General features: G+C 54.9%; 4 protein-coding genes across 5 annotated transcripts; 1 reads left to right on the top strand and 3 right to left on the bottom strand.

Moving 5' to 3' along the window:
- Positions 1–6,023: 6,023 nt before the first annotated feature.
- On the bottom strand, positions 6,024–36,632 carry GNA15 (G protein subunit alpha 15). Its single transcript, XM_055248360.2, has 7 exons — positions 36,048–36,632; positions 22,580–22,764; positions 21,066–21,220; positions 19,464–19,592; positions 16,015–16,144; positions 12,161–12,314; positions 6,024–6,980 (listed from the first exon to the last, which is right to left on the bottom strand). Exons 1-7 carry the CDS (start codon positions 36,190–36,192, stop codon positions 6,754–6,756), a joined length of 1,125 nt encoding a protein of 374 aa, XP_055104335.1. The 5' UTR covers positions 36,193–36,632; the 3' UTR covers positions 6,024–6,753.
- A 4,652-nt stretch (positions 36,633–41,284) lies between these two features.
- LOC129466798 (large ribosomal subunit protein uL29-like) lies at positions 41,285–48,280 on the bottom strand. Its single transcript, XM_055250803.1, has 5 exons — positions 48,164–48,280; positions 47,554–47,625; positions 47,106–47,180; positions 41,830–42,021; positions 41,285–41,536 (listed from the first exon to the last, which is right to left on the bottom strand). The coding sequence occupies exons 1-5, from the start codon at positions 48,278–48,280 to the stop codon at positions 41,285–41,287; spliced, it is 708 nt and encodes a 235-aa protein (XP_055106778.1).
- An 811-nt stretch (positions 48,281–49,091) lies between these two features.
- On the bottom strand, positions 49,092–78,665 carry GNA11 (G protein subunit alpha 11). Its single transcript, XM_055247227.2, has 7 exons — positions 78,247–78,665; positions 63,344–63,528; positions 60,129–60,283; positions 58,530–58,658; positions 53,994–54,123; positions 53,687–53,840; positions 49,092–52,095 (listed from the first exon to the last, which is right to left on the bottom strand). The coding sequence occupies exons 1-7, from the start codon at positions 78,380–78,382 to the stop codon at positions 51,905–51,907; spliced, it is 1,080 nt and encodes a 359-aa protein (XP_055103202.1). The 5' UTR covers positions 78,383–78,665; the 3' UTR covers positions 49,092–51,904.
- Positions 78,666–109,467: 30,802 nt separating this feature from the next.
- On the top strand, positions 109,468–119,066 carry TLE5 (TLE family member 5, transcriptional modulator). Of its 2 annotated transcripts, none has more exons than XM_055247236.2 (7): positions 109,468–109,793; positions 110,704–110,801; positions 114,201–114,264; positions 115,597–115,641; positions 116,236–116,298; positions 117,768–117,842; positions 117,925–119,066. In XM_055247236.2, the coding sequence occupies exons 1-7, from the start codon at positions 109,767–109,769 to the stop codon at positions 118,141–118,143; spliced, it is 591 nt and encodes a 196-aa protein (XP_055103211.1). In that variant the 5' UTR covers positions 109,468–109,766; the 3' UTR covers positions 118,144–119,066. The 2 variants fall into 2 exon arrangements, with proteins under 2 accessions (XP_055103211.1, XP_055103209.1); XM_055247234.2 differs by having other exon boundaries at positions 109,471–109,793; positions 117,922–119,066.
- The last annotated feature ends 5,738 nt before the right edge of the window (positions 119,067–124,804 follow it).

The following is a 124,804-nucleotide window of genomic DNA, read 5'->3' as shown; positions in this document are numbered from 1 at the left end:
GCTGGAGTGCAGTGGCACGATCTCAGCTCACTGCAACCTCTGCCTCCCGAGTTCAAGCGACTCTCCTGCCTCAGCCTCTTAAGTAGTTGGGATTACAGGCACCTGGCACCACACATGGCTTTTTTTTTTTTTTTTTTTTCATTTTTGGTAGAGATGGGGTTTCACCATGTTAGTCAGGCTGGTCTTGAACTCCTGACCTCAGGCAATCCACCTGCCTTGGCCTCCCAAAGTGCTGGGATTACAGGCGTTGTTTTTTGTTTTGTTTTGTTTTTTTGTATAGATGTAGTCTTGCTATATTGCCCAGGCTAGTCTTGAACTGCTGGGCTCAAGCAATCTGCCCGCCACAGCCTCCTAAAGTGCTGGGATTACAGATGTGAGCCACCATGCCTGGCCTTTTGTGTAGTTTTAAGCCCTATTCGTGCTTTCTATATTGAAAGATAAAATTGATCAACAAGGATGGAGGGAAAAGCTTTAAGATGGAATATCAGCAGAAAACAAATGAACCAAACTGTGTTTCAAATGAAAAACGTAACCACATAGAGATAGAAAAGCACCAGCCCGCGGAACTTGTATACACAGTATTCACTCTAAAGACAAAAAGAGACTGGGCACGGTGGCTCACGCCTGTGATCCCAGCACTTTGGGAGGCCAAGGCGGGTGGATCACGAGGTCAGGAGTTCAATACCAGCCTGGCCAACATGGCGAAACCCCATCTCTACTAAAAATACAAAAATTAGCTGGGCGTGGCGGCAGGCACCTGTAATCCCAGCTACTCAGGAGGCTGAGGCAGGAGAATCGCTTGAACCCGGGAGGTGGAGGTTGCAGTGAGCCAAGATCGTGCCACTGCACTCCAGTCTGGGTGACAGAGGGAGACTCTGTCTCAAAAAACAAAACAAAACAAAACAAAAAGTTAGCGGGGCGTGGTGGTGGGTGCCTGTAATCCCAGCTAGTTAGGAGGCTGAGGCAGAGAATTGCTTGACCCTGGGACGCGGAGGTTGCAGTAAGCCGAGATTGTGCCATTGCACTCCAGTCTGGGTGACAGTGAGGCTCTGTCTCAAAAAAAAAAAAAGAAGAGAGACAAAAATAATTGCAAAGAAACTTTGACCTTTATTTAGCAGATTTGTCATTGGGGAACGTATGGGTGTAGCAATTTTGAAACTATCATGTGTTTTACAGGACTGAGCAAAGTAGCAAATACAAAGATATTATTAGGAACTAGGTCTTTGCTGGGAGAGAAAAATGTAAATATGGCCTGGGAGAAGGCAAGAAAGAACGCTTGCAGGGTTCAATAGGACTTCAAGTTTCCCAGCCTGTGCAACACAGCAAGACCCCATTTCTACAAAAAATAGAAATGAAATAATATGGTGGCATGTACCTGTGGTCCTAGTTACTTAGGAGGCTGAGGCAGGAGGATTGCTTGAGCCTGAGAGGTTTGAGGCCGTGGTGAGCCATCATTGCTCCACTGCACTCCAGCCTGGGTGATGAAGCGAGATCCCGTCTCTTAAAAAAAAAAAAAAAAAAAAAAAAGGCCGGGCGCGGTGGCTCACGCTTGTAATCCCAGCACTTTGGGAGGCTGAGGCGGGCGGATCACGAGGTCAGGAGATCGAGACCACGGTGAAACCCCGTCTCTACTAAAAATACAAAAAAATTAGCCGGGCGTGGTGGCGGGCGCCTGTAGTCCCAGCTACTCAGAGAGGCTGAGGCAGGAGAATGGCGTGAACCTGGGAGGCGGAGCTTGCAGTGAGCCGAGATTGCGCCACTGCACTCCAGCCTGGGCGACAGAGCCAGACTCCGTCTCAAAAAAAAAAAAAAAAGGCTGGGCACAGTGGCTCACGCCTGTAGTCCCAGCACTTTGGGAGGCCAAGGCGGGTGGATCACGAGGTCAGGATTTTGAGACCAGCCTGGCCAAGATGGTGAAACCCTGTCTCTACTAAAAATACAAAAATTAGACCAGGCGTGGTGGCTCACGCCTGTAATCCCAGCACTTTGGGAGGCTGAGGCGGGCGGATCACGAGGTCAGGGAATGGAGACCATCCTGGCTAACACAGTGAAACCCCATCTCTACTAAAAATACAAAAAATTAGCCAGGCGTGGTGGCGGGTACCTGTAATCCCAGCTACTCAGGAGGCCGAGGCAGGAGAATGGCATGAATCTGGGAGGTGGCGCTTGCAGTGAGCTGAGATGGCACCACTGCACTCCAGCCTGGGCAACGGAGTGAGACTCCATCTCAAAAAAAAAGAAAAAGAAAAAAAATGAAAATGTGGCACAATACACCATGGAATACTATGCAGCCATAAAAAGGGATGAGTTCATGTCCTTCATAGCGACACGGATGAAGCTGGAAACCATCATTCTGAGCAAACTGTCACAAGGATAGAAAACCAAACACCGCATGTTCTCACTCATAGGTGAGAGCTGAACAATGAGAACACTTGGACACAGGGTGGGGAACATCACACACCAGGACCTGTCGTGGGGTGAGGGGGTGGGAGGGATAGCATTAGGGGAAATACCTAATGTAAATGACGAGTTAATGGGTGCAGTAAACCAACACGACACATGTATACCTATGTAACAAACCGGCACAGTTGTGCACATGTACCCTAGAACTTAAAGTATAATAATAATAATAAAAGACAAGATGTGTTTCCTCACTTGGTGCTCAGATTATGGTCTCTAAATATCATCTCCCATTAAAAGGAAACAGGGCTCCTTGGAGAAAGGACGCAACGCAGATGTGAAGCTGAAAAAGTAAAGGATGAGTTAAATGCATCTCGCTGTGCCCAAACAAAAAACTCTTAAGACCCACTGGGTCATGGCTGGGCACAGTGGCTCACGCCTGTAATCCCAGCACTTTGGGAGGTCATGGCGGGAGGATCACCTGAGGTCAGGAGTTCGATACCAGCCTGGCCAACATGGCAAAACCCCGTCCCTACTAAAAATACAAAAATTACCCGGGTGTGGTGGTGCATGCCTGTAATCCCAGCTACTGAGGAGGCTGAGGCAAGAGAATCGCTTGAACCCAGGAGGTGCAGGTTGCAGTGAGCTGAGATTGCGCCACTGTACTCCAGCCTGGGTGACAAGAGTAAAACTCTGTCTCAAAAAAAAAAAAAAAGAGGAGGCTGGGCGTGGAGGCTTACGCCTGTAATTCCAGCACTCTGGGAGGCCGAGGCGGGTGGATCACGAGATCAGGAGATCGAGACTATCCTGGCTAACATTGTGAAACCCCATCTCTACTAAAAAATACAAAAAATTAGCCGGGCATGGTGGCGGGCACTTGTAGTCCCAGCTACTCGGGAGGCTGAGGCAGGAGAATGGCGTGAACCCGGGAGGCAGAACTTGCAGTAAACCGAGATCACGCCACTGCACTCCAGCCTGGGCGACAGAGTGAGACTCCGTCTCAAAAAAAAAAAAAAAAAAAAAAAGGAAAGAGACTTAAAAGACACAGCACCCAAGCGCCACGCATGGGCTTTGTTTGGGTCCTGACTCCGACCAACCAATAGTGAAAAGACATCTGCAACGTATGATCACCAGGGATGAGACATTTTGTCATGATGAACCCAGTCAGGTGATGCCCTGAGAGGCTCTGACATTCCTTTCTGTCACCAGCAAACCTCACACCAACCCAACCTGAGGAATGGCTCAAGAAAGAACCAAGCGAAACTCCTCCGACGTGTCACAAAGGAAACTGAGGCACTGCCCCCGAACAAGGAGAGGAAGGTGGCTCACGGTAATGTGGGATCCGGGATTGGATCCTGGCCCAGGAAAGGAGGACAGGAGCGAGAACCCGCCACCACATTCTTTTTTTTTTTTTTTGAGACGGAGTTTCGCTCTTATTGCCCAGGCTAGAGTGCGATGGCACGATCTCAGCTCACCACAACCTCCACCTCCCGGGTTCAAGCAATGCTCCCGCCTCAGCCTCCCAAGTAGCTGAGATTACAGGTGCACACCACCACACCCGGCTAATTTTTGTATTTTTAGTAGAGACGAGGTTTCACCACGTTGGTTAGGCTGGTCTCGAACTCCCGACCTCTTGATCCACCCGCCTCGGCCTCCCAAAGTGCTGGGATTACAGGCATGAGCCACCATGCCCGGCCGAACCCATCACATTCTAATAACGTCTACACACAGGTTCGTTCATAGGACGCTCGCTGATGTGAATTTCCTGGGTTGTGCTAGGGTTACGTAAGAGGTAAGAGGAAGCTGGGTGGAGGGCGTTTGGGAACTCTCTACAACTTCTGCAACCTTTTCTGTGAGCCTAAAATTCTTACAAAACAGCAACAACAAGAGGTGGGGCACGGTGGCTCACGCCTGTAATCCCAGCACTTTGGGAGGCCAAGGCAGGCGGATCACAAGGTCAGGAGATCGAGACCATCCTGGCTAACAAGGTAAAACCCCGTCTCTACTAAAAATACAAAAAATTAGCTGGGTATGGTGGTGGGCGCCTGTAGTCCCAGCTACTCAGGAGGCTGAGGCAGGAGAATGGCGTGAACCAGGGAGGTGGAGCTTGCAGTGAGCCGAGATCACACCACTGCACTTCCAGCCTGGGCGATAGAGTGAGACTCCGTCTCAAAAAAAAAAAAAAAAAAGATAGGATGTGGTGAGAAGGGCTCTCAACACTGAGGTCTTCCTCCCTGAAACCCATCACCCCAGTCTGACCAGCAGCAAAACATCAGACCAAACTCAGTGGAGAGGGTTTCTATAACATATTTTTATTTATTTATTTATTATTTGAGACAAGGTCTCACTCTGTCACCCAGGCTAGAGCGCGGTGGCAGGATCTTGGCTCACTGCAACCTCCGCCTCCCGGGTTCAAGCAATTCTCATGCATCAGCCTCCCAATTAGCTGGGATTGCAAGCATGCACCACCACGCCCGGCTAATTTTGTATTACAAAACACATTTTATAGGTTGAAATGTGGCTCCCCTAAAAAGATATGATGAAGTCAAAACCCCCGGTATCTGTGAATGGGACCTTATTTAGAAATATGGTCTTTGTAGATGTAATCAAGTTAAGATGGGGATGACAGGCTGGACCCTGATCCAGTGTGACTAGTGTTTTTACAAGAAGAAAAATTAGGCCAGGAGCGGTGGCTCATGCCTGTAATCCCAGTACTTTGGGAGGTCAAGGGAGGCGGATCACTTGAGGTCAGGAGTTTGAGACCAGCTTGGCCAACATGATGAAACCCTGTCTCTACTAAAAATACAAATAAATGGCCAGGTGTGGTGGCACACACCTGTAGTCCCAGCTACTCAGGAAGCTGAGGCAGGAGAATCGCTTGAACCCAGGAGATGGAGGTTGCAATGAGCTGAGATTGTGCCACTGCACTCCAGCCTGGGCGACAGAGTGAGACTCCATCAAAACAAACAAACAAAAAAAGTAGCCAGGTGTGGTGGTGCGTGCCTGTAATCCCAGCTACTCGAGAGCCTGAGGCATGAGAATCGCTTGAACCTAGGAGGCAGAGGCTGCGGCATGAGAATCGCTTGAACCTAGGAGGCAGAGGCTGCAGTGAACCGAGATCGCACCACTGCACCCCAGCCTGGGCAATAGAGCGAGATTGTCTCAAAAAACAAACAAACAAAAAATCACAAATCTGTTCAACGTAGGAACAGGCTCCTGCCTCTGTCAATTCCAGGCGTGTGAGCTTAGTCAAATTACTCCACTTCTCTGTGCCTTGGTTTCCTCATCTGTAAAGTGGGGTGCTATGGCTTGCACCACAGAACACTGCCCTGAGGATAGTAAGAGGCATTCTCAAAGCTGGGTGGTGGCTGCTACTGGAATTTCAGGTCAGTAGCCACGGAGGAGTCTGCTTCAATGTCCCCCCGCAGCCAGGGAGGGAGGTTGGACTCCACATCCCGGCTTGCAGGACTCACAGCCTCCACAGTTCTGGGTACCATGGCCGGGACAGGTGGGTAGACAAGAAGTATAACTTTTTTCCTTCCTACTCCACGTTGCTCCCCGCACTGTAACCACTGCCCCCTGGGACAGGTAAGCCGAGAAAGGAATGCAGAGTGCTGGCGACATAGCCTCTAAGAAATCTTTAATTTCAGCCCGCACGGAGCCCTGCAGAAGGTGAGGGAATAAATACAGAAGGTTAAGATGCAGCATGCCCAGCCCCCAGCCTGCAAGGGATGGGGGGATGCTTGTAGGCCGCGATTTCTGTCGTCCGCAAACCAGGGCAGGACTCGCTGTAAGCCACCGAGCTCTGAAAGGGACAGTGTTTTCCAGCGGTCTGTTACCCCTTGCAAAGGGAGGCCCCTGCATCCCTAGTCCGCAGGTTCCTGGAAGGCGTTCCTTCTTCTGTCCACTAGAGCGCGCCAGAGTCCACGCCCGAAGGCGCCTGAAGGATCTACTAGCCCCATCCCAGGGTGTGCGTCACCCACAGAGGGTCCCAGAACCCTGCCCAGGAGGTGACATGCCCAGAGATGGGGCTCCTGAGAGATGCCCACCCACCCAAGTCCTCAATCCCCTGATTTCTTCACCTTTTCATCCACCCTGGCATCCCAAATGGCCGTTTTGCTCCTTCCCTTTCAAAGGAGGGAAATTGAGTCAAGCAAGGGAAGGAGTACCCTGAGGGGCGGCTGTCCTGGTGAGAGGCAGAGAAGAGAGCGGCCAGCAGCGGGCCGTCCGTCCCCGGACTCACTCGCCTGTGGGCCGAGACTGGAGAGATAGACCAGGGACACTAGGGGTCCCTGCAGCCACTCCCACCTCCCACCCGCCCGCCGGTGCCGCCTGCCCCAGGTGGGGCCTGGGTCACAGCAGGTTGATCTCGTCCAGGTAGCGGGCGAGCACCGAGTCCCGCACGTCCTTGAAGACTTTGCGGATGTTCTGTGTGTCTGTGGCACATGTGTAGTGGCTGAAGAGACGTCGGGAGCGCGCACCCTTCTTGCTGCCCTCGGGGCCGTCCACGAAGCCGGTGTACATCCTCGTGTACATGTCCAGGATGAACCTCTTGGCTGCCTCAGCATCCTGCTTAGGGCCTGGGGAAACAGTGTGGGAAGGGGGTGAGGACCCTCCCTCTTTGGACCCAGGGGGCCTCTGGAGACCCTCTTCCCCGTAACCAGGGCTGAAGGGCCCCAGGGATCGTGCCTGTCATTTTTCTGTGCGTTGACTCCATCTTTTGTAGTCGTAGCTGGTCACATGACTCAGGCCCAGCCAATGGGAGCACAGGAGATGGTCTCACAGGCGTCATGTGACCTGAAATGGGCCAATGAGACCCAGCTCTGGGACTTTGGGCAGAACTGTGTTAAAGAGAGACTCTTTTGGCCTCGCTCCCAGTCAGTGGAGTTGGAAGACTGGAATTGCAGAGACAAATATCCTAGGACTGTGAAGATGGGGGCATCAAGGCCAAACAAGGGGAAGAGAGTCCTTTTTTTTTTTTTTTCTTTGAGATGGAGCCTCGCTCTGTTGCCCAGGCGGGAGTGCAATGGCGCGATCTTGGCAGTAGCTGGGATTACAGGCGCCTGCCACCACACCCAGCTAATTTTTGTATTTTTAGTAGAGATGGGGTTTTGCCCTGTTGGCCAGGCTGGTCTCAAACTCCTGACCTCAAATGATCCGCCCGCCTTGACCTCCCAAAGCGCTGGGATTACAGGCGTGAGCCACTGTGCCCAGCCCTGCATAGGGTTTTAACATGAAGATTACACAAGCTATGTAGAGTGCTTCCACGCGTGCGGTAGATGTGTTAGCTACTGTTATTAATTTTATTATTATTATTATTTTGAGACAGAGTCTCGCTTTGTCTCCCAGGCTGGAGTGAAGTGGCATGATCTCAGCTCACTGCAACTTCCACCTCCTGGGTTCAAGAGATTCTCCTGCCTCAGCCTCCTGAGTAACTGGGATTACAGGCCCTCGCCACCACACCCAGCTAATTTTTGTATTTTTAATAGAGATGGGGTTTTGCCATATTGGCCAGACTGGTCTCGAACTCCTGACCTCAAGTGATCTGCACGCCTCAGCCTCCCAAAGTATGGTTTCTTATTATTATCACAAATATTATTTAGCACAGCGGAGGGAAGAGCTGACAGTCAGCAAAGGGTGCACCAGCCATTTGTGCTGGGAGACAAGGATGAGTCATGGGTGGTTCCCTTTGACTTTAATGAAAAAATATCTACCTTATCCTGTTCCCAAATTCTCTAAACTATGAGCTGATTCCCAGGGCTGCTCGGCAGGGAAGAGGGGCTGTCCAGGCCACCATCCTGGAACAACTTGACATCTATCTCCCAGACCCTGTATCTTGTGGGTATGATTGGCTAAAATTGGCCTCATAGGCTCTGAGACATGACAAGACCAGGGGTCAAAACCTGGTGACTTCACCAAAGTTTATGTTTACTGATTGTGGACCTGGTGTCAAGCATGTACTAAGGACTCATCTACTATGGTTGCTTGTATATTGAGGTGAACAGTGTCCCCCAAAATTCATGTCCACCTAGAACCTCAGAATATGACTTTTAAAAATCAGATATTTGCAGATGTAATTAGTTAAGTTAAATTAGGTCATGGCCGGGCATGATGGCTCACGCCTGTAATCCTAGCACTTTGGGAGGCTGAGGCAGGTGGATGACAGATGTGTAGTTGGGCCCAAGAGTTCCAGATCAGCCTGGGCAACATGGCGAAAACCTGTCTCTACAGAAATATACAAAAATTACTCAGGTGTGGTGGTGTGCGCCTGTAGTCCCAGCAACTCAGGAGGCTGAGGTGGGAGGATCACCTGTGCCCAGGAGGTTGAGGCAATGAACTGTGATCACACCACTGGACTCCAGCCTGGGCAACAGAGCAAGATCTTGTCTCAAAAAAAAAAAAAAAAGAGGTAATACCAAAGTATGGGCTCTAAATCCAATGACTGGTGGCCTTATAACAACAGGAGAGGACACAGAAAGGCATGGTGAGAAGACAGCCGTGTGAACATGGAGGCAGAGAATGCAGTGATATGTCTACAAGCTAAGGATTGTAGGCCACCACCAGAAGCTGAGACAGAAGCATGGAATGGATTTTCCCTCAGAGCCTCCAAAAGGAACCAACCCTGCCAATACCTTAACTTTGGACTTCTGTTGTTTCCTGTTGTTTTAAGCCACCCAGTTTGTGGTACTTTGTTATGGCCTACCCAGGACATGAAGGCAAGTTGTCTCCAAGATGGCTGCCGTCACTTCCTTCCCTCCCTGTATGCATGTATCATTCTTCCTTCAAAAGGTGGAGTCTCTTTCTTTTGAATCCAGGCTGATATGAGTGATGGGCTTGACAAACAGAATGTGGCAGAGTAACGTCTGACACTTCTGAGGCTATCATGAGAAGCAGCTTCCACCTGGGCTGCAGTTTGTCTACCCTGAGGCAGCCATATTGTTGAGTAAGCTCAAACTATGTGAGGAGGCTGTGGATCATGAGGCCCCAGATGGAGAGAGAGAGAACAGGGGAGGTGGAAAAGGAAAGAGAGAGACTAGAAGAAAGGGGAGGAGAGAGAGATGAGATGGGAGAGGGAGGCAGGGAGAGACACAGAGAGAGAGGCCAAGAGCGCCAAGAGCGCGAAGGCACCAGACATGTGGAGGAAGAAGCCATCTTGGAAGTGTATCTCCAGTCCCGGGGAGCCCAGCTGATGTCACATGGATCAGAGATGAACTTACCCAGCTCAACCCTTCCCAAATTCCTGACCCACAAAATCATGAGCAAAGGAAAATGGCCAGTTTAAGTCACTAAGTTTGGGGACGGTTTGCTACTCGGCAGTAGCTAAGCAGGACACTTCCACCACCACACTTTATCCTCACAGTGGTGTTCTGGGGAAAGTGCTAGTGAATATGTACCTTCCCCACGTGGGTCCCTGGATTAACCACAGCTCTGCCTCCCCTTTGTAAAATATACTAAGTGGTGCCCAACACTAGATGGTGTTTCTCTGTAGTTGCCCTGTGGCCCTTTCACCCTCTGGATGGATTGAGTTTGTTCCCAAACCTGTTTTTGCCCATTGTATGTGTCTTGATTCATATGCAATTAAAAGAAACGTTATGCAAATCTACAGCTACAAGTGCCGCATGAAAGACGATCATTGTATTACAAAACTAAGCTGTGTGCTTTGGAAACATTGTTCAAGGCTCTGCTTTTAAAAATTAAAGAAAAAGGCCAGGCACGGTGGCTCACGTCTGTAATCCTAGCACTTTGAGGCCGAGGCGGGTGGATCACCTGAGGTCAGGAGTCCAAGACCAGCCTGACCAACATGGAGAAACCCCATCTCTACTAAAAATACAAAATTAGCCTGAGTGGTGGTGCATGCCTGTAATCCCAGCTACTCAGGAGGCTGAGGCAGGAGAATCGCTTGAACCTGGGAGGTGGAGGTTGCGGTGAGCCGAGATCACGCCATTGCACTCCAGCCTGAGCAAAAAGAGCGAAACTCCGTCTCAAAAAAAAAAAAAAAAGAAATTAAAGAAAAAATAGGCCGGGCATGATGGCTCACACCTGTAATCCCAGCACTTTGGGAGGCCAAGACAGGTGGATCACGAGGTCAGGAGATTGAGACCATCCTGGGTAACATGATGAAACCCCATCTCGACCAAAAATACAAAAAATTAGCTGTACATGGTGGCGGGCGCCTGTAATCCCAGCTACTCGGGAGGCTGAGGCAGCAGAATGGTGTGAACCCAGGAGGCGGAGCTTGCAGTGAGCCGAGATCGTGCCACTGCACTCTAGCCTGGGCAGCAGAGCAAGACTCTGTCTCAAAAAACAAAAAAAATTTAAAGAAAAAATGGATTAAAGGAAAAGAAATTGCTATCCAATTAGGGATAGATGAGATAACTATGACAGATTAGAAAAAGAAACGTCTGGCCAGATGCGGTGGCTCACGCCTGTAATCCCAGCACTTTGGGAGGCTGAGGTAGGTGGATCACTTGAGGTCAGGAGTTCGAGACCAGCCTGACCAACATGGTGAAACTCCATCTCTACTAAAAATAGGACAGGAAGCTACTAAAAATTAGCCAGGCTTGATAGCACGTGCCTGTAGTCACAGCTACTCGGGAGGCTGAGGCAGGAGAATCACTTGAACCCGGGAGTTGGAGGTTGCCATGAGCCAAGATTGCACCACTGTACTCCAGCCTGGGCGACAGAGTGAGACTCTGTCTCAAAAAGAAGAAAAAAAAAGAAAGAAAAGAAAAAGAATCATTCTTAAAACCTAGGCAGGCCAGGCGCAGTGGCTCACGCTTGTAATCCCAGCACTTTGGGAGGCCGAGGCGGGCGGATCACGAGGTCAGGAGATCGAGACCACGGTGAAACCCCGTCTCTACTAAAAATACAAAAAAAATTAGCCGGGCGTGGTGGCGGGCGCCTGTAGTCCCAGCTACTCGGAGAGGCTGAGGCAGGAGAATGGTGTGAACCCGGGAGGTGGAGCTTGCAGTGAGCCGAGATTGCGCCACTGCACTCCAGCCTGGGCGACAGAGCGAGACTCCATCTCAAAAAAAAAAAAAAACAAAAAAAAAACCTAGTCAGATTCTGAAATAGTAGACAATCTTTCCAGATGTGCTTTACAACAGTGACCTCTACACAGCAAACCCATGCTCGAAGGATCTTGGCTGAAACCCCAAATGTTGGCCAACAAGCATAAAATAAAATGTTTGGCCAGGCGTGGTGGCTCCTGCCTACAGTCCTAGCACTTTGGGAGGTGGAGGCAGGTGGATCACAAGGTCAAGAGATAGAGACTATCCTGGTCAACATGGTGAAACCCCATCTTTTCGTGCTAAAAACACAAAAATTAGCTGGGCGTGGTGGCGCGCACCTGTAGCTCTAGCTACTCGGGAGGCTGAGGCAGGAGAATCACTTGAACTATGGAGGGAAAGGTTGCAGTGAGCCGAGATCACACCACTGCACTCCAGCCTGGTGACAGAGCGAGACTCCGTCTCAAAAATAAATAAATAAATAAAATGTTTAAGGTGTACATGATATGCTACGTCTTTTTAGAATTCCTCACTTTACTCAGTTCCAAGGGCCTCTGCTGTTTTACTCCATTCCACAGAAGGGAAAACAGATTCAACGAGGTTGGGTGGTGGATGGAGCTGAGTCTAGAATGCGGATCTAATCCTATGTGAAACTTCCAGTGACTCCAGGCTGAAGTAGAGCCTGGATTAGCATCTCTCTTCGGAGCTGCTTTTGGGAGTTGAAGGGTATAGAAAGTTCTAGAACTACTTACCCTGGAAACTGGGGAAATAGGTAGCCAGGTGGGAGGTGGGGATTTTCTCCTCCAGGATGTCGGTTTTGTTGAGAAAGAGGATGATGGATGTGCTCTTGAACCAGGGTAGTTCCAGGATCGTCCCAAACAAGGCAAGGCTCTCCTTCATGCGGTTCTGTGTTGGGGGCAGAAGCAGGTTAGTGCTTCCACCAGCCAGCTCGGACAGGAAACCCTCCCACAGCGGAGACGGGGCTGTTGGCTCCAGGGGCGCGGGCTCACCCCTACCTGCCTGGCTGGGGCTGAGGCGGGTGTGCCCGTGTTTCCGTGTGGACAGCTGCCTGGGCATGCCTGACATGGTTTTGTGCCTGGGCTGGTTGGAAGTGTGTCCTTCCAAAACTCACGTACCCCCAGAGCTTCAGAGTGTGACCTTATCTGGAGACAGAGTCTTGAACTCCTGGCCTCCCAGCGTGCTGGGGTTACAGGCATGAACCACCGCACCTGGCCTGGAGATAGGGTCTTTGAAGAGGTCGTTAAGGTGAGGCAATACTAGAATAAGGTGGGCCCCTAAGTCCATGACTGCTGTCCTTTTAAGAAGAGGGAGACCTGGCCAGGCGCAGTGGCTCATGCCTGTAATCCCAGCACTTTGGGAGGCCGAGGCGGGCGGATCACCTGAGGTCAGGAGTTCGAGACCATCCTGGCCAACACAGTGAAACTCCGTCTCTACTAAAAATACAAAAATTAGCTGGGCAGGTGGCGCACGCCTGTAATCCCAGCTACTTAGGAGGCTGAGGCAGGAGAATTGCTTGAATCTGGGAGGTGGAGGTTGCAGTGAGCCGAGATAGCGCCACTGCACTCTAGCCTGGGCGTCAAGAGCAAGACTCTGTCTCAAAAAAAGAGAATAAGAAGAAGAAGGAGACCTGGCCCGGCGTGGCAGCCCACGGCTATAATCCTAGCACTTTGGGAGGCCAAGGTGGGCAGATCACCTGAGGCCAGGAGTTCGAGACCAGCCTGGCTAACATGGTGAAACTCCATTTCTACAAAAAATTAGCCAAGCATGATGGTGGACGCCTGTAATCCCAGCTACTCGGGAGGCTGAGGCAGGAAAATCGCTTGAACTCGGGAGGTGGAGGTTGCAGTAAGCCAAGATCGCGTCACTGCACTCTAGCCTGGGCGACAAGAGCAAGACTCCGTCTCAAAAAAAAAAAAAGTACAATAAGGTCTCAAATGCCTTGTGTTATGGGGTACATCATGTTTCCCCAAAATTCATACGTTCAAGTCCTAACCCCCTAGAACCTCAGCTTGTGACCTTCTTTGGAAACAGGGCCATCACACGTGGAATTAACCCAGATGAGGTTGTACTGGAGTTGGGTGGGCCCTAATGCTAGATAACTGGTGTACTTATTAAAAGAGGATATTGGCCGGACGCGGTGGCTCACGCCTGTAATCCCAGCACTTTGGGAGGCCAAGGCGGGTGGATCACGAGGTCAGGAGATTGAGACCATCCTGGCTAACATGGTGAAACACCATCTCTTCTAAAAATACAAAAAAAAAAAATTAGCCGAGCATGGTAGCGGGTGCCTGTAATCCCACCTACTCGGGAGGCTGAGGTAGGAGAATGGTGTGAACCCGGGAGGTGGAGCTTGCAGTGAGCCAAGATCGGGCCACTGCACTCCAGCCTGGGCAACAGAGCAAGACTCCGTCTCAGAAAAAAAAAAAAAAAAAAGAGGATATTAGGCAGGCGCAGTGGCTCTCACCTGTGATCCCAGAACTCTGGGAGACTGAGGCGGGTGGATCATTTGAGGTCAGGAGTTCGAGACCAGCCTGACCAACATGGTGAAACCCTGCCTCTACGAAAAATACAAAAATTAGCCTGGCGTGGTAGCGCCCTCCTGTAGTTCCAGCTACTTGGGAGGCTGAGGCAGGAAAATCACATGAACCCAGGAGGCGGAGGTTGCAGTGAGCCAAGATTGTGCCATTGCACTCCAGCCTGGGCGACAGAGCAAAACTCCACCTCAAAAAAAAAAAAAAAAAAAGATTGACCATGCTCAGTGGCTTGTGCCTGTCATCCCAACACTGTGGAAGGCCAAGGCAGGAGGATTGCTTGAGCCCTGGAGTTCGAGACCAGCCTGAGCAACATAGTGAGACCCCATCTCTACAAAAAGTTTTTAAAATTAGCCAGGCATGGTGGCATGCACCTGTAGCCCCAGTTACTCAGGAGGCTGAGATGAGAGGATTGCTGGAGTCCAGGAGTTCGAGGCTGCAGAGAGCTATGATCACACCACTGCACTCCAGCCTGGGTGACAGAGCAAGACTCTGTCTCCAGACAAAAAGGAGGAAGTTTACACACAGACGGGCACACAGGGAGGACGCTGTGTGTGAGGTGGAGGCAGAGATCAGGGTGACACCCCTACAAGCAAGGATCGCCAAGGATTGCCGGCCACCAATAGGACCTGGGAGAGGTTTGGGACAGATTCTCCCTCCTCAGAAGGATCCAGCCTTGCCCACGCTTTCCTCTCTGACTTCTGGCCTCCGGAACTGTAGAGAATAAGTACCTGTTGTTTAAGCTGCCGTGTCTGTGCAGCTTTCTTACGAAAGCGCTAGGAAGCAAGTCCATTTCATGTGGCTAGACCAGAGGACAAGCAGTATCAGGATGACCTAAAATTCATTCTGTCTCATTCAGCCTGAAAGTCAAAATTATATCATCTGACCCAAACTGGGTGAAACCTCAACCCTTACAGTCACGCCTTGCAGGTAATAATGCACCTGACCTTTGGGCTCAGGGATTAAGCAGGAGAAAAGTTCACATTCCTAAGAGAAGAAGCGGCCTCGGGCCTTTCTGAACAGAAGCAGAACATCACCCCTGCGGGGAGACCTGCTCTCCTGGGCCAGCTGTGCTTCCCTGTGCGCAGACGGCCGTGTCCCTCTCGGGGCTTGAGTGTTCCTCGGTGCAGGCGGTGCTTGTGTGGCTGTGCGTCCATGTGTGACTCACTCAAGGATGTGTTTGTGAAGGGTGTGACAGAAGCCCTGGTGTTGCATGGTGCAGCCAGCGTGTGGATGGGAATTTCCACGTATGCGTGAGCACGTGTGTGTGCAAGTGCATGTGTGTGCACACGTGTGTGTTCATGTGCGTGTGTGTGCATGTGTGTGCGTGTGTATATGTGTAGTGCATATGCACGTGTATGAGCAGGTGCATGCAAGTGTATGTGTGAGCACACATGTGTGTGTGTGCATGTGTGTGCGTATATGTGCGTGTCTGCATATGTGCGCATGTGTGCATGTGTGCGTGTGTGTGCGTGTGTGTGTGCATGTGTGCCTGTGTGTGCATGTGTGTATGCGTGTGTGTATGTGTGTGTGCACGTGCGTGCGTGTGTGCATGTGTAGTGCATGTGTGATGTGTGTTCGTGTGTGTGCACGTGTGTACATATGCATGTATTGTGCACGTGAGTGTGTGATGCATGTATTGTGCAAGTGTGCGTGTGTGATGCATGCGTGTTCATGTGCATATATTGTGCATGTGCATTGCATGTGTGTTCATGTGCATGTGTCCCGTGTGTGCACGTGTATATGTGCATGTATTATGCACGTGTCTGTGTGTGTTTATGTGCATGTATTGCGCATGTGTGCATGTGCGTGTGTGCATTGTAGTGCGTGTGTGTGTGTGTGTCTGGGGTCCTGACCAAACAAATGCTGTAGGTCTGTGCCTTGGGTTGCTGCAATCTGACCACAAAAGGCTGAAGGGTCAAGTTCATAGCCATGCTGGGCACACACAGGCCCGTTCAAGAGCAGGGATGCCTCCCTTTCTGCACCAGAGCTTCCTGCTCAGGTGAGGGTCCCTGGGCCAACAAGTGGGCAGGGTGAGGGAGGCGGTGGCACACCTCCTGGTTGTTCTCCTCCAGGCACTGGTCGTATTCACTCAGCGAGGCCAGGTAGATGAGGGCGATCACGTTCTCGAAACAATGGATCCATTTCTTACGCTCCGACTTCTGGCCCCCGACGTCCACGATCCTACAGGGAACCGGGGTGCCCCCTTTCAGAGCTCAGGACCCTGCTCCGTGACACCCCCAACCCCCATCACGTCTGGGATATGCCAAGATCCATAATAGCAACAGCAAGAATAGGTGCTGGCCTCTCGTGGATCTGCCATGTCATTCCCGCGAGGCAGGGATGAGTCTTACGTCCATTTTACAGACGAGGAGGCTGAGATCCAGGGAGGAGAGGGGACTTTTCCAAGCTTCTACTGTGCTGGGCTGCCTGCTTTCTACCCCCACATTAGAGGGTAGCAGGTAGGACAGATCTGAGATGTGCCCTGGTGCTGGCTGGGCGACCTGGCGGGGGAAATTGCCAAACATCTCCAAAACTCAGTTTTCCTGTCTGTGCTATGGGGCTCCTGTGATCTTGGTGGCCATGGGCGTGTCCAGCGGCCACACAGATGGGAATGAGGGCTGTTCCCAGAGCACACGTCTTCCCCTCCATCTGTGGCTCAGCCCCACGCACCGCAACAAAAGCCTGAACCCTGCCTCTACCTTCCTGTTCTCTCTCTTCTGAGAAATGTGGGTCGCTGATAACCATCTGTGCGTCACTTCCCTGGGGATGCAACCGTTACTCAGGAAGTGCCAGAGCAGAGGTTTTGGACGGGCCCGGGCCAGGGCCTCAAGCAAGAAGGGACTTGCCCCATTGCACAGGAGGGGAAACCGGGACTGATGATGAAGCAGTTACGCTGCAGCCGCTGGATGTGTCTCCTGATCCCTGAGACCCACTCCTCCCATGCGTCCTTAGAGTCCCTCAAACCCCACATCCAGAGCCAGACGGGGTGAGCAGCCGTTGAGAGGGGGCTCCGGAGACTGAGATGGGGGTGGGGTCGGCAACTGGCCAGTTGGGAACTGTGGGCATCACCTCTCATCTCGGGTCTCCGTGTCCTCTGAGCCCTCACTCCATTCATTCGTCTCACTCCTGGGCCACACCTAAAAATCACCTCCTTGGCCCAGACTTCCCCATGATTTCCCAGCCTCTACCTTCACTCCTAAACTTTTATCCACCCACCCACCCATCCATCCATCTATTCACTCATCCATCCATCTATCCATCTACCCATCTATCCATCCATCCATCATCCACCCACCTGTCCACCCATTTACTCAATCCACCCACCCACCCATCCATCTCTCCATTTACTCATCCATCCATCCATCCACCCATCTGTCCACCCATTACCCATTTACCCATCCATCCGTCTACCCATCTATCCACTCACTCGTCCCCCCATCTACCCATCCACCCACCCTCCCACCCATCCACTCATCCATCCATCCTTCACTCACCCATCCACTCATTCATCCATTCATCCATCACCCGCTACCCATCTACCCATTCATTCATCCATCCATCCACTCATCCACCCATCCATCCATGCATTCACCCACCCATTCATCCATCCATTCATCCATCCCACACACCCATCCATCTATCCACTCATCCATCCATCCTTCACTCACCAATCCACCCACCCATCCATTCACCCATCACCCATCCACCCATCTACTCCTTCATTCATCCATCCACTCATTCACCCATCCATCCATCCGTCCATCCATCCCACCCATCCATCCATCTATCCACTCATCCACCCACTCATCCATTCATGTATCACCCATCCATCCATCTACCCATCCATCCATCCATCCATTCATCCCTCTTTCAATCCATCCATCTATCCATCCATTCATCCATCCACCCACTCATCCATCTACCCATTGATTCATCCACTCATCCATCCTCCCACTCCATCCATCCACTCATCTATCCCTCAACTTATCCATCCATCTATTCATCTATCTATCTACCCATTCATCCACCCATTCATTCCCTTCCATCTTTCCTTTTTTTTTTTTTTTTAAAGATTACCAGACCAAGTATCTCTCCCATAGAAGTCATCCTTGGGTACTAACACTATTATTGTGTCCTGAGTTGGTTTCTTCTGGTGGGTTCTTGGTCTTGCTGACTTCAAGAATGAAGCCGCAGACCTTTGCAGTGAGTGTTACAGCTCTTAAAGGTGGTGCAGACCCAAAGAGTGAGCAGCAGCAAGATTTATTGTGAAGAGTGAAAGAACAAAGCTTCCACAGCGTGGAAGGGGACCCGAGCGGGTTGCCCCCATTCCATCTTTCCAACCATCCACCCACATTTACCAACTTCTACTCTGACCTTTAGCTATTCACTAAAGAAGTAGAAGAATCAAACTCAGCCCCTAACCTTGTGAGGCTCTCCATCTTGTAGAGGAGACCCACAGAAAACAGATAAATTATGAACCTTCCTAGTAAGGACTATTGTAGAGGCCAAAACAATAGGTTTGGGGGATTTAGGGAAAAGAAGGCCAAATCGGGGTAGATCAAACACAATTCCTGTCTCTGGGCATCACTTTGCACCCCTGCTAAGCTCCCTGCCATCAGCCCAAGGAAACAGATCTTGCTAAGGTCACCAGTGACCCTCTAACTGCCAATCCCAGAGTCGTTCTTCTCACTGTATTCTTGACCTTTCCTTTCCTGACCTTTGACATTGGCCATTGCTCTGCTGGGTTAGGGTTAGGGTGCTGCACTGGCCATTCCCACCTCTGTCTGCCAGCTAAGGTGGTGTCCAACCACCTCCCCAATCCCCCTAGGCCCCTCAGACTCAACCTGTCCCAAAGGACTCCATCACCACCTTTTCATCCCCCAGACCACTGGCTCCACTGTCTACCCCCATCACCTTGACAAAAAACTCAGGTATCATTTTTGACTTCCTGTTCTAATTCCCACACTCATCCAGGCCTGCCCATTCCACATCAGAAACAACTCTTGCCCATCCCTTCCTTTCCACCCCCAAGATCACTGTCCTGGCTCCTCCTTTTTCTGAGTTTCCTGACTTCCAGCCTCACCCTCTAGTCCGTCCCCCAGTGTTGATGACTACAGGGATCACCTCTGAGCTCCTCAGACCAGGCCTCCCCAGGCCTGGTCCTGCCTGTATAGTCTCTATTTCCTCCTCCCCAGCAGCCCCTTCAGGATTAGGACTATTGAACTCGTATTCATCTTTCAAAACCCCATTAATGTCCCCTCCTCCAAGAAGATATTCCCTCCTGGATCTCTGATGCCTCAACTTGGGCTCCTCCAGGTCCCAATCCTGACTACCTGGGGGCCTGGAGGTGTCTACACGGAGCTTTGCTTCCCCTAGCTTGGCAGCTCCTTGAAGGCTGGGACTAAGAAACTCCTACTCATCCCTCAGGGCCCCAGCTCCTTTGCCCTTCCTACAGGAAGCCTTCCCTGCCCGCTAGGCTGGGCCTAGGTGGAGTGCTCACCGCAGGTTGGTTTTCTGCACGGAGAAGCAGTACTCGTTGATGCCAGTGGTGGGCATGCGGCTGCGAAGCACGTCCTGAGCCGTGGGGACGTAGCCCTCCTCAGTGATGCGCTCCAGGTGGGACAGGTAGCTGCAGAGCGAGGAGTCCTGAGGCCCAGCCTTGCAGCCAGCCTCCCTTTGCTTCCCAGGCCCTACGAAAGGCCCAGCAAGGACCCTCCTGGGGGAGGAGTGCTCCCTGGGCGGGGGTGGGATCCCTGGAGTTGGCAGATGGCCCAGGAGCATCCCCCACCGGAGGCAACAGAGCCCCGAGGAAAAGCAGCTTCACATGCAGGGCAGGGTGACCGGAAGGATGGCGTGACATGAGGAACGGCCTCATCGAGGAGTGGTGTCCCCCGGGAGAGCCGCTATGCCAGGCATGGCGCTGCCCCAAGAATGCTGGTAGCCTGGGAACAGTCTTCCCAGACATCAAGCCACCTTGGACATCCACCATCACACCTAGTACAGGATCCCACTAGGAATAGGGTCACCCCCAGAACAGGGTCTCCCCTGGAACAGAGTCCCCCCTAAAACAGGGTCACTCTAGGAACAGGGTCCCCCCAGGAACAGGGTCCCCCCAGGAACAAGCTTCCCCCAGGAACAGGGTCCCCCCAAGAACAGGGTCATTCCAGGAACATGGTCCCCCAGAATAGAATCTCCTCAGGAATAGGGTCACCCCCAGAACAGGGTCCCTTCTAAAACAGGGTCACTCTAGGAACAGGTTCCCCCCAGGAATAGGGTCACTCCAGGAACAGGGTTCTCCAGGAATAGGGTTCCTCCAGGAACAAGGTCCCCCCAGGAACAGGGTCCCCCCAAGAACAGGGTCACTCCAGGAATACAGTCCCCCCAGGAACAGGATCACCCCCAAGAACAGGATCACTCCAGGAAAAGGATCAACCCGAGAACAGGATCCCCCAGGAAACAGGGTCTCCCTGGGAACAGAGTCACCCCCAGGAACAGGGTCACCCCAGAAACAGGGTCACCCCTGAAACAGAGTCCTCACAGGAACAGGTACCCCAAGGCACAGGGTCACTCCAGGAAGAGGGTTCTCCAGGAATAGGGTCCCCCCAGAAACAGGATTCCCCCCTAGAACAGGGTCACTCTAGGAATATGGTTCCTCCAGTAACAGGGTCACCCCTGAAACAGGGTCCTCGCAGGAACAGGGGCCCCCAGGCACACGGTCACTCTAGGAACAGGATCCCGCCTAGAACAGGGACTCCCTAAGGAACTGGATTCCCTCAGGAACAGGGTCAGTCCTAGAACAGAGTCCTCCTATGAATAGGGTCATTCCAAGAACAAGATCTCCCCCAAAACAGAGTCACCCCCAAGGAACAGGGTCCACCCAGGAACAAGGTCATTCCACAAAGAGAGTTCCCCCAGGAAAAGGGTCACCCCCAGAACAGGGTCCCCCGGGAATTAGGGTCCCCCTGGAAGGACCTCATCCTGCAGCAGGACCCCCTCACAGCCCATCTGCACCCACAATATCTCCTGCTGCAGGAAGCCAGCCAGCCTGGCCCCTGCCCTCAGCCCCTCCCCACGCGCCCATCCCCCCAGAACCCAGACTCACTATACGGCTGAATCGAGCAGGTGGAATTCCCGCCGGCGCTCATAGCAGGCTCGGATGCCGGCATCCCTCCACAGCCACTGCATGGCCACAGCGTAGTGCTTCTCAAACGTGGTCACTTTATAGGGGTCCTGGCTCATGACCAGGCTAGCGTGGTGCTGGGGAGGGAGGATGGGGGCAGTTAGGGTAGCCTGTCTGAGTGGGGCTGCCCTCCCCAGGCATCTCTGCAAGCCCCCGCGTCCCTCCCTCCCTGAAACACGCTCTCTTCCCACTGCTCTTCTTGTTCCCCAGAGCTCCCGAGCCCCCTACACACTTCTAATTTGTCCTCCGTCTGTTCTTGCATGGATGCCCAGAGGGAAAAGCACAGGCCACCACATGAGGGGCTGCAGAGGGCACATGTGCTCGGGCAAGCCCAGGCTCGGGGGAGCATTGCACCCACAGGGGTCAAGGGCCTCCTTGACACCCAGCCCCGCTCTTTACACTAGCTGGCTCCCAGGAAGCACGGCACTCACAGTCCCCCCATTCTACAGATGAAGCGACTAAGACACAGAGCACTGAAGCAATCTGCCCCTCAGAGGCCCCCCCAGAGGCGCGTGAACCCTGAGCTGCCCGCCAGACTCTGGGCTTCCCCTTCTTTTCCCCAAACAGCCCTGGCTCCCTCCAGGCACTACTAGCGTTGCTCAGACCTTTGTGATGGACTCTGAGTGTTGTGTATGCATTTCTCTGTGTTTGTTCATGTACAAGTGTGCTCCTGTGTGTGTGTATAGATGTACACATGTGCATGGGTGTGTCTGGGTGTGTGATTTGTTTGCATATTTGTGTGGGGCACGCGCATGTATCCTTGGCTGCATTTGTGGGTGCGTGCATAGGTGTGCTTGTGCGTGTATTTGTATGTGTGCACACATGTGCGTGCATGTGCATGGGGGATTGCATGCAGGCACGTGTGTATCCTTGTGAGTTTGTGTGTACATGTGTGTATGTGTGTGCATGTGGGAATTTGCATGCATGCTTGTGCGTTTGTGTGTGTACACGTGCATGGGCGTGTTTGGGTGTGTAAATTTGTGTGTGCACTTATTTGTGTGCATCTGTGTGGGGGCATCTGCATGGATCCTTGGGTGCATTTGTGTGTGTGCACATGTGTGCACGTGTGTGCATTTATGTGTGTATACTTATGTGTGCACTTGTATGTATGCACATGTGCACGTGTGTGCGTTCATTTGTGTATGTGTGTGGGCATGTGCATGTGGGCATGCATGTGTATCTGTGAGCACGTAGGTATGTGTGTGTGCCCTTGTGTGCGTGTCTGTGCGTGTGTGCATACATGTGCGTGTGTGCATTTATGCATGTATACTTGTGTGTACACTTGTATGTATGCACATATGTCTGGAGGACATGGCCCTGCCCCAGGGTCTGGGGACCCTGCCCTGCCCTGCCCTGCCCTGAAGTCTGGGGAACTTGGCCCTGCTCTGGAGTCTGGGGAAACCTGCCCTGGGCTCCCGCCTGCCCTGGGGGCTCACCTTGCTCTCGGGCCTGCTGAACGGGATCTGCAGCCGCTCCATGGCCTCGATCATGGCCCGCATGGACACAAAGATGTTCTGGTAGACCAGGGGCCGGAAGCCCTTGCGCTCCTCCTCCGAGTAGCCGGCGCCATGAATGATCCGCATCTGTTTGATGAAGGTGCTCTTCCCGCTCTCGCCAGGACCTGGGGACGGAGCAGCAGAACCGCTCAGCCCTCCACGGGACTCCCACCCCCGACACCCCCAACCCCATGTCAGACACCCCCAACTCCACGCCAGGCCTCCTGGGTTCAAACCCCGGTGCAGCCGGGGCCTCACTCAGTGACCCTAGGCTAGCGGCTTTGCCGCTGTGTGCCTCGGTTTCCCCATCTGTAAAATATGGACCTCAGGCTGGGCACGGTGGCTCATGCCTGTAATCCCAGCACTTTGGGAGGCTGAGGCAGGCGGATCACCTGAGGTCGGGAGTTAGAGACCAACCTGGTAAACACGGCGAAACCCCGTCTGTATTAAAAATACAAAATTAGCCGGGTGTGGTGGCTCACGCCTGTAATCCCAGCTACGCAGGAGGCTGAGGCAGAAAAATCGCTTCAACCTGGGAGGCAGAGATTGCAGTGAGCTCACACTACTGTACTCCAGCCTGAGCGACAGAGCGAGATTCTGTCTCAACAAAACAAAACAAACAAACAAAAAAACAAAACATGGACCTCAACAGACCATGCCTGCTGCATCAAACTGAGGGCCAAATGAATTGATTATAAAATGCTCACTGCCGGGCGCGGTGGCTCACGCTTGTAATCCCAGCACTTTGGGAGGCCGAGGCGGGCGGATCACGAGGTCAGGAGATCGAGACCACGGTGAAACCCCGTCTCTACTAAAAATACAAAAAATTAGCCGGGCGTGGTGGCGGGCGCCTGTAGTCCCAGCTGCTCGGAGAGGCTGAGGCAGGAGAATGGCGTGAACCCGGGAGGCAGAGCTTGCAGTGAGCCGAGATCGCGCCACTGCACTCCAGCCTGGGCGACAGAGCGAGACTCTGTCTCAAAAAAAAAAAAAAAAATGCTCACGGTAAGGGTCGCAAACTCCGGCTCCCCAACGGCCAGATCCAGCTATTTTTGTGTGGCCAGAAAGTTTTTTTTTTTTTTTTTTTGAGACGGAGTCTCGCTCTGTCACCCAGGCAGGAGTGCAATGGCGCGGATCTCGGCTCACTGCAAGCTCTGCCTCCCGGGTTCACGCCATTCTCCTGCCTCAGCCTCTCCGAGCAGCTGGGACTACAGGCGCCCGCCACCACACCAGGCTGATTTTTTTGTATTTTTAGTAGAGACGAGGTTTCACCGTGGTCTCGATCTCCTGACCTTGTGATCCACCCGCCTCGGCCTCCCAAAGTGCTGGAATTACAAGCGTGAGCCACTGCGCCCGGCCAGTTTTTGTGTTTTTAATACTTTTTATGGTTATGGTTCTTATGGGTCTTTTTCTTTTTTCTTTTCTTTTTTTTTTTTTTAGACGGAGTCTCTGTTGCCCGGACTGGAGTGAAATGGCACAATCTCGGCTCACTGCAACCTCTGGCTCCCAGGTTCAAGTGATTCTCCTCCCTCAGCCTCCCAAGTAGCTGGGGTTACAGGCGTGTGCCACCACGCCTAGTTAATTTTTGTATTTTTGGTACAGTTGGGGTTTCACCATGTTAGCCAGGCTGGTCTCAAATTCCTGGGCTCAAGTGATCAGTCTGCCTCGGCCTCCCAAAGTGCTGAGATTACAGGCATGAGCCACCGTGCCTGGCCTATTTTTATTATTTATCATAACAATACTAATATGTATTATTATTTGCTACAATAATTTCAGATAGAGAAACTTTTATGAAAGAAATAACATAGGATAAATAGGGAAAGGAGTAATTAGGTGACTACAATAGCCGTGCAGTCAAGGAAGGCCTCTCAGTGGAAGTGATTTGTGAAGGCTGGAAGGTCACTGTCAAAATTTTAGAGGGCACACCAGGCGAAGGGAACAGCTTGTGCAAAGGCCCTGGGGCAGGGCCGCACCTGGCATATTGGAGGAACAGTTAGGAGGCCTTTGGGGCTGGAGCAGAGTGAGGAGGGAGAGAGAGGGAGGAGGGGAGGGTGGCTTGTGCTGGGCCTTGTGGGTTGCAGAGCGGTCTTGGGCTTTGACCCCTGAGGGAGGTGGGAGCCATGGAGGGCTGTGGGCAGAGGAAGGACGGGCCCTGACCCAGGTGCTCACAGGCGCCCTCTGGTGGCTGCTTCAGGGAGGACAGGCCGTGGGGGTGGTTGCGGGGAGCCCGGATCAGGGCGGTGGGGACTGCGTTGGTTCAGGTGAGCAGCCGTGGGGCTGGACCAAGGTGGCTGTCACGGAGCTGGAGAGGAGAGGACATATGTGAGAGACATTGAGGAGACAGAATCCACCTGATCTTGCTGACAGATGGTACAAAATCTGGCAGGGTCCTTGCAGGGCCAGCCACAGAATTTCTGGGGCTGGGTGCAAGCTCAAACTTCAGGCTCCTCTGAGCCTGGAACCCTCTGGGACAGCCCAGTTCCCGCACCTGCCAAACCAGCCCTGGGTCCGGGATACTGATGCTGGAGTCTTCAAGAGCCTGGGACTAGAGGTTAAAAGACCCCATCTCAGCTCCCTGCTAAGCTCTGACATCCCAAGGCTGCCCTTCCCCCTCTCTGTGTCTCAATTTTCTCATCTGTAAAATGGATGTGATCCACCAGGTGGGAGGTGGGGGCTGGAGGCTTGTCCAGCATCTCATCTGCCTCCTGGGGGCACCAGCATGGACCACACCCAGCGATGGGAGAGAGGATGGGACTGCTTCTGCCTCCAGGGTCGGGGCGCAGAGGGCGGGGGTGCAGGTCGGTGCGGGCAGAACTTGATCGAGCAAGCGGCAGCAAAAAGGAAGGAGTGGCTTGGTTGGGGTCCAGAAAGAGGAAATGGGAGCAGAGGAGAAGGCCAGAGCAGGCAGAAGGGGCGGGGGTGTCACCTCCCATCTCCCCAAAGGGCTGTCTCCAACACCTCCCACTCCACCTAGCAGGTGCCACCTGCACACTGGAGAGCCATGGGGGCGGGGCGGGGCCTCTCCAGTCCTCAGTTTCTCCAGAGGTCATGTCTATTTGGCTCAAAGTCAAGAAACAGGCTTTTCTCGGCTGAGCACGGTGGCTCATGCCTATAATCTCAGCACTTTGGGAGGCTAAGGTGGGCAGATCACTTGAGGTCAGGAGTTCGAGACCAGCCGGGCCAACACGGTGAAACTCCGTCTCTACTAAATATACAAAAATTAGTGGACGGGCGCGGTGGCTCACACTTGTAATCCCAGCACTTTGGGAGGCCGAGGTGGGCGGATGAGGAGGTCAGGAGATCGAGACCACGGTGAAACCCCGTCTCTACTAAAAAAAAAAAAATACAAAAAATTAGCCGGGCGTGGTGGCGGGCGCCTGTAGTCCCAGCTACTCGCAGAGGCTGAGGCAGGAGAATGGCGTGAACCCGGGAGGCAGAGCTTGCAGTGAGCCGAGATTGCGCCACTGCACTCCAGCCTGGGCGACAGAACGAGACTCCGTCTCAAAAAAAAAAAAAAAAAAATTAGCGGGGCGTACTGGTGGGCGCCTCTAATCCCAGCTATTCGGGACGCTGAGGCAGAAGAATTGCTTGAACCTGAGTCAGAGATTGCAGTGAGCTGAGATCGTGCCACTACACTCCAGCCTGGGTGACAGAGTGTGGCTCCGTGTCCAAAAAAAAAAAAAAGGAATAAAGAAAGAAAAAGGTTTTTCTCTTGCTGTAAAAGACGTTCACACGGAAATTGGGAAAACTGGCAAATTGCAAATCAGGGCTGTGTGTTAGCGGAGGGCGCTGTGTCATGCTTTTGATCAAGGTCCCGCAGTGTTTTTCCTTCTCAGTGCAACTCAAACTCGCTGAGTATTTAGGGATGAAAAGGTATCAGGGGCCGGGCACGGTGGCTTATGCCTGTAATCCCAGCACTTTGGGAGGCCAAGGCGGGTGGATCACCTGAGGTCAGCAGTTCGAGACCAGCCTGACCAACATGGTGAAATACAAAAATTACCACTAAAAATAGAAAAATTAGCTGGGCATGGTGGTGGGCACCAGTAATCCCAGCTACTCGGGAGGCTGAGGCAGCAGAATTGCTTCAAACCGGGAGGTGGAGGTTGCAGTGAGTCAAGATCACACCACTGCACTCCAGCCTGGGTGACAGAGTGAGACTATCTAAAAAAAAAAAAAGTACCAGGTCTGCAACTTAGTAGAAAATGGTTCAGAAAACAGTGTATATGCTTGGGCACGGTGTAGTGGCTCATGCCTGTAAATCCAGTGCTTTGGGAGGCTAAGGGAGGAGGGTGGCTTGGGCCAAGGAGTTCAAGACCACCCTGGGCAACATAGTGAGACCCCATCTCTACCAAAAAAAAAAAAAAAATATATATATATATACACATACACACACATATAAATATATACATATAAATATATGTATATATTTAGTCAGACGTAGTGGTGCATACCAGTAGTTCCAGCTACTCATGAAGCTGAGGCAGGAGGATCATTTGAGCCCAGGAGGTTGAGGCTGCAGTGAGCCATGATCACACCACTGCACTCCAGCCTGGGTGACAGAACAAGACCTCGTCTCAAAAAAAAAAAAAAAAGGTTCCAAAAAAGATTAAAAACTAGGGCCGGGCACGGTGGCTCATACCTGTAATCCCAGCACTTTGGGAGGCTGAGGCAGGCAGATCACGAGGTCAAGAGTTCGAGACCAGCCTGACCAACATGGTGAAACCCTGTCTCTACTAAAAATACAAAACCCTGTCTCTACTAAAAATACAAAAAGTAGCTGGGCATGGTGGCACGCACCTGTAATCCCAGCTACACAGGAGGCTGAGGCAGGAGAATTGCTTGAACCTGGGAGGCGGAGGCTGCAGTGAGCCGAGATCACGCCACTGCACTCCAGCCTGGGTGACAGAGCCAGACTCTGTCTCAAAAAAAATAGAAATAAAAAACTACTCAAACGACAATATCCCCCAGGTCCACAATCTGAAATTCTCAGATGCAGAGCTGTGAGAGCTTCAGATTCCAGAATTTATTGCATGTTAGGACGGGGACGTGTCAACTCACTAATATTCCTGCAGCGGAATGTAGGAATGGAGTCAGTGCAATAAACAAACATCCTCCCGCCCATTTCTTTGAGTTTCTCATGGAGGCACTATGGGGGACCATCCAGTTTTTGGAGCTTTGGCTATTCGGGGCTAGTAGCAGAGGGTATTGTAAGCTTGCTGGTCCCTGACTGGGTGTCCCTGGTGAGCTAAGAGCTGTAGTCCCACCATCTCTCCTGAGCCTCACGATGAGAGGGGGACAACTCCTTTTTTTGTTTCTTTGTTTGATTGAGAGCGAGTCTTGCTCTATCGCCCAGGCTGGAGTGCAGTGTCACGATCTCAGCTCACTGCAAGCTCCACCTCCCAGGTTCACGCCATTCTCCTGCCTCAGCCTCCTGAGTAGCTGGGACTAGAGGCGCCCACCACCACGCCCGGCTAATTTTTTTTGTTTTTAGTAGAGACGGGGTTTCACCGTGTTAGCCAGGATGGTCTTGATCTCCTGACCTTGTGATCCACCCGCCTCGGCCTCCCAAAGTGCTGGGATTACAGGCGTGACCCACCGCGCCCGGCCAAGAGGGAGACAACTCTTAGCCCCGTTTTCATATGGGGAAACTGAGTCTCGGGGCCATCGAGGGAATTGCTGTGGGTCACACAATTCCTTCGATGGTCCTGGTGAGTGGCAGACTAGGATTCAAACTCAGTTCTGTTTGAGTCCAGAGCCTACGGGCTTTTATTTTTTGTTATTATTATTATTTTTGAGACGGGGCCTCACCCTGTCACCCAGCCTAGAGTGCAGTGGCTCGATATTGGCTCACTGCAACCTCCGCCTCACGGGTTTCAAGCGATTCTCCTACCTCACCCTCCAGAGTAGCTGGCATTACAGGTGTGCACCACCGTGTCCAGCTAATTTTTGTATTTTTAGTACAGACAGGGTTTTGCCATTTTGGCCAGGCTGGTCTCGAACTTCTGGCCTCGAGGGATCCACTCGCCTTGGCCTCCCAAAGTGCTAGTATTACAGGCATGAGCCACCTCGAGCCTATGGGTTTCTAAATTATTTTACCTGGAGGTTCCTTTACCCTGCCTGAATAATTTTATAACAATCATAATAAAAATTACAGCGAGCATGATTTAAATCTTACCGTCTTCCCAACCCTGAGCCCAGAGACTCTATGGATCCCCAGTTAATCCTCATAGATTCTATGATTTTCCCATTTGCAGATGAGACACAGAGGACCAGAGAGGTTTAGTGACTTGCCTTGGGTCACACAGCAAGTGGAACCCCAGGGGAGTAAACTTGGGGTCGTGTGAGTCCTTCACCAACAAAATGGGACACGGCCAGTCAAGCTGGGGTAGGCATCATTAATGTGTCAGTTAAAGTGATGTTTTTACGGACTCTGGGAAGCTAGACAGCTCCTTGCAGTGCGGCATTGAGCCCAACTACTGATGACTGGACTTTTTGAGCTCCTGTCCCCCAATTGCCTTCCAACCCTCAGATCTTCTTCTTCCTTTTTTTTATTTTTTGTTTTTATTTTTATTTTTTGATATAGAGTCTGGCTCTGTCCCCCAGACTAGACTGCAATGGCATGATCTCAGCACACCGCAACCTCCACCTCCCAGGTTCAAGCGATTCTCCTGCTTCAGCCTCCCAAGCAGCTGGGATTAGAGGCACGCACCAACACGCCCGGCTAATTTTTTTATTTTTAGTAGAGATGAGGTTTCACCATGTTGGCCAGACTGGTCTTGAACTCCTGGCCTCAAGTGATCTCCCCTCCTCAGCCTCCCAAAGTGCTGGGATGACAGGCCTAAGCCACCACGCCCAGCCAGGACTGGACCTTTGGAGCTCCTGTCCCCCAGTTGTCTTTCAACTCTCAGATCTTAGTTCGCCCCAAAAGTGCCGAGAACAAACAGAAGTCTCGGCAAGCAACAGTTGGCTTTATTTTGTGATGCACTGATTTGTGTTTTCCTCTTCTGCTTTGTTATGGAAAATAAATGATAATCCTTGCCACCCGCAACACAGATGTGGTGACTCAGGGATGGGTCATCACCCGAAGACTGAAGAGCTGCATCAGAACCCCCTCTTTGCAGTCCATTGCTGTTCTGAAGCCGCAAAGGATTCTGGGACCTCTCCAGTGCCCCCCCGACCCCCAGACAGCCCCGAGCTCCTGGATAGAAATGGGGGGAGTGATCTGTTTTAGGACACCCCCAAAGGCCATGCGGCCCAGACAGGAAGTTCCTACTTCCTCCTGGGCACAGAGAAGGAGAGGAGGAAGTGGAACCGGCAGATGCCAGGAAGGAACTGGGTTAACCGTGCCAAGCCCCAGCCATCACAAGGCAACTGGAGCCAGCTATGTGCACAGAGTCCAGCACCAGGCCCTCACAGGAAACGCAGCTGCTGGGGAAGTGGGGAGCCAGGCCGGGCAGCCGGAGGGGCAGGAGGCTCGGCCTCTCAGTCCCGCTCTGGCTCAGACTAGCTGCTGACCCCCGTTAAATCCTGCTGCCTCCTTGGGCCTCATTTTCCCCATGTGGCACTGGGGTTCTGCGGTGTTTCTGGCCCCCAAGGCAGGTGAACAGGGCAGTCAGGAGCATGGACTTTGGAAACAGAATTCTACGTGTGAGTCTCAGCTGTGTGACCTTAGGCAAGTCGCTCTGCCTCTCTGAGCCTGAGTTTATCCTTTGGGGGAAACTAGCAGCGCCTGCCTCAAAGTGCTAAGAACAGGCCGGGCACAATGGCTCATATCTGTAATCTCATCACTTTGGGGAGGCCAAGGCAGGTGGATCACCTGAGGTCAGGAGTTCGAGACCAGCCTGGATAACATGGTGAAACCCTGTCTCTACTAAAAATACAAAAATTAGCCGGGGGGATGGTGCACACTTGTAGTCCCAGCTACTCAGGAAGCTGAGGCAAGAGGATTGCTTGAACCCAGGAGGCAAAGGTTGCAGTGAGCCAAGATCGCACCACTGCACTCCAACCGGGGTGATAGAGTAAGACTCTGTCTCAAAAAAAAATAAAAAATGAAAATTTTAAAGTGCTAAGGACATAACTGGTCCCTTTCACAGCTTTATTTTGTTGTTGTTGTTGTTGTTCGCTTTCTTTTCTTTTCTTTTTTTGTTTTTGTTTTTGTTTAGAGACTGGGTCTTTCTATGTTGTCCAGGCTGATCTTGAACTCCTGGGCTCAAGCGATCCTCCTGCCTTAGCCTCCTGAGTAACTGGGACTACAGGCATGTGCCACCATACCCGGCTCACGGCTTCATGCTGACTCTTCCCCTTCCCCAATATGAGGATTGCTTCATGTCAGGGACAGACCCATCCCCACCCTGGTCCTTTTTGCCATCTTCCTCAAAAGGATCAGCCACCTACAGGTAAAAAACACAGCTTTTGGATTCAATTCCTGTTTCCAAGAATGGACAGAGGTCTGGAGGTAGCCCTCAGACCTGCCTCCAGGGATGAGGTGGTTTAAACCACAGTCCACAGTGCTACATCAGTGCCTGGGGACATGGATGACGTCCCCTGCCCTCCATCGGTAAAAGGGGCTTCCTGCTTTGGGGCTGGTTGAATAGTGCCCAGAGTAGTATGTGGAAGGGACTTTCCCAGCTCCAGGAAGATATGATACAGTGTCTGGGGGAAGTTTCCCCCAAAAATGATTCATTCATTCATTCATTCATTCATTCAGCATTTCTTGAGCATCTACTATATGGCAGGCTCATTGTACACCTGTGCTAGATGCTGGAGACACAGGGATGAAGAAGACAGATATGGTCCCTACACTTTTGTTGCTTGCTGTATAGCTGGATAGATAAACAATAAACAAGTAAACAAATAGTGAGGGCCAGGAAGAAAAATCAAACAGAGTAAGGGGAAGGAGAAGATAGGACTGTCTTTATAGCTAGGGTAGTCAGGGAAGACTTCTCTGAGGAGGCGACACTTGGGTTGAGACCTACGTGGAGTGAAAGGGCCAGCCAGGCAAAGGTCAGGGATAAATGACATTGAGGTGTTCGAGGAAAGGGCACTAAAAGTGATAAACCCCTAGCTTGATAGATCAAGGAAAAAGATGAGCAAAGGCAGAAATGATCAATAGCAAGAGCAAAAGAGGGGACATCACTGCAGATCCTACAGACAGTAGCAGGAGAACAAGGGAATGTTATAAATGTTATGCCAATAAATTTGATAACACAGGCAAAATGGACAAATTATTTGAAAGACACAAATGATCAAAACCCACAGAAGAAGAAGTAGATAGCCTAAGTAGCCCTATTTATTTAAAATAATAGGACATATCAATATGATATGTCATAATATGACACATTAATATGTCAAATATAGATAGATAGATAGATAGATAGATAGATAGATTTTTTTTTTTTTTGAGGTGGAGTTTCACTCTTATTGCCTAGGCTGGAGTGCAGTGGCATGATCTTGGCTCACTGCAACCTCTGCCTCTGAGTTCAAGCAATTCTCCTGCCTCAGCTTCCCAAGTAGCTGGGACTACAGGTGCACACCACCACGCCAGGCTAATTTTTGTATTTTTAGTAGAGACGGGGTTTCACCGCATTAGCCAGGACGGTCTTGATCTCCTGACCTCGTGATCCACTCACCTCAGCCTCACGAAGTGCTGTGATTGCAGGCGTGAGTCACCACGCCCGGCCCTGATTTTTTATATTTTTAGTAGAGACGGGGTTTCACCGTGTTAGCCAGGCTGGTCTCAATCTCCTGACCTCATGATCTGCCCACCTCGGCCTCCCAAAGTGCTGGGATTATAGGCGTGAGCCACCACGCCTGGCCTTTTTTTTTTTTTTTTTTTTTTTTTTTTTTTTTGAGACAGAGTCAGCTTTGCTCTGTCACCCAGGCTGGAGTGCAATGGCATGATCATAGCTCACTGCAGCCTCAACCTCCCAGGCTCAAGTGATCCTCTCACCTCAGCCTCCCAAGTAGTTGGAACCACAGGTGCGCAACCACCATGACTGGCTAATTATTTTTTTTATTTATTTTTTTTAGAGACAGGGTCTTGCTGTGTTGCCCAGGCTGGATTCAAACTCCTAAGCTCAAGCGATCCTCCCACCTAGGCCTCCCAAAGTGCTAAGATTACAGGAATGAGCCACTATGCCCTGCTGAAATATTCTTTTATTTAGTTCAGCAAGAGAGATCAAGGCTAGAGTTGAAAGGGCCCCTGACTGTGTGCAGTGGCTCACGCCTGTAATCCCCACACTTTGGGAGGCCAAGGTGGTAGGATCACCTGAGGTCAGGGGTTCGAGACCAGCCTGGCCAACATGGTGAAACCCCATCTCTACTAAAAATACAAAAATTAGCCGGGCCCGGTGGCAGGTGCCTGTAACCCCAGCTACTGGGGAGGCTGAGGCCAGAAAACCACTTCAACCCAAGAGACAGAGATTGCAGTGAGCTGAGATCGCACCACTGCTCTCCAGCCTGGGTGACAAAGCGAGACTCTGTCTCAAAAATAAAAATAAAAATAAGGCTGGGCACGGTGGCTCATGCCTGTAATCCCAGCACTTTGGGAGGCCGAGGTGGGCAGATCACGAGGTCAGGACTTCGAGACCAGCCTGACCAACATAGTGAAACTCCATCTCTACTAAAAATACAAAAATTAGCCGGGTTTGTTAGTGCACACCAGTAGTCCCAGCTACTCAGGAGACTGAGGCAGGAAAATCACTTGAACACAGGAGGCGGAGGTTGCAGTGAGCTGAGATCTCACCACTGCACTCCAACCGGGGGGACAGAGCAAGATTCAATCTAAAAAAAAAAAAAAAGAGGCTGGGCGCGGTGGCTCACGCCTGTAATCCCAACACTTTGGGAGGCCAAGGCGGGCTGATCACCAGGTCAGGAGTTCGAGACCAGCCTGGCCAACATGGTGGAACCCCATCTCTACTAAAAATACAAAAAAAAAAAAATTAACTGGGCGTGGTGGCGCGTGCCTATAATCCCAGCTACTCAGGAGGTTGAGACAGGAGAATTGCTTGAACCCGGGAGGCGGAGGTTGCAGTGAGTTGAGATCGCACCGCTGCACTCCAGCCTGGGAGATAGAGCAAGACTCCGTCTCAAAAAAAAAAAAAAAAAAAGAAGGCCGGGCGCGGTGGCTCACACGCTTGTAATCCCAGCACTTTGGGAGGCCGAGGCGGGCGGATCACGAGGTCAGGAGATCGAGACCACGGTGAAACCCCGTCTCTACTAAAAATACAAAAAAATTAGCCGGGTATGGTGGCGGGCGCCTGTAGTCCCAGCTACTCGGAGAGGCTGAGGCAGGAGGATGGCGTGAACCCGGGAGGCGGAGCTTGCAGTGAGCCAAGATTGAGCCACTGCACTCCAGCCTGGGCGACAGAGCGAGACTCCGTCTCAAAAAAAAAAAAAAAAGAAAAGAAAAGAAAAAAGAAAGAAAGGGCCCCCAGTGAAGGTGCAGTTCCTGGGGGTCTCCTCCGTCCCACTCGATGTTCTCTCTCTTTCCTCTTGGGCTGCCTCTTCCCACCGAATGAGGAAAGGACGATGGCGACCATCACAGGATGACCACGCTCTTTGCCCGGGGCAGACACACGTGAGTCCAGAAGACTCGAGACCTTCTCCAGCCCCCAGCCCAGAGCTCGGGGATCCCAGGAGACCCTCCCAGGCTAGCATCCCCGGGCTTAGGCCAATGGGGCCACAGTCAGGGAAAGGTATTGGGGAAACAAGCTATGGGAATGAGAAGACTCTGAGGTTTCAGAGATCAGAACTTTTTTTTTTTTTTTTGAGATGGAGTTTTGTTCTTGTTGCCCAGGCTGGGGTGCAATGGTGCAATCCTGGCTCACTGCAGCCTCCACCTCCCAGTTTCAAGCGATTCTCCTGCCTCAGCCTCCCCAGTAACTGGGATTACAGGCACATGCCACCACACCCGGCTAATTGTTTTGTATTTTGAGTAGAGACGGGGTTTCGCCATGTTGACCAGGCTGATCTCGAACTCCTGGCCTCAGGTGATCTGCCCCCCTTGGCCTCCAAAAGTGCTGGGATTACAGGCGTTATTTATTTATTTATTTATTTAGACATGAGTCTTGCTCTGTCATCCAGGCTGGAGTGCAGTGGCGTGATCTCGGCTCACTGCAACCTCTGCCTCCCGGGTTCAAGTGATTCTCTTGCCTCAGCCTCCCAAGTAGCTGGGATTATAGGTGTGTGCCACCATGCCCAGCTAATTTTTGTTTGTTTGTGTGTTTGTTTGTTTGAGATGGCGTCTCACTCTGTTGCCAGGCTGGAGTGCAGTGGCATGATCTCAGCTCACTGCAATCTCCACCTCCTGGTTTCACGCGATTCCACTGCCTCAGCCTCATCCTCCCGAGTAGCAGGGACTACAGGCGTGCACCACCACGTCTGGCTAATTTTGGGTATTTTGGTAGAGATGGGGTTTCACCGTGTTGGACAGGCTGGTCTCGATCTCCTGACCTTGTGATCCACCCTCCTCGGCCTCCCAAAGTGCTGGGATTACAGGCATGAGCCACGATGCCCGGCTAATTTTTGGTATTTTAGTAGAGACAGGGCTTCACCATGTTGGCCTGGCTGTGTCTTGAACTCCTGACCTCAAGTGATCCCGCCTGCCTGGGCCTCCCAAAGTGCTGAAATCACAGGCTTGACCCACTGCACCCAGCCAGAGTTCAGAATCTTGAGCCGTTACTGACGTCGACTCCCCCATCTGAAGCCTCCGCATGGAAGCACCACCCTGTTTTGTTTTCTGCTAGATAATTCTTGTTGCCAGAATTATTTTATCTGCTTATGAGTTTACAGACTAAATGTCTTGGCTCCTTCACGGGAAATGAGATCCAGGAAGACGGAAATATCTTCCCCTGTTTGGCTGCTGTGTCCCTGGGAGCTACTCAATAAATCTTGAATGAATGAATAATGAATGAATGAACCAATGAACCAATCAATCCATCCTTTCTAGCCCCCAAACGAGCCCTAGACAAGCCCTCTCCAGCCATGGCAGGGAGGTAAAGGCGAGAGGGAGCGTCCTGGTGAAGGAGAGGCTGGAGCCGGCCCCTCCCTTGCGGGCGGGCTGGCCAGAAAGGGTTGCACACCTGAGCTCATCATTCCCTCGCCATGACACAGACAGGTAGGGCGTGCTGGGCCTGCCCGGCAGGGGCCCGGTAGAGCCACGTCTGCTACTGTGTATGCCCCGCACAGTGGACAGGCCTGGGCACCTGGCCACTGGTCGCACGTTGGACAAGGAACTCGGCTTCTCTGAGCCTCAGTCTTTCTCATCTGGAAAATGGGTTCCAGGCTCCCCATTCCCTGGGAGGAGGGGAGGGCTCCATGATACCAATGTCCGACCTAGCCTGATCTGCCTCCTTGCCCTGACACCCCTGCCAGCTGCCCACCACCCACTGCCCACCAACCCTGGACTCACCCAAAAGCAGCAGCTTCAGCTCCCCGCGGTCCTGCTTCTTCTGCTCCAAGAGGATCCTGTTGATCTCCTGGTCCACCCGGACGGCGGCCTTCTCATCCTCCGTCAGGCACCAGGGGCAGCAGCGCCAGGTTAGCGAGCGGGCCATGGTGCGGTGGCCTCAGTTGGCACCGGGTGGCATTGCCCCCAGTCCCCTGCTGGCCAGGGCAACCCCCAGCCCAGCCGGCCCTGGAGAGGGCTCCGGGCAGCCGGGTGCGCAGGGAGCCTGCTTTTTTCTTGGGGGTCACCCCCCAGGGACCCAGACTTCCTTGCCTGGAACACCCAGGAAGCCCGGCTCGGCGGTGGCAAGGCTTGAGTGCTGGGAACAGGGTGGGGACGGGAGAAGGTGGGGAGGCCAGGGCTCCCCGCCCGCCTCCAGACCTGCTCAGACCCGGCCCAACAGGTTGACGGCGAAGGGTGCCGGGAGAGGGTGAGGTGGGGGCCCCAGGGAGGGCGGGGCGGTGGCGGGAAAACCCCCACCGCAGACTGGGTCCTGTGTGACCAGCAGCGCCCTTCTTCCTCCTTCTGGAGAAGGGGCGGATTCTCCTCAGGCTTCATCCGGAGCTGTCCCCCTCCTTGGAGCCAATCAGGAACCGTCAGACCCATGCTACTGCTGAGATATATATACATATATATCTATATATAATATAGATATATAGATTTTTTTTATTTTTGAAATGGAGTTTCACTCCTGTTGCCCAGGCTGGAGTGCAGTGGCACGATCTCGACTCTGCGACCTCTGCCTCCCAGGTTCAAGCAATTCTCCTGCCTCAGCCTCCCGAGTAGCTGGGATTACAGGCATCCACCACCACGCCGGGCTAACTTTGGATTTTTAGTAGATAAAGGGTTTCACCGTGTCAGCCAGGCTGGTCTCAAACTCCTGACCTCAGGTAATCCACCCGCCTCGGCCTCCCAAACTGCTGGGATTACAGGCATAAACCACCATACTCAGGCCTTCTGATATATTTTTAAGAAACAGCTCAGGCCAGGCGTCACGGACTGTTTCCAGCGACTCTGCCCTGACTTCAGGTGATGCGCCCTGCAGAGGTGGGTGGCTCACCTGAGGTCAGGAGTTCGAAACCAGCCTGGCCAACATGGTGAAACCCTGTCTCTACTAAAAATACAAAAATTAGCTGGTTTTATACTGACATCACCCTGTAGTTACTACTGTCGTCCCTGTTTGAGAGATGACGAGGTTGAGGCACAAAGCAGGGGAGTGACTGGCGGGGCTGGCACAAGGCAGAGCCGGGAGCCCATCCCCCACCTGCGGGGCCCCAGAGTCTAAACGCCTACCAGGCAGATTCCAGGCAGGGCCATCCCTTCATTGTGCAAGCATTCATGGAGCGCCAACTGTGTGCCAGGCACGGTAGTCAAGAGACACAGATCCCAGACCTCCTTACCTAAGGTTCTAGTTAAAGAACAGATAATAAAATAAATTTTAGGCTGGGCCCGGTGGCTCACGCATGTAATCCCTATACTTTGGGAGGCCGAGGCGGGCGGATCACGAAGTCAAGAAATCAAGATCATCCTGGCCAACATGGTGACACCCCGTCTCTACTAAAATACAAAAATTAGCTGGGTGTGGTGGCACACGCCTGTAGTCCCACCTACTCGGGAGGCTGAGGCAGGAGAATCACTTGAACCCGGGAGGCAGAGGTTGCAGTGCGCTGAGATCGCGCCACTGTGCTCCAGCCTGGTGACAAAGACTCCGTCTCAAAAAAAATAAAAAATAAAAGAATAAAAAATATGGCCAGGTGAGAGTGCGGGAGCTCACATCTGTAATCAAAGTACTTTGGGAGGCTGAGGCGGGAGGATCACTTGAAGTCAGGAGTTCGAGACCAGCCTGGCCAACATGGCGAAACTCCATCTCTACTAAAAATACAAAAATTAGTTGGGCATGTTGGCACGCACCGGTAGTCCCAGCTACTTGGGAGGCTGAGGCAAGAGAATCACTTGAACCCTGAAGATGGAGGCTGCAGTGAGCCAAGATCATAACACTGCACTCCAGCCCGGGCAACACAGTGAAACCCTGTCTCCAGCAACAAACAAAACAAAACTCACTCTCTCTCTGTCTCTCTCCCTCTATATATATATACACACACACACATACATATACACATACATATATGTATATACACTATATATACACACATATATACATATATATGTATGTTTATATACACTATATATACACACATACATATATACACATACATATAATATATGTATATACACATACATATATGTATATACACATACATATATTATATGTATATGCACATACATATATTGAAATATATGTTTTATATATTTATATATTATATATATTATATTATATATACTCTCCTGTATTTATAATATATACATATATTATATGTATATACGCATACATATATTAAAATATATACTTTTATGTGTGTATATATACACACATAAAAGTATATATTTTAATATACATATATGTATATTATACATAAAAATATATATGTGTGTATATATATACACACATGTAAAATATATATATATATATTTATACACCTAAGCCCGTTGGATGGTGAAAAATTCTGCCAGAAAAATTAAGCAGAGATGTTGTTGGGGAAGTTTCAAGATTGTTGCTCTAAATGGATCAACAAAGGTTGCACAGACAAGTCATATTCGGGATCAGGAGAAGTCAGACAGGCAGATGGGGTGTAAAAGGGACTTCGGGAGTGGACCTCACTGGTCAAGGAGATATTCCCAGCGAGTGCCATGAGTCCGCCCTGTCCTGATCCGTCTGGGACTTCAGGGCCCTAGGGGTGGGCTGGCGGCTGGCAGCTTGGTAAAAACATTGCTGCTTCCTAGATACTCAGATTCCCCACCCCCATTGACAGGCTGTAGAAAATTCTAGAAAGTTCTGGATCAAAACTCTCCTCCCCAAGAGATACACGTAATTCTTGTACTTCGGGGGCCTCTGGTCCCTTTACAGATAGGGCAAGGCTCAGAGAGGGTGAATGACGTGCCCAGGGCCACACAGCCATTGGCAGCCACCGTCCCCACCTCTTCCCAGACACCAGGGCTCAGTGACAGCCGTTGACGCAGCTTCACCAGCTCAGCGCAAATGTGTGGTTTTCTCCACTGTTGATTCATAACGAATGGCAGATGGGAAGTACGATAGGGGCCCCTGTCTGGTCACTGGAGCTGGCAGGTGCCATCTGCCCACCCAGCCATCCACCTTCCCGCCCCCAGCTGGATAGCAGCAACAAGGGGCACTCCCACCCAGGACAGGCGAAGAAACGCAGAAATAGGTCATGGCCATGCAGATCTTTCGGCGTGGCTGAAACAGAAATGACCAGCAAAACTGGGAGACGAGGCTGAGCCACAGGCCCCACAGGGTGAGCCCAGGGGGCCACTCTCCTAGCATCTCCCTGCTGGCATTTTTGGACAGGACGCTAGCACCCGCCATCTTCACAGCCTGGACCAGGGTGGCAGACCCTCTGTGGCTCCCACTGGCTTCAGAATAAATGAGCCGGCTCCCTGGATCCAGGGCCCAGGCTCTGCCCACTTCTCCAGCTTCTGAACAAACCTCCCTTGCAGTTCCCTAAACGGGCTGAGCCACTTCCTTGCCACATGCTGAGCATTCGCCCTGTATTATTAGCTCAGTTGGGAACACCAGGGTGAGCTTGTGTGTGTAGAAAATATTTCTTTCAGAAAACGCATAAAAGCTGAATGTATCACCTAATAAATTGCTGTGAAGCCGGTATCCACAGGATCCACTGGGGCCAAGACTAAGGAGATTTTCAGGCCGGGCGCGGTGGCTCACGCCTGTCATCCCAGCTCTTTGGGAGGCCGAGGCGGGCAGATTACCTGAGGTCAGGAGTTCAAGACCAGCCTGGACAACATGGTGAAACCCCGTCTCTACTAAAAATAGAAAAGTTAGCCAGATGTGTTGGTGCACGCCTGTAATCTCAGCTACTCGGGAGGCTGGGGCAGGAGAATCACTTGAGCCTGGGAGGTGGAGGTTGCAGTGAGCTGAGAACGTGCCACTGTACTCCAGCCTGGGTGACAGAGCAAGACTCTGTCTCAAAAAAAAAAAAAAAAAGAAAAAGAAAAAAAAACCTCAGCCCCACAAAGACCCCTAGTGTCTTCCCCACAGTGATCTCCGCTTTCCCAGCAGTAACTATCATTCTGACTTTTGTGGTATTATTATTTATTTCCGGGTTTGGGGGGTATTGTTTGCAAATAAGATTTATTTCAGCTGGACATGTTGGCTCACCCCTATAATCTCAGCACTTTGGGAGGCTGAAGTGGGAGGACTGCTTGAACCTAGGAGTTCAAGACCAGCCTGAGCAGCATAGTGAGACCCTATTTCTTTTTTTCTTTCTTTCTTTTTTTTTCTCTTTTGAGACAGAGTTTTGTCATTGTTGCCCAGGCTGGAGCGCAATGGCTCGGTCTCAGCTCACTGCAACCTCCACCTCCCAGTGAGACCCCATTTCTAAAAAATAAAATAAAATAAATTAGCCAGGGGTGGTGGCTCATGCCTGTGGTCCCAGGTACTCCAGAGGCTAATGTGGGAGGATTGTTTAGGCCAGGGAGGTTGAGGCTGCAGTGAGCTATGATCGAACCACTGCATTCCAGCCTGGGTTGACAGAGCAAGCGTCTGTCTCAAAAAGAAAAAAAAAAGATTTATTTTGCTTTTGATTGTCTAAATTTATGTAGCATTGTATTTATTTGGTGTATGGTTCTATGAGTTTATTTATTTATTTATTTATTTTTGAGACGGAGTCTCTCTCTGCCACCCAGGCTGGAGTGCAGTGGCACGATCTCGGCTCACTGCAAGGTGAGCCTCCCGGGGTTCACGCCATTCTTCCTCCTCAGCCTCCCGAATAGCTGGGACTACAGGCGCCCGCCACCACGCCGGGCTAATTTTTTGTATTTTAGTAGAGACGGGGGTTTCACCGTGTTAGCCAGGCTGGTCTCGATTTCCTGACCTCGTGATCCGCCCGCCTGGGCCTCCCAAAGTGCTGCGATTACAGGCGGGAGCCACCGCGCCCGGCCTGGTTGCTATGAGTTTTAACAGCTGTAGAGATTCGTGTAAATTACTGCTATAAACAGGATACAGAATGTAGTTCCATCACCTGAACAACTCCCTCCTGACCATGGATTGGCTCTTTGTGGCTATGTTTTTTGGTGTTTTTGTTTTTTTTTTCTCAGCCAGCTGTGCTTTATTGACAACGCGCCACTTGGGCCTTGACCGCGCACTTCCGCGTTGGGGACAGCTGCTCCCTCTGCTGCCGCTTCTTGATCGGCAGGTTCGCCTCGTGCTTGCTGAGCGGGCGGCGCATGGCGTGTGTCTTCTTAGGCCGCAGGTCCAGGTGCTTGTACTTCTTGCCCTTGTGGAATTTCCCGCGGTTTTCTTTCTGAGTCTGGTTAATAACCGTGAGAACACGGGCAATGGATTTGCGGACGACTCGGATCTTGGTTTTTTGTTTCTTTGTTTTTGAGACACAGTCTCGCTCTGTCGCCCAGGCTGGAGTGCAGTGGCGAGATCTGCAAGCTCCGCCTCCCAGGTTCACGCCATTCTCCTGCCTCAGCCTCCCAAGTAGCTGGGACTACAGGCGCCCGCCACCACGCCCGGCTAATTTTTTTTTATTTTTAGTAGAGACGGGGTTTCACCGTGTTAGCCAGGATGGTATCGATCTCCTGACCTGGTGATCCGCCCGCCTCGGCCTCCCCAAAGTGCTGGGATTACAGGCGTGAGCCACCGCACCCGGATTTTAGGGCGCTTGGAGGCCGCTCTGCCTGTCACTTTGGCGACGCGCAGCTGGGACAGCTCCACCTTCAGGTCGTCCAGCTGTTTCAGCAGCTCCTCCTCCTTCTTCCCGAGAAGGTCTTGGGCCTTGATCTTGGCCGTTGCTGCACAGGCCACCGCCGCCGCTCGCTCCGGGGGAAAGAGCTGTTGCTATGGTTTTTATTTTATTTTTTGACACAAGGCCCTTCTCTCTCGCCTAGGCTGGAGTGCAGTGGTGCAATGATGGCTTACTGCAGCCTTGAGCTCCTGGGTTCAAGCGATCTTCCCACCTTAGCCTTCCGAGTACTGCGCACCACCACCATCTATTTTTTTTTTTTGAGACAGAGTCTCACTCTGTCGCCCACGTTAGAGTGCAATGGCACGATCTCAGCTCACTGCAACCTCTGCCTCCCAGGTTCAAGCAATTCTCCTGCCTCATCCTCCGGATTGAGCTGGGATTTCAGGCGTGAGCCGCCATGCCCGGCTAATTTTTGTATTTTTAGTAGAGACAAGCTTTCGTCCTGTTGGCCAGGCTGGTCTTGAACTCCTGGCCTCAAGTGATCCACCTGCCTCAGCCTCCCAAAATGCTGGGATTACAGGTGTGAGCCACCACACCTGGTCCAGAAAGTAGCTTCTGAGACTGGCTTCAGTTAGCATTTGCGATTCCTCTGTGTTGCTGAGTGGATCAGGAGTTCGTTGCTTTGGATGGTCCAGTGATATTCCCCTGTGTGGATGCATTCCCGTTTATCCAAACATGAGGGGCATTTGGTTGCTTCCAGTTTGAGGTGATCATGAACAGAGCTGCTATATACATTTGTGTACATATTTTTTCTTTTTTTTCTTTTTTTTTTTGAGACAGCATTTTGCTCTTGTTGCCCAGGCTAGAGTGTAATGGTGTGATCTTGGATCATTGCAACCTCCCCCTTCCAGGTTCAAGTGATTCTCCTGCCTCAGCCTCCCGAGTAGCTGGAATTACAGGCGTGTGCCACCACACCCAGCAAATTTTTGTATTTTTAGTAGAGATGGGGGTTTCAGCATGGTGGCCAGGCTGGTCTTGAACTCCTGACCTCAGGTGATCCACCCACCTCAGCCTCCCAAAGTGCTGGGATTACAGGCGTGAGACACCACGCCCGGCCAATAGTATTTTTGTTGCTGTTGTTTAGCTGTGGTTTGTGATAGATGCCCTTTATCAGGTTGAGGAAGCTCCTTTCTACTCCTAGTTTGCTTAGAATTTTTATCATGAATGAATGTTGAATTGTATCAAATGCATTTTCTTTATCTATTGATATGATCATATGGTTTTTCTTTAGTCTGTTAATATGGCAAGTTATATTGACTGGTTTTCCGATGTTGAGCTTGTCTTGTATTCCTGGGATAAATGCCACCTGGTGGTGAGGTGGTTTTCTTTCTATATATGGCTGGATTTCATTGTTTCACTTGCTAACATTTTGTTAAGGATTTTAGTGTCTATGTTTTTGAGTATACTGATCTGTAATTTCCTTGTACTGTCTTTAATTTTGGTATCAGGATAATACTGGCCTCATAAAATGAGTTGGGAAGTATTCCATCCTCTTCTATTTTCTGAAACAGATTGTGAAGAATTTGATGTTATTTTTTCTTTAAATGTTTGATAGGATTCACCACTAAAACCATCCGGGCCTAAAGTTTTATTTTATTTATTTATTTTTGTTGTTGTTGTTTGAGACGGAGTCTCACTCTGTCGCCCAGGCTGGAGTGCAGTGGCGTGATCTTGGCTCACTGCAAGCTCTGCCTCCCGGGTTCACGCCATTCTCCTATATCAACCTCCGCAATAGCTGGGACTACAGGCACCCACCACCACGCCCAGCTAATTTTTTTTGTATTTTTAGTAGAGACGGGGTTTCACCGTGTTAGCTGGGATGGTCTCGATCTCCTGACCTCGTGATCCGCCCGCCTCGGCCTCCCAAATGTTTTATTCTTTAGAAGAGTTTAACTTCAAATTCTGTTTCTTTAATACGTATAGGACCGTTCAGGTTTTCTGTTTCTTCTTGAGTGAGTTTTGGTAGCTTGTGTCTCTTGAGAAATTGGTCCAGTTCCTTTAAGTTGTCAAATTTATGTGCATACACTTATTTATAGTATTCCCTTATTATCCTTTAAGTTTCTTTAGGGTGAGTAATGATATCCCCTCCTTTGTGCCTGTTGCTGGTAATTTCTTTCTCTTTCTCTCTGGAGGGTGAATCTAGACTAAAGGTTTATCAATTTCATTAATTTTTTTTTCAAAGAACCAGCTTATGGCTTTATTGATTTTTCTATATTGTTTTTCTTTTTTTTATTCCATTGATTTCCATTCTGTTATTTTCTCTTTAGCTTGTGTTTAGTTTGCTCTTCTCTTTCTAATTTCTTGGGAGTAGAAGCTTAAAATATTAGACCTTTCAGGCCAGGCGCAGTGGCTCACAGCTATAATCCCAAAAATTTGGGAAGCCGAGGCAGGTGGATCACCTGAGGTCAGGAGTTCGAGACCAGCCTGGACAACATGGAGAAACCCTGTCACTACTAAAATGCAAAAATTAGCCGGGTGTGGTGGCAGGTGCCTGTAATTCCAGCTACTTAGGAGGCTGAGACAGGAGAATCACTTGAACCTGGGAGGCAGAGGTTGCAGTAAGCCGAGATTGCACCATTGCACTCCAGCCTGGGTGACAGAGGGAGACTCTGTCTCAAAAAAAAGAAAAAAAATTAGACCTTTCTTCTTTTCTGATATAAGAATTTTAATGTTATAAATATTTCTCTGATCACTGCTTTAGCTGCATCCCACGCATTTTGGTAAGTTGTATTTTCATTTCCATTCAGTTCAATGTATTTTCTAATTTCCCTTGAGGCTTCCTCTTTAACCCCTTTAGTAGTGAGTTGCTTAACTCTCAAATATTTAAAGACTTTTCAAATACCAAACATTCTGTTATTGATTTCTAGTTTGATTCTGTTATGGTCAAAGAACATGCTTTGAATGATTTCAATTATTTTATTTATTTATTTATTATTTATTTATTTCTTTATTTGAGACAAGAGTCTTGCTCTGTTGCCAGGCTGGAGTGCAGTGGTGCAATCTCAGCTCACTGCAACCTTTGCCTCCTGGGTTCAGGCTATTCTCCTGCCTCAGCCTCCCGAGTAGCTGGGATTACAGGCGTGAGCCACCACACCCGGCCTGATTTCAGTTATTTTAAATTTGATAAGATTTGCTTTGTGACCCAGAATATGGCCTATCTTGATGAATATCCCATGTGCTCTTGGAAAGAACATACATCCCGGGCACTGTGGCTCACGGCCGTAATCCCAGCACTTTGGGAGGCTGAGTCAGCAGGACTGCTTGAGGAGATTGAAAGCAGCCCGGGGAACTTGGTAAGACCCCATCTCCTCAAAAAATTGAAAAATTAGCCAGGTGTGGTAACACACGCCTATAGCCCCAGCTACTCAGGAGGTCCGGCAGGAGGATCATTTGAGCTGAGGAATTAGAAGAGGCAGTGAGCCACTGCACATTCCAGCCTGCGAGACAAAATGAGACCCTTCTTTTTAGAGAAAAAGATGAGAAAAGAACTGTATTCTGCTGTTGTTCATTGGAGTGTTCTATATAAATGTCAATTATGTCAATGTGGTTGATGGTGGCATTCAGATCTTCTGTATTCTTTTTTTTTTTTTCTGAGATGGAGTCTTGATCAGTCACCCAGGCTGGAGTGCAGTGGTGCAATCTCAGTTCACTGCAAGCTCCACCTCCCGGGTTCACGCCATTCTCTTGCCTCAGCCTCCCGAGTAGCTGGGACTACAGGTGCCCGCCACCATGCCCGGCTAATTTTTTGTGTTTTTAGCAGAGACTGGGTTTCATGGTGTTAGTCAGGATGGTCTCAATCTCCTGACCTCGTGATCTGCCTGCCTCGGCCTCCCAAAGTGCTGGGATTACAGGCATGAGCCACCACGCCCGGCCACCTTTTTTTTTTAGAGAAAGTTTCACTCTGTCACCCAGGCTGGAGTGCAAAGACACGATCATGGCTCACTGAAACCTCTGCCTCCCGGGTTCAAGCAATTCTCCTGCCTCAGCCTCCCGAGTAGCTGGGACTACAGGCGCCCGCCACCACACCCAGCTAATTTTTGTATTTTTGGTAGAGACGGAGTTTCACCTTATTGACCAGGCTGGTCTCGAACTCCTGACCTCAAGTGATCCGTCCACCTCGGCCTCCCAAAGTGTTGGGATTAGAGGCGTGAGCCGCCACGCCTAATTTTTGTATTTTTAGTAGAGATGGGTATGAGCCACTGCACCCGGCCTATTTGTTTATTTATTTATCTTGAGGAGTCTCACTTCCTCGCCCAGGCTAGAGTGCAGTGGCATCATCTCGGCTCACTGCAACTTTTGCCTCCCAGGTTCAAACGATTGTTGTGCCTCAGCCTCCCAAGTAGCTGGGACTACAGGCATGTGTCACCACACCCGGCTAATTTTTTGAATTTTAAGTAGAGATGAGGTTTCACCATGTTGGCCAGGCTGGTCTCGAACTCCAGACCTCAAATGATCCGCCCGCCTCGGCCTCCCAAAGTGCTGGAATAACAGGCATGAGCCACTGCACCCAGCCTCCTGGGAATTTTTAAACAGGGACCCTGTGTTTTCATTGCTCCAGGCCCTATGGATTCTGCAGGGGGTGCTGGAGCTGCCTGCCCAGCTGAACAGGCTGGGGCTGTTGTCAAGACCTAGGAGGGACTGGCCAGCCGTCAGAGCAAGCTGCCTCAGGCAAGATGCTCACCCTCTGTGCCTCAGTTTTCCTTTTAGGATGGGCAGGGGGCTAGGGGCAGGCAAGGAGCTGTCTGGGGCGACTCCTGCTGGCCACTGGGGGCACAACACGCACCTGCGATATCCATGCCGGGCCCAGCTCCCCCCAGCACTCAACACCCCTTAGCTGACTCCCCCACCTCTGCTTCTGCCACCTGGTCCACCCCTATCATCGCCACCTGCACCAGCCTAGTCCCCTGGCTCCCGCCCTCGCCCGTCTGTCCTCCCAGCAGCAGCCACCAGAGGCCGCCTATGAGCACCTGTCAGGTCCTGTCCCTGCTCTGCCTGCATCCCTCCAGGGCTTCCACCTCCCTCTGAAGGTAAAAGCCCAACCCCTCCCTGCCCTCCCCCCTCCCTCTCTCCCCCTCCCTCCGCTCCAACCGCATGGGCCTCCTCGCTGCTCCTCCAACACACCAGGCATGGTCTTGCCCCAGGGCCTTTGCATAAGCTATGCCTCTGCCTAGCTCACCCTCAGGCCACAGCGTGGCTCCTTCCCTTCCTGTCTCCCAGGATGCTGCTCATGCACCACTTTCTCAGCCTTTTCCTGTACAGACCAGCAGGAACAGCCCACCAGAGCAGCCACCATTGGCCGGGCACGGTGGCTCACGCCTGTAATCCCAGCACTTTGGGAGGCCAAGGCAGGCGGATAGCCAGAGGTCAGGAGTTCAAGACCAGCCTGGCCAACATGGTGAAACCCTGTCTCTACTAAAAATACAAAAATTAGCCGGGTGTGGTGGCGGGCGCCTGTAGTCCCAGTTACTTGGGAGGCTGAGGCAGGAGAATCGCTTGAACCCAGGAGGCAAGAGGTTGAGGTGAGCTGAGATCACATCACTGCACTCCAGCCTGGGTGACAGAGCGAGACTCCGTCTCAAAAAAAAAAAAAAAAAAAAAGCCACCATCTCCCCATCCTGTCCCACTTCCCTGCTCCATTTCTCTTCCTGGATGAAGTCTCGCTGGTAAGTGCCACCTTCTCCGCTGTACTGTAGTATCTAGGGCAGTGTCGGGCACAGCAAGGGTCCTCATGGCCTGACGGACAGGCCTATCTGATGGACAGGCCTATCTGATGGACAGGCCTATCGGACTCAATGAAACTGAAAGAGGATGTGGGGAAATGGCACCCTTGTGTGCAGCTGGCGGGATGTGACATGGCACAGCTGCTGTGGAAAACAGTCGGGCGCCTCCCCAAAAAATTAATATAGAGGCCAGGCGCAGTGGCCCACGCCTGTAATCCCAGCACTTTGAAATGCCGAGGTGGGAGGATCACGAGGTCAAGATGGAGACCAGCCTGGTCAACATGGTGAAACCCTGTCTCTACTAAAAATATAAAAATTAGCCAGGTGTGATGGCGGGCACCTGTAGTCCCAGCTACTCAGGAGGCTGAGGCAGGAGAATTGCTTGAACCCGGGAGGTGGAGGTTGCAGTGAGCCGAGATCGTGCCACTGCATTCCAGCCTGGCGACAGAGTGAGACTCCTCAAGGTGCATCAAAAAAAAAAAAAAAAAAAGACCAGAGGACCCAGCAATGCTACCTCTGGATGCACACCCACAAGGACGGACAGGAGGGACTCAAACAGAAGCTTGCACACGCAGGTGCACAGCGGCACAATTGCCAACAGCCACAAGGTGGAAGCCACCCAGACGTCCATCGATGACAGACGGATCAACAAAGCGTGGCCCATCCACACAGTGGAATATTACTGAGCCACGAAAAGGAAGAGAATCGGACACAGGCTTCAGCGTGGATGCACCTTGAGGACATCACGTTCAGTGACAGACGCCGGAGACACAGAAGGGCACACCCCGCGGTTCCACTCCTAGGAGGTCCATAGAGCCGTCAGATTCATGGAGACAGAAAGTAGGATGGGGGGTGCCAGGGGCTGGGGAGGGGGACGGGGACTGAGTGTTTCATGGGGACAGAGTTTCAGTTTGGGAAGATAAAAGTTCTGGAGAGGATGGTGGTGATGGCTGCACAACCGTGTGGATACACTTAATGCTGCTGAGCTGTGCACTTAGAAATTTGTTATCTGTATTTTACAATTAAATTTTTTCAAAAGGAAAAAATAACTGAAGGCTGCAGAGGTCCCACACCCGCAGCTTACAGACACGGAGGCCCGGAGGGAGCCCTGCAAGGTGAGGGGCAGGCCAGCCTGGGACCTGGGTGGGCTCCTCCCCGTCTCACTCCCTTGTCCCCAGCCCCCAAACAAGGTGGCGTTTCCCAAGCAGGTTGCTCTGGCCTGGTGCTAGTGAAATGAACTTGAAGCGAAGGGTCAAAGAAGATGACAAGGGAGAGGCCTCGGGACACGGTGCGGAGGTCATGCGGAGGCACCCAGGCGGCCCCACTGAGGTCAGGCAATGCCCTAGGCAACTCCAGGGCTCCTGGGGGCCAGGCCTCTGCACACTTCCCCCCAGCCCCCTTCGAAGGACAACAGGAAATAAACCAGAAGGGGGCCGCCAGCATTTAGGAACAAAATTTATTCCAATTTAAAACAGAGTTCATTTCAGGAGAAAGATATGAAAAGTCGACTTCCATCGGTGTCTGGATTACGGGTCAGGGCCGGTGGCTGTGGGAGGTGACACTGAGCCGTCCCCTCAGCCCCTCCTCCCATCCCCAGCGCGCACAACACATGCATTTCAAATGGTAAAAGGCTTAAAAACAGCTTGTATAGAATATTCTTTAAATAGATTAAGGTTGAAATTGTCTGAAATCAGGACTGTGTAATATACAAGTATCACCGGGTCCCGTCCGCCAGGCCGGCCACAGGATCCGCTGCCACCACTGGGGGACACTGGCACAGGGATGTCCCTCTGGGGGAGCCGGGGGACCCAGGGCGTGGGTCTTGCAGTGGCCAGGGGCTGCGGCCGCCTGGGCGTGACATGGTCGGAGAAGGTGGTCGGCACTCACGAGAAAGCGTTGGCAGGTGAGATTCACCAAGGTAAAAACACACACCCCACATGTGGCCCCACACGTGGCCAGGGTGGGGGTTGGCTGTCCCTGCCCCTGGGTGCCACTGGCATGAGAACCACTGCCTGGGACTCTCCTGGGGCAGGCACCCCTGCCCTGGGCCTGCAACACCCACCTCCACTTTTTTAGGGGCAGGGGATCAGGCACTCAGACCCAGAGGATCCAGGCCAAGACGTTTTGGCGGCCCCAGCCCAGCTCTGGGATGCTTGGCACAGCCCTCTCCCTGGGAAGGGCTAATACTTAGCCCAGCAGCGCCCCGGCCTGCGTGCTGAGCGACTCCACCCTCAGACCACGGCCAGGTCACCTTGTGCGATCTGGGCCCTCAAGAGATGCCACAAGCACAGGCCCCCCAGAGGGCTCTGCTGCCGGAAAGGGTTGCAGCGGCCCTGCCAGGGGTGGCCCCATCTGCTCCCCCAGGGCACTGCCGGGCCCCAGCACTCGCCATGGGGGGCTTCTGGCGACAACCCTCTTAGGTAGACACCTGGCACACAAAAAAAGGACGCTTCTGGGCGAGACAGAAGAAAAGTCGCGTGGGGAAGCCGGGGCGGGGGGGGTCCCGCTGGCCCCGTCTCCCCATGGGGCTGATCACCAGACATGTAGCTGCCCTGACCTGGTCTACCCCGCCCCCTCCACGGGGCTCCCCGCTCTTCTCCCCCCAGAAGCCAGCAGACAGCCCTTCGGACGAGGAGGCCAGGGCAGGCCTGACAGTGGCGGATGGGCAGGCGGGAACTGCTGGTCGGGGTGGTCCTATTTTGGGGCTTTCTTTTGTCATCTGTCGAGGCCAGAAGCAGCCGTGCAGGGTCCCGGTGTGGCGGCGGGCGAAGGCAGCACAGGCGATCCATCCCTAGGGCAGTTGTGCGAAGCCCAGAACCACAGGGCGCCGTAGTGTTCAGTCAACAGCAGACGAAAAAGCCACCTCCCCAAACAGTCCCCTCATTCCCCACCTTCCGAGTCTCTCAGGGAGAACCAGTCTCAGTGCCTAAAGGGGCCCCGGGAGACGGCCCCCGGGGCTGTGGCTCAGTGCGGCGTGGCCTGGCGGGCTCCCCCTCGGGCCGTGGCCAGCCAGGCCTGGAAGCTGCCCAGGCCGGTGCCTGCCGCCACCTTCCATGCGCCCCGGCCAAAGTGCGAGTGCTGGCTTCCCGCTCCCCGGGGGCGGCGCTCGGGGGCGGACACAAGTGCTTGGGACAAGGCCACACACAGAGCTGCCGGCCACATCCCTCTCTCTGCCTCTCGGGTACACACCTGAGAATATTCTGTAAAAGTCCCCACCCACCCTGTTTCCAAATTGGTGACATCACAAAGCGGAACAAAACAGAAAGAAACACCCCCATCCAAGTGGCCTTTCTCCCAGTGTCACCGGGGGGACCGTCCCTCCAGCCGCCCAGCCCACGTGGGCTCCGGTGGGGTACACTCCAGCCAGGGCAGGGTGGCCGTGCAGCCCTCTGGAGTCCCCAGGCAGCCCCAAGCAGCCAGTGTTGGCCCCGGAGGCACAGCCCAGAGGAGCCCCCAGGGCTCCAGCCCGGGGACCCTTCCCAGCCTCTGCAGAGGGACGGGGAACCCGGCCATGAGAGAGGGCCCAGGGCGTTTCTTCAACCTGCAAGTCAGGCGTTCTTTTAACTCAAAAAAAAAAAAAAAAAAAAAAGGTTAGGCACTTCCCAGGGTGGGCAACTGAGGGAGCCCCCCACCCCCTCTTCAGGAGTCCAGTGGGCAAAGCACAGCATTGATTCATGAAGAGGCGAGGCGCACTGGGCGTCAATAACTTAAAAAAGGGGAAAAACGTCCGTCTCCGAGTCTCCACGCCTTTCGTGATGAAGAAAAGAAGCGGGCGGGAGAAAGAAAAAGCACGTGGGGTTGGAAGGACAGCCATGGGGGGCTGCGGGGTGGGGGTGCGTGACTGGCTGTGGGCGGGCCCCCATGCTGGCTGGCGGGGGCTCTGTGAGGCCCAGAGTCACTGGGGGCACGGGGCGCATGTGTGTTTTATGTTTTGTTGCTTTTTTTTTCTTTCGTTTTTTTTTTTTTTTAGAAAAAAGCGAGCCATAAGTCAAGGCCAGAAAAAGGCTGCCTTTGCAGTTGACAAAAGGTGAGAAGGTGCGCGAAGTGTACAGAGGGGGAGATGTACATCCCCTGATAACTGTGAAATAAAAACCATTTGTTAAAAATATGAAAAAAAAAAAAAAAAAAAAAAAAAAAAAACTCCCGCGGGCAGAGGCCCCGGCCCGGGCTCGGCAGCGCCACCGGCCCGGCAGCCGCAGGCTCCGTGGAAAGGTCCTGCCCCGTGTCTCCGTCCCATCTCCCTGGGCCTGGGCGCTCAGACCAGGTTGTATTCCTTGAGGTTGAGCTGCAGGATGGTGTCCTTCACGGCCGCGAACACGAAGCGGATGTTCTCCGTGTCGGTGGCACATGTGAAGTGTGAGTAGATGATCTTGTCGCTGTCGGGGTTCAGGTCCACAAACATCTTCAGGATGAATTCCCGCGCCGCCTGGGCGTCCCGCTGGGGACCTGGGAGAGGGCGGAGGGTGAGGCTGTGCCCCAGCCCGGCCCAGGGCAAGGGACGCGTGGGCCCCTTTGTCACTCCCAGGGGATGAGTAAGGCCCACGGCCCACCCAGCTCGACCCCCAGCCCAGAGCCCGCTGCATGCCTGATGGGCCGCAGCTCCCCTCCCTCCCCGGGTGAGCTGCGGTGCCAATCCCACTGCAGCCCCAGGGCACTGCTGTCACGGCCCAGGCCTCCAACCTGGGGCTCTGCACCCCCCGCTGCTCCCTCTGCTCAGCCCTCTGCCGGCCTCTATCCACTCAGCTCCACAGCCACAGCCTTCCAGGGCAGGCCTCTGGCATGGCTGCCCTGAGAAGGCCCAGGGTGAGAGGAGAGGTCCCCAGGGCTGGGCACAGAACCCACAGAGCAGGAACAGCGGCTCCCACCCACCCACGGTGCCCCTGCTGCAGGCAGCGCCTCAGAGACGTCCCGGGGCTCCAGCAGGGGCGCTGCTTCCCACCCGCCACCCCTGCCCCTCCACCACCCTGGACAATGCGGGTGCCCCGCCCAGTAACTCCTACCTGCCCCGGTGGAAAGGCCCCTGGGGGTGTTCAGGGGGCTGCTCTGGGGACTGGCGGGACAGGGGTCCATGCCCCAGTCCCTTGGCCTCCCCCCACCAGGGCTCCGTGAGCCCACAGGACAGGCTTCGGGGCAGGGGCCACATGGAGCTGGAGCAGGTGCAGCGACCCCCGCCACTCCCCTGCCCAGGGACAGCAGGGCCCTGTGCCTGCAGCCAGCGGCCGAGGTCACACCGTGTGCCAGACCCCTCCCTCCCGCTGCGCATCCAGAGGCAGGGCGCCCTGAGGGGCCCTCCCGAAGATGACACCCACCACTCGCGGGAGGAGCACAGATCCAGGGTGGAAACGAGGGCGCCAGAGCTGCCTGGGGCCTCACTGTGCCTGGCAGGGACAGCTCTGAGTGGTGACAGCGCTAACGGCAGCCACTGACCACACAGAAGAGGGCACACAACACCCTCCCCTGGCTGTCATCCCCAGGCCCAGAGAGGGCTGGGCTCAGCTGCCCTGACACAGCCCCATGGGGCAGGGGCCACGTAGGGAGGGAGGGGTCCAAGGGTGGGGGCACTAGGGCACAGAGGAGGATGCAGGGACTACCACCAAGGTCCCCACGGGGCGGTGCTGGCAGTGTGCATGAACCCTTCCTGTGAGACCCCTCCCATATGGGATCACCTATACAGGACACCCCCATACAACAACTCCCTCCCGTATGAGACCCACCGATACAAGACTCCCCCTCCCATGGTGCCCTCCTTGTACGAGACCCCACCCACCCGAGCCCCCTGCCCGAGACCCCTCCTGTATAAGGAGTCCCTGCATTAGCAGATCTCCCACGGGTATGAGACACCCGCGTCGGAGAACTCGTTCCCGTACAAGTCCCCCTCATACGAGACCTCCCTTCCCTGAGACCCCACTCGCGTACATGGCACCTCCCATCAGACGCCCTCCCTTAGAGCTCCCGGCCTGTATGAGCCCCTCTCCCATACCAGCCCCGCTCCCGTAAGGTCCTGCCCACGAGCCCCCCGTGCCACAGCCCGGCGCACCGTCGAACTCGGGGAAGTAGTCCACCAGGTGCGAGTACAGGATCTTGTCCTCCAGCAGGTCCTTCTTGTTGAGGAAGAGGATGACGGAGGAGTTCTGGAACCAGGGGTAGGTGATGATGGTCCGGAACAGGGCTTTGCTCTCCTCCATCCGGTTCTGGCGGGAGCGAAGGCAGCAGGGATCAGAGGGGCCCTCCCCGCTGCACACAGCCCAAGGGGCAGCTGAGGGGACCCAGGTGAGGGGACCCAGGCTCAACAGGTGGGGAAGGCCCGGCCCCCCCATGCTGCCCCTGCTCAGGGCAGGGCCCACCTCATTGTCCGACTCCACCAGGACTTGGTCGTATTCGCTGAGGGCAACGAGGAACATGATGGATGTCACATTCTCAAAGCAGTGGATCCACTTCCTCCGCTCCGACCGCTGGCCCCCCACATCCACCATCCTGAAAGGACACAGCACCAGGACTCAGCCAAATGGGGCCCCGAGGCCCAGTCTGCAATCCCAGGACGGCTCCCACCCAGGCCCCTCCTGCCACACCAGACAGCAGCGGGAGCAGGAAGAGCCCCCACTGTTAGAACCGGCAAGGAGGCTCTCAGAGCCGCTGCACCGCCTCCGGGAGTGACCACTGCACACCCTTCCCTCACTGGCAAAGGGGCCTGAGGCCACTGGGCCCAGGGAAGCGGGCGCTAGTGTGGGGGTGTGAGAACCCAGAGGATTCTGGGCGCCAGCTGCTGCGGGAACCTGCGATGGGTGCCCAGGGACCCTACGCCCGGCATCTGGATGTCACCCTGGGCACAGAAGCCTTTCCCCTTGCTGGGGCCAGGGACACAGATGTTCACCAAGCGTCACTCGCAGGAGTAAACACTGATGCCACAGTTGCTCCCTGCAGGGACCCTCCAGTGACGGCTGCAGAGGGCAGAGTTGCCGGTGTCCTGCTAGGGCAGAAGAGCAGGCACAGCGCCTCGCCCCGCGTGGTGAGCAGCTCAACCTCACACTCTCAGGCCACACACAAGCAGAAGAAAATCAGCTCAGACGATGTCTGCGGGCATGCGTTCCTTACGGGACGTTTGCCTCTTTCTACTTGTGACTTTTGTAAGTTTTCTATAATGAGGAAAGGCACTTTGGTCTTCTTGAAAGAATACAAAGGCAGAAGTGGAGAGTGCCCCTCAGGCCTCGGCCCCAGGCCCCAGGGAAGGCCGGGGTCCCTGCAACTCTGCCGAGGAGAGCAGGGCTGCCTTGGGCATGTGAGTGGTGAAATCCACCTGGTCTGGTCTGCAGAGGAGTCCAGCAGGCACAGGTGGATGACAGATGTGCCAGGTGACTCTAAGGGACAAGAGGGCCCACACCAGCAGCTGCGGCCAGGCGGGAGGGCAATGGGTGTGCCGACACCAGGCCACAGCCCGTCTGGAGCGCGAGGCCTCTCCTGCAAGCCTGTGGCGGCCGGCAGGGCTGGGATCCGGGTTTCCCTGTGTCTTGTCTCCACCTGAGGGAGTAGGAGCCTCTCCTCACACACTGGGACGATCCCACCAGCCTTCAAGGCCTCCAGACAGGGGTCAGGCCTCCAGCTGCATCCCAGAGCACCTGGCCGGCCCTCTGCCAGCTCGTGGTGGACAGAGGTGGCTGGCAGAGAAACAACGGCGGTAGAGGAGTAGGCTCAGGACGGGGTTCTGCACCCAGCACAGAGGGCGCAGCCGGGCCGGGTGCGGTGGCTCACGCCTGCAATCCCAGCACTGGGAGGCCGAGGCGGGCGGATCACCAGGTCAGGAGATCAAGACCATCCTGGCCAACACGGTGAAACCCCGTCTCTACTAAAAAATACAAAAAATTAGCCGGGCGTGGTGGCGGGCGCCTGTAGTCCCAGCTACTCGGGAGGCTGAGGCAGGAGAACAGCGTGAACCCGGGAGGCGGAGCTTGCAGTGAGCCGAGATCGCGCAACTAAACTCCAGCCTGGGCGACGGAGTGAGACTCCGTCTCAAAAAAAAAAAAAGAGGGCACATCCGGAGCTGGGAAGGGCCTGGAAGATGGTGGAGAGGAGGTGACACACTCAGCCCAGCTCAGGGAGGGGACAAGACATTTCTGACAGAGGACACAGAGGCCTGCGCCATTATGAGGCCAGCGTGGGGCTGCGAGGGGACCCTGAGACACGAGGTGGGAGGGGACATTCATGCCACACCCTGGCCTATGCCCGGCTGGCCTCAGCTTTATCCTGGGGTCATGGGCCCCGCATGAATAAAAAAGAAGAAAAACTTGAATTCTCATAACAGTATACACCATCGCCCAGGTCCAGAGAGGACAGCACAGCTGCTGAGGGCCCAGCTCCTGCTCGGGTCCCGGGAACCACCCCAGAGCTTGGCGTTTCGTGGCTTGTGGCCACGTGGCTCCATCCCTGCCTCCATCTTCACGCTGCATCCTCCCTGCCTGCGCTGGGAGGCCGAGCCGGGAGGATGGGTGGGGAGAACAGGCAGACAGCAGGGGGTGGCACCCCCAGCCCTGGGGTGGGTCTCAGGGCAGGGCTCTCGAGGAAAACCCCACAGACTTCCTGGAACCCTCACAATGGCCTCGGCAGTGCACCAGCTGAGTGGGGACACCCTGGCAGGGAGGCGTCATTCCCTCATGAGGGCCAGTGCCAGGGCGAGCTTGTGCTGCAGGAGAAGGCACCCGCAACCGGGGCCACCGCGAGGCCCTCCAGGACAGGGCCGGCCGGTGCCCCACACGCACAAACACCAGAACTCGGGGACGGCTCTGATCTGGAAACAGGGTCTGTGCAGATGTCACTGGTTAGGATAACGTCACACAGAGGTAGGGTGGCCCTGGCCAAGGACAGGTTATAAGAGAACAGAGGCAAAGGCGCAGGCAGGGAGGACGCCGCATGAGGATGGGAGCAGGGATGGGGCAACGCGGCCACAAGCCAGGGAATGCCAAGGATGCGGCCACCGCTAGGAGCCGAGTGAGGCCTGGGCAGATCCCCTCGGCCTCAGAAGGACCCGGCCCCGCCCACACCTGCATCTCAGCCTTCTGGCCTCCAGCACTGGGCAGGAATGAGGCCTGTGGTGGGAGCCTCACGCCCGACACCAGCAGCCTAGGACAGGCACGCATAAAGCCAGGACCTCGGCGCTGGAGATGTTCTATGGGAACAGAAGCCAGGCAGGCAAGGTCCACGTTCCCAGGGACAGCAGAGTCCAGCCAGCTGCGCGGCCTACCAGGCACAGGACACACTGAGGGTCCCCAGGGAGAACTCTGCTCTGCTGGCCGGACCCCAGCCACAGTGGACCTGGAGCCCCGGAGGCCCAGCAGGATCCGCAGGGGCAGCCTGTGAAGAACAGAATCCACCCCACACCTTCCAGCTCCTCCACCCCAGCCTGGAGCACTCCTCCCCACTCGGTCCCTGTGACCCCTCCTCCCCACTCAGTCCCTGTGACCCCTCCTCCCCACTCGGTCCCTGTGACCCTCCTCCCCTCACAGCCTCGGTCCCTGTGACCCTCCTCCCCTCACAGCCTCGGTCCCTGTGACCCTCCTCCCCTCACAGCCTCGGTCCCTGTGACCCTCCTCCCCTCACAGCCTCGGTCCCTGTGACCCTCCTCCTCCCCACTCGGTCCCTGTGACCCCTCCTCCTCCCCACTCGGTCCCTGTGACCCTCCTCCCCTCACAGCCTCGGTCCCTGTGACCCTCCTCCTCCCCACTCGGTCCCTGTGACCCTCCTCCTCCCCACTCGGTCCCTGTGACCCCTCCTCCTCCTCCCCACTCGGTCCCTGTGACCCCTCCTCCCCACTCGGTCCCTGTGACCCCTCCTCCCCACTCGGTCCCTGTGACCCTCCTCCCCTCACAGCCTCGGTCCCTGTGACCCTCCTCCTCCCCACTCGGTCCCTGTGACCCCTCCTCCTCCCCACTCGGTCCCTGTGACCCCTCCTCCCCACTCGGTCCCTGTGACCCCTCCTCCCCACTCTGTCCCTGTGACCCCTCCTCCCCACTCGGTCCCTGTGACCCTCCTCCTCCCCACTCGGTCCCTGTGACCCCTCCTCCTCCCCACTCGGTCCCTGTGACCCCTCCTCCTCCCCACTCGGTCCCTGTGACCCCTCCTCCTCCCCACTCGGTCCCTGTGACCCCTCCTCCTCCCCACTCTGTCCCTGTGACCCTCCTCCTCCCCACTCTGTCCCTGTGACCCTCCTCCCCTCACAGCCTCGGTCCCCATGAGCCCTCGTCCCTGGTAGCCTCAGTCCCTACGACTCCTCCCACACTGTGCGGCACCCCCTGCTCCAGCCGGCACCCCAGACCCCAGCCCCATGCTCGCTCCATCCAGGCCCCCAGCCCGTCCTGGAGGCCCCGTCAAATGTCCTCCCTGCCAGGTCTCTTCGGCTGCCAGCCTGGATGGATGTGACCATGCCCCCCACACCCCCACAGCTCCCTCCCTGTGTGGCCCTGGCTCACACATACTTAGAGATAAATCTTATCTCCCGACCTGGTCAAACACACTCTGAGGATGAAGACCAATGGGCTTTCTTTTGTTAAATAAGACAAAACAGGGTCTCCCTCTGTCGCCCAGGCTGGAGTCCAGTGGTGCCATCATGGCTCACTTCAGCCTTAACCTCCTGCCTGGGCTTCAGCAATCCTCCTGCCTCAGCCTCCTGAGTAGCTGGGACCACAGGTGCCCACCACCATGCCCGGCTCATTTTTAAAATTTTTTTTAGAGATGAGGTCTGGCTACGTTGCCCAGGATGGTCTCAAACTCCTGAACTCAGGCAATCCTCCCGCCTTGGCCTCCCAAAGCACTGGGTGCGCAGGCGTGAGCCGGCACAGCGGGCAAGTGGGCCTCTCAGTGCCCCCTCCCGCCTGCTGTGGCCCGGGCGGTACCTGAAGATGATGTTCTCCAGGTCGAAAGGGTACTCGATGATGCCGGTGGTGGGCACGCGGACCCGCAGCACGTCCTGCTGGGTGGGCAGGTAGCCCGAGGTGGCGATGCGGTCAACGTCGGTCAGGTAGCTGCAACACAGCGGGGAGTGCTCAGGCCGGCTGCCGGGGGCAGGGGGCAGGACAGGGACACAGCACCCAAACCAGCGGGAGGACGGGAAGCCACCGGGAGGGGGTGGACCGCGCACTGCGCCACCTACAGCAGTGTCTGAAGCAGCCCAGAGGGCTCAGGGCAACGGAGACCCTGGGGTCGGGATACGAGCCTCCCAACCTCTATCCTCTCTGGGGTCTCAGGGGACAGAAATGACCCAGCACAAGAAAGCCCCAGGACGAGGACTGCAGCTGGTTTGGGGGGTTTGCAGTAGAGCTGCCCAGATACGGCCACCAAGGAGGGAGACGGAGACCCAGGGCAGGGGACTTCCCGAGAGAGGCCTGGCTGGCCCCGGGGATGAGGCTTCACAAATAGGCGCATCATTAGGAGAGTCGCAGCTGCAGAGGAAGCTGCAGAGGTCCCAGCAGACCCCCGTGCCCGTCTCCCTGCTGCTCCCTGTGTGCAGGTGCGGCCCCCACCACGGGCAATGAGCCAGTGTCTACACAGCGCAGCTACTGAAGTCCACGCTTGATTCCGGCTTCCTTGGTTCCCCTCATGCCTTTTCCTGCCCAGCCCACAACCCCTCTCTGGGACCCCACCCGGCATTTAGCCGCGGCATCTCCTGAGGCCCTCTGGGCTGTGACGGTTTCCCATTTCTGACGCCCTGGGCAGTGCTGAGTGGGGCGCCCCTCGAGTGGTCTGCCTGGGGTGGGGGCTGTAAGGGGCTGGGGAGGCTGAGTGCCTGCTCAGACCTTTCCGGCACTACGCGGAGGCCCTGGCGTTTCGTTCCGAATGCTTGGTTATCTGGGCCCTCCCACAGCCTCCCAGAGGCAGGGAACACACGGAGGACGGGCTGTCCCTGTCCCCTTAGGGTCTCTCCCGGTGCTGGGGGAGGGCTGGGGCCTCTGCCTGCCAAGCATGGAGGGCAGCAGTGCACAGCCTACCGCGCGGGGGCCTCCGCCTGCAGCCATGGCCCGGCCACCTGTCAGCGCACAAGTCACCCCCTATCCCAGGCCCAGAGACTGGGAGAACCCCGACATCGGTCAAGGTCACAGCCAGTCACTAGTAGGAGACGTGGCTCTGGGGATGATGCCACAGGCAGGAGCGAGACAGCCCAGGGTGTGTCCACCTCCCATCCCACGGCCCTCCTAGGAGACCGTGGGTTTCCCCCACAGGCCACAGGCCAGGCTCCAGCACCAAGGGTGGCGAGGAGCTCAATCCTGACCCGGGGAGGGCAGCGGCAGGGCCAGGCGTACAAGGAGGCCAGTGTCACACCAGAGTCCACTGGCTCCTGCCAAGGCGTGGCCCGTCCAGGGATCTGCTCTGGTCCCTCCGTCCAGCCAGGTGGCCGGGGCCCACCGCGTCCCTGCCCCCGGTGAGCGGGCAGGGGGCACCACAGGCGCCGGCCCGCAGCTGCCATTCCCAGGCCGCCGGCAGTGCGGCGCACTCACTACTTGGCGGAGTCGGAGAGCTGGTACTCGCGCCTGCGGTCGTAGCACTCCTGGATGCCCGGGTCCTCCCACAGGGTCTTGATGGCGCTGACGTACTGATGCTCGAAGGTGGTCACCTTCTCCACGTCCACCTCCCGGATCAGGAGCGCATTGGCCTGCGAGGGCGGGCAGGGGAGAGGCCGAGAGCTCGTCAGGGCCACACAGCCACCAGGAAGCTCGTGACAGCCCCTCTTCCGGGCCTCGGCTGCCCCAGGCAGCATTTCACAGGCTGCGCAGTCAGGACCACTGACAGTTTCTTGTGAACACGTGTCAGAAAAACGTGAGGCCGCCTCGCGGTGCAGTTCCTCCGAACAAGGCCCCACAAGCAAAGCCTCCCAGCGGTGCGGTCTGCAGGGTGCTGGGGAGGCCGGGCTTCGATTCACTTCTCAGAGGTGGGGAGGGGACGGTGTGGGGAACAAGCATACGTAGGACACACATGCTTCAAACCCAGGACCCACAGGAGGGCAGTGCAGCGCCAAGCACAACCGAGCACGACGACAGAAGGCAGCGGGGCCAACAACCCCAGCACTCGCTGCCTGGAATTCTCCAGACACACCGGGAGGCAGGAAGCCCAGTCACAGGGCGTTGTAACCAGCGGCATCGCCCGCAGTGTGCAGCTCCAGACTCGGTTTCTGCCCCGCCGGCTTCTCTCTTTCGTCCGAAAAATGCTTATCAAACACTATCGAGAGCAGACACCACACCCGGTGCTAAGGACAGCGTGAGGCCCCCGAGCTGCCGCACTCAACGGTTTACACAGTGCCCCAACACGAGCCGCCTCCCGCTCACGGAACCCTGGACAGCAGGTGGCATCAGGCCCCAGCTTGCTGCCCTGTCACAAAGGAAGGCCGACCGCACAGACACGTGCTTGCACACACACACACGCTTGCACACACACACGCTTGCACAGACACGCGCTTGCACACACACACACGCTTGCACACACACACGCTTGCACGCACACACACTTGCACACACACACACACCCCCTTCGGGGCAGACACTGTTGGGGGGCCGTCCTTTCCCCTCCTGACGCTCCATGTCCCCGTCCCCCTCCCCGGCGCACACAGGCCGACATGACCAGCCACAGTTCGGCTGAGGGACTGGGGAGGGGACATACTGGGTGGGACCCAGATGGGAAAGAAGGGAGTCTTGCCCTGGGCTCTGGGAGCCACGGGGCCCTCCCAGAGTGGGGACTCAGCCCTTGCTTGTCCCCTCTGAGCAACGCTCCCTGGCCCCGACTCCAACTTCAGCCCTCCCCTTGCCCTGCCCAGCCTCTCAATCTGGGCTGGGATAAGCACACCTAGGGGGACTTGGAAAAAGAGACACAAACCCCAAAAATCCCACTCCCTGGAAACTTCCAGATTAGGGAGCAGCAATCTGCTTCTGCAGAGAACCAGAGAGCACACCCAGCTTTCCCGACCACACGGACTGTCTCCAGCACTCGGCTCTGCTGCTGCTGCTGAAGCACCATGGGCAACATGGCAGAAATGGGTATGTGCCAATAAAACTTTATCGACAAAATCAGTGCAGTTTGCAGATGTCTGTTTCAGAAGCTGATGGAGATCTAAGCCCAAATATGAATGTGGACTCTCAGAGAGGGCCACAGCTGGAAGAGATCACAGTGGGAGACAGGGCAAGTGGCAAACCAAGATCTAAGGGCAAGAGCCCACCTCTGAAAACAGGGCTACAAAAGTGGCATCAACGGCCCCTCGGCTGGAAGGCCCCAGGGAGGCCACTGGCAGGAGCCACGGCTGCACGGCTGCTGGGCCTGCCCCATAGGGCGGCCACTGGGGGAAATTCTCTGGACGCTTCTCAGAGGGCAACGCCAGAGTCACCCTGGGACCCAGCAATTCTGCTCCCAGGCGTAGCATGCAACTGAGGGAAGGGAACACGTCATCCACATAAACACACGTCCACAGACGGTCACGGCAGCTCCGTTCCCAACAGCCCACACATGAAGGCGCTCAAATGTTCGCCAGGAGATAAACAGGCAAATATACGGTCCCTCCATGCACTGGAACATGACTCAGCCATGAACAGGGACGAGGCTCTGACACAGGCCACTGTGTGGATGCACCTTGAGGACGTCATGCTCAGTAAGAGACGCCGGACACAAAAGGCCACACGGCATGCAATCCCATTTCTATGAAAAGTTCAGGACAGACCGATCCACAGAGGCAGGAGGGGGATGTGTGGGTGCCAGGGCTGGAGGAGGGGGTGGGAGTGATGGCCGATGGGGAAGGGGCTTCCTTTGAGAAGATGAAGCGTTCTGGAACCCGACAGCAGTGACAACTATGCAAACATATCGAAAACCACCAAATTATACACTTTAAGCAAGTGCAGCGCATAGAATGTGAATTATAACTCAATAAAGCTGTGATTTAAAAACAGGGCATCAAACGACCTCTACTTTATTTTAAAAAAAAAAAGAAGAAAAAAACCAGCGCGTAGGCCAGGCATGGTGGCTCACACCTGTAATCCCGGCACTTTGGGAGGCCAAAGCGGGAGGACTGCTTGAGCCCAGGAGTTCAAGACCAGCCTGGGCAACATGGTGAAATTCCATCTCTACAAAAAATGCAAAAATTAGCTAGAAGTGGTGATGCACCTGTAGTCCCAGCTACCCGGGAGGCTGAGGTAGGATCATCTGAGCCCAGGAGGTCCAGGCTGCACTGAGCCTTGACCATTCTACTGCACTCCAGCCTGGGCGACAGAGCAAGACCCTGTTTTCAAAACAAAAAAAAAACAGTGTGAGAAGGTGAGAAGTACGGCCTCATGGGTGAGTGTGAGGGCCGACACGAGGTGCCTGGTAGGCTGCTCAGCCCGGGGAAGGGGCCGGAACCAGACGCTCACGCTGCTTACTCCCGAGGCGACCTGGGCGAGCGGCTCACCTCACAGGGCCTCAGCTTCCCCACCCGCAGGATGCAGGCGCCCACAGCTACTTGGGAGGGAGGCTGTGGGGCTTGGCCACGCAATGCCCATCACAACTCTCCAGTTGGCCCCCAGGAAGGCAGCAGTTGCTGTTTCCATGTCCATGACAGGAACGGATGGATGACCAGGGGTAGCCTGGGCCAGCCGGGACCCCCGGCACGGCCCCACCCTGGCAGTACGGCCACCGCGCTCACCGCCAAACCCACAGCTGCCCAGGTGCTCCCCTCCCCAGGTGCCCGTGGGCTCACCTTGTTCTGCTCGTACTTGTAGAGGATCTTGAGCGTCTCCATGGCCCGGATCATGGCCTGCATGGCGGTGAAGATGTTCTGGTAGACGAGCTTGGTGAAGCCACGCTTGTCCTCCTCCGAGTAGCCGGCGCCGTGGATGATGCGCATCTGCTTGATGAAAGTGCTCTTCCCGCTCTCGCCCGTGCCTGGGGGACGGGGCACATGAGGGCGGGCAGCAGCCGGGGTCCGACCCTCGTGCTGCTGCCCCCTCTTACCCAGACCCCGCCGTGCTGCAGCGCCCAGCACAGGAAACCAAGGCACGTGAGGCTGACCGTCTCTCCACCAGACGCCACAGCCTCCTGACTCCTCGGAAAGAGTTTACAAAGCACCCTTCCCATCCTCCACCAAGCCAGGGTTTTATTGGGACCACCCCTTTTCCAGAAGTTCTGCAAGGACACACTTTCCTGGGGGCCAATCGTTGGTATTTACGTCAAAGACCACACGGTCTCAGGCAAAATCAAGTCGCATGGCACCAGCCCCGCAGCTGGGACTGTGCAGCTCTACCACGGTCACACCAGTTCATGACCAACGCCCGCCAGAGGGACAGCGCACAGATGCGGCAGTGGTGCCTCGACAGATGGGCTCACCCCAACGGCATCTCTGCACAGACCACCCCAAAGGCTGGGCGCCCCCTTCCCCAGAGCTTTGCTCAGCGGCCACGGCCACACTGCCCTCTGCGCGCCAAGCACCCACGAGGCTCTCCCCTCTCCCTCTTGGTGCTGTGGCGGGGTCAGCCAGGACCATTATACCTGCCGCAGGCGGCCCTGAGCACATCCCTGAACCCCTTTGCATCTCCATGCCTGCCACGACCTTGCTAATACCCACGATGCTTCGAGAGACAAGTACGCTACCACCCCGTCTCAGAGATGGGCACAATGAGGGTCTCAGGGCCCCAGAGGATCAAAAGGATCAGCAAGTCAGCCTGGAAAAACTATCGAGAAGGGGGCCCACATGGCCAGCTGTCTCTCCACCCCAGCCTCCAGATGAGACCTCCACGCATTCTGGGTGACATGGGGGTCCTCACTCCAGCCCCTCTCCTGCCTCTGCCTCTGCCTCTCACTACCTGGTCACCTCCTGGGCAGAGACTCCGTCTCCCCACTTTTCTTCACCCTCACATGCTGGGATGCCAATGCTGGGTTTTCCAGTGTGTCCACAAATCTCTGATGCTCATCCCTTCCAATATTGGAGCCTAATTCCCCTCCCCTTGAGCATGGGTTGGACTTAATGACCTGCTTCTAGCAAACAGAATGTGATGGAAGTGACAGTGTGCCATCTCCAAGGCTAGTTCACAAAAGGCACAGGGCTTCCTCCTCGCCCTCAGTCTCGGGTCACGGGCTCTGGGGTAGGTAGCCGCCATGCTGTGAGGACCCTCAAGCAGCTTCACTGAGAGGCCCACGTGGTGAGGAACTGAGGCCTCCCACCAACAGCCACTAGAGGGAGCCAGCTTGTGAGTGGCTCCTCCAGCCCCAGTCCAGCCTTCAAATGATGTGGCCCTGCTTGGCTGGTATCCTGACTACAACTTCTGAGAGCCCCCAAGCCAGGATCACTCAACAAAGTGCTCCCACATTCCCAACCCTCAGAAACTATCTGAAATAAGTTTTGTTAATTTAAGTTGCAAAGTTTGGGGTGACCCCATTACACAGCAATAGTTAACTTCTAATTTCTAAAAGAGACTGCCTCAACTCCCTACTCAGGTAATAACCCTGCTCAGGCCCCCAGTGGCCTAGAGACTCAAGCGTCACTGCCCCCTCCCAGCGTGCCCCCAGCCCACTTCTCCAGGCTCGCCTTCACCACCCTGTGTCTCTGAATCTTCCGGCACCTCCCCACTTCCGCACACGTCCTACGCTGTGCCCTCTGCCCACAGCGCTGTTCCAATCACAGCTACCTAAGGGCTGCCTGGTGCTGGGACCCAGCTCACTTCCTCTCACAGCCTCTGCTCCAGAAAGCCCCTGAGCCCCAACACAACTCTCCCTCCGGTACTTTCTGGAACCTTCCTTGCTACCCACGGTAGATATCTTTGCGCAGGTGCCTGTCGCAGGCCCCCTCGCCTGGCAGCTCCCGGAAACAGGCTGCGTGTGTCCCACAGTGGCCGCAGTGCTGCCTTCGGGAGGCCCTCGATGAAGCCCAGGAACGGCCCACAGCACCTGAGCTCCCTGTGGGGCGTCTCGCAAAACACCCGACACATCCCGAGTGGGGAGCCCCGGTGGCAGCTGCCTCTCCCCAGTACTTTTCTCAACCACCCTGAGTCCTTTTCAGAAGAAAGAAAATTGATTTTGATTGTCTCAGGTAGTAATCCGCCTCCCAGCCCTCACCTCATCCACAAAAGGTCAAACCCAGCCAAGTTCCAGGACAGGAGGAGTGAGGGTGAGTGTGCAGGTGAAAACACCTTCGCCCCAGAGGGACCCCCACACGCCCTTCCCTCACCGCGCCCTGGAGAGAAGGGCGGTGGCATGGAGGGGATGCAATCTGAGGCCAGGGATCCTCGGCCTCAGCTCTACTGACGGGTGCTGAACCCTGGGCCCTGAGGGGTGCTCAGCAGCAACCCTGGCCCCCACCCACTCCATCTCAGGAGCACCCCCCCAAATTGTGACAACCACAGATGTCCCCAGACACTGCCAGTGTTCCGTGGGTCAAGACTGCCCCTAGATGAGACTCTATGTCTAACAAAATGCTATTACAAAAGATGGCTGCTCCATGGGTTTGTTTGGAAGGGTGCTGCACCTGGAAACAGCAAACACTCACACACACTGAAAGCCACACCTGACATGAGACCAGCACGCACTGCAAGCCCGCACCCCGGCACAGGCCCCACGCAGCAGGCAGGAGGCGAGGAGGGCCCTGCACTCTGGTCAGAAGGCGCCGCCCCTTGGTAACTTTGCACCCAAGACACAAGGTCCCTCAGGCCACAAACACCTCAACTATGAAACAGAAAAGCAAGCCTCAGCTCTCAGCGAGGATGCCAGGAAGACCAAGACGGCCGAGAAGGAGTCTGAAACGCCACAGGTCACTGCCCAGATGAGAACTGGCTTGATACTACTGTTTGGGGTTGTGTTTTGTTTTTTCAGATGGAGTCTTGCTCTGTTGCCCAGGCTGGAGTGCAGTGGCACAATCTTGGCTCACTGCAAGCTCTGCCTCCCGGGCTCAAGCGTTTCTCCTGCCTCAGCCTCCCAAGTAGCTAGGACTACAGGCATGCGCCACCACGCCCGGCTAATTTTGTATTTTTAGTAGAGATGGTGTTTCTCCATGTTGGTTAGGCTGGTGTCAAAATTCCTGACCTCAGGTGATCCACCTGCCTCGGCCTCCCAAAGTGCTGGGATTACAGGCGTGAGCCACTGCGCCCGGCCTGTTTTGCGTTTTGTAAGGAAGGCAAAAATGACAACCACAGCCCTGGCTCGCCAAGGACCCCCACAGAGCTCTGCAGAGGCAATATGGGTACACTGATGCAGGAGGGAGGTTCACACCTATGCACCCATGCATGCACACATACATATGCATTAATGTGCATATATGCACACAATGCACACGTGCACACCCACACATACATGTATGCATGTACATCAGCACACACGTGCACGCTGCATGCACACATGCATGTACACGTACGTACACATGAAGCCCCTCCACAGCTGGGTGGCTGCATGTTAACCCATGTGCACCACTCCCGCTGGGTGGAAGCCACCTGTGTCTCCCATGTAACCCGCCAAAGCCAGGAGAGGTTGCAGAGGGAGGCAGGAGCCCAGCAGGAGCTCTGGGCCACCAGAAGCCAAGCCAGGCCCAGGTGGCCCCGGGCCTCTGGTGGCCCTGAGGTGCTGGCCACTGTTAAGCCCAGCCGTGCAGGGGCCAAGGGCGAGGCTCTGGACAGCACTCAAGCCTTGCAATGTGACTAGGTTTGGGTTTTCAAGATGCTTTGGCCCCAGCCTGCTTTTCAAGTCGCCCTGTCTCCTCACGCCAACTCAGCTGCTGCCGCCTCCTGTCACACAGCGCCTTGGAGCCGGGACGCAGGGGTCCACACACAGCAGACCCAATGTCTGGATGCCTGGGTCCTGCCTGAGACCTCACACCCCATGGCTGGGGCTCAACATCCAGGGTCCTGGTCAGCAGAGGCTCGCTCCCACCCGACCGGCCACCATGTGGCCCCAAAGCAACAGCCCCAACTCGGGCCTCAGCCCACACGGCTCCACCCTGACCCAGCCTGCCCCGCCTGCAGCCACACTCCACCTGAAAGACATCTGAGCTGGAACGCTCTTTTGGCTCCAAAATCTTCAACAGCTGCCCACTGGAAAGAAATGCCAGCCCACTCCTCCCGAGACAATGTGTGAGCCCCTCCGAGATGCCGCCTCACTCTGGACTCATCCACAGCCCCCTGCCGGCCCTCATCTCCCAGTCTCAGGCCACTGCAGGGCACCTGCCAGGGCAGAGCCTTCTGCCCACTCCTCACCACACACCAAGCACCACGGCAGCTTTACTCGTAAAAGCCAAAAAGCCAAAGCTCCAGAGACCCTTCAGCAGGTGCACAGGTGCAAAGACCCCACGCACAGATGGCTGCTCAGCACTGGGCAGGAACGGACCACTGACCACACCGCCACCCTAAGGGCAACGCACCAAGTGGTCCCACCCATAGCAATGAATGTCTGTGATCACCCCCAAATCCCTATGTTAAAATTCCCACCCCTAGGACAGCGGTGTTGGGAGGTGGGATCAGCTCCTTCCGCCGCGGAGCTCTGGGGAGCTCTTTCGTGAGGGCACTGATGGTTCCAGGAGGGATCCCGTCCCCATGAGGACACAGCAAGAAGGCACAGCCATCTATGAACCAGGAAACACAACCACCCCCTACACCAAATCCACAGTGCCGTCATCTATGAACCAGGAAATACAACCACTCCCTACACCAAATCCACAGCGCCGCCGTCTATGTACCAGGAAGCGCAACCCCCCCTTCCCGCCACCCCCCCAAATCCACAGAACCTTGATCTTGGACATCCAGCCTCCAGAACCATGAGACAAACTCGGGTAGTTTATAAGCCACTGAGCCTGCAGTATTGTCACAGCAGCCCAAGCTGACTGAGACGGTGACAAAATGTTAGGAAAAAAGGACACTGCGGGAAGCTGGGGATCCAGCCAGGGGTCCAGCCATGAAAGGGCAGCTGGGAGGGTCCTGCAGGACAGACGCTGCCTGGCCCCTGCCTGTGGCAGGGCAGCACGCACTCCACTGGTGACGAGTCAAACCCAACTTCACATGCACCCCTCCCACCCTCCCTCCCCACCACGAGGCCACACCCACCGCCGGGTCCCGCTGTGAGACCCCCAGTTTCCTGCCTCACACTAGGTCTGGAGCTGGTGAGCTCAGCCTCCCAGGAGACCGTCGTGGGCAATGGCAGCTGTGTGCGACACTTGCTTCAGCACCAGAGTTAAATATAAACTACCCCTTCAATCAGGTCCTTCCTCTTCCCAAACGCCTGGGGAACTCCCATTGCAGAAATCCAAAGGCCCGGTGTTCAGGAAGCGCCCAGCACCCCCACAGCATGGGCCCTTCGAGGGTGGCTCTGCCATTCCCTCCTCAGTGAGGTATGGCAGTCACTGTCTGCAGCCTGCCGTGTCAGCTTCCCGAGCGCAGGGGCTGTGGCTGCCCTGCCCACCTGCATCCCTAGCCCCTACGCAGAAGGTGCTGTGTACATGTTTCCTGAGTGAACCGAATGAACCTGGCCCTGGTCCACGGTGCTGGATCCCTCATGTCCCCATTGGGTCCCCCGCCCTCCAGTGCCCATCAGGATGGACCTGACTGCGTGTCACCAGCCACGGCTCCTGGGAGAATGGGGCCCACATCTCCCACACCTGAGGGAGCCTAGGTCTCCGGGAGGCCCCCACACAATCACAAGCAAGGTGCTTTGCCTCTGCAAGCATGGTTCCTGGTGGGCCTGCCCCAGGCCGCCCCACAGTGGACCCCAGACGCTAGGGAGCCTGCAGGAGGCACATCCTCAGGTGCACTCAGCACGCCACCACTAGGAGGGGCCAGAGTCCGCCCACTGCTCCCACTGAGCCAGCTTCCAGAGGAGAAAACCACCCTCCCGATTGGACCCGCTGGCCAAGATCTGGAGAGGCCAACCAGGAGGAAGCAAGACTGTGCCCCGGCTTCCTTGTCCCCCGCAGGAAAGGAAAACAGAGGAAAAGGACGCTCCAAGCCCCACGAGAGGGTGCAGCCCTGAGAGCACGAGCTGAGGGCTCATCTGATGCTCAAGATTCAAAGCCAGGTGCGGTGGCTCACGCCTGTAATCCCAGCACTTTGAGGCCAAGGCAGGTGGATCATTTGAGGTCAGGAGTTCAAGACCAGCCTGGCTAACATGGTGAAACGCCGTCTCTACCAAAAAATTTACAAAAATGGCCAGGCACAGTGGCTCACGCCTGTAATCCCAGCACTTTGGGAGGCCAAGGAGGGCGGATCACAAGGTCAGGAGATAGAGACCATCCTGGCTAACACGGTGAAACCCCGTCTCCACTAAAACTACAAAAAATTAGCCGGGCGTGGTGGCGGGCGCCTGTAGTCCCAGCTACTCGGGAGGCTGAGGCAGGAGAATCACTTGAACCCGAGAGGCAGAGGTTGCAGTGAGACGAGACTGCACCACTGCACTCCAGCCTGGACGACAGAGTGAGACTCTGTCTCAAAAATAAATAAATAAATAAAAAATAAAAATAAAAAACATATAAAGATTCAAGTAAGTAACCCATGACCTCAGTGGCAGGGCTGAGACCTGGAGCCGACACCTGGGAGTCAGACTTCCAGGGTTCTAGGCTGCTTCCCGTCTACGATGCCTGAGCCAAGCCCCACAGTGCTCAAGACTGTGAGATGTGGGCTGAGAAGCCAGGAAGCCCCCACCAGGCTGCGGGGAGGCAGGGCCAGTGCACACACCGGGAGCAAGGCCAGAGCCACAGAGCCCCACCTGGGAGATTCACATGACCACTCGTCAGCACCCATGAGAAGGCGGGTTGGTGGCAGCCCACGCGTGTGCATGCGTGTGCCTGTGATCTTGGCTCTTGGAAACAGCCGGGAAATCTAACCCTGACCACGAGCTGTGCCGACGGGTGCAGGATCAGAGCCAGGCACCAACCTGACACAGGGGCCCGAGGAGGGGCAGCCCTCCTGCAGCGGAGGACGGATGCCCCTCATCCAGCTTCACAAGGGGCCTCATGCCTGCCCCACTTCAGCCTCAGAACCCCAGGAGGTAGACAGCACCTCAGTGCCTGATTGACTGGAGGGGAAACTGAGGCACGGAGAGGACAAGCTGCCTCCCTGAAGTCACACAACCCCTAACGGCAGGGCCTGAACAGACTTGGGTCTCCTGGCTCCTCAGCTTATCTCCGGCAAGCAGCCCAGGACGTGCTCTTCTGTTCCAGCACGCACCCTCAGGCAGGGAGGTGAGAAGACAAGGGGGTGCCCTGAGAGAGGAAGTGCACCCGGCTGGCCCCGCTGCTGAGGCTCAAGAAAGAGCCACTCCGAAACTCACTACCCCAGGTGGGGCATGACAGCCAGGGGCAGCGATGGCAGGACAGCCTCTGGACTGGAACCCAATCCCATCTCCACAGCAGCAGAGTGCCCAGGTGCCTCAAAGGTGCAGACACTAACTGCCCCTCGCTGGTCAGGGGCCATGCCACCTTGTTCTATTCCTACTGAGGCTTCCGTGCAGACTGGCTCCCAAGTGGGAGTGACCCTCCCCACTGGAAGTGGATGGTGTCACTCACCCACGTTTTCTACGTTTTTTTTGTTTTGTTTTGTTTTGTTTGTTTGTTTGTTTTGAGACAGAATCTCTCCCTTGGTCGCCCAGGCTGGAGTGCAGTGGTGCAATCTCAGCTCACTGCAACCTCTGCCTCCTGGACTCAAGTGATCCACCTTAGCCACCCAGGTAGCTGGGACTACAGGTGCACACCACCAAGTCTGGCTAATTTTTTGCATTTTTAGTAGAGACAGGGGTCTCGTCATGTTGCCCAGGCTGGTCTCGAACTCCTGGACTTGAGTGATCTGCCTGACTCGGCCTCTCAAAGTGCTTGGATTACAGGCGTGAGCCACCGCACCTGGCCATACAAAATTTCTGAGCTCCCGTCTCCTCACGTGCTGGGTCTTACCACAGCCATTACTGAAGCCCCCGACAGCCTGGGAGACTGGTCCCCAGCCTTGCCCAGCCCATCTAACCCAGCTGTGGGCACTGGCCTGGACATCTCCACCTGGGGGACAGGGACAGAGCCCCGCCCCTGCCCAGCTCACTGACCGTTGCCAAACAGTCTGGGATGAGATCGCTGATGGGGGAAGGGCAGGAGTCCGCAGGCCAAGGCCCCCTCTCCAGACATCTGACCAGGCCACAAGCAAGGGCCTGACTGGTCAACCCTCGCCCCATCCAGTGGGACTGAGGCTGAGCAAACCCGCGCGGCTGGAGAAAGGGCTGCTTCATTCATCCCACAGGTGGGCCCGGCCCCACCACAGCCCTGGGGGCTTCATTCATCCCACAGCGTGGACCTGGCCCCACAGTCCCTGGGGATTAGGACAGGCAACAGAACAGCCACATCTCTACAGGCCGCACAAGTCCCGCTCAGTGGCGGGGCCCAGCACCCATCAGTGTGGACACGGTTAACAATGGCAACAGACACAGCGCCCTCCAGTTTGACCACACCCTTCCGCCCCCCCACCCTACTCCGTCCCTGCAGGGCCCCTGAAACATCAGGGTGACCACACAGGTTTGACAGAAGAGAAAACGGAGCCTGGGCCGCCGCCAGACAGTGCGGTACCCAGAGCACCAACTCTGAGGTCAGACGGGGACAGAGACCTGGGCCAGCACCGTCCCTCCTGGAGCCTCCCAGGCCTTGGGGTCCCCATGTGGACGCCATCCAGGGAGCACCAGCGCCCAGGGTTACTCGGCAGCTTTTAGGTGCAAAGCAGCCAGCAGGACGGGCGGCCACAGGGGACAAGAGGGCTCCCTCCCTGCTGTCTGCTGCACTGGCCTCATCTCATTTAATCCTTCAACAATCCTACAGGGGGAGGGACATCTTTCCCACGTGACCGATGGGGAAACTGAGGCCAGGAGAGGGAAATGACTCGCCCCTGGCTGCCTCCAGAGTGTGCCCCCACTGCCCCGTGCTGGCCGGCCCAGGGCAGCCCAGGCCACAGGCGGGACTCAGGAAGGAGCTTCTGAGAGCCAGCTGCGCACTGTCCCCGGGGACCCCTTCTGCCCGGCGCACAGGCCCACAGGCAGGTGGCAACCGAGCCTGCCCCAGCAGAGACCCCTGGCATGCACCAGGCCAGCCTGCAGGGCATTGGGGAGTGCCGGGCCACTCCTCTCCACTTCCCTGCATGATCTGCCTTCAGTCAGCCAATGACAGTCACTCGCCAAGCATCTCCGAGGCCTGCACAGCTCAATGACATGGGCAGGGAAGCAGGGGACCAAGGACACGCAGCTGACGATGGCCACGAGAAGGGAAGGGGGCTGCTAAGACACACGGGTCAGGGGTCCTGCTCCCAGGGACACTGGGCGATGTCTGGAGACATCTGTGGTTGTCACAACTGGGGGGTGCTCCTGGCCTGGTGTGGGTGGAGGCCAGGGACGCTGCTCAGTACCCTGCAGTGCCCAGGACAGCCCCACCCCAGAGGATGATCCAGTGTAAAACACCCATGGAGCTGAGGCTGGGGAATCCTAATCAAAATGTCTGTGGGCAGATCCCAGATCCCAGATCCCAGGGCGGGATCCCCCACGGAGCAGTTTCTCACAGAGCACCCAATGTGTGCCACACACGCCAGGTTCTGTGGACGTGACAAGATATCACCACGCCGGCAGCGGGAGCAGCAGCCAGCATTCAGTGGGTGCCCACGTGCCGTGGGACAGGGATCACCACCGAGTCCTCACCCCACTGCCCCCTGAGGAAACTGAGGCACAGACCTGAAGTCCCACAGTTGCAACAGGCAGAGGTGGGCTCTGAACCTGAGTCTCCCCAGGCCATGTACCTGATCCGGACACCACACTGCTCCCAGGCCCTGCAGGTGGCCCGAGGCCCCACCCACCAGTGCTGTCCTGAGAGCGCCTGTCAGCAGGCTGCCGGAGACCAGGCTAGACCAGGAACCCCCACAGCAGAGACCATCGGAGGCTTCTGACCCAGAGGCAGGGAGTGGGGATGGAGGGTGGGAGACTGGACCACAGGCATCTTGACGGCGGGGAGGGATGTGGCCAGGCCCAGATGACAGCGAGAGTCTGGATCCAGGGCAACCAACTCTGGACAGTCCAGAAGACCTGCCAGGTGCCCTACAGAGGACAGACATGGTGGGAGGCCCCCCGGTGGGGAATGCTCCACGCAAGGCCTGGTGGCAGGAGCTACATGCACCTGCAACCACCCGCACGCCAGCAACCCGGCACTTAGGATCCCAGTTCTGCGAAACGACTTAATTTCTACCAGATAATGACCCTGCACGTGGGCCTTGCCAGAGCCCCTGGCCACTCCTAATCGCATCCACCGCTCTCAGTCACCCAGGTGGGCAAGCCACACAAGGCTTCCCATTCTCCACTCACAAGCTGGGGTGCCCAGCGGGGAGAACACAGCCCTGCTGGGGAACCAGAAGGGGCGCCAGGTCCCAGCTCTGTCTACAGGGTAGGGCCGAGCAGGCCCCGCAAGCGCCCCTCTAAGATCCGTCCGACTCCACCACACACCTCCCCAACCTCCTGATGCCACGGCGTCCTCCCCATGCTGCCCAGGGTCCCGGTCCCAGACAGAGACAGGCTCCAGCACAAGACTCAGAAAGTGAAACCTCTCGTGGTTAAATCTCACCACAGCACCGGCAGCCGGGCAGGAGGCTCGGCAGGAAGCTCCACGGAGCTCACAGCTGTGGAACGGAGCTTCCCGGACCATGCCCGGGAAAAGCAGACCCTTTCAGCCACCATCATCATAACTGATTACATGTAAACGCAAAGGACGTGAGAGCAGGCCCGGACCGAGTCCCCACGTCTCCCCAGCCTGGGCTCGGGCTTGGGAAGTCAAGGTTGGACGAGGCTATCCAAGGGCGCTTCCTGCTCCCAGGGTCTTCTGGGACACGGCACAGCCACCCTGCCAGGCGCCAGAGGCCACGCTCCACGCCTCCCAACACTGGGCCAGCAGAGGCCCGGCCCTTCCCGTGGGGCCACCGCACCCCATGCTGGATCCCGGGCCTTGTCACTGCCCCGTGGGGGCCGGCGCAGGCCAGACAGGAAGCCTCCGGAACTAACCATCCTGCTTTATTTAGAAAGCCTGGAGCCACTCCGGCTCAGCCTCGCTAGCAGCCTCAGGCCCCGGGAACAGGCATTCCCATGGAAGTCCCAACGTTTCCAAGCACAAACCTGCCACAAGGAACTATACGAGGGTCCCCTCCACAGTTTACCAGTGGGACGAAAACCTAACAGCCGAGGGCTGCCCGTGAGAGGCAGAAGCCCAGCAGGCCTGGGGAATGGGAACCCAGATCCAAGAGCTCCTGGCAGGGCCTGCAGGAGCTCTCCAGGCCACAGGGCGGACCCCAGGATGGCAGCGGCGCGGCACGGAGGCTGGAGCAGTGTGTGCACTAAGCGCGCAGTACATGCTCGCCACTCCTGTTCCCATCCACAGCTGTCACCACCATCGACAGAAGTGGAATACCATGGGTATAAAACAATATATGCATTCACACCCATGCATACACTGAGTAGTGAATTCACACACACACGGCTTTGACCGTGCATAGAAAAATACTCTAAGCACTCATGGAAACTTCTGACAAAATAATTTGCGCTGATTATCCCTCAGCTTTGCCACGAGCATTTTACGTTGTATGCTACCACACAGTAAAGGGTCTCAAATGGGGGCAACGTGCCCCTCAAGGGACAATGGGCACTGTCTGGAGACATCTGTGGTTATCACGACTTGGGGGTGCTCCTGGCATGGAGTGGGTGGAGGCCTCGGACACTGCTCAGCACCCTGCAGTGCCCAGGGCAGCCCCACCCCAGAGACCGACCCGGCCCAATGTGCACAGGGCCCCGGGGAGACCTGTTGCATGTAACAGAGAGGCCCATTTGAAGCGTGAACAGCACATTTTAGCCGCCGCGGGAGAGGCGGCAGGGCAGCCGGAACCCCGTCCAGCTCTAGGGCTCCATAAGGTCCCTCTCCACCCCGAAAACAGGGCATGGGACGTCCTTGCCAGGCTGACCGACCTCACAGGCCGTGTGCAGCCCCAGGGAGGCAGTAGATGAGTGCGAGCGGACATAGCATTCTTCCAGAACATGCTTCACCTTGTTGCAAACCCAGGGGTCGGGGCAGGGCCCTGGAGCCCTGCTGCCCCAGAGCCTGGAAGGAGCCAGCACCACCCACACAAATGAGACCCTCCTGGGCCCCAGATGCCACAGGGGTGCGGTGGCAGGCCCCTGCCTCCCTCCCCAACATTCACTCCACAACGCTGTACAGGAGCCATGGGGAGAAGGAGGGATGGAGCCCCCACTGCTAAGGGGCAGGGGAGTTAAGAATTCTAGGGAGAGGCAGACCCGGCTTGGCTGGGCCTCCTGCGGAGTGCCAGGACCTCCGCCCAGAGGTCTCTGAACATTCCATGGGCCGCAGGCGCCATAGCCACCTGCTGCAGCCCAACAGCCCCTTCCTCCCGGGGAGCCTTGGCCCCACCCTCTAGCTGCTCCCTGAAAAACAGGGGCAATCGCAAGCTCGGGGCTGGCCTACTGGGCGAGTGGAATGAGTTCCCACAAGCAGGCAGGGAGCCTGACAAAAGTCCCCTCCCCTGCACCCTGGGGCCCCAGCCCCTGGACCTCAGGTGGTCAAAGTCCTCCCAGCAAGGGGCCCTCCAGCTGGGATGCAAGGTTGCTTGGACGGGAAGTTTTCTGAGGGTATGTCTCATCAGATTCCCTTGGGTGTGAAGCCCTCCCAAACCCCTGGCAGCCCCAGCCCTCTGCGTGGCAGTGACACCAGTCCTCCTTGGGTCGCACGTGAGCTCACGTCTTCCTCACTGTCCTATCTGCCCCGCCTGGCCCTGAGCCTGACAGCAACCTCCCATCTTACAGGCTGATAGGGGTCAACTTCCAGGCTCACAGAGTGGGAGGGGGTGGGACTGCAGACACAGGTGCTCCTGCAGCAGACACTCCCGGGCCACAGGCGGGCACTGGACAGAGGATGCCGGAAGGGCTGCATCACTTCCAGACTTGCTCCAAGCAGCCAAGGCAGCAGACACGGGAGCCCTGACCTTCGTCCTTGAACCCCGTGTCAATCTCAAGTCCAAAGTGCAGGCACAGAAGCCTGGGTGCACGCAGGAAAGGCGGCGGGGGTTCTGGAGGTCACAGAGCCACAGGGCAAGGCCATCTGGTAAGATCTTTATGACACCAGTAATTCCTAACTCCCCTCCATCCAAACAAAGTCCATGACCCACTACAAAAGCCAGCCAGTGCCACTCTGTGCAAAGTGCCACCATACGGGCCCCACTGCACATTTCCTCCAAACGTGAGGGCCACGGTTCTGCCTACCCGCGTCCCCTGGAAAGATGGCCCATTTTAGAACCCTTAGATAAATCAAAACACAAGTTTGGAGAAAAAAATCAGGAAGGCATTTCATCCAAGGCACCTCTCTAACCCGGGACACGGAGGGTCCTCTCACAGCAGGAGAGGCAATGTGTTCCCCACACAACATGCGACCTGCCTCCTCCCCAGGAGCCACCGCCACCAGCACGCCCCCTCCTCGGTCACCGCTGCCTCTGCCCGCATTGCCGACCTTCCCCACCGCCCCGCCCCCGGCCCAGGAGCTAACCTAAGGAGCTCGGGAGGGCAGGGGCGGGGCAGGGTAAGAGCTTCTGTTTTGTAAACGACTGAAGGGGCCCTTATTTGGGGTGACAACACTTTACAGCTGCCCCGACTGGCTCCCTGCAGCAGGTGTGCCTTGGGGAGAAGGAGGTTCACCAGCAAACCTTCTCCAGGACGGTGGGGAGGAGCTGGCAGGTGGGGGGCTGCTCCCAACGAGGACTCGGCGTGGCTCCCACCAGGACTCTAAGGAAGGGGGCGGGGGAGGCTGCTGAGATAGCTGCTTGGGACAATAAGCAAAGGCTCCCTCAGGTGTCAATCGCCCCACCCTCAGCTGAGCAGAACCCTGAGGAGAGGAAAGACTGTCTTTTTCCCACAGGGTGCATTCCAGCCAAGCGGAGTACGAGGTTTCCCGGAACAAGAAGGCAGGAGAATGGCCCTGAAGGGAATAAGGGGATAGGGGACACGGAGGAGTCTTCGAGGGGATGGGGGGGTGTACGGGGCCTGCATGGAGGGTACAGGGCTCTGCTTGGAGGGAAGGGTCAACGCGGGGCCCTGAGAAGTGAGGGGTGAGTGTGCCCTGTGGGTTACAGCCCAAAGGTCTGGCCCTGAAGGGATAGCGAGGGGTGGGTACTCCGGTGGGGTAAGGTCCCTGTGCGGGGAGGGTCTGGTCCCTTGAGAAGGGACAGAGGGCAAATCCTGAAGAGTCCTGGAGGCCCAATGTGGACGGCAGAAACTGGGAGCTGACCTAGGAGGGATCGGGGGCCTGATCCAGACAGGACAGACACGGGCTGACACCGGAGGGTCCCTGGTGCCAACGTGAACAGCAGAGGCAGGGGCTGACCCGGGAGGATCCCAGGTGCCAACATGAACAGTTAAGGCAGGGGCTGACCCCAAAGAAATCAGGGGCCCAGAGCTGACCCTGGAGGGTCCCAGGTGCCGACCTAGACAGCAAAGGCAGGGCTGACCCCAGAGGGTGCCAAGCCGACCCGGACGACACAGGCAGGGCTGATCCCGGAGGGTCCCGGCCCGACCCGGACAGGCAGGGTAGGCACAGGCAGGGCAGGGCCCGCAGCCGGCAGGCCCGGGGGCCGCACTCACCGAGCAGCAGCAGCTTGAGCTCGCGCCGGGCGTCGCGCTTGTCCCGCCGCAGCTGCTTCTCGATCTCGGCGTTGATCCGCTTGGACTCCTTCACCTCATCGCTCAGGCAACACGCCATCATGGACTCCAGAGTCATCGTCCCGGCCCCGGCCGCCGCGGCCGCCTGCCCGCCGCCGCCCCCCGGCCCGGCCCTGGCCGGAGCCGCCTCGGCCGCCGCCCGCCGCGGCCCTCGGGCCTCGGCCCCCGGCCCTCGGCCCCGGGCCGGCCCGCCCCGCCTCGGCCGCCGCCTGGCGAGCCGCCGGGTCCCCGCTCGGGCCGCGCCAGCCGCGGACTCCCGCGCGGCCGCACTTAGCCCGCGCCGCCGCGGCAGCCACCGCCAACCGCAGCCGCCGCAACCGAGCGACAGCGCCGGACAACCTAGCAGGCTGGGAGCGCAGCCCCCGACGGGCAGACGGTGCGGCCAATGGGAGGGGCCGGCAGCCAAGCGCGCCCACCGTGGGGGCGGGACTAGCGGCCTGGGCGGGGCGTCGGCAGGCGCGAAAGGGGCGGGGCGGGGCGAGGGCTAGGGGCCCGCGGGTTTGGTTGCGCCGACGTGGGAAGGGGGACGCGCAGCCGGGAGCCGGGGCGGGGCCGCCCGGGATTGTGGGAATGTGGCGGACTCGGCCGGCCAGGCTCGGCTCCGCTCGGCTCCGTTCGGCCCCGCTCGGTCTCGCTCGGCTCGGCCCGCTCGGCCCAGGCGGGGTGGCGGAGACGCGCACGCGGCCGCTGCGCTCTCTGGGTCTCCAGGTGCCTGGGCAGCTGTCGCTGCCCGCGGGAAGCGGCCTGACATTGCCTGACAGGAACCTTCACTCATCCATTAAAAAACGTTAATGGAGGCCGGGCGCGGTGGCTCACGCCTGTAATCCCAGCACTTTGGAAGGCCGAGGAGGGCGGATCACCTGAGGTCTGGAGTTCGAGACCAGCCTGACCAACATGGAGAAACCCCGTCTCTACTAAAAATACAAAATTAGCCCGGCGTGGTGGTGCACGCCCGTAATCCCAGCTACTCGGGAGGCTGAGGCAGGAGAATCACTTGAACCCGGGAGGCGGAGGTTGCAGTGAGCCAAGAACAAGCCATTGCACTCCAGCCTGGGCAACAAGAACGAAACAACGTCTCCAAAAAAAAAAAAAAAAGGGCCGGGCGCGGTGGCTCACGCCTGTAATCCCAGCACTTTCGGAGGCCGAGGCGACCAATCACGAGGTCAGGATATCGAGACCTGAACGCCTGTAGTCCCAGCTACTCGGGAGGCTGAGCCAGGAGAATGGCATGAACCCGGGAGGTGGAGCTTGCAGTGAGCCCAGATCGCGCCACTGCACTCCAGCCTGGGCGACAGAGCGAGACTCTGTCTCAAAAAAAAAAAAAACGTTAATGGGACACCTACTGTGTATTAGGCATTAACGGGACACATTCTATATACCAGGCACAGACCAGAGATTAATGGAGTGCCTAGTGTACATCAGGTGTAAATCAGGCCTTGCTCCAGTGCCTGCACTATTCCAGGCCAGGCATACGCATTAATGGAATGCCTACAGGATACCAGCCACTGCTATAAGCCGGTCAAGCTAACCCTACCCAAGTGATACCTTTTTTTTTTTTTTGAGATGGAGTCTTGCTCTGTCGCCTAGGCTGGAGTGCAGGGGCGTGATCTAGGTTCATTGCACCCTCTGCCTCCCAGGCTGTAGTGATTCTCCTGCCTCAGCCTCCTGAGTAGCTGGGATTACAGGCATGCCACCATGCCTGGTTAATTTTGTATTTTTAGTAGAGACTGGGTTTCACCATGTTGGCCAGGCTGGTCTCAAACTCCTGGCCTCTAGTGATCTGCCCTCCTCGGCCTCCCAAAGCGCTGGGATTATAGACATGAGCCACCTCACCCAGCCATATCTTTATCCTTACTTCGCAGATGAAATGGAAGTGGCCACCAGAATTTATAAAAACATGTGTGTTCCCACCATCTTGCTGACTACTGAAAACCCTTTTCCCTCTCTGGCCTCCTTGGCCAACCCCTGCGCATCCTCTCTGTTTCAGTTCAAACGTCAGCTCCTCAGGGAGACTTCTCCTGACTCCTCAGACCAAGCCAGGTACCTTCTCTTGAGCCACAACTTGAAATTGTATATTCTGGCCAGGCGCAGTGGCTCCTGCCGGTAATCCCAGTACTTTGGGAGGCCAGGCAGGTGGACTGCTTGAGCTCAGGAGTTCGAGACCAGCCTGGATAACATGGCGAAACCCCGTTTCTACTAAAGATACAAAAAATTAGCTGGGTGTGGTGGCACATGCCTGTAATCCCAGCTACTTGGGAGGCTGAGACAGGAGAATCTCTTGAACCCAGGAGGTGGAGGTTGCAGTGAGCCGATATCGCACCACTGCACTCTAGCCTGGGCGACAAGAGTGAAACTCCATCTCCAAAAAGAAAGAAAGAAATTATATATTCTTCTGGGGGTCTCTCTGGAGACTCAGTTTCCCAAATTGGCCATCAGCTCCATGAGGTCAGAGCCTGTCTGGTTCACCTAGAACAAAGATTGGCAAACCACAACCCTCGGCCCTATGGCCCATAAGCTCAGAACGGCTTTTACATTTTTTTTTTTTTTTTTTTTTTTGAGATGGAGTCTCGCTCTGTCGCCCAGGCTGGAGTGCAGTGGCACGATCTCAGCTCACTACAAGCTCCGCCTCCCAGGTTCACGCCATTCTACTGCCTCAGCCTCCCGAGTAGCTGGGACTGTGGGCACCCGCCACCACTCCTGGCTAATTTTTTTGTTGTATTTTTTTGTAGAGACGGGGTTTCACCATGTTAGCCAGGATGGTCTTGATCCTCTGACCTTGTGATCCGCCTGCCTTGGCCTCCTAAAGTGCTGGGATTACAGGCGTGAGCCACCGGGCCCAGCCTGGCTTTTACATTTTTAAACGGTTTTTAAAAACCAAAAGACAGTAATATTTCGGTACACATAAAAATTATATGGAACTCAAATTTCAGTGTCCATGTATAGGGTTTTTTGGAAGCCAGTCATATCCATTGATTTCCATACTGAGTGTGGCTACTCTTACCCCACAGGGCAGCATTACAAGAACTCTTAAAAGATTTCCTATGTGGTCCCTTACAGAAAGAGACCTAGAATGAGGCTCTAACACACACTAGGTGCTCAATCAATGTGTTTGGAATGATGCGAAAGGAGTAAAAAAGCCTGGTCTGGGAAGAGTGGCTCATGCCTGTAATCCCAATACTTTGGGAGGCCAAGGCAGGAGGACTGCTTGAGGCCAGGAGTTTCAGACCAGCCTTGGCAGCATAGCAAGACTCCCACACACACACCCTACGAAAGTAAAAATAAAATTTGCTGGGCGCGGTGGCTCACGCCTGTCATCCCAGCACTTTGGGAGGCCAAGGCAGGCAGATGACCTGGGGTCAGGAGTTCAAGACCAGCCTGGCCAACATGGTGAAACCCCGTCTCTACTAAAAATACAAAAATTAGCCAGGCATGGTGGCTTGCACCTGTAATCTCAGCTACTTGGGAGGCGGAGGCAGGAGAATCGCTTGAACCCAGGAGGTGGAGGTTGCAGTGAGCTGAGATCACACCAGGAGGTGGAGGTTGCAGTGAGCTGAGATCGCACCACTGCACTCCAACCTGGGTGACACAGTGAGACTCCATCTCAAAAAATAAAAGAAAATAATGAAATAAAATTAGCCGGGCATGGTAGCGTGTGCCTGTAGTCCCAGCTATTCAGGAGGCCAAGGTGGGAGGAGGATCACTTCAGCCCAAGAGGTCAAGACTGCAGTGAGCCATGATTGCACCACTGCACTCCAGCCTGGGTAACAGAATAAGACCTTCTCTCAAAAACTGAAATTAAGGCAGGTGCAGTTGCTCATGCCTATAATCCCAGCACTTTGGGAGGCCAAGGCAGGAGGATCACTTGAGCCCAGGAGTTCAAGACCAGCCTGGACAACATAGTGAGACCCTGTCTCTACGAAAAAAAAAAAGACAAAGGGAAGATATTAAAAATGAATACTAGAGCCTAGATTGTTCTTGGAGCTGGAAATTCATTTTAAAGAGGAGGAAACTGAGGCACCATTGCACACGACTTTGCTGACTGCGGCACCTCTCCCAGCCCCTGACGCTGCCTGACCTCCCCACCACCTGCTCCCTCTACCTGGCCCTTCCCAGGTTCCAAATGTCAGGAGCCTATCCCTCATCTTCAGAGGTACGCCTTGATATACCCTTCTCCCTTCTCTTGAGATAAGAGGGCAAAGGGAGGGTCAAAGTCTCCGTTTATCAGTTCCTTGGGTGTGTGGGAAGATTAGCTCACTTTTTTTTTTTTTGAGATAGAGTCTTGCTCTGTTGCCCAGGCTGGAGTGCAATCAATGGCATGATCTTGGCTCACTGCAACCTCCACCTCCCGGGCTCAAGCAATTCTCCCACCTCAGCCTCCCCAGTAACTGGGACTACGGGCACCCCCACATCATGCTCGGCTAATTTTTGTATTTTTGTAGAGATAGGGTTTCACCATGTTGGCCAGGATGGTCTTGAACTCCTGACCTCAGGTGATCTACCCACCTGGGCCTCCCAGAGTGCTGGGCTTACAGGTGTGAGCCACTGCCCAGCCAAAAGATTAGCTCCTTGAAAAGCTCATCTTCTGGGCTTCCAATCCCGCCTCAGCTGCACGAAGCCAGGGGGCTCCCGGAGTTCCCCCCTCAATAGATCAAAGCTTCAATTGCATGTGAAACTTACAACCAGAGGGCAAATTCTGACCAAAAACATTGTCACTCACTTGGCCAGGCAGAGTGGCTCATGCTTGTAATACCAACACTTTGGGAGGCCAAGGCGGGAGGACCGCTTGAGCCCAAGAGTTAGAGACCAGCCTGGACAATATAATGAGATCCTGTCTCTGTTAAAATAACATACGGCCGGGCGCGGTGGCTCACGCCTGTAATCCCAGCCCTTTGGGAGGCCGAGGCGGGCGGATCATGAGGTCAGGAGCTCTAGACCATCACGGCTAACACGGTGAAACACCATCTCTACTAAAAATACAAAATTTTTAGTATTTTTACTAAATTTTTTACTCCATTTTTATTAAATGGAGACAGGGTTTCTCCATGCTGGTCGGGCTGGCCTCAAACTCCCGACCTCAGGTGATCCACCCGACTCGACCTCCCAAAGTGCTGGGATTATGGGCTTGAGCCACCGCGCCTGGCCTTTTTTTTTTTTTTTTTTTGAGACAGGATCTTGATCTGTCGCCCAGGCTACAGTGCAGTGGCACAATTTCAGCACACTGCAGCCTTGAATTCCTGGGCTCAAATGATCCTCCCACCTTAGCCTCCCGAGTAGCTGGGACTACAGGTGCCCACCAATATGCTCAGCTAAATTTTTTTTTTTTGAGACAGAGTCTCGCTCTGTCGCCCAGGCTGGAGTGCAGTGGCGCAATCTCGGCTCACTGCAAGCTCCGCCTCCCGGGTTCACGCCATTCTCTTGCCTCAGCCTCTCCGAGTAGCTGGGACTACAGGTGCCCGCCACCACGCCCAGCTAATTTTTTTTTGTATTTTTAGTAGAGACGGGGTTTCACCGTGGTCTCGATCTCCTGACCTCGTGATCCGCCCGCCTCAGCCTCCCAAAGTGCTGGGATTACAAGCGTGAGCCACCGCGCCCGGCCAAATTTGTTTAATTTTTTGTAGAGATGGGATCTCACTAGCTTGCCCAGGCTGATCTCAAACTCCTGGGCTCAAGCAATCCTCCCTCCTCAACCAGTCTCTGCCATAATGCCCTGTTCTTTTCTTTCAGCACACTCAGCCTTGAGCATTTTTTTTTTTTTTTTTTTTTTTTTTTTTTGAGACGGAGTCTTGCTCTCTCCCCCAGGCTGGAGTGCAGTGGCACGATCTCGGCTCACTGCAAGCTCTGCCTCCCGGGTTCACGCCATTCTCCTGCCTCAGCCTCCCGAGTAGCTGGGACTACAGGCACCCGCCACCGCACCCGGCTAATTTTTTGTATTTTTTTTTAGTAGAGACGGGGTTTCACCGTGTTAGCCAGGATGGTCTCGATCTCCTGACCTTGTGATCCACCCGCCTCGGCCTCCCAAAGTGCTGGGATTACAGGCTTGAGCCACCGCGCCCGGCCGCCTTGAGCATTTATTAAAGAAACTCCGTGGGCCGGGCGCGGTGGCTCATGCCTGTAATCCCAGCACTTTGGGAGGCTGAGTCGGGCCGGCCGATCACAAGGTCAGGAGATGAGACCATCCTGGCTAACACGGTGAAGCCCCGTCTCCACTAAAAAATTCAAAAAAATTAGCCAGGCGTGGTGGCGGGCACCTGTAGTCCCAGCTACTTCAGAGGCTGAGGCAGGAGAATGGTGTGAATCCAGGAGGCGTAGCTTGCAGTGAGCAGAGATTGCCCCACTGCACTCCAGCCTGGGCGACAGAGCGAGACTCCATCTCCAAAAATAATAATAATAAAATAAACTCCGTGGAAACCCCCTCCTGGCTGCAGGGCTGCCCTGGGCATTGCTGGGAGGAGATCCAGTGAGGAGCAGGAACAACAGTTGGGGCCAGGCTCAGGGGCTCACGCCTGTGATCCCAGCACTTCAAAAGGCTGAGGTAGGAGGATAGCTAGGGGCCGGGAGTTGGAGAATAGCCTGGCCATCACCCCAAAACCCCATCTCTACAAAAAAGTTAAAAATTAGCTGGGTGTATTGATGCACACCTATAATCCCAGCATTTTGGGAGTCTGAGGTGGGAGGATTGCTGGGGCCAGGAGTTTGAGGCTGCAGTGAGCTGTGCTTGTGCCACTGCACTCCAGCCTGGGTGACAGAGTGAGACCCTGGCAGAAAGAAAAAGAAAAGAAAAGGCCAGGCGTGGTGGCTCTTGCCTGTCATCCTGGAACTTTGGGAGGCCGAGGCGGGCGGATCACCTGAGGTCAGGAGTTTGAGGCCAGCCTGGCCAACATGGTGAAACTCTGTCTCTACCAAAAACTACAAAAATTAGCTGGGCATGGTGGTGGGCACCTGTAATCCCAGCTACTCAGGAGGCTGAGGCAGGAGAATCACTTGAACCCGGGAGGTACAGGTTACAGTGAGCCAAGATTGTGCCACTGCACTCCAGCCTGGGCAACAGAGTGAGGCTCCTTCTCAAAAAAATAAAGAAAATAAGGAAAAGGAAAGGAAAGGAAAGGAGGAGAGGAGAGGGGAGGGGAGGGGAAGGGGAAAAGAAAGAAAGAAAAGAAACAGGCCAGGCACGGTGGCTCACGCCTGTAATCCCAGCACTTTGGGAGGCTGAGGCAGGCGGATCACCTGAGGTCAAGAGTTCGAGACGAGCCTCAACATGGAGAAACCCTGTCTCTACTAAAAATACAAAATTAGGCCGGGCGCGGTGGCTCAAGCCTGTAATCCCAGCACTTTGGGAGGCCGAGGCGGGCGGATCACGAGGTCAGGAGATCGAGACCATCCTGGCTAACACGGTGAAACCCCGTCTCTACCAAAAATACAAAAAATTAGCCGGGCATGTTGGCGGGCGCCTGTAGTCCCAGCTACTCGGGAGGCTGAGGCAGGAGAATGGCGTGAACCCGGGAGGCGGAGCTTGCAGTGAGCCGAGATTGCGCCACTGCACTCCAGCCTGGGCGACAGAGCGAGACTCCGTCTCAAAAAAAAATAAAAATAAAAAATAAAAATACAAAATTAGCTGGGCGTGGTGGTGCACACCTGTAATCCCAGCTACTTGGGAGGCTGAGGCAGGAGAATCGCTTGAACCCGGGAGGCGGAGGTTGCAGTGAGCTGAGATTGCGCCACTGCACTCCAGCCTGGGCAACAAGAGCGAAACTCCGTCTCAAAAAAAAGAAAGAAAGAAAGAAAAGAAACAACAGAAAAACATCATGGGGGTCTTCCATTCTCAGTGCCTACTGTGTGCCGGGGACTGGGCCAGGACCCAGAAAGCCTCCTGTGAGTCAGATGGCAAAACTGAGGTCCATCAGGAGATGGGGAGTTGGCCCTGGGCCCCAACCCGGAGCCGAATACTGACTCCAGCATCCCCACCCAGAGGCCCACAGTGACAAAGTCCACACTCACAGCAGTGCCTTCATGGCGTTGGAGGCCCCTCCCTCTCTCCTCAGCTCCCCACGACCTCCTCCCTTCCTTGTGGCCTTGGCCTCCTGGACCTTGAGGAACTGGATTTTATGAGGGCCTGGGGTGAGAACAAGGCCATTTCCTGGCACAGAGCTGCGAGCGAGGACAAAGGTGACGGGGACCCAGGCTGAGGACAGGCAGGGTGCAGGGGCACCTGCTGCCACAACTACAGCTCCGGAGTCAGGGGGCAGGACCCGCTGCACGGAAATACCAGCCCCCTCCAGGCCTCAGGGTGGAAAATGGGCAGTCGTTGCCTGCCATAAAGAAAATCGGCCGGTGCGGTGGCTCACGCCTGTCATCCCAGCACTTTGGGAGGCTGAGGCGGGCAGATCACCTGAGGTCAGGAGTTGAAGACCAGCCTGGCCAACATAGTGACACCCCGTCTCTACCAAAAATACAAAAATTAGCCGGGCGTGGTGGCGGGCGCCTGTAATCCCAGCTACTCAGGAGTCTGAGGCGGGAGAATGGCGTGAACCCAGGAGGCGGAGGTTGTAGTGAGCCGAGATCACGCCACTGCACTTCAGCCTGGGCCACAGAGCAAGACTCTGTCTCAAAAATTAAAAAAAGAAAAAGAAAATTACCAGGCCAGGCGCGGTGGCTCATGCCTGTAATCTCAACACCTTGGGAGGCCGAGGCGGGTGGATCACCTGAGACCAGCCTGGCCAACGAGGTGAAACCTCGTCTCTGCTAAAAATACAAAAATTAGCCGGGCGTGGTGGCGGGTGCCTGTAATCCCAGCTACTCAGGAGGCTGAGGCAGGGGAATCGCTTGAACCCAGGAAACGGAGGTTGCAGCGAGCAGAGATCGTGCCATTGCACTCTAGCCCGGGGAGACAGAGCAAGAGTCTGTCTCAGAAATAAAAAATTTAAAAAAAATGGTCAAGCTGGGAATGGTGGCACATGCCTCTCTTCCCAGCTACTTGGGAGGCCAAGGCATGAGGATCACTTAAGCTCAGGAGTTCAAGAGCAGCCTGGGCAACACAGCAAGACCCTATCTCTACAAAAAATAATAAATGAGTAAGGCATGGTGTGCATGCCTGTGGTCTCAGTTTCTTGGGAGGCTGAGGTGGGAGGATTGATTGAGCCCAGGAGTTTGAGGCTGCAGTGAGCTATGATCGCGCCACTGCACTCCAGCCTGGCACACAAAACGAGAACCCCTGGCACACAAAACGAGAACCCCTGATCTAAAACCAAATAAAAAAAAAGGGGAGCAACTGGAATTCTCTTCCATGACTGGTGGGAATGTGAAATAGTGCAGCTACTTTGGAAAAAAGTCCAGCAGATTCTTAAAAAAAAAAATTTTTTTTTTGGGACAGAGTCTCGCTCTGTCGCCCAGGCTGGAGTGCAGTGGCGTGATCTCGGCTCACTGCAAGTTCCGCCTCCCAGGTTCATGCCATTCTCCTGCCTCAGTCTCCCGAGTAGCTGGGACTACAGGCGCCGGCCACCACGCCCGGCTAATGTTTTTTGTGTTTTTTAATAGAGACGGGGTTTCACCGTGTAAGACAGGACGGTCTCAATCTCCTGACCTCATGATCCTTTAAACAAGATCAGCTGGGTGCGGTGGCTCACATCTGTAATCCCAGCACTTTGTGAGGCTAAGGTGGGCGGATCACCTGAGGTCGGGAGTTCGAGACCAGCCTGACCAACATGGAGAAACCCCGTCTCTACTAAAAAATACAAAAATTAGCTGGGCGTGGTGGCGCATGTTTGTAATCCCAGCTACTCGGGAGGCTGAGGTAGGAGGATCGCTTGAACCTGGGAGGTGGAAGTTGCGGTGAGCCGAGATTGCGCCATTGCACTCCAGCCTGGGCAACAAGAGCGAAACTCCTTCTAAAAAAAAAAAAAAAATTTAAACAGGATCTAGAGCTGGGCGCCGTGGTTCATACTTGTAAACCCAGAACTTTGGGAGGCCGAGGTGGGTAGATCACTTGAGCTCAGGAGTTCAAGACCAGCCTGGCCAACATGATGAAACCCCATCTCTACTAAAAATACAAAAGTGGCAGGGCGGGGTGGCTCACACCTGTAATCCCAGCACTTTGAGGGGCTGAGGTGGGCAAATCGCGAGGTCAAGAGATCAAGACCATCCTGGCTAACACGGTGAAACCCCATCTCTACTAAAAATACAAAAATTAGCCAGGCATGGTGGCATGTGCCTGTAGTCCCAGCTACTCGGGAGCCTGAGGCAGGAGAATCATCTGAACCAGGGAGGCAGAGGTTGGAGTGAGCCAAGATCATGCTACTGCACTGCAGCCTGGGCAACAGAGTGAGACTCCATCTGAAAAAAATAATATTAAGTAAATAGATAAATAAATAAAATAAACAGTATCTATTTATATTTATTTTAAATAAATAAACAGGATCTAGCCATTTCATTCCTAGGTATTTTGCCAACAGAAATGAAGACATGTCAATACAGACGCCTACACTCCATACTAACAACAGCCATGGTTTATGCTGCTGGAAGCTGGGAGTCCGGCTCTCTGGTTCTCATCTAGCACACCCTCCCCAGGCTGTGTGACTTTCAGGGGGAGACTTGCCCTCTCTGAATCTCCATCTCTTCATCGGTGAAATAAGTGTAGTGATAAAAATTTCCGTATACCAATGGGCACATGGAAAGTTGCTTGGCCAGGCCCGGTGCCCCACACCTGTAATCCCAGCACTTTGGGAGGCTGAGACTAGAGAATCGCTTGAGCCCAGGAGTCCAAGAATAGCTTGGGCAACATATCGAGACCCCATCTCTACTAAAAACACAACATTAAAAAGTAACCAGGTGTGGTGGCATGCATCTGTAGTCCCAGCTACTCAGGAGGCTGAGGTGAGAGGATTGCTTGAGCCTGGGAGGTTGAGGCTGTAGTAAGCTATGATTGCACAACTGCACTCTAGCCTTGGCAACAGAGCAAGGCCTTGTCTCAAAAACATAAACAGGCTGTGCCCCGTGGCTCACACCTGTAACCCCAGCACTCTGGGAGGCTGAGGCGGGCAGATCACCTGAGGTCAGGAGTTCCAGACTAGCCTGGCCAACATGGTAAAACCCCAACTCTACTAAAAATACAAAAATTAGCCAAGTGTGGTGGCACATGCCTGTAATCCCAGCTACTCAGGAGGCTGAGGCAGGAGAATCCCTTGAACCCAAGAGGCAGAGGCTGTGGTGAGCCAAGATCTTGCCACTGAACTCCAGCCTGGGTGACAGAATGAGACTCCGTCTCAAAAAAAAAAAAAAAAAAAAAAAAACTTCCTTTCTAATACCACCTGCCCTTGAAATCTTTCCTGGGTGAAGCCAAGAACCCTCCCAGGCTAAGCCCCAATTTTGGGGCTCACCTGCCCTGCATCAAGGGGACCAGTGCAGACAGGACTTGGCTCATCAAGCTGAGGGACGATAGGGCTGGGCCCAGGTGGAGGCTGTGCACATATGGAAAAGTTTTGGGGCAGATAACAACACAGACCCTGCAACCACAATCCCTGGGTTCAACTCCCCACTCTCCCTCCTTGCTCTCCCTCCCAACTCCATGACCTTGAGCTGTGACCTTGAACCAGGGACTCATCCTCCCTCAGCCTCCATTTCCTTTTGGCAAAACAGGGATATAAGAGTTACCTGTGGCCGGGCTCCCGCCTGTAATCCCAGCACTTTGGGAGGCAGAGGCAGGTGGATCACCTGAGGTCAGGAGTTTGAGACCAGCCTGGCCAACATGGTGAAACTCCGTCTCTACCAAAAATACAAAAGTTAGCCAGGCGTGGTGGCGCATGCCTGTAATCCCAGCTACTCAGGAGTCTGAGGCACGATAATTACTTGAACCCGGGGCGGGGGGCGGAGGTTGCAGTGAACCGATTATCATGCCATTGCACTCCAGCCTGGGCAACAAGAGGGAAAGTCTGTCTCAAAAAAAAAAATTGGGAAGGTGAGGTGGGCAGATCACCTGAGGTCAGGATCACTCTGTCTCTAATAAAAATACAAAAATTAGCCAGGTGTGGTGATGCAAGCCTGTAGTCCCAGCTACTGGGGAGCCGAGGCAGGAGAATCACTTGAACCTGGGAGGCAGAGGTTGCAGTGAGCCGAGATCACACTACTGAGCTCCAGCCTGGGCCACAGAGCAAGACTCCGTCTCAAATATATATATGTGTATATATATTAAATCTGGCAGGGTGCCGTAGTGCACACCTTAGTCCCAGCTACTCAGGAGGCTGAGGAGGGAGGATCACTTGAGCCCAGGAGGCCGAGACTGCAGTGAGCTATGATCGCACCACTGCACTCCAGCCCAGGTGAGAGAGCAAGACCCTGTCTCTAAAATATATATATATAAATAAATAAATGCACTAAATCCGAACGAATGAATGAATGTTTTGGTTAAGCTCCTTGATTATCCCAATTCTGGCTTCGGGCAAATAACTGAGCCAAGACTTTCTCTTTTAAAAAAACAAACATTAGAAACCATTTCCTCCGTGAGCAGGTTGAGTTTCTTATTCCCAAGTAAGGGCAAAACAGATTGCACCCGGGGCTGCAGGCTCTGGCCACGCACACGGCCTCCTACAAAGCTTCTGCCCACAGGCTCATCTGATCTTATGATTCGGGAAACACCCAGGACACGGGGTCACAGCTTAGACTCTGCCCCGCCTTTGCTGAATTAGACTGTGCAGAGAGTCAGCCCCAGGAAGCTGCATTTGAAACAAGCCCATTCTGAGCCCAGGGAGGTCTGAACATCCACAGACATCCCACGCACAGCCAGGGACAGCTCGTACCCGGTTTCTGCAGACATGGATTTAGTGGAGAAGCCTCTTCATGTTAAATTCACACTGAATTATTGTTATTTTATTTATGTATTAATTTTTCTGATGGAGTCTTATTCTGTTGCCCTGTGTGGAGTACAGTGGCACAATCTCAGCTCACTGCAACCTTCCTCTCCTAGGTTCAAGCGATTCTTGTGCCTCAGCCTCCTGAGTAGCTGGGACTGCAGGTGCACACCACCACGTCCAGCTAATTTTTGTATTTCTTAGTAGAGCTGGGGTTTCACCATGTTGGCCAGGCTGGTCTCGAACTCCTGACCTCAAGTGATCCTCCCACCTCAGCCTACCAAAGTGCTGGGATTACAGGCATGAGCCACCGCACCCGGCCTTCATAACTGAATCCAAACCTGAGTCGGGGCCTGTCCCTCCTCGGCTCACAGCCCTTCATGGCTCCCACCTTCCTGTGGGAAAAGCCCAAGTCTGTCCCATGGCCCACAAGGGCCTGCACCAGCCCCTCCCCATCCTCCCCTCATCCCTCTCTCCCTTTCCTCACTCTGCTCCAGTCACACAGGTCTCCTTAGTGTTCCTCTAACTAGTCAGGCACAGTCCTACCCCAGGGCCTTTGCACAGCCTGTGCCTTCTGCCTAGAACTCTCTACCCACAGTGTGAGCTCTGTCCCTGCACAATCTAGCTTTGTCTATCCCTGTTACTCCTTCTAAACCCCTCCTTCTGGGCCTGGCGAGGTGTCTCATGCCTGTAGTCTCAAAACCTTGGGAGGCCAAGGCAGGCACATCACTCGAGCCCAAGAGTTCAAGACCAGCCTGGGCTTGTCAGAGAGAAACTGTCTCCACAAAAAAATAAACTAAAATTTGCGAGGCGTGATTCCACACACCTGTAGTCCCAGCTACTTGGGAGGCTGCAGTAATCCCAGCACTTTGGGAGGTAGAGGCAGGCAGATAACCTGAGATCAGGAGTTCGAGATCAGCCTGGCCAACATGGCAAACTCCCGTCTCTACTAAAAATACAAAAATTAGCTGGGTGTGGTGATGCATGCCTGCAATTCCAGCTACTAGGGAGGCTGAGTCACAAGAATTGCTTGAACCCAGGAGGCGGAGGTTGCAGTGAGCTGAGATCCTGCCACTGCACTCCAGCCTGGGCGACAGAGCGAAACTCCATCTTAAAAAAAAAACAAAAACAAAAAAAGAGAGAGAATCCATGAATCTATTTGGAAAATAGACAGATAAATAAAGTGAGAAGGAGGCATTTATATTTATTTATTTATTTTTGAGTCAGAGTCTCACTCTGTCACCCAGGCTGGAGTGCAGTGGTGCAATAATGGCTCACTTCACCTTCAACCTCCTGGGCTCAAGCTATCCTCCCACCTCAGCCTCCCAAAGTGCTGAGATTACAGGTGTGAGCCACCGTGCTGGGCTACCACAAATTTTTTTTTAATTTATTTTTTTGAGATGGAGTTTTGTTCTTGTCACCCATGCTGGAATGCAATGGCACGGTATCGGCTCACTGCAACCTCCGCCTTCCAGGTTCAAGTGATTCTCCTGCCTCAGCCTCCTGAGTAGCTGGGATTACAGGCTCCCACCACCACACCCGGCTAATTTTTGCATTTTTAATAGAGACGGGGTTTCACCATGTTGGCCAGGCTGGTCTTGAACTCCTGGCCTCAGGTCATCTGCCCTCCTAGGCCTCCCAAAGTGCTGGGATTACAGGTGTGAGCCTTCGTACCCGACTCATTTATTTGTTTCTACAGTGGAAGGGCCTGGGGATGTTTCTGGAGTGCGTGATTCCCAGTCGTTATTTTAATTATAATTTTTTTCAGTCTGTGACTGGAGAAATCAATTCAGTGGATCATGACCCATATTTATATCTTAAATGAAGTAGAATAGGAAACATCACAGTGCGTGGTGTTTGCAGAGCGAAGAGTTATCTTGTGTAACTTTTGTTGGGATTATGCAGGTACTTAAACCTCTGTCCTGAGCACATATGTGTATATGTGTGTTTGGGAGGCCGAGGTGGGCGGATCACCTGAGGCCAGGAGTTTGAGACCAGACTGGCCAATATGGCGAAACCCCATCTCTACTAAAAAATACAAAAATTAGCCAGGCATGGTGGCGGGCACTTGGAGTCCCAGCTACTCAGGAGGCTGAGGCAGGAGAATCGCTTTTACCTGGGTGGAGATGTTATGGTCAAGAAAAGTTTACAGCCCCCTCACCGTGCATAACTGCTTCTTTCTTTTTTTTTTTTTTTTTTTAAGATGGAGTCTCACTCAGTCGCCCAGGCTAGAGTGCAGTGGCGCGATCTCGGCTCACTGCAAACTCTGCCTCCCGAGTTCATGCCATTCTCCTGCCTCAGCTTCCCGAGTAGCTGGGACTACAGGCGCCCGCCACCACACCCAGCTAATTTTTTTTGTATTTTTAGTAGATACAGGGTTTCACTGTGTTAGCCAGGATGGTCTTGATCTCCTGACCTCGTGATCCACCCATCTCGGCCTCCCAAAGTGCTGGGATTACAGGCATGAGCCAATGCGCCCGGCCATAACTGCTTATTTCATAATTTAAATATATTTATGTGTAGGCCGGGCACGGTGGCTCACACCTGTAATCCCAACACTTTGGGAGGCCGAGGCAGGTGGATCATGAGGTCTGGAGTTCAAGACCAGCCTGGCCAATGTGGCAAAACCTCGTCTCTACTAAAAATACAAAAATTAGCAGGGTATGGTGGCAGGCGCCTGCAATCCCAGCTACCCAGGAGGCTGAGGCAGGGGAATAACTTGAACCCGGGAGGCGGAGGTTGCAGTGAGCCAAGATCGTGCCATTGCATTCTAGCCTGGGCAACAACAGCAAGACTCCAACTCAAAATAAATAAATAAATAAATAAATAAATATTTATATGTGTGATGAGTTGATTCACTAGAAAGGAATTTTTGGCCAGGTGCGGTGGCTCACGTCTGTAATCCCATCACTTTGGGAGGCCGAGGCGGGCGGATCACGAGGTCAGCAGACCGAGACCATCCTGGCTAACATGGTGAAATCCCGTCTCTACTAAAAATACAAAAAAATTAGCTGGGTGTGGTGGCGGGCGCCTGTAGTCCCAGCTACTCGGGAGGCTGAAGCAGGAGAATGGCGTGAACCCAGGAGGCGGAGCTTGCAGTGAGCTGAGATCGCGCCACTGCACTCCAGCCTGGTTGACAGAGTGAGACTGTCTCAAAAAAAAAAAAAAAAAAAAAGAAAGAAAGGAATTCTCAGATGGGGGTGATTTTGCACCCCTTGATCAAGAGATTGACAGTAGTGTCTGGGGACATTTCGGGTTGTCAGGACTTGGCGAGGAGGTGCTCCTGGTGTGGAGCAGGTGGATGCCAGGGACTCTGCTCAGCACTCCGCAGTGCCCAAGACGGCCTCATCCCAGAGAACGATCCAGCCTTGAATGTCCACAGTGTCTAGAATGGGGAACTCTTAGTTAATTATTTGGGGGAAAAATTGAGTTTGCTCCCTGCTCACACCAGAGAGCAGAATAAGCTCCCGATGGGGCAGATGGTACAAACCAGGGGAGCCCTTGGGACTCACCTCCTCTCTCCCTCCCCACTCAGGGTGTGGATTTCAATGTGTGTAGCCACCTGGGACCTCAGCAGGGCAGAGGATCATGGGATGCAGAGTCTCCTGGGGGTCTGCGGAATCCCCTAACCCAGGGATTCTCACCTGGAAGGTGATTCTGCTCCCAGGGGGCACTGGGTGATGTCTGGGGACATCTGTGGTTGTCACGACGGGGGCGTGCGCCTGGCATGGAGTGGGTGGAGGCCAGGGACGCTGCTCAGCACCCTGCAGTGCCCAGTACAGCCCCGCCCCAAAGAACCATTCCTCCCGTAATGTCCACGGTGAGCAGGTGGAGAAAGCATGGATGAGACTCTCTGATTCACTGAGCTGTCCCAGCACACAGCCTGGCACACAGCAGGTGCTCGCAAAGCATTTGTAAGCCGAGGGGCTGCTGTCTCCAAACCCCTAGCGGCCTCACTCACCCTCCTGGGGAGAGGGCAGGTGCAGGCGACCTGAGCCAAGGTGCGCGAGATCCTGATGACACACTGCCCCCGTGTGGGCATCCGTGGAACAGCGGCCGACGGCACCTGCGCCGCGTGGGTCGGGGACCGGGGAGCGTTTGCACTCGGGGAGGTCTCCGCGCAGCGCGGCCCGCTAGGACTTTCTGCCACGACGCCTACATTCTAGCTCCGTGGCGTCCCACGTGGTGGCCACTGGTGGCTGCTGAGTCCCTGAACCGTGGCCAGGGCAACTGAGGAAATGCATCTTTCATCTCATTTTTATCTTTATATAGACATATATATATACATATATATACATATATGTATATATGTATATATATATATACAGACAGCTTGTCACTGCTACCTAGGCTGGAGTGCAGGGCCACGATCATAGCTCACAGCAGCCTCGACCTCCTGGGTTCAATCAATCCTCCCGCCTCGACCTCCCAAAGCGCCGGGGTTAATTACAGCCTGGCCCGTTTCCATCCATCTCAGTGTAAACGTAAGTAACCATGCATGGTTGGTGGCTATCGAGCTTTGGAATGAGGTCTCTCCCCTGGATGCTGTGGACATTTGGAGCCAGATAGTTCTGTGGGATGAAGCCATCCTGGGCACTGCAGGGTGCTGAGCAGCATCCCTGGCCTCCACCCACTCCATGCCAAGAGTACCCACCATTGTGACAACCACAAATGGCCCCCGACATCACCCAGTGCCCCCTGGGAGCAGAATCACCCTGGTTGAGACCCCCGGGTTATGGGATTCCACAGACCCCCCAAGAGACTCTGTGTCCCATGATCATCTGCCTTACTGGGTCTAGGAGGCTGCACACATTGAAATGGACACCCTGAGTGGGGAGGGAGACAGGAGGTGAGTCCCAGGAGCTGGGGCCCCCGGTTTATGCTGTCTGCCCCATTGGGAGTTTATCCTGGTCTCTGGTGTGAGCAGAAATTGGACTCAATTTTTGTGGCTCATGCCTGTAACCCCAGGTCTTTAGGAGGCCGAGGTGGGTGGATCATTTGAGGTCATGAGTTCAAAACCAGCCTGGCCAACCTGGTGAAACCCCATCTCTACTAAAAATGGAAAAATTAGCTGGGTGTGGTCGTGGGCAGCTGGAATGACAGCTACTTGGGAGGCTGAAGCAGGAGAATTGCTTGAGCCCGGGAGGTGGACGTTGCAGTGAGCCAAGATCATGCCATTGCACTCCAGCCTGGGCAACAGAGCAAGACTCTGTCTCAAAAAAACAAACAACAAAAAACCCCACAAAATTTGGCCAGGAACAGTGGCTCACAAATGTGATCCGAACAATTTGGGAGGCCGACGCAGGTGGATCGATTGAGCCCAGGATTTCAAAACCACTCTGGGTAACATAGGGAGACCCCTTCTCTACAAAAAAAATTTAAAATTAGCCAGGCGTGGTGGTGTGCACCTGTAGTCCCGGCTACTCAGGAAGCTGAGCTGGGAGGATCATTTGAGCCTGGGAGGTGGAGGCTGCAGTGAGCTGTGATCACGCCACTGCACTCCAGCCTGGGCGACAGAGCCAGACCCTGTCTCTGAAATAAAAAAAAAAAAAGTAGTAATAACTGTGCCCACCTTGAAGGCCTGGATTAGTGCTGGGGCTCTGAGAAAATTTGGTAAACCTCAGCCATTTCTGATCAATGGGATGATTATTTTGCTGGGAGGAGAGGTTAGAGGTATCTGAGCACCAGGGAGCAAGAATAGTGGCTCCGGGTCCTACAGGACCACGGTATATGCCCACAGCCCACTAGATAGATGGGAAAGCAGATAGATGGGACCAGAGAGGGACAGCCACTTGTCCAGAGACACACAGCCCACCCGTCGCAAAGCTGAGGCTGGCACTTACCCCTTGGGTGTCTACAGGGAAGCAGTGGGGCCTCTGGAAAGCAGGCCAGGTTGGCAGCCACACTTCCCTGCTCCCCACAGTCCCCTGGTATACCCAGAAAGACATCTGCAGGAGTCAGCCTACTAATCACCTAATTAGTGCACAGCCCCTGGGAAATGCTGGGAACACCTTTTAAAGGCCCTTAAACACCCCAAGAGCAACTCACAGTCCTGCCAACACCAGGCTCCCAAGGGCGGCAGCTGGGAGCGCTGGGGACAGTGAAAAGCACAAAAACAAAACACATTTGGCCCAGCGCAGTGGCTCATGCCTATAATCGCACCACTTTGGGCAGCCAAGGCGGGGGGGGGGTGGGGGGTGGGTGGCTTGAGTCCAGGAGTTCAAGACCAGCCTGGGCAACATAACAAGACCCCATCTCAAAACCACAACAGGCCGGCGCGGTGGCTCATGCCTGTAATCCCAGCACTTTGGGAGACAGGCAGGCAGATCACGAGGTCAGGAGTTTGAGACCAGCCTGGCCTACATGGTGAAACACCATCTCTAGAAAAATACAAAAATTAGGCCAGGCGCAGTGGCTCATGCCTGTAATCCCAGGACTTTGTGCGGCCGAGGCGGGTGGATCACGAGGTCAGGAGATCAAGACCATGCTGGCCAACATGCTGAAACCCTGTCTCTACTAAAAATACAAAAATTGGCTGGGCGCGGTGGCTCACACTTGTAATCCCAACACTTTGGGAGGCCGAGGCGGGCGGATCACGAGGTCAGGAGATTGAGACCATCCTGGCTAACACGGTGAAAAAATACAAAAAAAAAATTAGCCAGGCGTGGTGGCGGGCGCTGTAGTCCTAGCTACTGGGGAGGCTGAGGCAGGAGAATGGCGTGAACCCGGGGGGGCGGAGCTTACAATGAGCGGAGATCACGCCACTGCACTCCAGCCTGGGAGACAGCGAGACTCCGTCTCAAAAGATAAATAAATAAATAAATGAATAATAAAAAAATAAAAATAAGAATACAAAAATTAGCCAGGTGTGGTGGCGTGCGCCTGTAGTCCCAGCTACTTGGATGCTGAGGAAGGAGAATCACTTGAACCCGGGAGGTGGAGGTTGCAGTAAGCCAGGATCATGCCACTGCACTCCAGCCTGGGCAACATAATGAGACTCCATCTCCCCCCTCCAAAAAAAAAAAAAAAAAAAGATTGAAATGGAAAAGTCATGTGACCCAAGATTGGCCAATCAGAGTATTCCAGCCAGAACACAGGGATCAAATCAGGGATGTCATGTCACCTAAGCATGGCCAATGAGAATGAGTCCTGAGACGTGCTGTAATTAAGCACAAGGAATTGGCTGGAGTTGCTGAGCTGGGAGGATGAAAGCCTACAGCTGCTGGGGAACTGTGTTTGTTTGCTGCCATGGGAGATAGCTGTCCCAGCTATGCACAGTGACACAGGATCCTGATAATGTTGGAACCTCTGGATCGAGCCATGCCTGAAGTCAGCCCTAATGTCATGAATGTTCAGTTCCATGGATTTAAGCCATTCCGTTTTTCTGTTGTTATTGTTATTCTGTTGTCACGTCCACTCAAAGAATACTACGTGAGATGAGAGACTGCTGCACTGAGCAAGTTGATGGGGACGTGAGCCAGGATGGTAACGCTATAGTTGGTGGGAATTGATTGGATTCTGGGTATATTGGTAAACCTAGAGCCAATGGGATTGCTGAGGGCTTATAACCACATATGTTTGTATAGTGATTTTATTAATGTCTGGCTCCCCTGCTAAGCTGTAAGGTTGGAGCTATGTGGGTCACTGTATCCCTAATATCTAGACGAAGACCAGGCGTGCAAGTGTTCAATAAAGGCATGTTGTGTGACAGAGCTCTGGGGGGTGGAGAGGAAGGCAGACAAAATCCATGATCGCCCCTTTGTGGGCCACAGTTTCCTCATCTGGAATATGGAGATAATAAATAATTACTGTCAGCCAGGCACTGTGGCTCACGCCTGTAATCCCAGTACTTTGGGAGGCCAAGGCAGGTGGATCACCTGAGGTCAAGAGTTTGAGAGCAGCCTGGCCAACATGGCAAAACCCTGTCTCTACTAAGAATAAAAAATTAAGGCAGGGCACAGTGGCTCACGCCTGTAATCCCAGCACTTTGGGAGGCTGAGGTGGGCGGATCACAAGGTCAGGAAATCAAGACCCTTCCGGTCAACATGGTGAAACCCCGTATCTACTAACATACAAAAAATTAGCCGGGCGTGGCGGCACACACCTGTAATCCCAGCTACTCGAGAGGCTGAGGCAGGGGAATCATTTCAACCCAGGAGGTGGAGGTTGCAGTGAGCCGAGATCGCACCACTGCACTCCAGTCTGGCAACAGAGCAAGACTCTGTCTCCAAAAAAAATAAATAAATAAAAAATACAAAAATTAGCCAGGCATGTTGGTGCACATCTTTAATCCCAGCCATTTGGGAGGCTGAGGCAGAATTGCTTGAACTCGGGAGGCAGAGGTTGCAGTGAGCCGAGATCTAGATTACGCCACTGCACTCCAGCCTAGGGGACAGAGCAAGACTCCATCTCCAGATAAATAAATACTAACTCATTCTTTCATTTCACTAAGACCTGATGTTTGCACTGAGTAGAAATTCTTTGCCAGACCCCAAGCTGTGCCCTGGGACACAGCAGTGCAGAAGGCAGTCCTGCTCCTTACCCTCATGGATCTTTCAGGCTGACGGATAATAAATATGACAACTGGCCTGCCTGGTGGCTCATGCACCTAGTCCCAGCACTTTGAGGGGCTGAGGTGGGAGGGTCACTTGAGGCCAGGAATTCGAGGCTGCAGTAAGCTATGATGGCACCACTGTTCTCCAGCCTGCCCAAGACACTGACTAAAAAAATAAAATTAGGCCAGGCATGATGGTTCATGCCTGTAATCCCAGCACTCTGGAAGGCCAAGGTGGGAGGACTGCTTGACCCCAAGAGTTCAAGACCAGCCTGGGCAACATAGTGAGACCCTGACTCTTGGCAAAAAAAAAAAAAAAAAAAATCAGCTCAGCCAGGTGCAGTGGCTCACACCTGTAATTCCAGCATTTTGGGAAGCCGAGGCAGGCAGATCACCTGAGGTTAGGAGTTGGAGACCAGCCTGGCCAAGAAGGTGAAATCCCATCTCTACTAAAAATGCAAAAATTGGCCAGGTGCGGTGTCTCATGCCTGTAATCCCAGCACTTTGGGAGGCTGAGGCGGGCGGATCATCTGAGGTCAGGAGTTGGAGACCAGCGTGACCAACATGGAGAAACCCCGTCTCTACTAAAACTACAAAATTAGCCGGGCGTGGTGGCGCATGCCTGTAATCTCAGCTACTTAGGAGGCTGAGGCAGGGGAATCACTTGAACCTCGGAGTCAGAAGTTGCAGTGAGCAGAGATCATGCCACTGCACTTCAGCCTGGGTGACAGAGTGAGACTCCTTGTCAAAAATAAATAAATATCAAAATGTTAAATAAAAATAAATAAATAAATAAAATTAGATAAAGTAACAATAAAATAGAGTGATATAATAACAATATTTTTTGTTTTTTCCGTATGACTGGTTAGAGAAGGCCTCTTAGAGGAAATAATTGTCCAGACCAGGCCTGGTGGCCCACGCCTGTAATCCCAGCACTTTGGGAGGCCGAGGCGGGTGGATCACGAGGTCAGGAGATCGAGACCATCTTGACTAACATGGTGAAACCCCGTCCCTACTAAAAATACAAAAAATTAGCCGGGTGTGGTGGCGGGCACCTATAGTCCCAGCTACTCGGGAGGCTGAGGCAGGAGAATGGCATGAACCCAGGAGGCGGAGTTTGCAGTGAGCCGAGATCCGCGCCACTGCACTCCTGTCTAGATGATAGAGCCACACTCTGTCTCAAAAAAAAAAAAAAAAAAAAAAAAAAAAAAGTCATGTGACCCAAGGCTGGCCAATCAGAGCATTCTACTCGGGCTCTAAAATTTGTCTCAAGGATGTCATGTGACCCAGGGCTGGCCAATCAGAACATTGTACTCAGGCCATAAGGTGTAGATTAAGGATGGCAGGTGCCACCTGGGTGCTGTGTGTTAAGTACTTCCAGGGTCTTATCTCATTTAATTCTGCAACAACCTGGTGTGTCGTCTTAACCCATTCATTTATTCATTAACCCATTCATTTATTCATTCACTCATTCATTAACTACTTATTGGGCATTTATACTGAGCCAGGTCCTGTTCTAGGTGTTGAGGATACAAAAGTGACCAGGATTCACAAAACCCCCTGCCTCCCGGGGCCTACATTCAACAAAGTAAACACACAAATCGCATTACACGTCAGACAGTGATGTGTCCCATGGAGCAGGGAAAATGCTGACCTCATTACCTGCACGCAGAATATGGGTTGAGGCCTCTATGAGCTGGGCCTAGGAGGCACTCTGAGTGGGTTATGCAAGATTTTTATTTAACATTTTGATATTTTGTTCATTGTGGATTTTTTTTCATTAATTTTGATTTGTTAAAATATTGTTGGCTGGGCGCGGTCGTTCATGCCTGTAATCTCAGCACTTTGGGAAGGGGAGGTGAGTGGATCACAGAGGTTGCAGTGAGCCGAGATTGCGCCATTGCACTCCAGTTTGGGCGACAGAGCCAGACTCCGTCTAAAAAAAAAAAAAAAAAAAAAGTGGGCCGGGCGTGGTTGCTCACGCCTGTAATCCCTGCACTTTGGGAGGCCGAGGCGGGCGGATCATGAGGTCAGGAGATTGAGACCATCCTGGCTAACACGGTGAAACCCTGTCTCTACTAAAAATGCCAAAAAATTAGCTAGGCGTGGCGGCGTGCGTCTGTAGTCCCAGCTGCTGGGGAGGCTGAGGCAGGAGAATGGCGTGAACCCGGGAGGCGGAGCTTGAAGTGAGCCAAGATCGCTCACTTCAAAACCACGTAGATTGCATCAAAACAGTGTTTATCCTGATGACTTAGGTATTTGGCATCCCCTTAACTTTATTTTTCTTTCTTTTTTTTTTTCTTTTGAGACGGAGTCTCGCTCTGTCGCCCAGGCTGGAGTGCAGTGGCGCAATCTCGGCTCACTTCAAGCTCCGCCTCCCAGGTTCACGCCATCCTCCTGCCTCAGCCTCCTGAGTAGCTGGGACTACAGGTGCCCGCCACCACGCCCGGCTAGTGTGTGTGTGTGTGTGTGTGTGTGTGTGTGTGTGTGTGTGTGTTTTTAGCAGAGACCATGTTAGCCAGGATGGTCTCAATCTCCTGGCCTTGTGATCCGCCCGTCTCGGCCTCCCAAAGTGCTGGGATTACAGGCATGAGCCACTGCACCCAGCCTTCTTTCTTTTTTTTGAGACCGGGTCTCTGTCACCCACGCTGGAGTGCAATGGTGTGATTTTGGCTTATTGCAGCCTCAGCCTCCCGGGCTAAAGTGATCCTCCCACCTCAGCCTCCTGAGTGGCTGGGACAACAGGCACAGGCCACCACACCTGGCTAATTTTTGTTTGTTTGTTTTTTGTAGAGTTGGAGTTTCACCATGTTACCCAGGCTGGTCTTGAACTTCTGGGGTCAAGCAGTCTGCCCTCCTCGGCCTCCCAAAGTGCTGAGATTAGAGGCGTGAGCCACCTCACCCTGCCTCTCTTAAGTTTTATGCCTTAAGAAAGGATCTCACACTCAAGTACATTCACCCTGCTCCTAGTCCTGCCTCAATAAAACAGGGAAGCTGAAGGCAGCTTCATTGAGAAACTGACATTTCAATCAAGATTGGGGCCAGGTGCGCTGGCTCACGCCTGTAATCCCAGCACTTTGGGAGGCCGAGGCGGGTGGATCACCTGAGGTCAGGAGTTCAAGACCAGCCTGGCAAACATGGAGAAACATCATCTCTACTAAAAATACAAACAATTAGCCGGGCGTGGTGGCTGATGCCTGTAATCCTAGCTATTCGGGAGGCTGAGGCAGGAGAATCACTTGAACCTGGGAGGCAGAGGTTGCAGTGAGCCGAGATCACGCCGCTGCACTCCGGCTTGGGCAACAAGAGCTAAACTCTGTCTCCAAAAATGTAAATAAATAAGTTTTAAGCTTATCAGCTCCAAAAGGTGGAGGGGGGGATTTCTCTCCTTGGTCACTGCTCAGAACCTCCACTTACAAGCATGCCTGATACAGAGTAACTGCTCTCTAAGTATCTGAAGCTGCATTTGGGAGTGGGGGTGGGGTGACCCTAAGGTCTTGAGCAGTCAACTCACATGGCCCCAGGTCACCCGGCCAGGTAGCAGCAGTCCGGGAGCTCAACCCCAGGGCTGGACAGCTGAGCCCTACCTCCACCCGGGCCCAGCAGAGGGAGGTCCCTGCTTCTGCACGGCGGCCACCTGTTTCCTCCCTGGCCTGTGATTAATGGCCATGCAGCCCCATCCATCACGCACCAGCGCCAGGCTCTGCCCTGGAGGCCGCGGGGCCCAGTGCTCATTTGTAACCAGGCCTTGAGGCTGGTCTCAGACGGTTGGATCCATGAGACAGATCCCCGCCCCCCCTTGGCCCCAAGAATCCCAGGGAGAGGAAGCACCGTAAGCCGGACACGTGGGGTCAGAGACGGGGGTGGGGGGGTATGTGTGCGGGGTAGGGGGGCTCAGTGGCAGCCACCCAGAGAGTGTGATGTGCTTAAACCCCAATTCTCGCCAATTAATTACACATTCCCTCCTGCGGCAAACTGTCTGCCCTTCCTCACCCTCCCGCCATCTGCATTCTGTTCTTGTTATGCTCCCCAAAAAAGCTCTTTGCCGTGGGCCCAGCCCAAGCTGCCCGTCTCTCGCCTGATCCTCCCATCACATTACCAGGGAGAACCTTCTACCACCAGCTGCCTTGTTTCTTCCATGCTCTAAGCCAGGGGTGCTCATTCTCGTGTCATTGTGCCCCCCACGGGACACTGGGCGATGTCTGGGGACATCTGTGGGGGGAACATCTCTGGGGTGCCCCTGGTATGGAGTGAGTAGAGGCCAGGGACACCGCTCAGCACCCTGCAGTGCCCAGGACGCCCCTCGTCTCCCAAGAGAATGAATGATCTGGGCCAGAATGTCCAAAAAGCAGACTTTGCTATTTGACTGAGGCAGGGCTAGGACCAGGATGAGTGTGAGGTCCTTTTTTTTTTTTTTTTTTTGAGATGGAGTTTCATTCTTGTCGCCCAGGCTGGAGTGCAGTGGCACAATCTCAGCTCGCCGCAACCTCTGCCTCCCAGGTTCAAGTGATTCTCCTGCCTCAGCCTCCTGAGTAGCTGGTATTACAGGCACCTGCCACAACGCCCACTAATTTTGTAGTTTTAGTAGAGACAGGGTTTATCCATGTTGCTCAGGCTGGTCGCGAACTCCTGACCTCAGGTGATCCGCCCGCCTCGGCCTCCCAAAGTGCTGGGATTACTGGTGTGAGCCACCACACCCAGCCGAGAGTGAGGTCCTTACTTCAGGCATCTAACTTAAGAGGGGGCCGGGCATGGTGGCTCACATCTGTAATCCCAGCACTTTGGGAGGCCCAGGAGGGCAGACTGTTGGAGCCCAGAAGTTCAAGACCAATCTGGGTAACATGGTGAAACCCCATCTCTTTGAAAAACAAAAATTAGCTGGACGTGGTGGCACACGACTTTGTCCCAGATACTCGGGAAGCCGAGGTGGGCAGATTGCTTGAACCTGGGAGGCAGAAGCTTCAGTGAGCCGAAGTCACACCACTGTGCTCCAGCGTGGGTGACAGTCAGAACCCTGTCTCAAAAAAATAAAAATAAGAAAGCTAAGGGGATGCCAAATACCTAAGTCATCAGGATAAACACTATTTTGATGCAATCTACTTTTATTTTTTGAGATGGAGTCTCGCTCTGTCGCCCAGGGTGCAATGCAATGGCACTGACTAAAAAATCTTGCTCTAAAACCTCCTGTGGCTCCCTAATGCCCTCCAGGTAAAATCCCAGCTCCTCAGCCCAGCAGCATGTGCTGCCATCATGTCCCTGCCAGAAGCCATACTGCAGAGTGCTCAAAGGCCCAAGGTCAAGGTCAAAGGCCTGGGATTACATCTTGGTTCTGCCCCCTACCCACTTGGCCAAATCACTTCACCTCTCTGTGACTCACTTTCCCCGTTTTTTTTTTGTTTTGTTTTGTTTTGTTTTTTTTTTGAGACGGAGTCTCGCTCTGTCGCCCAGGCTAGAGTGCAGTGGCGCAATCTCGGCTCACTGCAAGCTCCGCCTCCCGGGTTCACGCCATTCTCCTTCCTCAGCCTCTCCGAGTAGCTGGGACTACAGGCGCCCGCCACCACACCCGGCTAATTTTTTGTATTTTTAGTAGAGATGGGGTTTCACCGTGGTCTCGATCTCCTGACCTCGTGATCCGCCCGCCTCAGCCTCCCAAAGTGCTGGGATTACAAGCGTGAGCCACCGCGCCCGGCTCCCCGTTTTTTTATTTTCTTTTTCTTATTTTTTATTTTTGGAGACAGAGTCTCACTCTGTCACCCAGGCTGGAGTGCAGTGGCACGATCTCAGCTCACTGAAACCTCCGCCTTCCAAGTTCAAGCAATTCTCCTGCCTCAGCCTCCAGAGTAGCTGGGAATACAGGCGTGTGCCACACCATGCCCGGTTAATTTTTGTATTTTTAGTAGAGACAGGGTTTCGCTATGTTGGCCAGGCTAGTCTCAAACTCCTGATCCTCAAGTGATCTGCTTGCCTCGGCCTCCTAAAGTGCTGGGATGACAGGCCTGAGCCACCTTGCTGGCCTGTTTTCCCCCGTCTCTAAAATGGGCGTGACAACCGTACCCAAAGGTTAAAGTGCTTAAGGCAGCCCCTGGTGCGGAGCAAAAACATACAGACCTGTGTGGCTTGGTTGATTATTTATAGTGTGGGCCACCCTTCTGGGCTGCCTTCTATGCAGAAAAAAAACCTGTTTTCTAAAAACGATGATTTCACAATGACTGTCTCCTTCACAGGCCTAGGTCCCTCTGGGTGGCCCAGCCCTGACCTCACCGTGCGCAAGGCATCTGTGTCCAGTTCTGTTTCCCCCGACAGTGTGGGGGCTTCGAAAATGGGGCTGTTTGGTCACTGGGCGGGCGCACTGATACCGGAAGGCGCCTGCCTAAATAAACACTGGCAGGTGGCCTCCCAGGAGAGGGGGTGTCTGGTCCCCACAGCGGTGGGGGTGGGGTGGCAGGGGTGCTAGCGGCAGGACTGGCTTCACCGGCAATCTAGGAACGCAGTCTCTCAGGGCCCTGCATGAAAAACAAGGCTGTTGCAGTTGGTAGAAGGCTTGGCTGTTACCAAGTAGTATTAATCTTTCTTTCTTTCTTTTTTATTTTTTATTTGAGACAGAGTTTCACTCTTGTCGCCCAAGCTGGAGTGCAATGGCACAATCTTGGCTCACCGCAACCTCCACTTCCCAGGTTCAAGCAATTCTCCTGCCTCAGCCTCCCAAGTGGCTGGGATTACAGGCGTGAGCCACCACGCCAGGCTAATTTTGTATTTTTAGTAGAGATGGAGTTTCTCCATGTTGGTCAGGCTGGTCTCAAGCTCCTGACCTCAGGTGATCCGCCTGCCTCGGCCTCCCAAAGTGCTGGGATTACAGGTGTGGACCACCACGCCCGGCCACCAAGTAGTAGTAATCTTAAAAATCCAAAATCCTAATCCTTCTTTCTATCCTAATTTTTTTTTTTTTTTTTGAGACAGAGTCTCACTCTGTCACCCAGGCTGGAATACAGTGGCGCGATCTTGGCTCACTGCAACCTCCACCTCCCAGCTTCCAGCGATTCTCCTGCCTCAGCCTCCAAGTAGCTGGGATTAGAGGCGCACACCGAAACGCCCTGGTAATTTTTGTATTTGTAGTAGTGACGGGGTTTCACCATGTTAGCCAGGCTGGTCTCGATCTCCTGAGCTTGTGATCCATCGGCCTTGGCTTCCCAAAGTGCTGGGACTACAGGCATGAGCCACTGCTCCCAGCTTACAAAAACTTTTAAAATTAGCTGGGCGTGGTGGTGCACTCCTGTAGTCCCGGCTACTCAGGAGGCTGAGGTGGGAGGATCACTTGAGCCCAGGAGTGGGAGGCTGCAGTGAGCTATGATTGCACCACTGCACTCCAGCCTATGCAACAGAGGACTGTCTCTAAAAAAATTTTTTTAGGCCGGGCATGGTGGCTTGCGCCTGTAATCCCAGGACTTTGGGAGGCCGAGGCAGGTGGATCATGAGGTCAGGAGATTGAGACCATCTTGGCTAACACAGTGAAACCCCGTCTCTACTAAAAATACAAAAAATTAGCCAGGCGTGGTGGTGGGCGCCTGTAGCCCCAGCTACTCGGGAGGCTGAGGCAGGAGAATGGCGTAAACCCAGGAAGCGGAGCTTGCAGTGATCTGAGATGGCACCACCGCACTCCAGCCTGGGCCACACAGTGAGCCTCCATCTCAAAAAAAATTTTTTTTAATAAAAATATTAAAACACTGCTTTAAAGATTATTAATCTTGATCACTGAGGGCTATCACCCTTACCTGCCAAGGTAAGGAGCCTGGGGTTCCAAGTCTATTTTACAGATGGGAACACCCAAGGCCCAAATCAATTGCATTCATCCAAGGGAGCAGGCTGCCTAGTGGATGACGATGATGAAGAGACTGCATGCTTAGCACCTGCCAAAGGGGGACCTTAAAGTCACAGCCTTATTTCAATAGCCTCTTTGGGACCTGTTCTCTGCATGGCAGAGAGAGGGATCCTTTAATAACCGCCACCAGGTCCCGTCCCTCCTCTTCCCATGGCTCTCCAGGATTCCCATCTCACTCAGAGCAAAAGCCCAAGTCCAAGGCCAGGCGCAGTGGCTCACACCTATAATCCCTGCACTCTGGGAGGTGGAGGCGGGAGGATCACCTGACGTCAGGATTTCGAGACCAGTCTGGCCAATATGGTGAAACCCATCTCTACTAAATATACAAAAATTAGCCAGGCGTGGTGATGTGCACCTGTAATCCCAGCTACTCAGGAGGCTGAGGCTGGAGAATCGCTTGAACCCGGGTGGCAGAGGCTGCAGTCAGCCAAGATCACATCACTGCACTCCAGCCTGGGCAACAGAGTGAGACTCCATCTCAAAAACAAACAAACAGCCGATCGCAGTGGCTCATGCCTGTAATCCCAGCACTTTGGGAGGCCGAGGCGGGGTGGATCACTTGAGGTCAGGAGTTCAAGATCAGCCTGACCAACATGGAGAAACCCCGTCTCTACTAAAAATACAAAATTAGCCAGGCCTGGTGGCACGTGCCTGTAATCCAGCTACTCGGGAGGCTGAAGCAGGAGAATCACTTGAACCCAGGATGAGATGGCGCCATTGTACTCCAGCCTGGGCAACAAGAGTGAAACTCCATCTCCAAAAACAAACCAACCAACCACTAGGTCCCGTCCCTCCTCCTCCCACAGCCTTCCACGGCTCCCGCCTCACTCAGAGCAAAATCCGAAGTCCTCCCCACAGCCCACAAGTCCTTGCTGGACTGGCCTGCTTCACCAGCTAGAGTTAGCAGGGCCCAGTGCAGAAGAAAACTCAAAGGCCCCTTGTTCAAAAATGATTAGGAATCTCAAAAGGCAGCAGTAAATATTAACCCAAGCACAAGCCCTGCTGTGGGGTGGGGGGGACCCTGGGCAAATTCACGAAGCTCCAGGCCCTGCCTCACTCGGCCTTCCTGACCTCCCCCCAGGCACTCTGCTGCCAGGCACAGTCCTGCCCCAGGGCCTTTGCACCTGCTGGTCCTGCCTCTGACTACTTCCATACCCCATCCCCCCTGTTCTCCCTCCTTCTTCAGGTCGTTTTAGGGGTGGAGGAAGCCGTCTCTCATCCTCCCTGCCACCTCTTTAACTTTGCACCTTCCTACTCCGCCATCCTCCCGGCTGGTTTTTCTGCAGAACTGTCCCCACCATCTGACCTGCCAGGAATTCAGCTTGTGAATTTGTCTCTGTCTGTCTCCAGGCACCACCACCAGGGCAGGGACCCACCACCCCCCACCCCCGCCCCACCCCAGGGCCCTGGAGCAGCGGGGCCCGGCACACAGTAGGCGTTCTATAAATGTGTCACAAGAATGGCTTCCCTGAGGAAGGCGGCATTACTGCTGTCTTTCTGCAGAAAAGGTAACTGAGGTTCAGCAAGAACCACCGCCCAGCCAGAGCCAAGGTCACAGAGCACGTCCGTGGCACGCGTCCAGGTCGTGCCACAGCAGGGCCGGCGGCTTCGACGCGGGCAGCCGGGTCCCTTTTCTTTGACAGATGGGGAAACCGAGGCCCGGCCGGCCGCCGGGTCGGAGGGGGTGGCGGGGGCCGCGGCCCGGGGCGGGGGCGGGCCGGGCCCAAGGTCACCGCGGCGGGCGGGCCCCGGGGAGGCGGGCCGGGGTGGGGATCCGCAGGCCTCTCCGGGCGCGCGCGTCCCCCCCCTCGGCGGCGCGCACGGGGCACGGGCGGCGGCGGCAGGTGGAGCCGGAGCCTCCGCAGCAGCCGAGCCGCGGCCACTGCCGGCGTCGCCGCCATTAGACAATAGCGGTGGGGCCGGGGAGCGGGGAGGCGGGCGGCGGGGAGGGGCGGGGAGGGGCGCCGGGCGCGCAGGAAGCGGGGCCCGGGGCGCGCCGGGGCCGGGCGCGCGGGGAGGGGGCGCAGGAAGCGGGCGAGGCCGGGCGCGGGAGGCGGCGGCGGCCCCGGGAGCTGCCGATCGGCGCCGGGACAAAGGCGCGGCCGCCCGGCGCCCCCAGCAGCCCGAGCCGGGGCGCACAGCCGGGGCGCAGCCCGCGCCCCCCGCCGCGATTGACATGATGTTTCCACAAAGCAGGCATTCGGTAAGCGGGGCCCGTCCGGCCGGCGCCCCCACCCCGGATCCCGGCCCTACGCCCCCGACCCCCGGCTCCCGGCCCCGCGCCCCCCACCCCCAGGCCCGGTGCCTCCGGCCCAGCGCCCCCCCCAACTCCCCGGCCCTGTCTTCCCTCTCCAGCTCCGAGCCGGGCGCGACCCCCCTCCCCTCCTGCCGCCGGCCCCCGGACACCCCCCCCCCAGTTCCCGATCCACCCCAGCTTCCGGGCCCCGAGTCCCCCCGCTCCAGCTCCCGGCTTGGCCCCCCCCCAACCCGCCGGGACAGTCAGGGCCTCGGACGGCCTTGGCCTCGGGCCTGGGGCGCTCCGGAAGCCCCGCCAGGCACCTCTAGCCCGGGGATCCTTTGGGGGCCTGTGGTGGGGGGGCGATCCGAGGCGCACCCCTCCCGGAAGAGCGTGTCCCCGAGGAAGGGCGCGGGGAATCTGGGGTGGGCCCCCCCAGAAGATTTCGGGCACCGAGCGAGAGACCCCTCCCCCAAGGGGACTTTGCAGGGAGGAATCGCTGCCCCCCAACTTGGGGAGTGGGCTCCCTAGGGCGCGTTTCCACCCCCCTCGGATGTACACTCCCTCCCGGCGCTTTGGAGGGGCGGTAGAGGGCGCACCCTGCCCCCCATCTAGGGCGGGCCTTAAAACGCACCCCCACTGCCTGGGGGTGGCGGGGGACGGGGCGGCTCTGGGCGCACCCACCCCCTCGGCTTCCCCCGGGAGAGGCGGGGGGCAGGAAGCGCGGGTGGGGGCCGCGCCAGGGGCCGTAAACATGGGCCCAGGAAGTGGGGCAGGAGGGGGGGCGCCGCAGCTGCGCGGCCGCTCCCTCCTGGCCGGCCCTTGAAGGGGGTCCAGCCCACGCCTGGGCCTGACCCGGGCGGCCCCCTCCCTACAGGGCTCCTCGCACCTACCCCAGCAACTCAAATTCACCACCTCGGACTCCTGCGACCGCATCAAAGACGAATTTCAGCTACTGCAAGCTCAGTATCACAGGTGAGCTGGGGGACTGGGGGTCCCTGCGTCCCGAGAATGTGAGTTCCCCCATTTCTTCTGCGCAAATGGCAAGGCTGAGGCCTGGAGATTGGGAAAATAATATATGCTAGACTGTGACCTAATCACTTGACAAATGCTGAATTCATTTCTTTTAAACAGCCCCATTTTGTAGAAGAGAAAACCGAGGCACAAACATAAATAATTTGCCCAAAGACTCAGCTGTGTGGCTTCAGAGCCCCTCCCTCCTCCCCAATACCCCCAAGTCCCCCAGTGGATAAAAGACCTTCCAACAATTGGAGTTAGGGCACGGACTCGCCGTCCCTCAACCCCCAAAACAGAAACATTTTGCAGCCTGGTCATCTCTCTCTTTGCCCAGTTTTGGAGAAAGGCTTCCCAGCATCCGTCAGATTCTCCAAGGTGCTTCTTCTTTCAGAAATCTCCTGGCATTTCTGAAGAGCTTGCCACGCTGCGGTATCTAAGGGGAAGGAACTATTTAGCCCTCTTACACTTAAAGAAACTTAAGCCCAGGCCAGGCGTGGTGGCTCATGCCTGTCATCCCAGCACTTTGAGAGGCGGAGGAGGGTGGATCACTTGAGGTCAAGAGTTTGAGACCAGCCTGGCCAACATGGTGAAACCGTGTCTCTACTAAAAATACATAATTAGCCGGGTGTGGTGGCGGGCGCCTGTAATCCCAGCTACTCAGGTGGCTGAGGCAGGAAACTTGCTTGAACCCGTGAGGCGGAGGTTGCAGTGAGCAGAGATGGAGCCACTGTTCTCCAGCCTGGGTAACAGGGAGACTCTGTCTCAAAAAAAAAAAAAAAAAAAAAAAAGAAACTTAAGCCCAGAGATGTTATTTCCTCGGGGGTGTCCGTAGCATTGAGGAAGTGGCAAGGCTGAGGTTTGCACCAGGTCTCTCTCCTGGTTTAAGGATATAGATTCTCGCCTGCCCTACTCTGGAGGCGCACGCCGGGCCTGGGAATCTGGAGGAAGTCAGGCTATGCTCAAACCCCCATTTGGCCTTGGGGCCCTCTCTAAACTGAAGTGTGCCCACCCCATGAGTGTTCCTGGAAGGATCCTGGATTTCCTCCAAGTAGAAAGGGGAAGCTCGGTGTTGTTGTTGCTGTTGCGAATATCCAACCTTTTTGGGTACTCCCTGTGTGCTAAAGACCGTTCGTGCCTCCTCGTGCTTCATCCTTCCTGTTGTTCGACTGTTGTACCCATTCTCAAGATGGGCAAACTGAGACACTGACAGTCGAAGGAGCTGGAGTTGGCTTTCCATGCAGGCCCCAGAAGCTTTTGTGTGGGTTCCTCGATGTGAAGGGTTAGAGACCGGCTGGTGAGCCCTGGGGCTGACCTGATTCCACAGGGAAGGGATTAGATGGCGGTCACAGTGCTGTGTGACCTCTGCTAAGCCGGAAGCCCTATCTGAGCTTTGGGGGTCTCCATCCGCTGGGCTTGGGCTTCCTGCTATCCAACGAGGGACCCTACCATATCAGAGGCACACACCGGATGTTTGAGGCATAACAGCCCCTGGATGGCCAGATCATCCTATTTTTCAAGAAAGGCCAGAAATCCAGGGTTTGGAGTGAAACTTATTTTTTATTTTATTTTATTTTATTTTATTTTTTTGAGACAGAGTCTTGCTCTGTCTCCAGGCTGGAGTGCAGTGGCGCGATCTCAGCTAACTGCAACCTCCATCTCTGGGATTCAAGCGATTCTTCTGTTTCAGCCTCCCAAGTAGCTGGGATTACAGGCATGCACCACCACACCCAGCTAATTTTTGTATTTTCAGTAGAGACGGGCTTTCATTATGTTGGCCAGGCTGGTCTCAAACTCCTGACCTCAAGTGATCCACCCGCCTTGGCCTCCCAGAATGCTGGGATTACAGGCGTGAGCCACTGCACCCAGCCCTGGTTTTGTTTTGTTTTTTTTTTTTTTTAATGGTAGCAACAAATGCACATTTTAAAAGAAAACTAGAGAGAAATTGGTGGCGGCCAAAGCATCCCTAACCCAGCACACTCTTCTCCGGTGGAGCAAAATGCCAGGCTCCTGGGGTATCCTAAGGTCCATGTGCATTTATGAGATGCTTACTGTATGCCAGGTACTGTTCTAGAACTTTTCTTGTCTGAATTCATTGACTCTTCTGCACCCCACCCTGCGAGGTTAGTGGTACCTCACAGAGAAGGAAATGAAGCCCAGAGAGGTAGTGGAGTTTGCCTAGAGTCACACAGCACAGAAGGCACAGAAGACGCAGGGCTGAGCTTTGAACCCAGTCCGAGAGGGGGTGGGGATGGCAGAAGCAGGGAAGCCACAGCCAGGTCCACAGGGCCCCTGTGCTGGGTTGGATTTAAGTAGGTTAAAGGACACCTCCCCCACCACCATCACCAGTTCTTTTCCCGGACTGGGAGGCCCTGCTGCCTGCTGTCTTGCCTCCGGCCACGACGCCCTCATGGGGGCTTTGAGAAATGCCCCACAGCTCATCCTTCCCGGGAGGGGCCTGTAAGAAGCTCTGGTGTCAGCCACCCGGACTGGCCAGGTGGAGTGGGAGAAATGGTGTGTTTTGTCCCAGCTAAAGAAAAAAGGCTGTTAGGAAGGACTAAGAGGGAGCTGAGGGGTCTGCCTGGGAAGCCCAGGCCCCCCATGAAGCTAGGGTCCCCTTGGGAAGTCCAGCCGGGAGCCACCTTGCAGCCCCAGACCCTCTCAGCTTCTTTGTACGTTCTGTTTGGGTCTGGAAAATTTTCCCCTGTGGTTGAGGGCTTGGGCTGCTGCTTGGCTGTGTGACCTTGAGCCAGTTCCTCACCCTCTCTGGGTGTCCACTGTGTCATCTATAAAAGGAGCGTGACAATGACATTGCGGGCCTCGTCGGGATCGTGAGAGGTAAAGGCTTGTGACACTCTGAGCCAGCATTACTGTGCACCCTCTAACTTCTGTCGTTCCTATAATGTTGCTTATTTCCCCCCAACCAGATCTGCAAGGGTGGTTTCATCACCCCCTTCTCACAGTCAGGGGCCCTGATGCTCTCCCCTCCCCCCAGCATCACAGAGAGCTCAACTCTTACCAACTTCCCTGTCCCTCAATTCAATGTCCTCAGCCCCTATCAAAGTTTATGGCTTCGTTGGTGGTGGGTGGCTCACATCTGTAATCCCAAGCACTTTGGGAGGCCGAGGCAGGAGGATTGCTTGAGCCCAGGAGTTTTTGAGACCAGCCTGGGCAACGTAGGGAGACCCCCGTCTCAATTAAAAAAAAAATTGTTGCTTGACCCTCTGAGAATTGGCCGATCTTGCCCTTATAGGGGTCTTGGGGCCTTGGAGCCTCAGTTTCCTCCCCTGGATAACGGAGGGTGGGGGACTCCCGCCCAGCCGCCACTAACCACCCCATCTCCCCCCTGTGCCTCCTCAGCCTCAAGCTTGAATGTGACAAGTTGGCCAGTGAGAAGTCGGAGATGCAGCGTCACTATGTGATGGTAAAGTCACTCCACCCCTAGGTCCAGTGTTGGGTTGGGGGGACAGGGCCCCCCACATCCCCTCCACCACAGGCAGCTGCTCCCTAAACCCCAGCCACCTCCCCTGGGAAGCGCGAGGATTGAGGCCTGTTCTCCATTCAGCTGGCCCCTGCTGGGCTGAGCCTGCCTCGCTAGCCTGGCAGCTGGCCGAGGCAGTGGCTGAGGTGCCAAACCGCCGGGTTGCAGACCGGCCCTGCCAGGTCCCCCGGCTGTCCTTGGCAGCGGAGGAGGGAGGAGGAGGAGGCTCACCGGCTGTGAAAGCCAACAGCCAGGAACTGACGTGGGGGAGCAGCCGAGTCCCTCCCCACCGCCAAGGTCCCAGCATCCACACGCTTAACCCCTTTGGGCCCGAGCTCAAAGAGGAAGCCTGTGGGAGGGGGGTCTGAGCCCTACTCATTTCGGGGGGCTGAGGTGTGACACTGCATTGCTGCTGCCAGAATCACTTGCTCAGTTTTGTAACCGCCAGGTGGCAATTTCTGCATCAAAAATCCCCTCCCTTACCCACCCTTGGCCTGGCCCTCAAGCAGCAATGCTGGGGTCTCAGCCCAGAACCCAAATTCCCTCTGGCTCTGTGGGGGAAGCAGAGCCAGACCCTGACCCTCCCAGCCAGAAAGATAGGACTGGGGTCAGAGAGAGGGACCTAGGACCTGCCTGAGGAAGACTATATGGAGAAATGGGGCACACAGCTGGGGTCTTGCAGGATGAGTAGGAGTTCACCAGACAGAGACGGAGAAACTATGTGAAGGCCTGGGAATGAACTTGGTTTTCTCCCCCAGGGGTGACAGGGAGCCATGGGAGAGTTTAGAGCAGGGGAGGGGCAGGGTGAGATCTGGGGCTTGGGGTGGGGGTAGCTGCTGGCCCCAGAGCCAGCAGGCTTTGTTTACCCCTCACTGTTTATACCCAGGCAGGCAAACTTCCCTGGAGTTTGGGCCCACCCGCAGACAAGACATAGAAAGATACAAGATTAGGAGCCCTGGAATGCGTGTTCTCACGGTGCACACGGAGTGGGGGAGGAGCCAGGCCAGTGCTAGGGACCTAAAGTGCCCCCAGTCTCCATCCACAGCCCCAGCGGGCCCCCTGCCCCTTTCCAGGGCTGGCTGGGACGCTGGGTGTGGGCGTCTCTCCCCCCTGCTCTTTCCCTCCCACCTGCCTCTGCTTTCTTTCCTGCCCTCAGCTGTCTCTTGCTGTCTCCCCCCTTTGTCTGTCTCTGCCACTCCCCTATCTCTTTGTCTCCGTGTCCCCCCATCCTTCCCCGCCCCCATCTCCGGCTCCCTCTCTGTCTCCCCCATACAGTACTACGAGATGTCCTATGGCTTGAACATCGAGATGCACAAACAGGTACTCCCATCTCCTCCTCCTCCTCCTCCTTCTCCTTCCCCCTCCTTCCCCTACCTCCAGCCCCCGCCTTGGGCACCCCCAGGCAGGTAGCGGCCGGCCCTTGGCTGGGCACCAAGCCAGCCTGGTTATCTTGTTACCTCCTAAGCCCTACCCGAGCTCCCGCTCTCCTCCCCCCGCCTCTTTTTCAGGCCTCCCTGGGAGTGCTTCTCCCGGTGGAGGGGAGGGGCAGAGACCTTCCCCACATCCTACGGCCCCCAGCCCTCCCTACATTCCCACAAGCGCTTACTACCTGCCAGGGGCCTGAGTGGCCGAGCCCCGAGGAATGCAACCAAGGAATGTGCAGTCTGGCCTCATCCTGCACTTCCTGCACTCTAAGCTGCAGACGACAGCCAGCCTCCAGCCCCACCTTTGCCACTGACCAGCTGCCCTCGGGCCCAAACACGGCTTTGCTCATCCCACCCTGGCCAGACCTAGCCCCTCTTAAAGAGAAGCCGCAAGTGGCAGGGCTGGGCCGGGCCCTGCGCGGGCCTCCTGGGGCTAGCCTGCACCTGCCATCCGCCCAGGACTGAAGCCGGCTTCATCTGTGTGTTCCAGGCGGAGATCGTCAAAAGGCTGAATGGGATTTGTGCCCAGGTCCTGCCCTACCTCTCCCAAGAGGTAAGAGCCAGGGCCTTGGGGAGGGGTTGTGGGGGGGCCCTGCACTTGCCCGGCCCCTGTCCGCTGCAGCCATCTTGGGTGGTGTACTGGGCGCCCTAGGGCACACGCCTCCCCTCTCTGGACCTCCCTAGCTCCGGACACCAGAGCCGGCCTGCGCAGAAGAATCCCCAGGCCAGAGACGCTCCAGGGGTGCAGGGGTGTGGGGGGCGGGCCTCACCCTGCTCTGGAATTCCCAGCTGGAGTGAGTCATGTCATAGGTAGAAATGTCAGATGGGCCAAAACTGCACCAGGAATGTGTTTTTCTCATCTGTCTTCCTCCTTCCACCCTCCTGAGACATCCTGCAGGCCCTGCGGGTTGCACAGGACCAAGGACTAGAGGGTGTGTTGGGGCTGGGGGGGGAAGGGGTAGCACAGGGTGGTCACACATGGACACAGCCACACAGATAGGCATGGGCACATCGACACAGGAGATACACAGATGCAGACACACACGGATACACGTGTGTGCAGACAGCACAGGGACACGCATGCAGGAATGTGCAGCTACACGTGGGCACACGTGATCCTGAGTGCACATTACCACATGCACACACACACCCAGAGGAAACTGACGCCCAGCTCCTCTTCTCCTTTCTTGGGTTCTGAGGCTCAGGATGCGAGGCCGCCCCTCCCCAGGGCCATGTAAGGCCCATCTCCTGTACCTGCCAAGTTTACCGTCAAAAGTTTGTAATTTCCTCTTCATTCCCTGTGGGTATCTCAGGATCCTTTGGGTGCCCTGCTTTGCCCAGGGACAAGTCTTAGAAGGACTCAATGAAAGCCCTAGAGAAAAGGGCACTTGGAGCCCTTCAGAACAGAGGCTTCCTGGTAGCCAAGGCAAAAAGGGAGATTGGTAGATTCTAGCATCTGCTGGCCACAGAGTCAGGTGTTTGGTGAGAGCTGGGGGAGGAACTGCCCTGAACCTGGGCCCATTCCCCAGCCGTCCCTGCCAGAATTCACTGGGCCCTCCCCAGCCATGGCAGGAGAAGGGCTCAGTTTGGCCAGACTCAGGGCACAGTCTTGGTGCTCCTAGGATCAGGATATCCCTGTACAGTTGGGCAGGTTGTATACTGCACAAAGATTCACATCTTTCACGTCTTTGCACGTGGCTGTGCACACAGGATAGGTCAGGATCCAGGGTTTCTCCCAGGCTCACTCAAAAGCTGTTTCCTAACTACTTAGCACAAAACCCTTTTGATCGTTTTCTGCACTTTTCCATTTGTCTCCATTGGCCAGATGAAGAGACGCGCTTGGTGAAAGGAAGCAGTTGGAGAGAGGGAGGGCGCTTTCTGATGGGGTTGAAAACCACCGGGAGGAGCAGACATGATGCCCCACTTGGTAGTGGGGCTCCTCCTGGCCTCAGGGCCGTCCCCCTCTCCTCTCCCAGGATCAGGAGGAATCACCGCCTCTCCTCTCCCCCCACCCCCTTCCAGCACCAGCAGCAGGTCTTGGGAGCCATCGAGAGGGCCAAGCAGGTCACCGCTCCCGAGCTGAACTCCATCATCCGAGTGCGTATGGGGACCTGGGCGGGTGGGCGGAGGACAGGTGGGCCCCAGGCAGCTAACGTTCCCCTCCCCCGCCCTGCAGCAGCAGCTCCAAGCTCACCAGCTGTCTCAGCTGCAGGCCCTGGCGCTGCCCTTGACCCCACTGCCTGTGGGGCTGCAGCCACCTTCGCTGCCGGCGGTCAGCGCAGGCACCGGCCTCCTCTCACTGTCCGCGCTGGGTTCCCAGGCCCACCTCTCCAAGGAAGACAAGAACGGGCACGACGGTGACACCCACCAGGAGGATGATGGCGAGAAGTCGGATTAGCAGGGGGCCGGGACGGGGAGGGTGGGAGGGGGGACAGAGGGGAGACAGAGGCACGGAGAGAAAGGAATGTTTAGCACAAGACACAGCGGAGCTCGGGATTGGCTAAACTCCCATAGTATTTATGGTGGCCGCCGGCGGGGGCCCCAGCCCAGCTTGCAGGCCACCTCTAGCTTTCTTCCTACCCCAGTCCCGGCCTCCCTCCTCTCCCCTGCAGCCTGGGTAGGTGGATACCTGCCCTGACACTGAGGCGAGCTAAGGCCTGGAGGGTCAAATAGGAGACCAGGTCCCAAGGGAGCAAGACCTCGAGAAGCGCAGCCCCCCCGGCCCTTCCCCCATTTTGAACACGTGTAACTGACAGTCTGCCTGGGCCCCTCGGGGCACACGCCACAGCTCTCTCACCCTGGTACTGCATGCACGCAATGCTAGCTGCCCCTTTCCCGTCCTGGGCACCCCGAGTCTCCCCCGACCCCGGGTCCCAGGTGTGCTCCCACCTCCACCTGCCCCACTCACCACCTCTGCTAGTTCCAGACGCCTCCACGCCCACCTGGTCCTCTCCCGTCACTCACAAAAGGGGGGGCACAAGGGACGAGCTTAGCTGAGCTGGGAGGAGCAGGGTGAGGGTGGGTGACCCAGGATTCTCCCTCCCCTTCCCAAATAAAGATGAGGGTACTAAAGTTGTCTTGGTTTTTATTTTATTATTATTTTTTTCTTTTTCCAGTATACTAGCTTGTCTTTTAAGAAAGGGGATATTAAAAAAAAAAAGACAAAAATGTTTTTAAAAAAAAAAGCAACACCCACACCTGTGTCTGTATATAGTCAGCTTATCTTGTGTTCAGTCGTTTGATCTCTACAGAGAGAAGTGGAAAATGCTGTATCAAGGGTGGGCTTAGCTGTGCCTTTCAAATAAAGATGTGAGAAGGTTCGGTGCTGTGTCCCTGCCTCTGTGTTGTGGCTGCCCCCGGGGGAGGACGGGGTTCCTTCCAATGTGAGACACCCTCCTAGAACATCAAGAGTTCCTAGCTGTGGCCTGGTGCAGTGGCTCACACCTGTCAGCCCAACACTTTGGGAGGCCGAGGCAGGCGGATCACTTGAGGCAAGGAGTTTGAGACCAGCCTGGCCAACATGGTGAAACCCTGTCTCTACTAAAAATACAAAAAAGCTGGGCGTGGTGGCGGGCGACTGTGATCCCAGCTACTTGGGAGGCTGAGGCAGAAGAATCACTTGAACTCAAGCAGGTTGCAGTGAGCTGAGATGGCACCACTGCACTCCAGCCTGGGCAACAAGAGCGAAACTCCATCTCAAAAAAAAAATACAAAAAGTAGCCGGGCATGGTGGCGTGCACCTGTAATTCCAGCTGCTTGGGAGGCTGAGACACCAAGAATTGCTAGAACCCGGGAGGCAGAGGTTGCAGTGAGCTGAGATCATGCCTCTGCACTCCAGCCTGGGTGACAGATCAATACGCTGTCTCAAAAAAAAGAGTTGGTGGGTCATGCTTCTGCATTTGGCCTACCCTGCTTTGATGCCTAGCCCAGAGAGGGTGAGCTGAAGACTTCAGGTCACACAGCATGGCCCAGGTGGTTGATGTTTAGACAGGCGGTTAAGGGGGCTTAAAAAGGCTAAGGGGTCCCTAAGCTAGTAAGTGGGGAGGCTGAGGTGGGAGGATTGCCTGAGGCCGGGAGTGCAAGGACAACCTGAGCAACAAAGCAAGACCCCATCTCCTAAAAAAAAATTTTTTTTAAATAATAAAATAAGTGAGTCAGTGGCAGAGCTGATTTCTGCACCCAAGATCTGAAGACCTAAAGGACATTCTTTTCCCTTAGAGAAAGAGGAGGCCCCAGTGCCCACACAGGTACACTTCTTTTCGGTTTTGGGTGTTTTTTTTTTTTTGAGACAGGGTCTCACTCTGTTGCCCAGGCTAGAGTGCAGTGGTGCGATCACAGCTCACTGCAGCCTCAACTTCCCCGAGCTAAAGTGATCCTCCCACCTCAGCCTCAGCCTCCTGAGCTGGGACAGTGGGCATGCACAACCATACTCGCCTAATTTTTGTATGTATATACATACTTTTTTTTTTTTTTGTAGAAATGAGGTTTCACCATGTTACCCAGGTCTCAAACTCCTGGGCTCAAGCAATCCTCCCGCCTTGGCCTCCCAAAGTGTTGGGATTACAGGCGTGAGCCCCTGTGCCCGGCCAGTATACTCAGAACACTGACTCCCCGCTAGCTGAGCCTCCATCCTCTAAGGAACAGCCAGAAGCCCCCCCACCCCCCACCGCCTCGCCCAAGCTGCACCAGCCCTGGGGAAGCCAGAAGGAAAGGGGATTGCCCCCAGTTTTCCCATCTTGGCCTCAGCCCTTGGCTTCTCTGGGACTTGGGCCAAGGGAACCTGTTGCTGCCCACCCAGCAAATGGGTGATGGCCATTTCTACGCTGGAGGGACTTCACGGCGGGAGGGAGTCCCAGCTGAGGGGAGCTGACAAGGGTGGAGACGGACAGCCGACATCGGGGAAAATGTCTCATGGCCCTAAGGAGAGGGCTGAGAGTGGAGGGGACAGGGCTGGCTGATCACACCAGCCTCCTGGCAGGTCCCACCCCATCTCCACTGCAGCCAAAGTGCCTCTAAAAATGCCAGTTGCAAGGGATTATCCCCTGCTGACATTTATCCTTGTTGAAACCTGAACACGTCTAGGCATACCCCTTGGCAAGGGTAAATTCTTTTTTTTTCTTTTCATTTTTGAGACGGAGTCTCGCTCTGTCGCCCAGGCTGGAGTGCAGTGGCGCAATCTCAGCTCACTGCAAGCTCCGCCTCCCAGGTTCACGCCATTCTCCTGCCTCGGCCTCCCAAGTAGCTGGGACTACAGGCGCCCGCCACCACACCCGGCTAATTTTTTTTTCTATTTTTAGTAGAGACGGGGTTTCACCATGTTAGCCAGGATGGTCTCCATCTCCTGACGTCATGATCCACCCTCCTCGGCCTCCCAAAGTGCTAGGATTACAGGCGTGAGCCACCGTGCCCGGCCGACAAGGTTAAATTCTTACCTCTACTTCAGAAGGCCACTTGGCACCACATAATCCAACATTTCCCCTCCTGGATCCATCTCCCAACGGAAATGTCACATGAGTCCATCAAAAAGAGCCGAACAATTCACCAGGCACAGTGGCTCATGCCTGTAATCCCAGCACTTTGGGAGGCCAAGGTGAGTGGATCACCTCAGGTCAGGAGTTCAAGACCAGCCTGGCCAACATAGTGAAACCCCATCTCTACTAAAAATACAAAAATTAGTCGAGTGTGGTGGCAGCCCTGCAGTCCCAGCTACTTTAGAGGCTGAGGCAGGAGAATCGCTTGAACCTGGGAGGCGGAGGTTGCAGTGAGCTGAGATGGCACCACTGCACTCCAGCCTAGGTGACAGAGTGAAACTCCGTCTCAAACAAAACAAAACGAAACAAAACAAAAAAACAGACCTGAACAAGAGTGTTTAGAGCTGCTGTAATTTGTCATAATTGCCCCCAATCAAATAGATGGATTGTGACATGGTCACACAGTGGAATACTACACAGCCATGAAAAAAGACAGGCTGCTCCTGGTGGCTCACACCTGTAATCCCAGCACTTTGGGAAGCCAAGGTAAGAGGATCGCTTCAGGCTGGGAGTTCAAGACCAGCCTGAGCAACATAGTGAGACCCTATTTCTACAAAAATATAAGAATTATGGCCAGGCACAGTGGCTCACGCCTGTAATCCAAGCACTTTGGGAGGCCAAGGTGGGAGGATCACTTGAGGCCAGGAGTTCAAGTCCAGCCTGGCCGAGATGGCACAACCCTATCTCTACTAAAAATCCAAAAAATAGGCGTGGTGTTGTGTGCCTGCAGTCCCAGCTACTCTGGAGGCTGAGGTGGGAGGATTGCTTGAGCCCAGGAGTTTGAGGCTGCAAGGAGCCATGATCGTGCCGCTGAACTCCAGCCTGGCTAGAGAACGAGGCACTGTCCTTATTAAAAAACAAAAGCAGGCCGGGCACGGTGGCTCACGCCTGTAATCCCAGCATTTTGGGAGGCCGAGGCGGGCGGATCACCTGAGGTCGGGAGTTCAAGACCACCCTGACCAACATGGAGAAACCCTGTCTCTACTAAAAATACAAAATTAGCTGGGTATGGTGGCATGCGCCTGTAATCCCAGCTACTTGGGACGCTGAGGCAGGAGAATCCCTTGAACCTGGGAGGTGGGGGTTGAAGTGAGCCGAGATCGTGCCCTTGAACTCCAGCCTGGGCAACAAGAGCAAAACTTCATCTCAAAACAAACAAACAAACAAAAAAAACTGTCAGTGCGAAAGGCATCAGCAGCTGTCACAGAAGTGGCACAAGTGTCCTAGGATGGTCCTCGGCATGGAGTGTCCAGCCTGGATTTAAATCCTGGCTCTTCCTCTCACAGCTGGTTGATTCAGGCGAGTGGCTTCACCACGATGGGGCTTAGTTTCTCTATCTGTAAAATGGGTATAATCACAGAACCGATCCTTGTTAGGAAGACCCCATTTTAATCCAAGGAAAGTGCTCACAGCAGAGGCTGGTGCATTCATTCATTCATTTTTAAATTTTTTTTTGAGACAGACTCTCGCTCTGTCACCCAGGCTGGAGTGCAGTGGCATGATCTCGGCTCATTCAACCCCCACCTCCCGGGTTCAAGTGATTCCCCTGCCTCACCCCCCAGGTAGCTGGGACTCCAAGCACCCGCCACCACACCCGGCTAATTTTTTTGTATTTTTAGTAGAGATGGGGTTTCACCATATTGGCCAGGCTGATCTCGAACTCCTGACCTCAGGTGATCCGCCTGCCTCGGCCTCCCGAAGTGCGAGGATTACAGGCGAGAGACACCGCAGCCCGGCCCATTCATTCATTTATGGAGACTCTACCCTGAGTCCCAGAGGCACAGCAGGGAACAAGACAGAAAGCCCCGCCCTCCTGGCTGGGGTGAACAGATAAACAAGTAAAATATACAGCGTGTCAGCGGGTGTGTCGATAGAGAAAGACTAGGCGGAGGAGAACGGGGAACTGGGAGTGTGGGTTGCGTTTTTGTGTGTGAAATCTACACACAGAAAGAACTGCAGGAATGCCAATATATTTACTTGGGGCTCCTCATCTCCGACCCTTAGGGGTGATTCGGGGCAAGTGAAGTCACGCTCTGATCTCAATTTCTGGAAAATTGTACTGAGAATTAGAACTTCTGCAAGGGCTCAAGAGTGTCAGCTAGTAATAATAATAATAACAATAATAAGTATTACTGATATTGATGTTGCTGGCAGCAGAAGGATGCCTGGGGGGGTCACAAGCCCGACACCCCCACAAGAGGTCTTCTCGGAAGAAGGGGTCCTGCCTACTCAGCCACGGCCTGGCCTGCGATCTGGGGGGGTCTCCCAGGCCCCCGTAGGGTTTGGGGAGGGTGCCGGGGCCCGCTGGGGGGCGGGTGGCAGGAGGCGTCCTGGGGGGCGTGCTCGGGTCCGGGAAGCCGGGGCGGGCGGAGGCGCGGGCTCCGAGCCCCCTCCCCGCCGCGGCCGCCCCGCGCTTAACGACTGCGCCGCGGGCGACCTCGGCTAATTGATCCGCTAATGGGTCCCGCGCCGCGGCCGCGCCTAATGAGGCGGAGGACGGGGGAGGGCAGGGGGAGGGGAGGGGAGAGAACAGCGGGGAGGCGGGGGTAGGAAGAGGAGGGGGAGAGGGGAAGCAGGAGGGGAGGAGAGAGAGGAGGGAGGGAGGGGGAGGGGCGTGGGGAGAAAACTGAGGGGAGGGAGGAGGGAGAGAAAATAGCAGGAAGGGAGGGGAAGAAGAATAGGAGGGTGGGGGAGAAGGAGGGAGGGAAGGGAGGAGGAGGGGGAGGCACAGCGATGCTCCCAGCTCCTTGGATGGGACCAGAGGGGAGCAGAGAGGACTGGGGTGAGCCCATATTCCTTTCTGGTTACCTCTCCCGCTCTCACACCCTGTTTCCTCTGGAAGCCCCTTCTCCAAGGCTCTCCCCTTCTCCCACCCCACCCTTCTCCCAGCCCCCCTCCCCCATTCTGAGGGACTTTGCAGCAGGTCAGGCGATCCCCTGCCCGCTGGGTCTCGATTGCCCACATCCACACAACGGTTCTCCGTGGAGGAAGGAGAATCCCACAGGCCCGGGTGGCATGACTCTAGCGGAGGCGGGGTGGGGGGTGGGGGGGGCTGTCAGGGGACTCCGGACTCTGGGGTCTGAAATCCTCCATTTCCCCCCATCTATACCCCAAAGGGCCAGGCTGTGGCCTCCAGCAGAGGGTGGGAGCACTTACAGAATCCCCCTTCCCCATCCCCAGCCCGTGGGGGCAGCGGGGGGAGGAAAAGGAGCCGGGAATAGGAGCTAAAGCTAGGACCCCATTAGACATTCACAGTCAGGCCGGCCAGGTGCCTGCGCTGGCTGAATTGTCTGCAGCTGAGCCGTCTCCGTCCCTCTGTATGCCCTTCAGGCAGTCTTGGGGGAGAAAATAAAAGCTGCACCTGCAGTGCTGGTGGAATTAGGGACCTAGAAATGATCCCGCTCTCTGCCCATCGTGCAGATGGGAAAACTGAGGCCCACGGAGGCCCAGAACATTGCTTAAGGGCAGGAATAAGTCAGGGCTGTAGCTGAGTCTCTTGCTGGCTGCTCAGGGACCTCTTTGCCCCCC

The sequence above is a fragment of the Symphalangus syndactylus genome, chromosome 17 (genome assembly GCF_028878055.3).
Source record: "Symphalangus syndactylus isolate Jambi chromosome 17, NHGRI_mSymSyn1-v2.1_pri, whole genome shotgun sequence".
Classification (NCBI taxonomy): domain Eukaryota; kingdom Metazoa; phylum Chordata; class Mammalia; order Primates; family Hylobatidae; genus Symphalangus; species Symphalangus syndactylus.
The sequence above is the reverse complement of the archived record's forward strand: the minus strand, read 5'-3'. Positions and strand labels throughout refer to the sequence as shown.

Bases quoted from the DNA above. Each gene is read 5' to 3' on its own strand.
- GNA15 (XM_055248360.2), bottom strand. From the start codon at position 36,192: ATGGCCCGCTCGCTAACCTGGCGCTGCTGCCCCTGGTGCCTGACGGAG. The intron at 22,765-36,047 runs GTGAGTCCAGGG...CTCCGTCCCCAG, and splicing joins GCTGAAGCTGCTGCTTTTGG to GTCCTGGCGAGAGCGGGAAG. The intron at 16,145-19,463 runs GTGAGCACTCCA...GGTTCCCTGTAG, and splicing joins GTGCAGAAAACCAACCTGCG to GATCGTGGACGTCGGGGGCC.
- TLE5 (XM_055247234.2), top strand. From the start codon at position 109,767: ATGATGTTTCCACAAAGCAGGCATTCG. The intron at 110,802-114,200 runs GTGAGCTGGGGG...GTGCCTCCTCAG, and splicing joins CTGCAAGCTCAGTATCACAG to CCTCAAGCTTGAATGTGACA. The intron at 114,265-115,596 runs GTAAAGTCACTC...TCCCCCATACAG, and splicing joins TGCAGCGTCACTATGTGATG to TACTACGAGATGTCCTATGG.
- GNA11 (XM_055247227.2), bottom strand. From the start codon at position 78,382: ATGACTCTGGAGTCCATGATGGCGTGTTGCCTGAGCGATGAGGTGAAG. The intron at 63,529-78,246 runs GTGAGTGCGGCC...CCCGTCCCCCAG, and splicing joins GCTCAAGCTGCTGCTGCTCG to GCACGGGCGAGAGCGGGAAG. The intron at 52,096-53,686 runs GTGCGCCGGGCT...GCCCTCTCCCAG, and splicing joins CTACTTCCCCGAGTTCGACG to GTCCCCAGCGGGACGCCCAG.
- LOC129466798 (XM_055250803.1), bottom strand. From the start codon at position 48,280: ATGGACGTCTGGGTGGCTTCCACCTTGTGGCTGTTGGCAATTGTGCCG. The intron at 47,626-48,163 runs GTAGCATTGCTG...ACACTGCCCTAG, and splicing joins TTGTGGGTGTGCATCCAGAG to ATACTACAGTACAGCGGAGA. The intron at 47,181-47,553 runs GTGGGACAGGAT...TGGTCTGTACAG, and splicing joins AAGAGAAATGGAGCAGGGAA to GAAAAGGCTGAGAAAGTGGT.